The sequence below is a fragment of the Amblyomma mixtum genome, chromosome 9, assembly GCF_055824585.1.
Source record: "Amblyomma mixtum isolate Tamu chromosome 9, ASM5582458v1, whole genome shotgun sequence".
Classification (NCBI taxonomy): Eukaryota; Metazoa; Arthropoda; class Arachnida; order Ixodida; family Ixodidae; genus Amblyomma; species Amblyomma mixtum.
The window spans coordinates 40,167,282-40,311,460 of record NC_143020.1 but is presented as its reverse complement, the minus strand read 5'-3'; the positions used below and the strand labels follow the sequence as shown (position 1 = coordinate 40,311,460).

Sequence of the window (144,179 nt, the reverse complement as noted above, 5' to 3'; positions counted from 1 at the left end):
GGCCGGCGGGCTCCGGCTAAACTGCTTGAAAACAGAGATGTTGGGCAAAAAAAAAAAACATTCCTCACCTTGCCATGGTCAGAAAAAGGGCACATGTTCTTATATATTTCGAGTTAACCCGGTCCCGTGCCAGGTGCGACCCCAGGTGCGGACGCCGTCCCGTGCTACGCCTGGCTTATTTTGGGATCTAATCCGCTATCTTCAAGGACCTTCGGTTATCTTGCCTACCGCACTACATGCCCTGAACAAGGCCATTTCTCCTCAGCTTGGATGTCATTAGCTCCCGTTTGTTCCCTGACACAATCTGCGCTCTTTGTGTCTCTTAACGTTAAAGCTATCATTTGTTTTTGCACAGCTCGCTGCTTTCTTCTTATTTTCAACTGAACCCTCTTCGTAAAGTTCCAGGTTTGTGCCCAATAGGAGTTTTATATATACTTCTCTGTTATATCCTTTTCTATTAAGGAGTATTGTTAAACAGCGATTCTTTATCTGAGAGAACCTGAGAGAGAGGTTTTCTCATACCACAAAAGAAAAAAAATTAGAAACAATAATTTTTTATTTTATTTAAACAAAAAATTTCTGTGCTTTGTTGTTGAAAAATAAGTGGCGAACGGTACAGATGTTATACCATTACTCAGTCTTTGAATGTTAGCGTTTATGCGAGCAATATTCATTTCGATACCAGGGGAAACAAGCCGACGGCTGAGATATCCCACCATGGCATGACCGCGAAGGTCAAAGCATCTGCCCAGACATTTCACCCGTGATTTTAGCGGCATTCGTTACTCCGTTGTGGGAAGTGGCTTTGTTTCGCCCTCAGTACCGTCCTTCAAGGCGGCTGGCCAGCGCTCCTTGTCAGGCCAAAAAGGGATGGATGATCCCCTCGCTGGCAGCGCTGTTTCCCATGGTGGGATAGACATGAATGGGTGGCATTTTGCCACCCCGACGAGGTTGCTGGTCACCGGAACCGCAGGTGAATGGCATCACCGTCGTCGCCGCGACAACAAAAAAAAACGGTGGGGGCACGGCACGACCACGATTCTGCGACAATCACTATGAATTGTGCTCATATAAGTACCGTAGTGTAGAACGTGGAATTGTGTGAAATAAGACAGCCACTAGCACGGTGAACGTACAAAGTAGGGGACTACTTGAGGCATCAAGGAGGAAAAAGCTTTAGAGTTCTAGGTCAAAATACATCTCGCCCTATGAGTGCCCGAGAACGGACGTTCGGGAAAATGTGCAAAGGCTTTTGGGGAGGGAGGGGGGGGGGGCGAATGCCCTCTCCACCCCCCACCCCCACCCCCCTTAGGACCGCCACTGATTCCATATCTTCGTAGAAGCTTTCGACGATGTGATCGTTATGGCTGGATATAGGTGCGTGCGCCAGTGCCACCTTCAGTTTGCACCTGTTATTAAGCGTAATTACGATAACTGGCACCCCGTCGTTAATATTGTAAAATTCCTGTATGTTGCCAACTATAATCCTGACTGATGAGTTATCCCTGACCTAGTTTTCGTCTGTGAGGCCCAGGACTCATATCAGGTCATAACGCAATACCACAGAGGTCTACGAGCGCGCCTGCCTCCTCCGCACGATTCTCACAGCAGAGGACAGACTACCACGTGGCGATGGCTGCAGACGCAGTCGATGCCGAACCCGTGGCGTGGACATGCTCTAGCGTGTTCCCCGATATGGTAAACCCGCTATATTAATTATGCTGTGAGCCTGTCACTTTGGACCACATAATCTGGGACTGCTCAGGGGATCTGCCTCCGGTAGGTCTAGTTACATCTCCCTCTCGTGAACAATGGGAGGCTGTTCTGGCCAGCTCGGGAGGGCTGAATTGACCTAGTAGACCCGTAAGTTGATTTGGTGGCAAGTAAACTTGTTTCTGTTTTCTCATCTGTACGCTAATACACGACAGCGTAGTGCGTGCCCGCCCTTTAGTACTGCATATGCCTCATCTGTCCTTCTAGCCTCACTCAGACCTTTTTTTTCTAGATGCTTTTTGGGGAGACTATCTGTCTGCTTGTATTCATATATCCTGATTCTACGGTCTCGAAACGTTTGATTTTTACTGGGTCTGAGACATTCCATTCTTTTTGCGGGGATATGGGAAGGTGCAGCGCCCGTCAAAAGTATACAGCCCAAGGTGCTTGCTTCTAAGCTGTTTACCGTGGCTCCCAAGCACATCAAGCGGTCAAAACCTTGGGAGGATTGAGGAAACAAATTCGTTCCTCCTTCAAAAGATTACAGTCGCCGTGGATGTATAACGAGGCATGCTGCAGGCCTCGCAAGAAAACCCCTTGGGTTGTGTACTTTTGACGGGGGGTGTACGTAGCTAGCAGGGTATAGCCGCATCAACGCGCTTTTGTAAAAAATGAAACTGAGTTCATGACGAATTCGGCAAGTTCTGGCAGTAGCCATCAAAGTCTGACAGCATTGTCAGCAAGCTGGAAAATTCCAGTATTGATATTGACGATCCTTGAGCGACGATGATGATGTGTGATGATCGTGAAAAGATTTAACAACTGGTTTAAATCAGTATATAATTGTGCACGTGTATGAATCTTCCCGATGACAGAGTGTGCAGTGGCAATGCAAAAGATTGCGATAACAGAGCCTGGTATTTTGATTTTTCTTCTGCGTATAGGCATTAAAAACTGCGTGGCCCATGTAACATTTCAGACATGTTTCACAAAAGCTATGCGTATCAGTTGTGCCCGCTATGCACAGAATATTCACTATGCAACTTGTAACTATGTAACTGTGAAACTCCGTGCGCTTCCTACAGATTGGTCGCATGCAAGGATCCCCGATTAAGAGAGGTGGAAACAAGTAGCTGGTTGAGACCTAAAGCCCAATTTTCATAAAAGCGCGCTGTAAAATTATAGTACATGGAATAAAAAAATCAGTTACGTGTTACCTAGAAGAGGATAACTTCATGTAACAAGACATTAATTCCCGACCAGGGCCGTGAAGTTTCAACAAATTAGTAGAAATTACGCATCAACTCCCACAATAATGGTGGACTTCAAGGTTGTATATTATTTACATATTTCGCAGAGACTTTTCTCTAGGTATTGCATCCTCGATTTATTGAAAAGCCTAAGCTATATGATAATAATTTCGAAATTGTTTCCTTCATTTAAGCTTACCTCTCTCATCGCACTCAGTTTTGTTAGTAAACATACTGCAGAATCAGATCATCTGGACTTCGTCTCAGGAATACCACAATAGTCTGTTGGCCCTGCGCTGGTCTTCAAGCGTGTAAACCTTATTGATCAGTGAACGGAGCCAGGAAACGCTACCATGATTTTTAGCAGCAGAATGTGCACTTTATACCAGTTAAACTGACGGCCAGATAACCCTAAGAAGATCACTTGAGAACTTTGTGACTTGGTGGCATGCAGTTACTTTGGCGGAATACATCACGTACTATAACCGACAATCTTTCCCACCATAACTGATAGAAACTGCGATGTTATTTGAAATATAAGGTATGCGGCACCGACATAAGATGGTCCGACAGTGTTAAGTATCTAGGTATTACAATAATGCTGTCACTGGGATTGTACACTCATAATAATACCATTGCCAACAAAGCTTTCGAAGAGGTCGTCTTCCTTACAATAAAGCTTGGCAGGAAGGTCTACAGATGTCAAATTACTCCGCAGTGAAAACTAATGAGGACAATTCTGAGAATGCAAAACATACTTTGGAATCCGAACCAAGAATATCTGTGTGAAGCTTTAGAGAAAGTACAGAATATGACACTCAGGTTTGGCGAATATAAATATTCCAGTTATCACAGCGTAACGACTCTCCGCGTTCAAGCACGTTTGTCTACCTCGGCAATTCGGCGGTAGGTGGCATGTTTCAGTTTAATTTTGCAGCTTATTCATTACCTTATATATAATGCCATTTTAAGGGCCCCATTGTGATGCAATTTTCCCGAGGCGAAAAATTTCAATTTAAAATTCACGTTGCTTTCTAAAATGACAACAAAAATTAGCCTGATTTGCCGCGACTAAGCAAACCAGGGAAGGAGACAGAGGGACTGGTTAAAACATACACAGCGGAAGCCAACAGTCAACTAAAACAAACAGTATGGGGGATGTTTTTTGTGGTGTTCATCAATGAGAAAATAATAGGCTAAATATTTTAAAGATAACTGATTAGAAAGCAGAAAAAAAAACAAGCCGCCGGTGGCGTACGAACCCACAACTCCCAACGGCGGCATGTGGTTGTTGTTAATTTGCTTTTTAACAAGTTATCTTTAAAGTAACTAAAATAATTCAAAAGCCTGTTGAACAAAGCAATTCTAACAGTGTAATTACGGACTAACAGTGTAGCCACGGCGAAGAATTACACATCCAGCTACCATTTTTAAACACTTGCATTCTTTCGCTGTGGCTGACGTAATACGAGTGCTAAAAATTCCACCTGACAGCTGGAACAGGGGTTGCTGCTCGTAATTTTTTGTATTCACAAGATTCCTTCCCTTAACTACGGTAGCTGCTTGCTTTCTGCCCATTTATTTTTTTTTGCCTCTTCAAGTCGGTAAAGAGCCGTTTCAGTCCTCCAGTTAAATAATGTTTTAACTGTCGTTTCACGACCTACAAGACGACTGAGTATGTTGTACAAGGCACTACGAGAGCTTGAAAAACTTCATTACTCTCGGCATTTTTTTTTTTTCGTCACACTTGATGGCCTGTTTTAACGTATCAGAGAAAAAGGGCGTTTTTTTTTCTTTTTGTAATCGCTTGAAAACCATAAGAGGGAATAAAGCCCTTTAACCGGCTGCTTTATGGCACTGATGTCGCATGCTGACAGCGAAGAAGTTACGGCGCAAGAGGAGCGGTGTGTAATAAATGGCACCGTACTTGAGTACAAGATACCTGACAAGTTGGAATTATTGTCGCCTTCCACACATACTTCCAAAAAGGCGAAAACTTTTGATTGGCTGCAGGTGCAGAGAGAAGGTAGTGGAAGCGCCAAAAGATGACGCCGTTTCGGAGAATACCTGAGCTCTGAGACCTGTGCGCATGCTCCTGCCAACAGCCGCGGCTGGCACTGTTCAGTACTTCTCACTGAGCAGAACAGGCAAAGACGCGCAAAAAAAATTCGCTGTGGCTTAGCTTGGTTAAGCCCGGTAATTGCGAAAGCAATATCCGTACATACGCCATCGTTCAGCTGGTAGTGTAGCTGGTGGCGGTGCTTGTGGTTAGACTTTTGGCGATGCATCTGTTATAAAATCCAATCCAATTCAATCCATTTCAATTCAATCCAATCCAATCCAATCAAATCCAATATAATCTAATCTATTCTAATACAATCCAATCCAATCCAGTCCAGTCAGGCCGCCATTCATGTGCACCGCCGTCGCACACGGACGGCGCGAGATCGCGAAGCAATGTTAAGCCGCTGGTGATTGGCACAGCTACTGCTTTCTAGCGACGTGGGTCGAGCCTAATCTCTTCGGCGTAATGCCACAATCGCGCTCCTAGCGGAGAGCGCAGGAGTTAGGTGCCGGTGGTGGAACCGCCACGGCTTGCGACGGCGTGAGTCGGTCGCCCTTCTGTTCGGCGTGACGTCACAAAGCACCTGTTGCGCTCCTAGCGTAGAGCGCAGGGTTTAGGCGCCGGTGGTGACACCGCCGCGGCTTGCGACGGTGCGAGTCGGTCGCCCTTCTCTTCGGCGTGACGGCACAAAGCACTTGTTGCGCTCCTAGCGGACAACGCAGCAGTTAGGCGCCGGTGGTGGCACCGCCGCGGCTTGCGACGGCGCGAGTCGGTCGCCCTTCTCTTCGGCGTGATGTCACACATGGCGTCACACAGAGGTCAACTAAAGGTCAATGATGGCTCCGCCGCGCCACGGCAAAGGCTGGAAGTGCAAGTAGTAAAGCTTTCGCTTTAAAAAGGAAGCGGACATTATGCTTGCTGCGTAACGGCCGTATGACGGCCACTGGAATTGGAGCAATGATTTAATGCATGCCTATTTTTCCGACTGTATCGTCGATTTTCCGTCACTATAGTTGTGTGATATAACCGATGAAAGGTGCGAAACTGCATGGCCACAACACCATTAAAATCACGTACCCCACCTGCTAGGTCACGTGGCAAAAAGGAAACGTGGCAAAAGGAAGGTCGGCCCCAAGTGCACTTTCCGAGTGAATGCAAAATCACCCGCGTAACGTACGCGGCGGTCGTTGATGCATTCAAGTACAAAGTGACAAATGCTTGTTCAGGTCAGGATGAGAGAGAAAGAAAAACTTTATTATAAGGAATTCGGGGCACATTCCTGGGTCCCTGCCGGACTCCACGGAACTTAAGGTTTTACGTTCCCGAAGTCTATTGCACTGACAGCCCGGCAAGATGGCGGTGTTCTGCACGGCCGGATCCTCCGAACGCAGCAGGGCCTTCCAGTCCTCCCAAGTCTCGAGGAGGTAAGGATGCGTTGTCGCAACCGAATGGAAAGTGACGTCAAGGCGTGTCCGAGACATGACTGGCCGTTGCCTTTGGAAAAATTGTTAAGAAATGCAGGTAGACTCTTGCTTCGTGTCTGTAATTTTCATTATTTTGAAACATAGTGGAGAAGAGGAAGTGAAGTCAGCAGCTAAAATGATAGGAGGTCAGAAAAGTTGATTTGAGTTCCCTTTACGACGTCGTAATGCTCACCGACAAACCTTTGAACGCAGAATGGTGGCCTGTAGCCAGCCTCTAGAACCAGCGTATCATGTGTCAGATAACACTGTTGTCAATGACTGAACGCTCGACTCAATTAGTTTTTCTGACACCTATCACAGTGCCACCAGCCCCCCCTTTTTCCCTTTCGTCTTTACGGGGTAACAAAAAACAGAGCTGAAGCGTTCAGCTCATTACTGTCTACGTCAGGAGGAAGCCAGGAGTACACGAACAGAACAAGTATGGACGAAGTCCTTAATGAAGTTTTGCTTGTTTATTATGCTTCTGAACTGGCCAGTAATTATCGAAAATTTTCATTGTGCTTCCGTCAGGCCTAACTATTTGCGACAGTCGCCTGCAATTAATAACACACGCCATGTTATCACCGAAGCTTCTCTCACCCGATATAATTGTGTCAAAGCTGAGTAACCGGCCTTGCCCACAGTCGCCTATTCCGCGCCCCTTTTCCTTGGGGCTACTTGAGAACTCAGTTCTTGAAAAGGGACGCAATTGTAGCTCTGAAAATCCTCTGAAACTCCTAAAAATTTTCCTTTTACCAGAGCTTACACCTGATATTCTGTCAAAAATTTCGCGAATGTCACATTACAGAAATTTTATCGAACCACGATTTCGAGCTTATTTAAGTAATGAGCGAACTGAAGATGACGAAGATGCAGCTCATATTCTTGAAAAATTACACGGCTGGAAGAAGATTGTTAATGAATCGTGATATCGGGGTTATTTATTTAAGAAATGAGGAAACCGAAGATGTCGAAGTATAGCTGTTTGGTTTCCGCCCTCGAGTGAGTTCAATATAGAGAGCAGGTCTGGGTAGTTTTAAGACAGTCGCATAGAGCCGGAAGACAGGTGAAAAAAATAGTACCTTTTTGAATGCTTTGAACCATCTGTAAAGTGTTACAGTCGAACTTTGATATATCGAACTTCGATAAAATCGTGAAACACTTCGGTATATTCCCAATTTGACACACAAAATGGGCCAGTAGACAGGCTTACCTGAAACCTAGAAGGGAGAATAGATTGCCACCGATTTACTGACACGTCTCTCGCATCGAAGCACTGCTTACCAGTGTGTCGGCTTCGCAGCGCTCGTTAAGCTTCGATAGGCGAAACCAGTTTATCACTGAACCTGCTGCGGAAAATGCTTTCGAACTATCCTCAGCGTAAAAAATCTAATAATTTTACCAGTGCACTATGGCTAGAATAATCACGCATTAAATTTAATAAGGCGTAGTTGCTTTCTACCAAGCTTGGGCAGCGAAGCATGCAACGCAACTGCTGCTGTAAAGCTGCAGTTATGCTAGCTACATCCGATATCCGCGATGTGGCGTAGATAATGAATCCAAGAGACCGCTTGTTACCCTGAAGCACACTCCACCTTCACTTCTTCACGCGGTGTCAGGTACTAACGCTACCAGCAGGTGCCGCCCCAAGCATCGCAACTCACCCGTCCTCGCACGTGGGAAGTGAACGAAAGAGCGCTGTTTGAAGAAAGGCCACTCGCAGGGGCGCAGAGTGCAGTTCGGTATATCGAACGACCAGTGAAATCCCAGTTAGATATATACAGGGGTCTTTCCGTCTCGCGCACAACGAGGAAAAGTTGGCTGAGGTTGGAAAAGAGGCAAATACAGGAAAATGTTCGGAGAAAAGTCGAGTGTTAAGAATGAAAGAAATCCCCGGAACAGCATGATGGCAGAAGTTTAATGGATGACCAGCGCTCTTGATAATCGAAACTTCGCACTCATAAACAGAAGCATTGTCTCCTGTAGGCTCGACATTTACACTGCGGGAACGCTGTTGAATTACTTCATTAAATTTCCTCCCAAGTCGCTGCGGTACAGCCACGCCTGCCAATCACTGTCGAAGCGGCGGATCAACAACAACATACGCAACCTCTCTCTATGTGTGGTTTTATTTCGAAAGCAATACTACGCTCCTGAACGGCCCTTCGCGTAGCGGCGGCCGGTAGCCACGTGTGGCATTTAGAAGGACCTTTGACGTCATGGCATGCCTAGTGACGTCATAGCGTAAATTCATACCAGGGTGAGAGATGCGCTACCAAATCGAGTCGTCGCGCAGGGGCGGCCGGTAGCCACGCGTGATCTGTAGACGCGGCGCACAGCGTTCTTTCTTTAGACGCGACGCCGCGTGTTCCTTTCGTCAGAGGTACTGCGCCCGCTTTGGCAACCTACCAGGCTTGTCCAAAGCTAAGTCCCCGCGAATTTTTTGCATCCCTTGATATTCGTACCCATGAGTAGAGCATTACTGAAGTCAAGCGCGACAACAATACATGCTTTGCACGGGACACGCCTGGATTGAGAAGTTTGGTTTGGTTTGGTTTATTAGGGTCTAACGTCCCAAAGCGACTCAGGCTATGAGGGACGCCGTAGTGAGTGTCTCCGGAAATTTCCACCTGGGGTTCATTAAAGTGCAGTAATATCGCACAATACACGGGCCTCTAGAATTTCGCCTCCATCGGAATTCAGCTGCCGCGGCCGGGATCGAACCCGCGTGTTTCAGGCCAGGAGCCGAGCGCCTCGCCACCGCGGCGGATTAGAGAAGTAATAAAGCACACGTAGAGTATACTGCATGTTTTTCATCGTAACGCCAGAGAAATTCAGGGAAGTAAATAACCTGGTCATTCGACGCCTCTCCGGAGATTACAAAAAAATAGCAAGTCCGCAACCGCAGTGTGTAAAGCGAGAGTCAGGTGGAAGCCGAAAACGTCAGCTGGTTCTCGCTCTTATCGTTTCCAAACAGTTTCGAGAGCATAACTAGGCCAACAGTCGATACTTTTAAGCCGATAACGAAGGGATCGTGATAATCGCGGGGATGTGAAAAATAAAGCGATAACAAATCAAGTGGCGCACACTGTCAGCCCCAGAGGGGATTTCGTAAAGCGCCGAGTGCCGGCGAGCGTAGGGCGGTGATCTATGGCTGTCTCTGGTACGCGGTACACACTCGTCGGTTTTTCAGAGGCCCTAGACTGGAGGCCACTACTTTTCGTGGAGCAAGCTCCATCTAATATAGTATGCGGGGCCTGCGGACTCGTACAGCCTGTCACGGCCCGACTTCCCTGCCAGCACGTCTTGTGCGGGTTCTGTTACGAGTTGTCCGCCCAGGACGAAAATGCACGCATCTGTCCACTGGACCGCCTACAGTGTCAAGACGAGGAAGTCGTCATTGAATGGATTGCTGCCGACGAGCTGCTGAAAAGTGAGGTAAGCGCGGGTGAATCTTTTAAACTTTAGCTCAGGCTTGGCTTTGAAAGCATAGTGAAACATGGTAGACAGGTCTCAAGGGTATTTGCAGCAATTAATTTTTGAGAAATAGCTACTTCCATTTCAACGTGCGTTAAGGAATACGGCCAGCATGACGAGTCAGTTGCCTCACATTTGTTGTTGCTAAAAATTCATAAATACGTCGTGTTCGCCGTTCAAACCGAGCGGAACTTTTATTTTTGTCTTTGTTGACTGCAGAAATCGGCCTCCGTTTGACACTTTTAGTTGCACGTGCGGAGCAAGCTTGCGTGCGCAGCATCCGTGGAATTGTGAATTTTGAAATGTGAACCGTGCAACAGGGTCTCTAAGTTTACCAGGGTGCATCATCAAATCAAGTGACATGCACGCTTTCGCCCATGTAGTGACGATATGGCAATGTGCCGTGTGTCCCTGCTGATTGGAACAAAGATTTCAAAACAGACAGAAGGCTAGACGAGTGAAAGAAATTTAGTGGTGTTAATTGTCCGTCGATCTATCAGCCAGTGCTTGTTCTTTCCGGAAGAAAAGTTCGTTAGTAAGGACTAATCAGCTAACTTTTAATTTGGTGCTCGGAGTTAAAAACCAGTGCAGAAGTTGCAAATAACCGTGAAAAACTGAAAACTCCCTGGTGAAATGTTTGCATTTAGCTACCATTTGCGCAATCGTGATCCAAAAGCAGAAAGACAAAAGCCCAAATTTCTACTCTTAGTTTTTTTAGTTCTTTTTTTACTCTTTATTGTGCCTCAATTAAACCAAACCCTCCGAAATACAGAAAGCTACCATGTCACAGGAGGAGGAGGAGGAGGAGGGTATAGAAGAGGAAAGGCAGGGAGGTTAACCGAAATAATAATCGGTTTGCTACCCTACACGGGGGGAAGGGGGTGAGGGGATAAAAAAAAGAAAGAGAAAGGAGAGTAACAGAAAATTGAAGTCACTATAAAACGTCACTGTTCGTTAAAGTCACAGCCTATCGTGCAGGCCAGAAGTTCTCAAGAAGCGGAGCAGTGCCTTGCAGGCCTTCTCCGCCGACGACCGCCGCGGCCAGGGGCCGAGAATCTTCATTTCCGTGAAAGGGCGTGTATCTAGGCGCTCCAGCGCACGGCTGAGAGACTGCCTTTCGGTGGTGTAGGCAGATCAGTCACAAAGAATGTGGGTTATGGTCTCGTCTTGCCCGCAGATGGAACATGCAGGACTATCAGCCATACCAATTAAGAATGAGTAGTGATTGGTGAACGCTACACCAAGCCAGAGGCGACACAGCAAAGTTTCTTCTCGTCGTGGTAGGCCTGATGGTAGCCGGAGCTTCAGGTCTGGGTCCAAGGATTGTAAACGGGAATTGCAAAATTGGCCAGAATTCCACGCGGCAAGCGTGATGTCCCGCGCAAGTGCGCGAAGCCTGCTCGCTGCATCCGATCTCGAAATGGGGATCGATACAAAATCGCCGTCGTCGTGCGCAGTTCGCGCGACCTCATCCGCGCGGTGATTACCTGCTATGCCGCTGTGCCCCGGTAGCCATTGGTAGATAATGTCATGCCCTTTGTTGATGGCAGAATGATGTAGCTGTCGAATTTCTGCGACCAGTTGTTCATGGGCTCCACGGCGAAGAGCAGCTTGTAAGGCTTGGAGGGCAGCTTTCGAATCGGTGAAAATAGACCACCGCTGAGGCCGCTGCTGACTGATGCAATGTCACAGCAGTGCTGCTTGAGAGTTCCGAGACACGTCTCAGCGGACGAAATAGGCTATTCTCCGAAACACTTTGCCCGAAGGTGCTTTCCGTATTCACTGCGCGATTGACGTGCGCCAGCCGCTTCAACTAACTGGGTTTACAACTTTTTAATTTGCAAAGCTTTCGTTTAAAGCCGGTACATACACCTGCAGAAATGATGCGTTGGTGCTGATAGTTTAGCCAGGGCCTATCAATGTCATCTGCAACTTGTGAGTTGACACTATATTCCTGAGCTGAATAATTCAAAAATATGATGCTCATTGATTGCCTCTCATGAACGAAGCAAATGCGGCAGAATATGCCTCAAGGCTGTCAACAGCACTAAATTGGTTTCAATTGGCTGGAACAATCATGATGAAAATTTCTGCGCGCGAACAAACAAAGGACAGCGAAGAAACCACAGGACACGCGCCTTTTGTCCTGTGGCGCTTGTCCTGTGGTTTCTTCGCTGTCCTTTGTTTGTTCGCGCTCAGAAATTTTCATCATGAACAACCTACAACTAGCCCAGCTTTCCATTCTGGAACAATCAGTATTTTTTAAAGGCTTGGTTTCTTCTATTGGCTGGGACGCCAGGCATATCAGAGCTGGGCCGACGCTTTTATCCAGGAAATATTGATGACTGACGAGTTCATTGCTAGCGTAAGCTTTCTCAAGGAGAAAAACTAAGAAAATAGAAGATGTCTAAGTTGACAAAGCTGCAGAAATGATTCGGTTGACACCGTTTGCGACAATCTACCGTCACCCGCAGCTTTAAAGCCAACGCTTGAGTGCGTAGCTTGGGCTGATATTAACCCCGCTGAGCGTTGGCCGCTATGTCCAGGATCATGGCGTACGGTGTGTTTGCCGCAGCTGTTGATAGCTAATAGATTGCAGCCGCCCTAAAAAGGCCTTGGTCCAACAGAAAAACACTCAGCGGTGATAATGTCAGTCTATGACCCACGTCCAAGCGTTCGTGTGTGGTCGGCGGGCGGAAGTACAGCCTTCCATGGTTTTGACGGTACCACGCGAGCATAAACGGTTTGCTCGATGAATGCTTTAAGAGAGCGAACCGGCAAACTCGGTGAGAGCTGCCGCATGCGGACAAGACACACGACAGAGCGGCCATCGTCCACTAGCTGTTTCCAAAGCAAAGCGAAGGCTCTCGGATTCTTCGTTGCTATAGCGGTGCTTATCATGCCCGTCGGCTACGATCGAAGAGGGCAAGTGATACAAGCAGATGTCAGCGGGCTCAGTATTCCACAATCGAGTCTGGGCAATGTGTTTTTGTTTTTGCTTTTCCAAAGTTGACAGGCACTATCATGCATGCGTTGGAAAAACTAAGCGGAGCAAAAGAATCGTACCTTTTCAGATGGGTGATCGCAAGCTGATTTTCTACGAGCTTTTTTTTTTGCTCTTTATTTTCAACAAGGCTCAGCATCATCAGCCTGACCACGATCACTGCAGGGCGAAGGCCTCTCCCATATTCCTCTAATTAAAATTTTTAAGGAAAAATACAGACAAAAGACGGAACACGGTGAAGAGACGAGGCACACACACGACTGGACTAACCACTGTGCTTTTTTGAAGGACACAGTCGCACAGGAAAAAGTGGCATAGCATGCGCAGCTTAGTCATAAAAAATCTGCATTCTAAAGATATGCCTTGCTCTAGCGCTGTTGAGAAGGGAAGCTTAGTTCCTTCTGCATAAGGGAGATAGGATTGGTGATGCAATCATCTCCTTGCATGCTAATGAGAACGCCTCGAGGATTTCGCGCTCGATTTTTCCCTCGCCTCTGCCAGCAATGCTGAGATCAGAAAGCAGCGGGTAGCAGGCGCATTCCCGGCAGTGTCGAGGCAAGTTAGCACCGTCCGTACGAAACAGAATTGTGGTGCTCTTTCAGTGCTTCATTAATACATCACCTTTTTTTGGCCAAGGTACATTTTTTCGCAGGTCGACCCGCTGGGCTAGCACAGTGGTTACGACACTAGGCTGCTGGCCCGAAAAACGCGGGTTCGATCCGGAGTAAAATGGTGGTTTGAGCTTGTTGGTACATCTTTAAAAATTCACCAGCGCTGCGACTAGGAACAAGAACAGACAAGGAAGCGCTTGTCCTTGTCTTCCTTCTCTGTTCTTGTTCCTAGTCGGTGCGCTGGTGAAATTTTAAAGGGTTCGATCCCGGCCGCGGCGGCTGAATTTCGGTGGAGGCGAAATTCTAGAGGTATGTGTACTTTTCGACGGCAGTGCTCGTTAGAGAACCCCAGGTAGTCGAAATTTCCGGAGCCGTTCACTACGGCGTCCTCATAGCCTGAGTTGCTTTTGGACGTTAAACCCCAATAAACCTAAAGCTTAACTTTTTCGCAGGTTAGCGGAATCCTTTCCATATGCCACACCTGTGGCACAAGTAACGTAGGGGTTTTCATACTGCGTCGAACAGACCGGATGATAAGTCCTGCCACGTGCAACACGTGAGCACAGGCGTTAAAGCTTGCCGGAAGCGGAAACCGCAACATTTTCTCTGTGCCATCCAGCGACCTTTTTGATGGTGCACGGTATTTTATGCGCATAAGGCATCACTTCAGTTTTTCTTTTTTCATCTGTCTTTGGGTCAACCCTTTGAACGCCTCGAACCTTAATCTTTTGCTACACCGTTGCGGCCACTGCTATCGAAAGCTGATTCGGAAATCGGAGGCCACCATACGTTCAAACTGGTTATCGAAGCTGGCCCTCACGCTATAGTGGCAACTATTCTGCAGTGCATCAAGGAAGCAGTTCTTAGCTATCCCTGTCTGCATAATCTTGGAGTAAGCCGTTGAATAGGGTAATAAGGACCTCTCAGTTCTAGACGGGAAGCACCAGGCAATGTGATCATCGTCATGAAATGTTATTTGAAGTTCTAAATATTTAATCGAGTGGTTAGTGGGCAGTTCATACGTAAAACAAAAAGCACTCGAGAATGCTTTATAAGCTGTCAAAATTTGGTTTACAACCACTTGCACTGAGTTACTGGATGAAAGTTTCAAAAGGATTGTAGTTGATGTAGTCGACACAACAAACGTCCAGATAAAACAAATAAATGGGCAGGTTTATTAGCCTGCGAATGTTACATAAGAACACAGAAAAGACGGAGCACAGCACGCATGTCCTTTTCCGCAAGCGAGTTCGTACGGCACTGCCCGTGTCCCTCTCTCCGACCGGATGTCGAGGGGGCCGCGGTAACCGGCGAGCGGTGTCCAGATGTGGCTCCGCGCCTCTTGGGCCTCCCGCTGCTCTTCCAAGAAGGGGAGCGTGGTCGCCGGTGCTCGGAGAATGGCGGCCGCTGCAGGACTCGAACGGCCGGCGTCGCCTGTGCACTTGTCTCAAGAAACCGGAGCGCCTCCGTCGACAACAGTCGGCCATCCTTTTCCTTTCCAGCCGCCCTCGGTTGGTGTGCATCTTCGCTTCATCTGCTTTCTTTTTTCAAGCCTCAGTTTCCTCACCCTCGTCGTTGTCCGACGAATGATCCTCGCTTGCCACCGTTCCCAGCTCAAAGCGCTTCATCCTGTCCGCCGCCACGACGCCTTCGTAGAACCGCTGCGTACGCTGGACCTCTGGGACGTCTTGCACCCTGTATCTGTCGTTGGGAAGTGTTTCCACGACGATATATGGGCCTCTGTACTTTTGGCACAATTTACGGGACTCCCCCGTTGCAGCTGGTTCCCTCTCCAGCAACACCATGTCGCCCGGTTGGTAGCTCGGCGCGGTCTTTCTTCGTTTGTTGTAGCTACTTCTCTGCTTTTCTTGGTCCCGGCGTATGTTGTCGATGGCCTTCTCTCTTAGTTTCAGCATACTGGCGTCCAGCTCCAGTGCGATTTCGTCGTCAACTGAGTCCCCTGTCACGTTCCGGGGGCGAAAGTTGAAAAGCAGAGTGAATGGAGTCGTCTTCGTAGCTCGGTTTACCGTGTTGTTGATTCCCCATTGCACCTGCGTGAGCGTTTCGTCCCAGTCCTTCCCGTCGCTTCGTTCGGATAAGCTGGCAATCGCAGGGGTTATCATTCTGTTGTACCTCTCGACTTGTCCGTTGGCACGAGGCGTGCAAGTTGCGTTTTTCACGTGGATTATGCTGAGAGTCTTACAGTAGTGCTCGAATTGTCGGCTGGTGTAGGCAGTTCCCTGATCGGTAACCAACCTTCGTGGGGCCCCGAATATGGAGACGATGTCCCTGAGAAAGCTTTTGGCGTAGCCCGACGCGGTGCTTCGCACGGCCCGAATGAGCACAAACTTAGTGAAGCCGTCCACTGCCACAATCACGTGTGTATTGCCACTCTTGCTGCGGATAAATGGGCCCAAGTGATCCATATGAATGGTGTCGAATGGCACGGCCACTTTTTCGATGCTGTGCAGCTTTCCAGGTTTTTTTTCGGACGGAACCTTTCGATACAAACACTCTAAGCAGCACGAGATATGTCGCTTCACGTACCGGCGCATTCTTGGAAACCAGTATTTGCTTTCGAGCAAGGCCATGGTTTTGTCAACTGCAAAGTGACCCACATCGTCGTGGCATCGTCTCACGACCTGCCAACGTGCCGCTCGTGGCACTACCCATAGCAGACGCTCGTCGCCGTTGTTGCCACACGTTCTCCTGAAAAGCCTGCCTTCAACCAGGACATATTCTTTTCTGATGCGCTCAGCTTCTTTCGTCTCTGATGATCCCTTTAGGGAATCCACGATCGACTGTAATGTTACGTCCGTCTTCTGTGCTAGCGTTAGCCAGTCTTCGTTGGAGAGCTCTGTTACAAAGACATTAATGCCACTTGCAACGTCAACTTCTTCAGCTTCCGATGCAGGAGCCCTGCTGAGGGCGTCGACGTGGCTCATTCTAGCTCCTGGTCGATGCTCTACATCAAACGTATACTCTTGCAACTTTAGATACCACCTGCCGACACGTGGCACCAGGTCTCGCTTTGACAAAGCAGTTCTCAATGAGTTGCAGTCCGTAACAACAAGAAACTCGGTTCCGTACAGGTATGGTCTAAGCTTCTCAATTGTCCACACAACGGCTAAAGCTTCCAGTTCGTATGAATGGTAGCGTTCCTCGTCTCGCGTGGTGCTACGGCTAACATACATAACGGGGTGCATGAGGCCGTCTGGTTGCTCTTGCAACAACACTCCTCCGAGGCCGACCTTGCAAGCGTCGGTGTGCACTTCCGTTCTCGCTCCGTGTGCGTAAAGTGCCAGCGTTGGCTTGCTCATCAGCTGTCTTTGTAGCTGCCTGAATGCAGTCTCTTGAACGTCGTCCCAGCGCCATTCTTCTCCCTTGCAAAGCAGGATCGTAAGTGGCTTGGCTATCATGGCAAATCCAGCCACAAAACGTCGGAAATAGCTGCAGAGGCCCAGGAAGCGTCGGAGGTCGTGGACGTTTGCTGGTGTAGGAAAATTTGCAATTCCTATCAACTTGAGGCTGTCGGGGTTGATGGTCGATGCGGCAATTTCATAACCCAAGTAGCTAATTTTCTCTTGGAAGAAGGAGCACTTTCTCAAGCGCAGCGTGAGACCAGCCGAACGAAGGAGCTCAAGTACCTCGCCTAAGCTGTCTAATCCTTCCTCAAACGAAGCCGATGGAATCAGCAGATCATCCATGTAGGCCATGACCTTCGTGTGCCTAAGGGAGCCGAGGACGGTGTTTATCATACGCTGGAACACACTCGGTGCGTTGACAAGTCCGATTGGCATGCGGGTGAATTCGTAGTGTCCATCCGGAGTGACGAACGCTGTCTTCTCTCGGCTCTCTTTATCAATTTGCACCTGATAATAGCCGCACGCAAGGTCTAGGCTAGTGAACAGTCGTTTATCATGTAGCCTGTCAAGTTGGTCATCAATCAACGGAAGCGGATACCTGTCCTTTTTCGTTATTTTGTTGAGGGCTCGAAAGTCTATGCAAAGCCGCTTCTCGCCATTCTTCTTTGAAACAAGTAGGATAGGACTCGCGTAAGCAGAGTTAGAGTCCGTTACTACTCCAGCCTCCTTGAGTTCGTCAATCATTGTTCTCACAGCCTGCCTTTCGGAGTAGGCTAGGCGGTATGGGCGGTACGTTACAGGAGCGTCGGTGGTCACCTCAATCCGCATTTGCGCAGCGGCCGTGCACCCGATTTCCGAAAGGCACGTCGCAAAGCAGTCGCGGTACTGGTTAATCACTGCGACGAGTGCCTCTTTCTGCGTGGCAGAAATCGTTGTGCCAACCGTCAAATCTTCACCCGAGATCGCCTTTGCCGGTTTTCTTTCGTTGCTGTTTGCGATCAGGGAGGGTTCGGTATTTTCTTCTTCCATGCACAACGTTCCTCTCGCGATCTTCTGGTTTTGAGCAAAAATCAGAGGAGATTCGGATACGTTTGCCACGGGCAGGCATATCTCGCCCTGTTCATCTTCTCTTAATACGCAGCTTGGCACATACTCGCCGCTCATCTCGTGCAGCCTGCCGCGAACGAAGATGTCGCTGTGCGTAACGTTGTCACTCCCAAGCGCAATGAACCCGACGTAATTAGGAGGTATGACAACGGCCTCCTTCGCCCACAAGTTCACACGTCGCGGAGGTAGGGCCGGTATAGCAAGATTGGTAAGAGTTCCGTCTTCGTCCTCCGACCCGTTACGCTCCTCGAAAATGCGCACGGTGTTCTTACGGCGCACCACCGTAATGTGAGGCTGCTCAGTAAAGGGTTGACCGACAAGCAATGGGACAGCCTGCACTTCGTCGCGGACAACGTGTACCTTGACGTCGGCCGTAGCCTGGTCCACCATCAGCCTCGCTTCGAAGCTTCCCAGGGGTGTTGTTTTTCCCATTCCAAACCCTCTGATAGTGAATGGACGGCTGAGTGCTTCATAAGAGAGGTGTAACTTTTCCGCTTCGCTTTCTCGTATCGTTAAGCATTGGCTGCCCATGTCGATGTACGCTTTGATCGCCTTCCCATTCACGTTGGCATCCATGAAGTACTTCTGATTTAGCACCATGCTGCCACTTGTACTGCTGCTTTCTTGGGCTAGGACGGCTGTTTTAGCTGTGTCGCTGGCTGTCGAGCCTTTCCTCGAATAGCAGTCTTTGCTCTCATGGCCTGCTTTTCCACAATTCGTGCAGCGCGGTCTACGCTGAGGTTTTGGACATGCTGCCGAGAAATGTCCATATGAAGAACAATTAAAACAAAGTGGCTCGCCTTTGTCGTTGAATTTGCGTCCGGGAGCCCTCATCGATCCGTTGTCTCCAGCGCAGTGTTGAAGCTGAGGCGCCGCTTGTGACGAATTGTGTCCTCCTAAGACGCGTTGAGGGTGCCGAATAGCTGCTGGTTGATACAGCGTCTTGGCTCTAGTTTCCTTTACGACTTCTGTACGCTCGTAGAGCCGCTTCATGCACCTGAGCAACTCGTCGGGGCTGGCGTAGTCTCTGACGCTGAGGGACCGCACAAGATCTTCATTGTCGAGTCCAGTGATAAGGTATTCAATACAGGCCGGTTCGCCTACATTGCAGCGCCTTGCTTTCGCCAGCTTGTCGTAGAAGTACGCCTCTATACTTTCGTGGCGCTGTTTCTTGCGTGCTTCCATGTCCCGGAAGGTGTGCTGGAAACTGGATGCTGACGGAAATGCCTTCTTCAACTCGCGTTTCCACTCTGCCCAAGTGCGCTGGACATTCGTCAGGCCGTCGTACCACGTCTTGGCAACACCTTGCAGCTTTGTGAGTGCGAAGCACGTCGTTTGCTGGTCGCTCCAACCGTACGCTGCAGCCAGGTTGTCTACCTTGTTCAGCCACATTTCGACTGTTGGCTGGTCGTTAGATGACGGGTCATAACTTGGCACCAGTTGTGCACTTGCCGTGGCCAGTCGTCCATCCACGACGCTTGATGTTCCCGTCGGTGGGTGATGTGGGGTTCGGGCCGCCTGCAGAAGCTGGGCTGCTCCCTGCAAGGCCTCACGTACCGCCGTCTGCACCGCAGCCTGCATCAGCGCCTGGAAGTCGAAGGCCCCGGGGGCTCTTCCGTTGGGGTTGTCCAGTCCGTGGCCGTCTACCGTGTCGGCGTTCATGGATCCCCGCCCTGAATTAGACTGCCCCTCGTCGTTTCGTAGAGTATCGCTTTCGCTGAGTGCCGCCTCCCTTGCCCCCACATCGTTGGGCGCGTCGCTGTCCGTTGAAAGGCCCGGTCGTGGTGCTACCTTGCTCGCAGGACCTTCCGTCGTTGGCTTCGATCGGAGCATCATCGTGGCTTACGTGGTCGAAGCTCTCGGTGAAGGCGCCAGTTTTGCAAGGCAGTCTCAATCCCGCTTCTGAAGATGTAGTTGATGTAGTCGACACAACAAACGTCCAGATAAAACAAATAAATGGGCAGGTTTATTAGCCTGCGAATGTTACATAAGAACACAGAAAAGACGGAGCACAGCACGCATGTCCTTTTCCGCAAGCGAGTTCGTACGGCACTGCCCGTGTCCCTCTCTCCGACCGGATGTCGAGGGGGCCGCGGTAACCGGCGAGCGGTGTCCAGATGTGGCTCCGCGCCTCTTGGGCCTCCCGCTGCTCTTCCAAGAAGGGGAGCGTGGTCGCCGGTGCTCGGAGAATGGCGGCCGCTGCAGGACTCGAACGGCCGGCGTCGCCTGTGCACTTGTCTCAAGAAACCGGAGCGCCTCCGTCGACAACAGGATCAAGAAGCTACACATGCAAGAATTCTTCCAACACGTTTGTCAAAAAGAACACCTTGCAATGTGTTGTCCAACTCTGCTAAAAATCTTTGGCACAATACTGGTGCTACGCTTTCCCGGGTACAGATTCCTTTTTTCTGAATGTACACCGAATCCTTAAAATAAAAAACGGTGGGAGAAAGACAAATTGTTAACAGCTCAAGCACCTGTATTCCGTCTTTTGACTGTTTTTTTTTATGAAAACGTACCGACTGGCGAAGATTTCAACTATACTGCAATTAAACCTGTTTTCCCAGCTGCGGCCACTGCATCCCCGCAAATTTCTCAATCTCATCCGTCCACCTCACTTTTCGTCGCCTCCTGTTGCGCTTGACTTCTCTTGGAATCTACTCCGTTACCCTTAAGAACCAGCGGTTATCTTCCCTTCGCCTTACACGCCCTGCTCGTGCCCATTTGTTCTTGAGTTCGACTAGGATGTCATTAACGCGCGCATAATGAGCCTCGTAACTGTTCACTAAAACAAGAAGTGATGCGGTGACTGCGAGAGAATTTAGGGGAACTCTGAGCATGCGGCTGGCAGTTGGTGCCACGAGGCTTGTCCTTAAAGTTGCTGACGCTCATGCCAAATAATTAGATAAGAGAAAAAGCGAAAATTCGCCTAAGAATAACTTTAGGAGCAGTCAGGCTGATGATGGTCGAAGTGGCCTGTAGGTTTGTGCGTGTCCGATCAATCTCCCCGAGAGTGCCATTGGGCTCCGCCACCGGCCGCTGATGGAGCCAAAGGAGGACACTCGCGTGACATTGTTATAAAATTGAAAGGGTAAACACCGTGTGCAGTCAGGCTTGACCGTTTGGAAATTGGCAGTAGTTTTCTGAAAACAGGGCTAGTTGTTGGTTAGTCAACTATGCATGTTTGGGACTGAGAAGTAAAAGCGGATGTAGCCATTTAAAGCGAGCTATCATCTTGAAGAACGCAGAATCAAAGTAGCGTTTGGTCTGAAGTCGTCGAGAATCCCGTCGCCATGTTGCCAACGCTGTCATTAACGTTCATCTTAACATACGCACATGATGGTATCTCGCGTTCCAACGCCGGCAAAAAAAAAATCAAGAGGGCACTTTGTTCACCAAATGTGCGCTGAGGCGAAAGCCTTTTGTGTGATGTTGCTACTTGCGTCACTGATGTGTGGTTAAGATGTTAATTAAGCACTCAATTGTTTGCGAATCTTAAATGCTGGAGAGACTGGAGGGCGTTTGGGAGGCATCCGTCTGATTAGACGCTTCTCTCCAAAGGTGGTGGTGAAAACTATCTGAAAGAGGGGAGTTTGGGACACACAGGTGATTGGGTCCCCGCGAGGTCCCACTGCACTCAAGCGTTTATGTCCCGGAGGCTCATGACGCTGGCAGCCCGGCGATGGCTTGCTTGGCCGGGTCCGGAGAACGCAGTAGGGTCTCCCAAGCCTCCCATGTGATAAGGTGCTCCATGCCTCGCGGGGGATGATCCGCCCGGCAGAGGAAAAAGATATGGTCGACAGTGGCTTTGGGCTGGTGCAGAGGGTAGAGAAGGGGTTTGTGTGGACTATGTGATAGGGCGAGTGTATATAAGGGCAGGGTAAAGTGCGTGTTTGGAGCCACCTCCAAAGTGTCTCATGATAATTGTCGAGGGAGGGATGGGGTGGAGGGTACAGCCTAAGCTTGGTTTTGCAGGCCTGCGTCTTTTTCTGAGTGAGTGCATGCGCTCCCGCGAGAACCATAAGTCGGAGGCCACCGGTGCTCGGTTGTGTGAACCTCGGGCTAAACCGTTGGCGGCTTTCGAGATTCCCAGGTTCTGCAAGCACTCTCCAGCGTCCTAGACAAGGACTACATATGCGTTGGCAGGAAGTTGCGTAACCATTAGTACGCTCGGTTGCGGAACGGAAGAATGGTGGTTCGAATCAAATCGCGCAGAAAGATTTTTTCTGGTCTGACTAGAAAAAGCATGACACCTCTGCTGATAACCTTCTGCTGACAACCTTCTGTCGACAACGACGAGGCATTAAAGGCTTTCGCCTTAAAACCGGTACCTAGCGTTCAGCGCATGCGCATTCGGTATCTCTGTGGCACTGCGTATGCCTGACTAAATGCGTAGCTTTCAAGCAGACCGTGTTCCTCGAGTGATTAGTTTGCGAGGGTACCAACCGCACATGCGAAATGGTAGGTGTGCTCTTGCGGTTGGTCTCTCACAGTGGCCTGTGGATGCGCATATGGCGAACCAAAAGTCCCTTGTAATTCATAGCACGTTCGCTGACGATTCTACCTTCGAAAACAAAAAAAAAAAGAGTTCGTTTCACCGGATTAAATTGCAGGCGCTACATATCTTTACTGGAATAGAGAACGCCGGCGCGGTATCTCAGTGACGCGGGTTCGATCCCGGCCGCGGCGGCTGAATTTCTTTGGAGAAGAAATTCTAGAGGCCCGTGTACTGTGCGATGTCAGTGCACGTTAAAGAACCCCAGGTGGTCGAAATTTCCGGAGCCCTCCACTACGGCGTCCCTCATAGCCTAAGTTGCTTCGGGACGTTAAACCCCAATAAACCAATAAACCAGAATAGAGAACGAGATGCACCTGCTGAATCAGGGCAGTCAGAGCAGAAGATAGGTTTGATTGCTCGGCAGCTTGCTTTACAAGTTACTTTCCATGTGCCCCATCCTGAACTGCGCCCGCAATATTTTGGCTCTTTTAATGTATTTATCACGACTATTCATTCCAAAAGCCGCCGCGGTGGCTCAGTGGTTATGGTGCTCGGCTGCTGACCCAAAAGACGCGGGTTCGATCCCGGCCGCGGCGGCTGGAATTTCTTTGGAGGAGAAATTCTAGAGGCCCATGTACTGTGCGATGTCAGTGCACGTTAAAGAACCCCAGGTGGTCGAAATTTCCGGAGCCCTTCACTACGGCGTCTCTCATATCCTTATTCGCTTTGGGACGTTAAACCCCATAAACCAAACCAAACCATATTCATTCCAAAAAAAGTGCTGAGTGGTACTTGACAACCTCAAGGTAGACGAGACAAAGCATTTCTGAAAACAACATGCATTACTTTACTTACCTCTTGTAATCAAGTGGTTATGCTGTCGTTATCCTTTGCGTTTTCATTTTCTTCTTACTCATGCCTAGAATGAACCTTAAGTTGGTAATGTGCGCCTAACTAGGTCTATTGTCTTCCCTGACTTCTCTTGTTTTCCTGTTTAATTATGCAGGAACTACTTTTTACTCTAGTGTTACGCAAACCGAACACAATTACGCTTAATTCGATTGGTCGTGTGCCTTTGTATTTAGCGGCAGTGGTGGCCATGGAACTGCCTCAAAAAGCACTCTTGTCTCGAGGCCCCCAGTAGGCTATGTTGCCTTCGTGAGCAGCCGTCCTGGCCGCCCGTCGTTTTCACCTCTATCCCGTTATGCTTCACTTCCACGCGGTGACCAAAGATTCAGTTTCGGTGTAGAAGTCAGAAATTTTGATATAGTGACGTGACATTTTTTTACTCGTTTTTTATCGGACATGAACCTCGCCTTCTGGCAATTTTCACAGTCTAAACTGAGCCCTGAAAACTATAAACTGGTGGCACGCTATAGTTAGGAAATCAGACTACGAATGTGCTGCATGTCATCGTACGTAATTTTTACAATGAAACCTGCACATCTCGCCATCTGTTGTAAACACCGCTAACGTAGCCATTCTAGTTTGTCGTAGCCGAAAGTTCCATGTGGGTTTGTAGGCTGGTAGGAATCGACAGAGAAAAAAGCCCTTCAGGTGGCATCCTTGACAATGTAACACAAGATGAACACAGAGGAGACAGGGAGCTTCAGTCTAGGCAATTAGTGTGAGGCAGCCGCTCGACCTTTGTTCCTTTTTTTTTAAGAATGCTATTAGGTGACCTTCTGCCAAAAAGGCCATATCAGAGGGAATAAACTCTCCGCCGGTTATCTCTGGGGACGTGTCGGGTAGCTTGGAAATAGGGCTCTCATTATGTTGGCATGTGGTAAAGGCAATATTGGCCCTTCTTCCCGCGAGGTGTAACTGAGTGTGGAATTTTTTTGGGCAAAGGATCGCTTTAGCGTAGCAATTGCCCTGCAGAAACCTTTGGCCTCTGTATGGGGCTGTGGTGTGTTGTCATGATTGCCCACATATATAGTTAATTGTGAGAATAGGTTGGTGCCTCGTCGAACTGCGAGGTACATATTGTAACTAGCGAAGCCTTGTTAATGTTCATTTGGATGAGAGAACGTGGCCCACAAGACACCGATGCTCATATTATATCAGATGTGTTATGCTCACATCGCTTTATGCAATGTACTGTTTTCTTTCCTGCGCAGGTGAGATGCTGGAACGATCAAGCTGGCTGCGAAGCCGTGATGGCTGCTTCAGAGCTGAGCAAGCATTTCCACAGTGAATGTCGCTATCACTCGACCACATGTTTAAAGTGCTCGGCGTCTGTTCTCTGCGAAGACATCTGGACACACCTAATGAGCGATTGCAGCGCCTCAGTCCTGTCCGCATCATCTTCGGATCAGCATGAGTCGTACAACAGGAGTGAGCCGGTGGAGTTAGAAAATTTCAGAAAACTGCTCGACCAACGCATGGCTGACATGAAAGCTGGTGTGGAGCAAATACTTAACGACCACATGGTCCAGAACCAGACACTTGGTGAAGTTCGAAGCTGCCTAGAAGCAGTCAAGGAAGGAACAAGGACAGCGTTTGCTGAAGCGGCATCACACAGGCGCGAAAGTTTCGTAAGAAGTGTAGCTGACCCCGCCGCTGCTGATCAAATGAACGTGCGCGAGTCTTCAAAACCACCCAGTGGAGAGCTCAAGGAAGTCTCTGGGAGAATGCGCAAAGTACAGGAAACACTCACACATGAAATGAAAACAGCCGTAGGTCGAATTCGTAGCGACGTATCGCAAAACACTGCGAAAATTATGATGATGCACTCCGAATTGATTGAAGCCAGTCGAGAAGTACTGAACCGCCTCGAGGCCGTGATAGCACAAACATCGCTTGAAAGGGCTCTTTACCGATTCCCTGTGGTAATAATCGGAGGTCTGCGGGACATGGCAACCAGATACGGGTCGTCCCATTTTGTCGCCCCCCGTGTTTACCTGCGAGGCTACTCTATGTCACCTGGTGTTCGCCTCCTGGAACGCGGAGAAACTGTGTCGCTGCATCCTTGGATTGTTGTGCACAGGGGCGAACACGACGAATCTCTCGAATGGCCCTTGAGGATGGCTATCAAGTTCAGTGCCATACACCCGGACACGGGAATGGAGCGGGCGGATGGCCTGATACACCCTGCCAGCGAAATTGTTTGGCGTCCGGAGATATCACAGAAGGAACCCCAATTCCGCGGGTTACCGCCATCGTTTCTCCTCAACGAGCTTGAGCGGGACGGGTTCGTGAAAGACGGCCGCCTTCTTCTGAAGTACGATCTGATTTCGCGAAGACGAGTGAGCTAAACGCTCATTTCCTTCCTCTATTTTTTAGTCATGCTGAATCCTGCCCAGGTTTAAAAGAAATTGGTCTTGACATGCACGGAACATACTGTGTGCAAAAAATAGTACAACTTTAATTGCCGGACTGAAATTTTTACTTATGTTTTATTGCTTTGTATAGATGTTCCAGGAAAGATGTTTTAGTAAATAAAAAGTTAACGATGCTTGCATTGTGCTGCGTCGACTTTACTGTGCGCTAATGCTGCTTGCTGCACCATCCGCCTTTAAGATGTTGTTTCTTGGTCACTGCACGTTCTATCTTACGCTGCTCGGAGCTCTTTGCCTAAGGAGGCTCATTCATTTCACTTATTTAAGTTTTATTCATTTCAAGCATCGTTTGGAGTGGTGGCCATGGAAAAAGCCTTTCAACAAAGGTCTGAAGCTTCCTACGAGCAAAACCAGTGCCATTGCAGCGAGCAGTGGAAAAAAATACAGAGCCCGACAGAGCACTTGTCCAACAGCTCCTCAGCTTTTTCAACGCCAGCCACACGCACTCGTCCGACTTATCGGGGCCCTCTGTAATCTTGCTTTTTTATTTAAGCTCGTTGCTGGCTTTCGCGCCGGCTTCATGGCTTCGAGGGACATAATTGTATTGGTGTCACTCTACTACGAAATGCGGCTCAACAGAAGATGCCGGCTCAGGTTAGTTCATGCAGCCATTCCTCAAGATTAGCGCTGTGTCGCGGCAGCTAACTCAATTCAACTGCCCAAAGCCTCCCAACGGGAAGCCAGATCTCCAGCTGGCATTAAAAAGAAATACACACACGCGCACATTTGATCTATTTGCACCCCGTTCTGTGCGAATAAAAGCATCTTCTTTTGTACACGCGCCTGCCAATTATATTGCTGCCCTCAAGACAAAAAAATATCTGAATGAATCGCTCATTCTTGGGCGATGGAAACATAGCTCTTTCGCACAGAAATATAAATTCATCGGGTACGAATATCTGCACATTCGTCCTGTTGAGGTACACCTTGAACTCGTGTTAATCTCTTCACCTTTTCTGGCTTATAATACTGGTACGGTTAATTCAAGGCGCTTGCTGCGCGAAGCCGATTTTAAGGAAGTGTCATGTTCGTTCACGTGGTAAAGGCTCTTGTTTTCGCCCATTATACCAATATGCATCTTGCCATTGACGATCGCGGTTAGGGCGCGTGATATTGATGGCACGGTGTCAGGGGTCGAAGACGATGAGACCGCTATGACGTATCGTTAGACAAACCACAAAATTAGTTAATGTATTAAAGTATTCACAGTTCACTCTCGTATTACGCAATGCCTTAAAGGGTCGCTAGGTTCGTTTGAGTATCACCTGGCGCACCCTTTTGCAGCCACCGACACGCCTGTTGCCATCACATACTGCTTTATTACACAGCGTAGTCCATATTATTTCATGACGGTAATTATTTATCCCAATTAACGAATTATTTTTTGAATTTATTTAGCCTACTGTGTGGTGCAAGGTGCTCGTGCAAGGCCTGAATTGATCGAACTGAACGAGCTCCCTCAGTGGCGCAGAGGTGTCGTGCCCGGCTCCTGACCCAAGGGACAGCGGTTCGATTTAGCTTTTCCACCTCTTCTTTTCAGCGAAACGTGTTTTCTACGTCACTAACCTTACGACGAATCATGATTTTCGAGCTTTGCAACGAGGATGCCGGGTTTTTTGCCGAAAGGAACAGTTGCTACTTTCACCTGAAAATGAAAAGAGCGACTCCAAATGTTCTAGATGCATCTCGAAAGGCCGCAGGTTGTCACAGTGCACACCTTTTCCCTTGTTAAAATAGTGCCACAGAAAGGGTTCTCTCGACGCAGGTGGTATAGGATGGCCAAGGCCTGAAATCCATCCTGGTGAGGACGTGCGCGAAATGGCTCCCAACCAGGCAGACGCTCTGGCAGACTTCAGGAAGCTATTTTCCCTAAAGCCACATTCATGAGAACTTTTGCGTGTAGGAAAGAGGTGGTCGCGCCGAATAAAGAAAAGGGGCAGAAACTAGCCCCTGCTACCGGCTATGAGGAAGACCTTCGTCAGCGTGGTCTTCGTAGGTCGAATCTTAATGCCTGCTAGTCTCTAGAAGGGACTTGCGACTGAGTCAACTCCCTGCTTAATAGATTCCAGCAAAAGAGAGGAAAGGAATTTCCTGAGCGGATGCGGCGATTTTTTCCGTACAACGTTTTGCTATGGTCTGCGACTTCTCAGTTTTCGAACAGGCTTCCAGCAGTCGTTCTCCGTGTTTATAAAAATCGGCGGTCAGGACGGCCCTCACACCGCGAAGACTCTACGAAGTGGTAGCAGGTGATCGCTGTACGAGGAGTGGTCGTCACTGTCCCATTCAGTATTATTAACTAGTGACGTACGGCGCCCTGCATAGCGTGCAATGTTCCTCGAAACTGAGCGTTACCCGTAGCGAAAGGAATTGGCAAAGAGGAGACACTCCCATAAGGCACAGTGGCCTATTTCACTAGCGCACCAAGCGGCTGAGGGAGAAACTTCTCATTTTTCTTTATAAGCGCGCGTAATTTGGAATGCTAACATGAGCTGCGGTGTTCCGCCCCCTCATGAAGCAATATTCCGGGTCTGTATGGTCTTCCATGGTGGTCTATTTATTTCGGTGGAAAAAAATTACACTGCGGGCGCTCTTGAAGGGCCATCAGCGCTGCTACGCCACGGCTTTTCTCAAACAGTGCCAATCCAGAAAAAGACACCAGGTACTTTGAGGTATGAACGTTTATTTTGTTCCATATAAACAGAAAAAGAAACGACACAGTTTCCATCGCCATTTCGAACGAGCACTAAGCTCGTTCCCCACTTCTTGTGCATCTGGTGTTACGGCAACACTGCTCAAAGCAGCGGTTGTCGCTCCCCCCGAGCACTATCTGCTGACAAATGTAAACTACGAGCAGGCGTCACTGTGATAAACCTTACACAAATGCTGTGCGATCATGCGAAACGCGCGAGAGCGGCGAAATTACGAACAAGGGCAACATGCTTTTGCGAACCTCGCATGCGGAACATTGATGCACTGAATATAATATGATATCTCCCATTAATTTAAAAGCATTGCTCCATTCCCCGGTGTTATTTTCTGCCCTCCGAAGGCTGTAAGTTCCACTCAAGGGTTAACTCTGCGTTTTGTTCGTCAAGTGTTTCGCACAGTGAGGGTTACAACCCGGGCTTGCAACCAATCGCTTACAGTGTGTTCGGAGCACTATGAACAAATTCGAGGGTGCAATTCATGTCTTCAGAAGCGTAGAAGGAAGTTTTGCGGTGCACCAGATAATGGTTTTGAAGCTTTGAGAAAGTCCTAGGAGTTTTTGTTTCCTTGTCGTTTTGAAAAGCGCAGTCTCGTGTTTTCACTACAGAGGTGCAATGCGTTTTTTTCTCTAGAGAGTGAGACTAAGTCTCGAAGCAGAAGTTTCTAGTTTTTGATATTTGCATGCATTACTTTTTTTGCGACCATCTTGAAAATTTGGCTCGCGTTCTAAATACACGGGAACGGTCATTTTCGATGCGTTTGCCCATTTTTTTTTTCAAGTTGAGCATATATAATCCGACCATCACCAAATATCACTAAAAAGAAGTTGTATACTTTTCGGGCCATAAAAAACCACGTCACCGTAAAGCTCAACGCGCAAGCATGAGAAACTAACCGCTAGACGAAGCGTATAAGTCGTGGCCATGCCCCTCGCTAACTGCGCTATTCAAGGCATCGGCCGGCGTGGACAGCCTGGACTGGTTGAAAAGCAGAGTAGTTATGCAAAAACGCATTTGTCACCTTGCCGTCGTCAGAAATCTCCCGAGTTCCGCGTCAAAGACTAAGAGAGACGCAAACACACGGAGTCTGCGTGTTAACAAAGACGCCATGCAGTCAAATGGGCCGCCGCGCAGACGACTGTATCCTCGGTTGGTTCTGCCTCGTCTGCCCGTCTTCCCCGTCGCCGATCGTCCTCGCTGCCCGCGTCAACGCTGGTGTCGCCACTTGATGGATGGGCGAAAAACTAAGCCATTACGCAGTTCATGGGCCCAGATTTAGTCGAGTGCCCGTTCTTGATCAAATTTGTTTCTGCATGCATTGGCGTTTAAACCTGCGCCAAGCCCATACCTCTAGCAGGGTAGTGCACAGCAAACCTCGGAGAAATGGCTGCCGTTAGGACAAGGAGCGCAAGGCGCACAACTGAGGCACTGCGCAGCCCTTACTTCAACTGCTTCGGTGCATATCCGGCTTGGTGCACCCAGTTCAGATCTTGTTTCTCTTTTGAAACCGAAGCCACTCGCTTCTGAATTTTGGTGAAAGGAAACCGCTCAATTTTTGCAGTAAAGAGTTATTAGACTGTTGAACGCAAATAAGATTCAAAAGTGAAAAAAAAAAATAAACACGTCACCGGTGCGCTACCAACGAACGACCTTCAGCCTAGACAAGGTCAAAATGCGTTTTGCAACAAGCAAGATGTTAATTACCCACTAGGGCTCTACTAAGCCGGGCTAACAGTACGCTTAAGAAAGACGAGCATTAGGAACATGGTGGTGCTAACCAAAAGATAGCCCGGTCACCCTCAATCCTGGGCGGAACCCTTCCCAAAATTTTATCTCCTTATAACGGGATGAAACTGAATACCTTAGGTCGAGTACAACGGAAGTGTACTAATTGCGCATTGCAATTTATTTATTGTTTCTAGAAAATGAACTTTTCTCTACAATGTACAGTCATATCTCGTTGGATAGCGTATGTCGAGCACCATTGCTTTTTACAAACTATAAATCTTAATTACTGCTCATTAGTTAATTATGACTAAAACTGAACTTTGCGCTACAATATCGGCTCCTATATCGCTGCATAGGTTGCATGAAATATAATTACACTTCACTAATTACAAGTCTTAATTGATTGCTGTCGATTACTTACCGTCAGTTATTTAACTGTGACTGAAAATTAGTATTTACGGTACACTGTCATAATATGACGTTGGATAGCTTGTGTCGAGTACAGGTGTACTGTACTAATTGCGCATGTTAATAATTGCCGTTAATTACCTAATCATGAGAAAATATTCTACTGTAATCTGTAGTTTCGAATCATAATCGGTGTATTATATCCAACATATTTATATTTTACTAGTTACGATTCTTAATTACAGTTTTTTATTTATTTGTAAGCAAAAATAGGACACTACGATATACCGTCCAGAAGAACTCAACGAGTAGAATCTGAAAATATATATAATCTTTCAGCTATTGCCCAAAGTTCGGTGTAACGAGAGTAGACCCGTATGATTTTTTTTTTTTCAGTACTGTTCACATAGCGCTACCGAGAGAAATTCCTGCTGACGTTTTCTGCATTTCCGTTTTCTCGCCCCTTTCAGTAGCAGATCGCAAGGTTGTATCACTGGAGTACTAGGCTGCGGTGTAGAAGCTCCCATTTTTCAGCGACATGTATCGAGGTTACCTCAAAAGCAGTGGTAGGTCTCTACAAAAAACTGGCACCCCGCTAAGTAGCAACGCAGCCTTTGAGTAACCAAGGCTACACAGGCACATTCATCCACCGGTAGACTACATGCCTTCCCTGTGGTTGTCAGTTTACGGCTCACAAGCAATACCGGGTTCCCTTCTTTGAGCATTTCGCACTGACTGAGCACTGCTCGCAAGCCTCTTTCACACCGACCGCACTGCAAAATGAGCGGCCAGAGTCCCGAGCTCTCAAGATCGGTTTACGGATTAACGCCCTCTTTAAAGAAGAGCTACTTCATAAACTATCGGAATTGGCTCTGTTTTCTCCAAGCATTTCATAATGTAGCTATTGTAATAGCCAGTTAGGCCCTGTAACGCCCGTATGTTTGTCTTCGTAACCTTCCAGGGGCACTCATGAACCACATGGAACTTCGTCACCAGTGGCCTTCGGGGAGCACCCGCCAATAGCGTGTCTTAGGCATTCCAGCTGGTTTTTTTTCTGCACTACCAGTTACGCCTTCCTGCTGCAAGCGGGTGACCACTTCTCGACAGCAATGTAAAGGCTCCTCCTGGCTGCTAAAAAAAAAGAGATGCCATCAAGGTAAGCAAGCGCGTAATCTTCTCGAATCCTTTAAGGTCGCTATCAATAAGCCGTGAGAAACTAAACGGGGAGCCTTCTGGACCTCTCCTAATTTCCTCACTATACATCTTCACACCGACTGAGAATATTTGTTAGAGGACCAGAAATCGTAGAGAAAGAGCGCGCGAAAGGTGCCAGTGGGCGAGATGAATGCCGCGTGACAGCTTTCAGTTTTCGTGATTGGAACCTCATCGTGTCAGAAGCGCTGCTTTGGTTCTCGTTATTTTCTAGGTTGCAGTGCTTGAGCTCATTTCCTCTCATTAATCACATTTTGTCAAATTTGTTCTAACTTAACGTAAGTTGTTCATTCCATTACTTTTCATTGTTTTCAGAACGCTAAGTTTTATGACTCAAGCATACCTGGATGTTTTGTTCCAGCAAGTCCGAAGAGTCAATTATGTTTCATTGCGTTGCATACCTTTATTACCTAAAATGAATTGGTTTTGTTTTTTTATATATCACAAGGTTGGTGCTTCTAGCAACGAAAAACGCAGAACAATCGTGCGTAACAATTTGGGGTTAAGCATATTGTCACGAAAAGCGAAACAGTGTATTATGTGTGGGCGTGCACACGAACGAATTCTGCTGTAGTGTTGTATTCGTCCTCAGGGGCTACTCACCGGCATCCGGTCCATCATATCGGCGAATTGATGTATCCCGCGTCCTTGGATGCGTTTTATTTGTAGGTGTAAGAGATGGAGGTCGCAGAACGGTAGTGAGGCACTTTCTTCTTATACTTCCTTTCACACGGCGAAAGCAAATTCAACGTTCATAAACTTCAGGTGTTTTTAGGTTAAGATTAGCAGCTGAGTGGGAAACGTTTGTCGGTGCAGAGCCTGTGCCCTTGTGTGGAAACAAGAGCTTCTAGTTCCAGGCAAGTCCCCAGTGGCAGGGGAACAAGTGAACAAGGCGGCATTCAGACCAGTCCCTCAAGCAAAAAGTATAAATCTGGTGTATCTTACCCGCACTCACAAAGATGCCTTTACCCTGCAGTCGCTGTATTCAGGCTGATGATGCTGATGATGAAAAAGGAAAAGTGCTTCCTGTCGCGTTCGTCCGTTTGCCTTAGTTTGCGTCTCACGCATTTTTCTTAAGTATTGTTCAAAGGCTAGTTAACCGAATTATGAATTCATACTGCTGCATTACATTCCCCGTAGGAGTCCATTTAGAATGTGCTTATTCCTTACAAATTAACCTGAGATTATATATCAGTATAAAACAAATTACAGCTATCGTTCACAGTGATTATCCGTTCCGGACGGGCACGAGATTCCTGTTCATTTTACAGAATATTTAAGAACATGCTATCATTATAAATGAATTTTGCCGCTTCTTATATCGTTCGAAGTATGCTGGTTTGGTTTAATTCCTTCGTAGGCTGGTCCTTCTTATATTGTCGTCATGGGTGCTTATCCTAAGTTTCTCTTTCTTGTCGTCATTGCTATCTTTTTGTTACAGTCTGCGTATCAGTGACTGGACAATGACGAAACCGATCATCTTTAATTTTTATTGGCGCTGCCTATACGCAAGGACCTGGGGTAAGATGTAGAGGCGGCAAAATGCAACTACTCACATGTCAGTGTAGAAACGGGGATGTTTAATGGTAACTCGCCAATCTGTGCATACTGATTCAAGCTATTGGGTTCTTTGTGAGAAAGAGCATCTTTACTGGGAAATACTTCACGCGGGCGCTGCAATATTTTGCGCGAGGCAGTATGTGTCTCGAAATCCACCTACTAGCAGGGTCTTGGAATTTCATTGCTCATCTGAAGAGCAATCTCTTGCATCACGCATTAAAAAAGTGCACTGACTATAAGTCGTTGTAGTAGTTATTGAGCCGTTCTCTAATGGTATTGTTACCCCTTTGCTCTCGAAATATCGATGTACAAGAAAGCAGCGTACCAATCTAAGATGCGATTAACCACTTAAACTTCAATCAACTCTCTCCCTTAATCGTTGCCTGTGGAGAATAATGTATCCAGGTGCCGGAGATCGCGAGTGTTGTAGAAGAAAAAGACCTTGTGCCATGGCGCTCTTTGGCCACAGATGCCCTCGGACCATAAAAATAAATAATCGTCGTTTGTTGGAATTTGAGGTCGAATAAAGTACGCAAAATCAAACCTTGATATAATTTATTAACAATATTGTAGGAATTCTTTCAAGTTTTTTCGGCAGAAAATCGAATACATTGACTCTGGTAAAACATTATCTCCTAGCATAAATGTGAATATTTGCGATGAAAGACGTTATTCGGGCGTTCCAGCTGGCGGACACAAGTTTGAACTTCAGTCGCATTTGTTGCTAAAAATAATTGAACATGCCATAGAAAATGGGTTTTATTTTGTATCAGGCACTAAGTACTTTGAATGGCCTAAAACGACCCCAGATGGACAACGTAAGGCAATCGCAATGAACACGACTTCCTTCTTGCACCTACAGCTAGCCTTCTGTAGTATCGTCAAGCTTTGATCTATATAAATTGGTCCAAACTATCCCTGCTGTCTTTAACCTAAAAGGTATTGTTGAGTAAATCTTGGTCGGAATGGTTATCTGAAGACAGTGTTAAGAGCATCATAAACATCGTTTCGGACCTCTGTAATAAAGAGCAATCAAGAACTGCTTCTGATATAAGTGTTAAATTTCGAAGACCACACTTGAATTCATGCCGACGCTAATTAAGATACCTGTTAGCATCAAGTGAATTGAGAGTGTGCCTACTTGTGATGAGCTGCAAGAGTTTACGAGAATAATTTCTAAGAGCAACGGGGCTATGATTATTAGTAAGCAATAGGTTTCAGGCCTTAAAAATGCATTACGATTGCACGATTCAAAAGTGGACGCTGGAATTGGGTCAGCAAGAATATCATAGATTTTATTTCATTTCTCTCTTTCTTTATTCATTGAAGTCTCATATTTTCAAGAAAGTAACTTGTTAGGCTGTGAATGCAAATGTATTGACAGGCAACGAAAAAAAAAAGCGCGAGATACATTGTAACTGTGCATTTGTAGATGGTGCGAGGGGTTGTTAGCGAGAAATATTTTAGTTAGGAAATGCGACAGATAAATTTTGCAAGAATAGAAGCGCACACACACAAACAAGGACCTAAATAAGCGACATGATGTAATTGCCCTTATCATTCGTCACAAGTCACATCCCCACCTGTGAACATCGGATATATTGTCGATCAAGAAGATGGGGCAGTCAAACATGCGAGTCTTACGTTTTTGCATTTTACTATAAATCAGTGTTCAGAAAGGCAATGTCCTGAACAAGAGTAAATAAAAGTCAGCGCTGATATTTGTTTGTTTGTTTCATGCAACCCTGTACTTCTGCCGCGTTTTTTTCAGCAATGGAAAACTTCATCACTTATTGTGAATTCGTTGTTATTCAAGGAATAAAACCTGCATACGCTGTAGGATTACAAGACGAGATTTCTGCGTAATCAATGAAAATGATAACTGTACTGACGATTAAATTTCAGGCTTCTTATAGCACTGGAGGAGGACGAAAAAGTTGTTCGATGGGACGTCAGCAACGATAAGATTTCAGATTTCCAGTACTGTCCACCACACCCTGCCGTCCATCGTTAAATGATGGGAAAGAAGGCTCGGCGAGCTTTATCTTCCGTTACATTGATTGCCTTCCTTCTAGGTAATCTTTTCTTGCCTTCCATGAAGGAAAGCTTCGTTGAAAACATGCCGTTACCTCATATGACGCCATCTACGGGCCCAACTTTGCGCTGTGTGCTAAGGGAGAGCTGAAATACCTTCGCGGTTTTAGTTCGTGATTACGTCACCATTTCAAATGATTGCCCCAAAACGCTTTGGAAGCTTTACCTGCAAGTTTCTTACAACTGTCCGCTTCACGTTAGTCAAATTCTAGAACTTCTGCAGTTGCCATTTAAAGTGAAACGGCCAATGAACCAGCTCAAAGTGCAGCACTACACTTCTAGTTTTGGCTCATTTTTATCCCCCACGCACTGTAATTCTAGCTTGTCCGGCACCTGAACGCCACAAAACACGTCTTGCTTTTTATCCGTGCTTCTGCATGACAGCATTTCAGCAAAAGAGCATTCATCTCTGTCTTCTGTGGGAACCTGACACGACGTTTCACCTCTGGGGAATAAAGATTTTTAAATGCAGAAGCTTCTAGGTTTTTGCGGAACTCTCACTCCTATGTTCGTTCTTACTTGCGACATCGGCTACGGATGAAAACACGACTTACTTGGGCTCATGGCCAAAGCTGATGTACACGAAAGCGCAGTGTATTCTGATTGCTGGTGCACTTAGCGTGTGATGTATAAGCCTGACGTCATGACGGTATCAGAGAAGTTGGCATCTGCTCGTAATACGGTATCCCTACGTTCATATTTTACGTCTCACGCCTGGCACAAAATATCACACTAACGATGGGTAGCTCAGGCGAAAGAAGTTAGGTTTAGAGGAGCATAACGTTAGCGGGTCGTTCCGACCTTTGTCGTCCGTTAGCAAGAGTGATAATAGGTGAAGGTTGCAAATGTTCCGCACCACAGTGCGAACTTCCTAAAGTGTGCTAATGGTCACCGATCTCTTAACTGTGCGTCGCTATGATGGCTACACGTGTTAATATTTACACCAGATTTCTGCTTTTAGTATTTGAAAAGACATCGTAATGAATTCATGGTGAATTTTATGCTCCACAGAAAAACAACGCAAATTCCAAAGGAGTTCGATGTCACCAACACGGTGAAAATAAAACCGACACTTCAGCAGTTAAAACCTTATTCAATGAGTTAATCAATCAGTCAAATAAGTGATTACCTACTCATAATTCATTGACTGACCGACCAAACAACGAGTATTTCTATTTAGTGCACCCTTATCAATTCGTCTTTTCTAACCTGGCATCTCTTCTGAGCTATAGCCAGTTTTTTGGGGCTATAACCCCAAACATTACTTTTGTCGCCCTCATAGAACGTCTTCGTTTTTTAACATGCGTAAAGTATTTGAAAATTTAATCTCCGTTCTTAATTTACCCAGTAAAGCCAGGCACGAAGGCTTTCTTCTTAGAGCTCAATCCATTATAACGGTTTGTTATTGTGACAACGATGGTGAAACGACTGCTCAAAGGGACACGTGGCAGGTCAATAAGAAAGGGTTTCTGAATCTCCGGGCCGCAAGGAGTTATTCGCTTGTACCGGAAAATTTGCAGTTCCACTTCGCAGTTTCCTACCATGCATGGCTTGATGTTAGAGATGGTGACTTGTGCCCGGAAGGGGTGCACCCGTCTTGCGCGGACGCTGAAGCCATGGGGAGCTACGGTTGGGGAGAGAAAACAGAATTAACATAAAATCATGTTGCTTGCGCCGGCAGGAACAAGCCAGCGCAACTTCGAAAAAGTTTCAAGATACACAAATTCTCCTAAAGATTACACAGCAGAGGTGAATAAGAGGTGAGTATATTCATCTTACAGCAAATATCGATGACCCGTCCTAGACCACAGAAACTGCGGGCTTCAAGACAAAAACAAATATTAATGCACCTACCTACAGAAATGTGATATGTTATTATTCACTTCGAATAAATCATGAGGTGCGGAAAGTTTACTGAGGAAATGCGTCGATAAATCGGTTACATTTGTTCAGAAGTGTGCTGTGAAGGACCACTTTATTTCTTTAATTTTCATTTACATACCTTGAGGGGCCGGAGGGCATTGCTTAAGGAAGTGGACTAAATTGACTAAATGCCATAATATGACACAGGAACGTGGCAATACAACAGGAGGAAAAAATAATTTAGGGAACAAAAAAAAAAGAAAATACAGGTTCGTTGGTTAAACACGTTTTTGACGACAAACTTGAACTACAGCGTAAAGGTACTCGTGTCATTTGTGGTGTGCAGGTGGTTGCGTTGGTTCGTTATCATAGTAATAAATGTGGAAAAAAATGCATTACACAATCAAAGATGCACGGCTACTTTATCTAGATTATAACTGCGGTGAAAAAAAATATCTGCCTCTCCCGTAACCGAGAATAGAGTAAACATGAAATGTTTACAGGCATAACACATTGCTTGTAGATGGTACTAGTCAAAATCTTGAAATGGGTCTAGTGTTCGTTGTCGGCAGGGCAGGGGCGAGCAGTCTTCTTCTGTGGCGTATCACTCGAAAAGCGATCGCTTTCCGCAAGACGCTTACTACCTCTCGTTTTATCAGGCTCCATTGCTCGGCTTAAGCAGCTGTGACGGTGGCGGCATTGAAATGCAGGACGATGCAGAAGCGTACGGGACACGACGAGACGCAGGCCTGACAAGAATGTATAGGCAGCGCGTTCGAATACTCCGCGAGCGTGTATTCATCTGCCTGCCAGAGGGGTAAACGGCATGACCTGAGGGCCCAGCGGCCGGTCTTTTACATGCGCGAGTATGCACAGATCACGTACGACAACAAAGTGTATCGTGGCATGTATGTGCTTTTTGCACACGTTATTAGAAATCGGAAATTATTATTCCGTGCATTATCAAATGCGCAGCTCGAGTGATACGTGATGAAAATTGAGAACACACTGGCAGCAGTTATTTTTTGTGACTCGTTTGGAGAGCAACCGGCGCTTGTATGCCGGTCCCGTAGGAGGGCTTAGAGAGTCTTGTTGAATCTCGTTAAATCTCGCGCGATGCCCGGATGTTCTTGTTTAAGTACCCGGATGAGTGGAATTCAGTGCCCGGATGAGTGGGATACAGTGCCCGGATGTTGGCTCTCGGTCTCGGCGTGACGTCACCACACTGCCGACAACGGGAGCTAAAAGCATTTAATGCTTAAGGCCGCCGCGGTGGCTCAGTGGCTATGGTGCTCGGCTGCTGTCCCAAAAGACGCGGGTTCGATCCCGACCGCGGCGGCTGGAATTTCTTTGGAGGAGAAATTGTAGAGACCCGTGTACTGTGCGATGTCAGTGCACGTTAAAGAACCCCAGGTGGTCGAAATTTCCGGAGCCCTTCACTACGGCGTCTCTCATAGCCTCAGTCGCTTTGGGACGTTAAACCCCATAAACCAAACCAAACCAAACCATTTAATGCTTAAAATGTGCGATGTTTCATATAGAAGTTCTTGTTCGAAGATGTTGAGTGTGATGATAGATGTGCGAAATAGTGATATTCGAGACACTTTCCTTCATAACCAAAAAAGCAAAGGTGAAACTTTGATTTCATTAAACACACACTGGATAAACGAGAGAAGTTACTAAGTATAAATATCGCGCTGCGATTTGTGCGTACTAGAAAGTTCAAATAAAATGAAGGACTATTTTATTCCTAAAGAAGGGAGAGGCAGCTGAAGGAAAAGGAGAGTCACGCATGACAAAAAATCAGCTCGTTTGTACAGTTTGGAGTAGAGTGCACTTGAAAAGGGTAGCGTGTTACAGTGAACGAAAAGTACGCAGACTGCTTGAAACATTGGAGAGGAACTCAAGCTCCGCCTTTTAAGGTATGCACGATAGCTTTGGTCGCCACACCGTTCTCGACAAACCCGATGCCACGAACGCCAGCATAGCTTCAGCGCCGAACCAACTGGCAGCAATACGCAAGCTTCGTGGTGAACGCGCCTTACGTGTGCTCTACGTTGCTCTCCGCTCACCGCGTGATTCCTCGGTCCCCGCACGGCCCCACTGCCCTCCAATGAGACGAGCTGGAGGCGCTACCGTCGCGCGCTATCTGTTGGGGCAGTGGTGTACATAGCGAGGAGGAGGAGTGAGTGGTTTTAGTGGGCTTCGCCTGATGGCGCTACGTGCGCCCCAAACGAAGAGGAAAAGAAGCGGAAACGTACAGGTGCGGACAGAAGTAAACGGAGCGCGCCGCACAGGAAAGGACTTAGAACTGCGTGTCAGCGCCGCCTAGCGAACCAGACGAAAGTTCAAAATCGCCGCGCGCATGTCCAGGCTCCCTACCGGCGCGAACCCCTCATTGCTCCGCTTGCCTAGCATTCGACCCGCGCCTATGTCATGCTGATGATGATCGCGATTGGATGGCCGCTCCCTGTGTAGCGAGCGGGCTTTCGGAATGCACAGACCACTGACTTGATAAGGTACCGGTGCTGAGAGCCGGCTGGGAGGCACCCCCTCCTAATTGCTGGGCCCCGGCCGTGAGCCTCCTGATGATGGAAATAAAGTTCGTTCATTCATCATTCATAAGGTAGATTCCGCGGGGACGACACTACCATTAAGCCGCATGATCTGAGACAGCTGTAGGCGTGTCTCCATCAAAAATAGCCCGCGTCCTTCGAACTTTTGTTGCCTGTTGGATTTATTTGTACCTCGCTATTAACCGAAAGTGCTCAAAACGCTCGATCTACCAGCTCAGTTTCGGGTTCGTTTATTATAGTTGGTTTGGGTTTTGGGTTCGTTTATTAGAGTTTAATTTAGAGGGATGTGCGGCGTATTCCAAGGATAAAAACGTGAACACAGATATCACGCAAAATGCAAGAACATCTCGGAGAAATCATTAGTTTGGTCATAGTTCAACACTAAACCAGTAGGCAAATTTTCTTCTCCGGCAGCATTCTGCCATCAATTCAACGTAGGAAGCATGTCACGGGATAAAATAAATAAATGAAAACGTCCCGATAATCATGACAACGTGATAGGTACAGCGCCTTTGCAATGTGCCGAAACGGGGCTTCTTGGAATGTATAAGGAAGCGAGGATAATAGATAGAGTGATTTTGACGGCCATATGTGGCGGTTTTTCATTTCATTTATTTCATTTATTTGATTATACATTTGAAGTCAAAATATTATGTCAACTTTCTATGTGCTAACAGTTTGGAAAACGAAGTTAGAGAATTGATGAAGGCGGTCAGCTTTACTCAGACCATGATAACTTCTAAGCTCGCAGCCTGATTAGTGCCGTTTTATGGCCGTGACACTGCGAAGGGTGAGTTTCGAGGCCACACACTGTCAAATATGCTACTCGCTTAGGCTTTCACTGGCAAATCAGATTTGCCGTATGGTATCGCTGCTGAATGGGCCAGCGTGGCTAACATGAGAATTAAAATATTCTTACACAACTTTTAGGTGTTCGCACCATCTAAGATCGCTTTATGCACGTCTCCTATCAAACATCGCGTCTTATATCGCAGTATATCTTCCCTCTTCCTAGATCTCCCTTCGCAAATGGCACGCAATAGAAACTTACTTTCACATTCAGAGTGTGGAGGTTTTCAAATATAGGCTTGTAAGAAGGTGATTCTGACTTACGGATGATACTGTCTGTCTAGGAATGTGTATTTTTACGGTGGTGAAATCTGTTTCCATGCCCATATGCCAATTTTAGTAAAGTGTTCATTGCTTGGAAATAAAGAAAATGCCACCTACCTCCTGCGGCGATGAATATACCCTTCTGCATGACACCTGCAGAGGTGCGTGTAGTAGGTCCATCCCGGCGCGTACGAACTCTCACGCTCACATTAGTGCACGCCTCGAGTTGTGTGCAAGTGATACTGGTCTGCTCCGGACCAATGATGGTGTTGTTATGACACGTGCCGAAACGCTGTTGTCCAGGGCTGCGCCTACTGTGGTTCTCGTCGATGAAGTCAACCAAGTAAGAGTCGAAGCAACCTTTCGGTCGACTCCAATTCAGGCTGAAGGAGTTCGTATCGATGGCTGCCAGCGTGAGGTTGACCACGTCAGGAGGCTCAGCTGCATTTTGACCATCACGTAAACAATGGGCTTTTATGCAAAGGTACAACGTTATGCATTAAATAACCGATTCTTCCCCGAGAGTGCATGCAATAATTACAGGATTTCGTTTAGATAATCCCCAATGTAAAACTCGATTTAGTGCGCCTGCTCATACCGGGGAAAATATTGAACGGAACTAGCTTAAAGAAACGGCTTTTCTGTAATAAGTAATAAATATAAAAGTAATAATATAAAATAATAAATATACTATAAAGTAATAAATATAAAATTATGGTGTTAATGTGCCACGCGTCGCAAGAATTATTTACTTTTATTTGGCTTTGCAGCTAATATCGAATGGTATTCCGGTATTCGCATAAGCGACATGGAGGGCACAAACGCTGGGAGCACGAACAGGCAGCCGAAGAAAAACAAATGTCATACATTTCCAAGCATCCTGAGGGGCCTTTCAGGCTCGCCAGGCAGCATAAGGAGTTGACGAATTCCGTCCGCGGATGGACGAAATAAAGTAATAAGCATTCTTCAGAGCACAAACAAACATCTCAAGGACGACACAAGGTATGCATTGATTTTCCACTTCGACCAAATAAAGTAATCATCTATTATTCTTTACAATGTGAAGCTAAAGTTATTTTGCTCATACTATTCAGTCAAGAAGCCCTCCGACGGCGCCACTTGCGCCGAAAAAGTATAACGTAATTAGAGCAATTATTTTCGCTTTTAGTCTCTTTGAACTCTCTGTCAAAGCAAGCATGCTACTGAAAGAAGAACTCTTCTCGGATGCCAGTAATTACAAACTAAGAGCTGAAACTTGGGCAGGTCGGTATCGGTGATCCTTGGAATGAGGGTTATCGAAAACTGATACGTTTAACAGAGAACAGATACACACCACAAATGCTAACTTTATGCTGAAAGATTCTCAGACAACCAAGGCGAAGCTGACATGAGAGAACTCACGGTTTTTTTTTTTTTCTGGCGCATGCGCCTGTTTGTCCTTTCATGTCACATCAGCCTTTGTCGTCTGGGAAGCTTTTAGTCGGAAGAAAGCGCTTGCGGTGTGTGCATCGGTTCTTTGTCCGCCATCTTGTCTTGCTCTACCACTCATGGTTTGGTTTGGTTTATGGGGTTTAACGTCCCAAAGCGACTAAGGCTATGAGAGACGCAGTAGTGGAGGGCTGCGGAAATTTCGACCACCTGGGGTTCTTTAACGTGCACTGACAACGCACAGTACACGGGCCTCCAGAATTTCTCCTCCAAAGAAATTCTAGCCGCCGCGGCCGGGATCGAACCCGCGTATTTTGGGTCAGCAGCCGAGCACCATAACCCCTGAGCCACCGCGGCGGCGCTCTACCACTAATGCCAGAGACTAAAAACATATACGCACTTAATAGCTTAACTGAGGTGAAAAGGTGTGTGGAAATATTACATGCATACCTCTAAATTCCATATTTTGTTTAAGACTTGAAGCCACATAGAAGTTAAACATTCTGTTCTTCCAGACACGTTATTTTGTGGGAAAAGATTTCGAATAAGGCAGAGACAGTTTTTATGCTGGAGCCTCTAGAAGGGGATTCCTTTTTAGTTTTACAAATGGATGTTGAAACACTGTGTAAAATACTTCGGCGCGGTTTCTGCATGTAAATTGTAAAGTGAGGCGTCTACTATAAATGTGATAAGGTTGTACAACGAAAAGAATAATCAGTACATTTACCTTAGCAACTTTTTCATTTTGATTTTAGAGACCAAACTATTCTGCGAAATTTATGGCCGACATTAATGAAGGGAGCCCAACTTTTAAACTTTCTTTATCGCGGTGCGGAGCGAAATGCCGAAATAAAAAATTGCGCATTTCAAATAACTTTGTGTCAGCGTTTTTGCGCTACATGTTTACAAAGCTTTCTCGCTGCCCATGGTATCTTCGCTAAAATGACGTTAACCGCTTCTACGTCATCAAATATGCAAACTGGGTCTATATTAATTGCATTAAAAATTCAAGCAACCCCACTTTTTATAGTGCATCCGAAAAAAGGAAATCAACGATATTTGAAATTCGTATTTTTGACGTTCTATATTTCAAGCAACAACGCACATAAGAAAGTTTTGAAACTGGGCTCACCGTCAACATTGAAGGCGTTCGATGCGCAGATCGCACCCTGGTCTCTCTGACACGTTAATAAATAAATGTATCTGATCGTGAGAAACATCATCTAGTATAGACGAATATGGGTAGAACAGACATCTCACTGATCCAAATCTTCTGCTGAGAAAAATGTGTTCTTGGAGTTTAATTATAATTTGCCTTTCTATTCACGTACTGAAGGGCAGCTTTTAATGTAAAAAAAAAGGCCACCGATGTGGCCTGTATTCCTTGCGAATCTGTTTAAACCCTTAGTAAAACACGTTGCAGGGCTAGTTGGTTATGCATTTTTCAGCGCCCGTCCTGTCATGTCCCCTGTGTATTCGTCCTAAAAGTTAGCGCTGCTAAAATTTGTTTAAACCCTTTGCCGCCAAATGGACGCAATTCGGCACATGCGTGGCCAAGCTGTGTATAAGAACGCTACTATACAAAACCTTTATAAAAATTTTGTTTTAAATACGATCTCAGCTAACGCCTTCAGGACTATCCTTTTGGTGCTACTGTGAGCAAGCTGTTAGAAGTAAACATGGTGGGAATGTACAGCTTTCAGCCACCTTTCACCTTAGCCTCGATTTTTTTTCTGCCAGAGTTTAGCAGGAAACAAGAGAGCTGTGGGATAAAAAGTAATTACACTCTTTGGACCTTCCTGGTCGTTAAAAGCTCTCTCAAAACAAAACGGGCTGGGTGTACAATACGGCCGAGACGCAAATTTTCGCTAATTGGCATCAGGTTGATTTCGCAAAATTTACGCGGCGCAAGCGAAGTTGAGCTTGTTTGTTTTAAATATTCGTAGACTAGGGGAAATAATGTGGGGCTTCTAGAACGTTCACGCAACGCTTTTTTGATTTCAGCACAGAAATCCTTAAAGTGTACCAGAACGTATTTAATGTTTCCAACACTCACCCCCCTCCCCCCATATTAAGCAAGAAGGATCGCCCTGCTCCTACTTAATTCTATACTGAATTATTTACACGATCCGCCGCGGTGGTTCAGTGGTTATGGTGCTCGGCTGCTTACCCGAAAGACGTGGATTCGATCCTGGCCGCGGCGGTTGAATTTCTTTGGAGGAGAAATTCCAGAGGCCCGTGTACTGTGCGATGTCAGTGCACGTTAAAGAACCCCAGGTGTTCGAAATTTCCGGAGCCCTCCACTACGTCGTCTCTCATAGCCTTAACCGCTTTGGGACGTTAAATCTCATGAACCAAACCAAACCGAATTATTTACACCACTTTCTTCCGAATTTCAATTTCACATTTCTTTGTTTTCAAGCGATGATTCTTTCGGTCCGAATTCTTTCTCTCCACTTAACCGTAATTTGTCTTTAGTTTCGGTAACGTTTAGTTTCGCTAAGCAACAGCGCTATCCCATCCAATGCGCGCTTAGCACCTCCTCGATGGCCACCTGTTGCGTGGTCTGGACACGGGGTAGCGCTGCTTTTCGAAGCTGTAGGGGCGGCATGAGGAGTCTTCTGCCTTGTGCTGCGTGCATCTGCTTTCGCTGTTAAACTTCATACCTGGCCAGCCGCGGTAGCTCAGTGGTTACCGCGTTCGGATGCTGACCTAAAAGAGGTAGGTTCGATCACGGTCGCGCCCGGTGGAATTTCGATCAAGGCAAAATGCTAGAGGGCCGTTTACTCTACGACGCCAGTGCACGTTACAGAACCCCAAGTGGTTGAACTTTCCGGAGCCCTTCATTACTTTGTCCCTCATCGCCTGAGTCGTTTTGGGATGTTAGACCCCCAAAACAATAAACTATTAACATCATACCTTTTCTGGTTAAGGAGATACCCCGTAGTGTGGTTCCAGGAGAGGTGCGTTCGTTGGGCACGTTTCTGTGGGTGTGCACCGTCACGCTGATGTTTCCGCACGTCTCGAACTGCCCACACGTCACTCGCGTCTGGTCAGGATGGATGATGGTACCGTTTCCGCACGACCCCAGGCGATGATAACTGCCACTGATGCTTCCATTGCTGGTCTCATATTCGCTAACCTTGACAATGTAGTAGTCAAAGCGGCTCTTTGGACGCTTCCATGTCACGGTGAAAGAGTCGTTGGTGACCTCTACCAAATGGAGGCTGGTCACATCAGTAAGCACTGCAAAGAGAAATTGAAAGCGCTTGAAGCTGAGTGTCACTGTTGCATATAACGAGAGTTTATGTGCTCCTTAATCCTCTGAATTAAGCCTTGTCTGACAAAATTAGAAGCCGACGATTTTTTTAAGGCTCAAAAACTTTATAAGCTGTATACTACTTTTTAAATCTGGAGCATTTTGTTTCGGTACAGACGTTTATGAGCATGAAATGTTTTTACACCACGCACTATTGAGTCTAAAACCTCCAGGATCCCGAAACTGCAAACATGTCAAATATGTAGACGTGGAAACTAACGATTGATGTGCCTCGGAAAGCAGCGGTTTCCAGAGACATTTATTTAGATTTAAAGGTATCCTTTTAAAATTTAAAACACTTCCAAGGATCACAGCAACTTTTCAAAGGACACTGGTGCAAATTCAGCAGCGACCTGTCACTTTACATCTGTAATAGGAGGTAAGCGTTTCAAATATTGAATGAATTTGCAATCTTTAGTGGCAGCATTTGCTCAGTTTTGACTCCCTTCATGATTTCAAATTTGTCCCTTGTATTCGATTTGCAAAGCCTGTTCTAGGACTTTGACAGGTAAATAAGAAAGAAGGGAATAAAAATTAATCTGCAGAAAACAAAGAAACGTTCAATGGTCTCAGGAAAGAACAGCACTTTATGATAGGTAGTAAAGCGTTGGAACTGGTAAGGTAGTACATACTTTGAGCAGGTTGCTATCGCATATCACCGCCGTGAGAGTAGAATAAAGACTCGAACAAGAGTGGAGCGCATCTGACAGGCACTCTGGTATTTCAGTATCTATCAAGAGAAATCTATGTAGGGTGTCCTATCCAATTTTAGACAGGGCTTAAAGATGAACTCAGGCACCTTAAATGACACGACCAAATCCATACTGTTGCCTGTTTTTAAACCAAGTCGCAATAATTTTTCAAATCTGCTTAATTCATAATTATTGGATATTTAGAGATATTAACATGTTGAGCCGGTTTTGCTGCGGTTAAAAGGTGTGACGGCAGTGACGCAGGTCTGGGCTGTCAGATATAGGGCGGCGGTATGATTCCCGCGCGGCTTTTCTTTGTGCTGAGAAGCAGACGCTTATCAATTTTGCTGGCTTAAATCCCTCAGCCAAAGCATGCGTCATTGCCTCCTAACCTCTAGGGCGACAACATACCCGGCACAATGATTTGTTCGTTTGTATGCAAAACGTTCCAGAGCACTGAAATCGTGGCGTGCAATGGGGCACGTGCCGTAGTTCTTTTTAGTTCTCCGCAGCCATCTCCAGTGAGCTGACAAAACTATTAATAGATGGAAAGTTACAAAATTGTTGAATGGGATTATTTGCGGGGCCATTCTGCAACCTTCTAATTGGGAATTTCTGCAGAACTTCTTTGCTTGCGAGCTTGATTATTAATCTAGGTTAATTATGCGCTTAATTAGAATACAAAAATTAGTGCACTTGATCCAAGATACAGCCAGCAAAAAGCGTTTCGTCGCTTCATCTTAACGGGCAATGGAGTATGTTTAAAACCTGGATAAAGTTAGCTGGGACACCCTGTACGCAAGTTCCTTAGGTAACATTTATCGATGAGCTGCTGATACAGGTGTTACCTAGCTTTTTAATATGGCAAGCATCCGAAATGAGCCTCGGGGTCTCATCTTTATAACGGGCGATGACAGTGGTGCAATTCATATGCACTTCGCAACCGCTACACTATGCACAATGCGAAGCAAGATGGTTTCTGCGAGACTCAATTGTTCTCTATTTCGTTTGCGCGTTCACATAGTCTATCATTGATGCAGCGTCCCGTCTCACCGCTGTAGAACCTGCCACAACAGGTCGGGATCTTGAAACGACACCAACGCGACAGTGGACAAACTTTCGCTTATGCTTCTTTTGGTAGCCTTTGTTGCTTCCATCCTCCTTTACACGTTTGCAGAATCTGATAAGTTTATTCCTGGCTGAAAAAAACCAGCCTAATGCCTCCTTTACTAACTATTTTCTTTAGATTGTCCGAAACATTGTGCACCTACGGGATGTACGCTGTTTTCTTTCTGTCTGCCTGGCCCGCATCGGTGCGCTTGATCTTTCGCAAAGTACATTCAGCATGTAGGGACTCAGCAACATTTGTCACCATCTTCTTGGGGTATCCCGCTGCAGATAGCCTCTTCACCTGTACGCTGAAACTGTGTTTTGTCTGATGCATACATGATCTTTGCAGTACGCCTTTTAGGCATGCCTTGACTATAAGGCGCTTAAAAACCTTGGAGTGATCTGACTGGAAAGGCAGAAAGCTATTCCTGTACCGCGGCGAGTATGCCCAACAGATATTGTTGTTAGAAATTGTCAGTTCCATGTCTATATCAGAGGGGAGCTCTGAAGTCAATTGGAGGTCGTTAATTTCATGACAGAAGACGTCAAAAATCATGGCAGCTGTTTGTTGTGCGTCATTAGTGCGATACAATATTAAAAAGTCATAAACATATCGCATTATCTTAACAACGGTCGCGTCATTTACCTTATTTCGAAGACGCCTGTTATAACTTGCTAGTAGTAGATCATTAGAACAGGAGCGATGCTCGAGACAATGCAGGCTCCTCGTTTTTGGATAAAAAAAATGTTGTCTAGAGTGACAAAGGTTGATTTCTAGTAAAATCTTAGCAATTCTAAAAACCTGCTAACGTCCATTCCGCATGCGTTTTGGAGCTTGGTTACGCCAACGCAGTCGATGCAAAGGCTGAGCATCGCTCCTGTACTAAGTGATCTACTACTAGCAAGTTATGACAGACGTCTTCGAACAAAGCTCGATAACGCGATTGTTGTTAAAATAATTTGATATGTTGATGACTTTTTAATTTTGTATCGCACTAATGACGCACAGCAAACAGCTGCAAAGACTTTTGACATGTTCCGCCATGAACTTACTGACCTCCAATTGACTTCAGAGCTCTCTCTAATAATAGGCTCAGATTTTTAGACATGGAACTGACAATTTCTAACAACCATATTTGTTGGGCATACTCGCCGCGGTCCAGGACGAGCCTTCTCCCTTTCCGGTCGGCTCACTCTAAGGCTGTTAAGCGCGGTATCGCCAAGACACGCTTAAGAGCCGCACTGCAAATATCGTCTGTGTATCAGACAAAAGACTGTTTCTACACACAGGTGAACAGGCTATCTGCAGCGGGATACCCCAAGAAGATGGTAAAAAATGTTGCTGAGTCTCTGCTTGCTGAATGAATTTTGCGAAAGATCAAGCGGACCGATGCGAGTCAGGCAGAAAGAAAGAAAACAGCGTGTATCCCGTAGGTGCACAAATCTTCGCACAATCAAAGAAAATAGTGAGCAAAAGAGGCATTAGGCTGGTTTTCTCAGCCAGGAATAAACCTAGCGCAATGTGCAAACGTGTAAACGAGGATGGAAGCAAAAAAGGCTGCCAAAAGAAGCATAAGCGAAAGTTTGTCCACGGTCGTGTTGGTGTCGTTTACAAGATCCCGACCTCTTGTGGTATATTCCACATCGGTGATACGGGACGCTACATCAATGATACGTGAACACCAAAAGATACAGAGAACAAGTCTCGCAGAACCCATCTTGCTTCGCATAGTGCGGAGTGTAAAGATTTCGCAGCGGATCTGAATCAGACCACTATCATCGTTCGTTAAAAAGATGAGACCACGAGGCTCATTTCGGAGATCGCCACATTAAAAAGGTCGGGAACACCTGTGTCAGCAGCCGATTGATAAATCTACTACCTAAGGAACTTGCGTACCTTAATCAGTGACGTGTCTTTTTTGAGTCAGGTTGTGTGGTTTTGCGGTATCTTTGTCTCGTTGTTTTTCTTGTGTTTTTACTCGTGCCATTTCAGTTACATACCTGTAGCAATATGCATTTGGTTGTTAGTCAGCGCTGGTGTTTGTCCTTCTTTTGTCTCTGCTTCCGTTGCGCTGTTTTTTCTAATTCTTCGAGCGGATGAGATAGGAAGAGTGGGGTGGTAAGAAAGGGCGTAGCTGGCACTTGAGAGGGATCGGAAATTGGGAGAGGCTTTTGGCTGGAAAAGGGCCTTGTTAGGTAGACTATGATGTGATTACTCCCTGCACGTATCTTGCAGTACTGCATCAGAGTTTGAAAGCGCGATGGGTTGTCTATCTCAGGGCACTATAGGTGCACATTTGTCCTCTGCAATGACCTCCCCCTTCCACCCTCCCCCAAGCCTTGCAAAAGCATGCTGTTTATACGCACCGGAAACATATTTTAGCTCACACTCATTCAGTGTCTTTCTCATGCATTTGTCAAGAACATCGTCTGCCTATTTAAATGAAGTGCCCTTTCCTTGACTACAAACTCCTGACTTTGCAATCGATCATCAGAAACAATTTATGTCTGGTGAGACACTTTTCAGTCACTCTTTGAGTTATTGAAACCTTGTACGTTAGATTTCACTATTTTTTCGGCTGCCGCCATTTAATAAACCGATGCATAATCCCTGGCTACACACAGATATGTGGGATATGGCGTGACTTGCATTTTGAAAATGAATTGCTGAGTTTTCTAGAAAAAATTGTTACACGGAAGGCAGGGGACAGCAATATATTTTTGAAGCTCTCATATTCTTACAACGTTGATAAAACATCGGCGTTGGCCTGAAGGAGACACCATTGGCCTTTAAGATCACTTCTTTGATCACATTAACTTGCGTCCCGCTTTTTGTGTTGAGGAGAAAGCCTTAGCGAACTCTGTCAATTGATATTAAGTGGACGAATGTCCTTCAACTGTAAAACTATGATCTCCAAAAATAGTTTTTGCTTCCACCATAAACAATTCAGATAATAATCTTTATTTCAGTAAGAACTTTAAGTTAGCTTAAAAGCACCCGTTTTCAATTTTGTGAGGTGAGCCACGACAAATTATTGTTGAGAGTTCAGCGCACAGTGAACGTGACGTGCATCCAAACGTTGCAGTGATGTGCACAGTGACGTTAACAGTGAAGTCCGCCTACAGTCTCGCAGTATCGACATTTTCTTGCATGCTTTCGACTGTAACTTGTCGTAACGTGTGTTTTGCATTGCCACTGTTGACACAACGACTCAACCACCGTTGCCTCGCAAAGAAAAATACGCAGTCTACGATACGAGGGGATGCTAGGTATCTGCTTTAGCAGTAAACCTTATACATTTTATATTTTTAAAGGTACAATGATCGCCTTCCAGTAGCACCTATGATTGTATTTCGCCGCCAGCTAAAAATTTCAGTGAGACGTAGGCTTTGCCTGTGTGCAGACATCTGGGTGGTGAAAGCGAATGGATGATTGGAGGTAGTTTCGTTTCGAAGGGCGGAATTGGGCGATTGGTGAAGCTTCGATTGATGGGAGGTGGGTTTGAGGTGGCAGTTTCTGACGGTCATGGTGGGCGGAGAGCAAAGGTGAGTGGAGAGATGGCGGAGGCTTTATGGAGGGTGCACAACTGGTGGGTGGTGGTATGAGCAGCTTTTGTCGGGTATAGCTGGGTTGTCTCGTGACGAGTGAGTCATTGTTGAGTTTAAAATGAGGGGAGTACAAAGGCGGGTGGTGGTTGACGGCATCGCACAGTATCATGCAGAAAGATTTCGAGTAACTAAGGAGAGTAGCGCTAACGCATAAAAGAAAAGACTAAATCTTACCGGGAACGAATTCTTGAGTGGTTGCTTGGCTCCATATGATTTCGCTACCGCACTGTGTGCCGGCAGTGACCTGCACGGAATAATCCTCGTCGCCAGTACGGCTGAAGTCTACAAACGGGCTCGTTGTGTTCTTGGTCCAGCAGCAATTTGAGTCTCCCCAGGCGCACCACTCGCAGACTTTAACCAAGTAAAGGGGAACGGGTGCCGAGGACTCATGCCACTGCACCCGTACTGAAGTCCCTGTACGGGCCGATGTAATGTTCCTCGGTGGTTCTGGGACTAGTGGAAAAGAAGAAAAACGGTTGATGTACCATGTGGCGCACGAGTAATTAAATTGATCCTATAAACGCATCGTGCAAACAAGTGTATAGGCGAGAAGAACAAATGCGTATTATTGAAAGGGTTTGACAATACACTGCGAACACTTTGGAGCCGAGAACAGCAGAAAAACCAAGCACAAAGCTTCATGTGCACTCTTTAATCTATCCTTTGTTCTTGCACGGAATATTCCCGCAACTTATCAGATACCTGCATACATATCGCCCAGAGGAGGCTCTGATTTAGATTGTTGTTTTCACAGCCGATGGAATCAGGTTTGCATCTAATTTCTGTGGTACAATTTCCTGAACACGCAAATGGATATGCTCATTTTTTACCTTTATAAACTTCACAGCAATGCACTGTGTACAGAGGATCTCCAAGATGAACTTTTTGGCGGTTATGAAGAAATTGGTCGTGACCATTCACCTGACCGAAGACACACGCTATAAAGGAATTATCCAGCCTTCCCAGGAGCACCGCTGTTAAAAAAACATTTGTTCTAGGACCAGGGAATTAAAGTGCGATGCGATAAAGAATCGTATTTGGAGTTGTGGTTATTTTTCAGCAGTACGGCAGCATTCACATGATACTAAAGAGGGAATTATTCCTTAATTACTAATAGGAGAAGGGCCTGGCTCAGTTTACATCTTACCAGGTCAAGTTTTCGAATATCAAATACGCCTTGTTGTCCGTTCATCATTTCGCTGCGTTATTTCGATGCGCAGTGAGCTTTCACTCACTGGTGCGAAGCCTACCTATGGGTCAGTTTCGAGAACAGACCCATCTACAAATAAGCTCGTGAGGGTTCCCTGTCGCGATTTTTTTGCCGATGACAAAAAGGCACATTACCTTTCCTTGGAATAGAGAATCTTGCGATGGTCGCACCCTTCGATCTGCGCCTCGGGGGCCCGTTTACTTGTGTGCGCAAGTTGAATGTGAGGTTTGTGCAGGGCTTAATCTTGTCGCAGGTAAGCCGTGTCTGGTTGTTTGAGAGCTGAGCCCCAAAGGCGCAGGAGCCCACGTGGTTGTATTGAAAGGCACCGCTGCCGTTGCTGTCCATCATGGTTTCTACCCAATAGGAGTCGAACCTGCCCTCCGGCTGCGTCCAGGTCACGGTAAAGGAATTCGGAGTAACAGTTTCCAGGCGCAGGTTGAGTGGGTCTGGAGGATCTGCGGAGGAATTTATTTGTTCATTAGTAAAAACAAACAATTTGTCGGCGCTACTGAAACCAATAAACTGTTGTTACAGGAACAATGACAACACTCTGTGGTATGTGTGAAGTGAGTGCATGTTCCTCGTAAAATTGTTTTTCATTTCGTTTTACACAGCGTGGATACTGGCTTCTCTTTCTGCATTCAAACGATCAAGAAAAATAGCACAGAACGCAGGAGATCTACAGTACAAACGCACGTTAGGATCTCTCAGGAGCACGCATTTTGCTATAACATTGACACATTCTAAGTGTACAGCCATGAGAAAAGTCGTGTACACTCGGCGAGGCGCTTCTGCCTCTCAACAAAGCATGATTATTGCGAAGAAACAAAGCTGCCATGAGTGAAATTAAAAACATATCAGCGCATGCGTCGACCGCCGGCATGGTTTGACTATGGTGTGCATGTGAAAGACAATTGAAGCTAATGTACAATACAGCTTTTTCACCTTAATGTGCATGTTTATTATAGTCCGAAAAATGGCTGCTTTCATGTGAGATTCGGAAAAGTGGTGAGGGAAAATGGCCTCAGCACTTACAAGAAAAAACACCCTTATAGGTCAACATTCAATAATATATACATTGTAGTAAATTTCCGACTGCGCTCTACGTCGCAATGGGTGGCCAGCGGAGTCTTCAAGACCAAACACAAGCAGCAGATCATTCAGGGGCTGACGCCGTCTTTCGCCTTGAGCGCGAGCCGCTGAAGATTGCGAAGCGCAACGTGTGTTTTACAATTCCCTAAAACTTCTTAATCTCATCCGCCCACCTGATTTTCTGCCGCCCCCAGCTACGCTTGCCTTCTCTTGGAATACAATCCGTTACACTTAAGGACAACGTTACACATATCATTATTATTTCCATAGCTCGCTGCGTTGTCCTTAACTTCAGCTGTACCCTCTTTGTTAGCCTCCACGTTTCTGCCCCATAGGTGAGCACCGGTAAGATAGAGCTGTTGTAGACTCTTCTGACAAACTGCCATTCATGATCTGAGACAACCTGCCATATGCGCTCCACCCCATTCTTATTGCTTTTAATTCTTGTTTTGTATAGGACCGCAGGCTGTAGTCAGGATTCCTGTTACGCCTTTTTGCCTGCTCTTTCCTTGTTGGAAAATGAACTGTAAGCCGTAATCGAAGGAATGAAAGGATATTATTTGTGTAATATTGCAAGAAATGCGTGAACGTTCTGAGGAATTTTAGATTCTCTTATGGTACAGAGTGTCCTCTTTGTGCTTGGTTGTTTCTTCTTCGGAGCGGAACTGGCGCTTAATATTAGCGTAAATGGAACCCCGAAAATAAATCAGGCGATAAAAAATTCTGCTGTAATGAAAAAAATAGCCATGTGTAGTACATCCTAAATCCACTGCAAACAGCCGAGAACTTTTTGGAATGTATATGGTTGCGCATTGTGCTACAAGCGCTCAAATCCGCGCAACTCACCATCAAAGCCGAGAAATGCCATTTTGGCTTTGAGGAACTTCGCTTTCTTGGTCACGTTGTCAGCGCACAAGGTGTTCGCCCGGACCCTGACAAGACTGCTGCCGTCTCAGGTTTTCCACGCCCAACTGACAAGAAGGCCGTTCGCCGGTTTTTAGGCCTGTGCTCCTATTATAGACGCTTTATTCAAGATTTCTCGAAAATCGCGGAGCCGCTGAACGCACTGACCCGTGACGACACGCCCTTCCTGTGGGGGACCGACGAAGAGGCTGCATTTGTCGAGCTTCGCAGCCGTCTGCAAAGCACTCCGATACTCGGCCATTTCGACGAGCATGCTGCCACGGACATCCACACTGACGCCAGCAATGTTGGCCTTGGTGCAGTACTGATCCAGTGGCAAGACGGTGCAGAACGGGTCATCAGTTATGCTAGTCGGACACTTACGCGCTCCGAGACCAATTATTCTACGACGGAGAAAGAATGTCTTGCAGTGATATGGGCCATCTGCAAGTTCCGACCGTACCTCTACGGACGACCCTTCCGTGTGGTAAGCGACCACCACTCCTTATGCTGGCTGGCGAGCCTCAAATACCCCTCAGGACGCTTGGCTAGATGGAGCTTACGCTTGCAAGAATACGACTTAACAGTAGTTTACAAGTCTGGCCGCAAGCATCAGGATGCGGTTGTCTGTCGCGCGCGCCTATCCCAATCAATACCGAATAAACCACCGATGATTTTCCTTTCCTGGGCTCTGTTAGTACCACCCAAATGGCGCAGCTTCAGAGGGCGGACACGGAGTTGGCGCCGCTCATCGATTACCTCGAAGGCAGTGACGCTCCCATTCCGCGTGTTTTTCTTCGAGGGCTTCACACCTTCACTTTACGGTCTGGTGTTCTCTACAAGCGCAACTTTGCCAACAGCGAAGAAGTGTTCCTACTCGTCGTACCATCACAGCTGCGGTCTGAGATATTGAGTGCCTGTCATGATGCACCATCCGCCGGCCACCTTGGAGTCAGCCGTACACTCGCGCGGATTAGACAAAAGTATTATTGGCCCAGGTTACTCCCATCGGTGCGGGCCTACGCCAAAACATGCCGTGAATGCCAACGTCGGAAGACTCTCCCATTGAAACCGGCCGGATTTCTTCTCCCCGTCGATCCACCGAAGACCCCTTTCCATCAAGTGGGCATGGACCTCCTTGGCCCATTTCCGAAGTCTTCGTCTGGAAAGCGTTGGATAGTCGTTGCGACTGACTACCTCACACGGTACGCTGAGACCACGTCTCTTGCCAAAGGCACTGCTGCTGAAGTGGCGCAGTTCTTCGTCCACAACATTGTCTTGCGTCATGGAGCACCCGCCGTTGTTGTTACTGACCGGGGAACTGCTTTCACGGCCCGCTTAACCCAGTCCGTGATGACTCTGACGCACACGAGCCACCGACGTGCTACGGCGTATCACCCGCAGACAAACGGGTTGGTAGAGCGACTCAGCCGCACACTAGCCGACATGCTATCAATGTACGTTGACGTCGAGCATCGAACTTGGGACGCCATTCTGCCGTACGTAACGTTTGCGTACAACACCGCCCTGCAGGAAACAACCCGACTGACCCCCTTTCAGCTTGTCTTCGGTCGCCAGGTGACCACTCCGTTGGATGCTATGTTGCCCGTCGACCCTTACTGCGACTCTGACGCTGACATCGACGTAGATACCTTCGTTCAGCGTGCTGAGGAAGCGCGTCAACTGGCCCGCCTGCGCATCCACCGTCAACAGGAGGCTGACGCCACTAAGTACAACTGTGGACGCCGTTTCGTCAGTTATGCTCCCGGCGACCTTGTGTGGATTTGGATACCTGTTCGTCGCCGCGGGCTCTCTGAAAAGCTGCTGCGCCGATACTTCGGCCCTTACGAAGTAGTGCGCCGCATCAGTGATGTGACTTATGCAGTTGCTCCCGCCCCGACAGCTTGTTCATCGCGCCGGTCGCACCGAACTGAAGTCGTACACGTCGTTCGCATGAAGCCTTACCACGACCGGCTACCTGACTGAACTGCGGTCCACTGCAGCTGTGTTCTACCCTTTCGCTGACTTTTCACTCCCAGCCGCATCGTGTCGATGCTGCAGAAGAGGGGGGCAGTGATACAGGCATTCGAAGAAGAGACAGAAGTAGCGCATGCGCTAGAAGAGGAAGAAGTTAGTTGGCTCTCTCGCGCGCGCTCGAACCACTAGGGGACCGCCGCAGGTTTTTCGTCTCTGCGCGGGTGTTCTTTTTGGCGTTGCACGCTACAATATAATGTGCGAGGTAGATCTGTAGGTATATTTTATATGCTGAAATCAATCCGCCAGAACAAACTAAGTTCGAAAGATATCATTCTCTCAGTGCAGGGAAACACGAAGAATTTGTTATAGAAATGCATTTGATCAGCACTGGCATCTGAAAGAATTTGAGGAAGTAGTTTAAAAAAAAAATGTTTGCCTTGCAGTTTGTAAAAGTAAGAGTAAACGAAGTACCTCTAATCATCCACTATGTAGCCTAGTAGAAGTGAATATTTCTTATTGGTCCTGTCTTTACCAAAACACTATTTTTATATCTGAAAAAAAACTAGTCTTTTGGAGTTTGGGAATTTGTGAAACTTCTTGCCTGATGATTTGTTATTTTTAGCCAACATTCTTATTTACTTTGGATGTGTTTTGTTTTTAAGGGAAAGAGCATACTCAAAAAGGCCCTCGGCGATATTGAATTTTACCGAGATTTTATGCCTTCATCTTTCTTTTCAAATTCTAGTAAGCTTAAGTCTTTGCTCTAATAAAGAATGAAATGTTTTCAAAAATGCCCTCCGTTGACGACATTCCGGCCGCAGCAATTAGGCTTAGGGGCGATTACAAACGCCTCTCTGGTAGAGTACTTACCTTTCGACAAGAGGTACATTGAGGTTAACGTCGTAGTAGATCACAAGAAGCTATTCGCATCAATGCCTTATCCCATCACCGTGAACAGGGGGGGGGGGGGGGGGGGGGGGGGGCAAATACTCTATGATTAAATTGCCGCCTGCTTCTTTGAGGCGCTCATTGGCGGCATTGTTATTAGTGTAATGCACACTAGAAATAAATGATCCTTGATGAACAGTAAGAAGCTTTTAAAATACATTGTATACATTGTACTATTTTTTCGCATATGGCCAGAATCGCTGCAATGGAAATAAGGAAACTTAGTTAAAAATTGCCAATATTTACCATGAATTACTGTTTTTATAGCAGAGAGCGCTGTACGGCCGGGCAAATATTTAGCCGGCATGCGTGACGGCCGCCTTTTCCGTGCTCTTGGAGATCATGACGGCGCAAACTTGCCAAGATATCAAATCTAAGCACACGCTCAATAAGCTGCTGCTTAAAATGGAGCTTTCCCCAAGCTTGCTTCGTCGCAGCGCGCAGGAGCGCACAAAAAGCGGCCATCGCGCACGCCAGCTAAAGACTTGGCCGGCTGTACGTATTCTTTACAATTATACTGAAAGTCTCTAGATCGTGAAATGTTTATAAGGACCAATAATGCACAAATGGGTTTATTCGTGGAAGAAATCCGCGTTTTCTAAAATTGCCTGTGAAACAGGTCGAATGGTCTAAAAATAGGCAAGTTCAAGTGGATGAAGCACGAAGCATAAAAACTAAAGGTGGAAACCTAAAAAATAGCAGATAAATTTTTACTGTTTCCCAGCCATCCGACACCTACCCCGCCCCCCTTTTCCTCAAAAAACGAAAAGTAAAGCGGCACAAGGAACAGACAATACGGGGGTAAAAACGAGTCTCACCGAAGGATGGAGTTTTGATCTCTAAAATTGCAGGCCGACTTCTGAGCACGCCGCTGCCGCATCGCGCAGTGGCAGTGATGAGAATGCAGTAAGCTTTGCTGACTGTACTAGCGAACTCCAATGATGCCTGCGACGTCTCGAATAGTTTGCAGGCATGGGCGGTCTTCTCAGAGCATGTGGTAAAGGAGTCGCATACTTTCACCCAGTAGGCATCGATGTTACCCGGCGCAATCCTCGGCGGATCCCAGTGAAGAAGTGTCAATAATGGGGACTTCCCGACCATGGAAATATTTGACGGTGGATCCGGATCTGGGAAAAGAAAACGAAAATTATGGGCGGTGACACATGCCCTCTTTCAACTGTAAAGTTTTCAATACGAGAAGATTCTCCCCCCAGCGGAAGGAGCCAAAAGGGACGTACACGTCCGCGAATAGTGGATGAGATGTAAATTTGGTGGCGTCCATTTAACTCATCTTGTAGGTGCATTCTTTTCTCCAGGCAACAGATGATGCCAGATATCAGCCCTAAGAACACATTTAAATGTGTTTTAAGACTACTACGCTCAGCACGAAAAAATGCACTTTTTTTCCTTAGAGTCGTGCTTCACGTCGTCAGCAGAGTTCAGATCTTTCAGGCAAAAGAACAAAGAACAAAACTTGTTGCTCGCTACAGCTGCTTCTGCAGAGATTTGATCTTCTGGTGTGCCTCAGATAACGGAACAATTTAGGGTTATTCCACTTGAGACCGCCCATATTTCACACTGAGTAATTGTACATTATTTTGTACATTATCCTCATTGCGCTATCAAATGCGCAATGAGGATACCGACCACGACAGAAAAAGTTTTCGGTACAAATTGTAATACACCACGAATTATTAAAGAAGTATCTAATGGCCCAAAGTGAAGTGCTGAACATTTGGCGTGCAATGACTGCTTTCTGCTAAGGGTGCCTAATTGTAGCAATTTACAACGTAAGCTACTTGAAATTAATCTGATGAAACGATAAATGCTTCATTCAGTCGCCAGAAGAACTCAAGCGTTTCGATAGATGCATTTTACTTTTGTTTCGAATGTTTGTAGATTGGAACTAGTAAACGAGGAAACTTTGATCGAAGTAGGGGTAGCTCAATTAATCTCATTCCTCAGCCGGTGTTTATGTATTCCGGTTCGAAGCGCCAAGCAGGGAGAAAAATATGTTAGCAAAATAAGCATGATGAGCACCGCCCCTGTAATACGCCCTGTTTTAGAAAGCACCCAATGGAGGTGTCTTCTCTCGAAATTGGACCCTAATAATTAGTTCCGCTAGAGACCATGCGAATACAAAAATATGAACAATTGTCGCGGCAGACCCTATAGGATAAGAAGCGATCACAAGCTATTAAGAGATATCTTCGATGAAAGAAGAACACTATTCAAAATCAAACAGTGATTCCAGTTCGCAAGGAGACGTCCAGTTTCATATTGAGTAATGACCAAACTGCCTTCATTTTCTCGTCGTATATCTCGGGGCAGAAGACTTGCTGTCCACTCAGCCAGAATCCGTTTGTTTAGGGTGAAAGATTAAATTTGTGTAACAATTCTTGCGAAACCAATCGATTCTTATGACCGTGAGGCGGATTATAAATATACACTTGTCTCCTGGCGACTATGTACTGAAGATGGCAAAGCAACGTACCTGGACCAGGTATAAATATGCCCTCCATGCTAACTCCCAAAGATGTGCGTTCAGGCGGACCGTGGATGTGAGTGCGTAGTGTGAAGGTAGCGTTGCTGCACGCTTGTAGGTGGCTGCAGGTGACTCGCGTCCGGTCGGGGCGCAGTATGCTTCCGCTGGCGCACGAGCCCGCAAGGTGTTGTCCTGCTTTGCCTCTCTGGTCATGCAGCCCGGTCACCTCGAGCAAGTAATGGTCAAGGCGGCCTTGAGGTCGCTCCCAGCTCACAGTGAAAGAGCTGTGCGTCACTTCTACCAGGCTGAGGTTAGACACTTCAGGTAGCACTGCAACGAGACGCATTTTGTCCATCATTGTATGTGCTGCCACCGCTTTGCTATTTTCTAAACAACCATTAAGACAGCTTCATTGAAAATCCATGCGGTGTCAGTAGAAGTAAAATCAAAATTGATTCGCGTGGTTTTCACCTCGAAAGTTAGTGTAACCACGAAAAAAGCGGGACATAGGAGTCGCTAAAGATGGATTTGCACTATTCTCATTCTCCGCACTATCGGCACGGATTTCACTATCACATAAGTCGTCCAGGAGTCTGAACACCAGCTCATCTACTTCCTGCATGAACAGAGACTTCCTTGCATGGAGCAGAATGAAACTCCCAGCCACAGATGACCGACACACAACGTTAGACTGTTATGCTTCTCTAAATAGAAATGATGCTGAGAAATTGTGAGTTTGACTCTGCAATTTTTTTTTTGCAAACAGTGCACACAGGACAAAAGGAAATGATTTATAAAGCGCATTTGAGAATTAGTCAGTAAAATGAAAACTTATCGTTCATAATGAACAGGCTGGACAGAGCGCCAAAATCTGCTGAAAACAGCACGCAGCGCGCGCAAGTGCAACGGTTCGTTTGAGACGCATGTATGTAGCTATTAAAACACATGTAGCTATGTAGCTATTAAACACATGTAGCTATTAAAACAGCTTCTTTGGACATCCACGGGGTAGAATTGGAAATTTAAGTTAAATTAATTGAGTTGTTTTTAGCTGAAAAAGCAAAACAGAGACCATGAAAAAGGTGGGACTTGTGAGTCCCGCTGTCCCATAAAGGGTTTAAATGCATTCTTGTAAGTGACCTGCGACTTGTTGCGCAAACATTGCTTAAAGAAAGAAGTTATGACTCAAGCAGAGTATTTCAGGAAAATGCGTTAGCTTTCAGAAATAAAATGGCACAAGAACCTAGGACATGAGAAAAACAGGCGCTTACTTGGAGCAGCCAAACTAGCTTATGTACTCCTGCAGGTATAGAAGGAGAGAGGCAGACGCAAAAATAATGTACCATCATCATCTTCATCAGATAGACCACACCCACTGCTGGACAATGATCTCTCCTATATCTCTTCAATTAAAGTTCAGCAACACAGCTAAGCGGCTGAGTTGGTTGTACAGTCAGGCCGGAATGAAACGCGAACACGCATATGTCATACATTTCAGCTTTGCAGCGAGATATTTCTTTCCAACCTATTTTCGATTATGCATTTCAGTAGGCCCTTTACCCAGACACATGAATCAGGCTAGTTGTACACTTCAGCTGAAAGTAGGCAGGCAAAATATTTTGTTTTCTTGACATGCTCTGTTCGTGTTTCATTCCGGCCTGACTGTACATATTGAAATATTGAAATGCACGTGCAGTGTTTAGTCAACAGCGCTGGTCCTGTGTTTCTTCGACAGCGCTAGTCCTGTGTTTCTACTGCTGCGGTCTTCGTCTTTGCGTTCTTTGCCTTTCAACATCTCCAATCAACCCTGTTCTGTGCCAAGTGCAGCTACACTATCCCCGCGATGTTCTTATTCTGATCCGCCCAACTAACTTTTCGCCATCCTCAGCAACGCTTACCTTTTCTTGGTATCTAGTCCCTTCCCCTAGGGACCATCTGTTAACTTGCCTTCTGAATAGATGCCGTGCCAACCTCATTTCTTTTTTATTTCGACTAGGATGTCTTTAACTCGCGTTTGTTCCCTTATCCACTCTGCACGCTTCTCTCCTTCCCGTACCACTTTCTTCATTTTGTCGTTTCTCCTGTTTGCCCGAAAACTATAGGTGTACGGTTAACTTGTGAAGTGCACCCCGTGACTTCCGGAGTGGGCTAATATTTCTCACACAAGTTTGTGCTCATGCCTTCCGTAATTCAGGCACGGGTACGGTTTTACAATATACGTCTATTTGCATCTCAGGGAAATTCTATGGGGTACAAAAATTGGGGTGGAGCGGGGAGGCACAGAAGAATGCGGAAGTATGAGACGATTCGAAAATTTCATAGGATGTTCCCTCGAGCATTAGAGAGATAATTGGGAGAGGCCCTAGTCCAGCATGGGATGAAATCTGTTTGATGATAATGACTTTTCCTGAATGGGTGGCTGTACATGAAAGACAAGAAAAGTTAGCAGTAGAAGCGGTAAAGCTTTGATACAAGTTTTCTGTAGGTAAAAGCGAAAAAGGTGCCTTCCCTTTGCTGTCATTAGCAGCAAGAGTTCACATGAGACAGTTCAGAGATATAAACAAGCGCTCTCTTGAATTCTCACTATCCTCTGCAATTTTGATCTTGTACTGTTTCTTCAGTGCTTTATCTGATCGCTATAGCACAGAAGCTTACTTGCACAAATGAGCGATGTTTTCAAAATGCTCCTTCAGTTGCCAATGCAGAAGTAAACTGAAGGCAGCTCGCCGACATGTGGCTACGAGAATGAGCCGCAACTGTGGCTGTCATTCTTGACCGCTCCTTGCTTCGATCGGCTTGCAACTTAGTTTAAAGGATTTCGCATGTTTTGAATGCCTCCTGTATTCAAGGTTGTCTGCGGTCCTAATGGCGCTGCGGCTGAAAAATGCTTCCACAGAGAAATGAACAGGTTAGGTGTTATGTATTTTTGCGGCACACATCAATCTTGAATATTCCTCAAATACCCATAGTGGCACCCGTATAGCCTCCACTGAGGTTTCATGGATGCTTTTGTAGTCAGCATATGCTAGTGAACGCAGCTTTCGTATTCATACTTCCTGCAAAGCAATATTGCCGTGTACGCAACACATACTGTAGGTTCCATAAAACTGGCACTAATCGTGGCTTTGTATATGCGCGCATAATCTGCCTATGAGATTACTTAGCTACCTTAGTGGTTAGTTTGTTCAAAACTTCTGATGGCCGAGAAGTCCCGTACTGCGTAGGACATTAAAGTCAGCGTTGTTCTAAATTAAGTATGTTTGCATCCGTGAATGGGCATATTTTGTGTGAACTAGTAAAATTTCCATTGACATGCTGTGTTTGACTTGGAGAGGCTTTTTTTTACTCAGCTTTCATTAATAAATTGGCATTTGCTGTTGCTTTGAAAACGCTGCATACTATTTTCAAAACATGGACAGTGAAACGGTATTGAAGGATGCTTGACTGCAGTGCAGTGGCAGTTTTTGGAGCCAGCTTCTAAGGTGCGTACTTCAGCAGTACCGGTGATATCATGACGAGGGGCAGGCCGTCAGTCACTGCCATTCGCTGCAGTCACGAAACCTAGGCTGTGTCGGGCATATTTTATCTGGTAAAGCCAAGTGCTTGAGCAGAAGCGCTGACCTCTCTGATGTGCAAGATGCTGCATCTGCAGGCTAGTCGATTCATTTTTCTAAAAGAAATCGTGCGATCGAATGTTTACTTTGTGCCATGCTAGCCTGCCATTACATTGCCTACTGCATCCTGCGTTCTGGTTTTCACAGCCACGTTACAGTATTGAGGCATACTGCTTAATAATGTTTTGTAAAAGCTTGTGTCGCCAGCGCTTGAGGAATGGTAGGAATGGCGAGATTCGTGATCATAACTTCAGAGTATCTTTCATACAATGTTAACCTCGTTTGTAATTTGTTGCCTGAGATAGATGAAAGAGTCCTTATGCCGTCATTGAAAAAAAGCTTTGATTTTGAACCGCAAAAAAATAGCTGGCAACATAGCGTGGAGGCTCACCTAGCAAAGGTGTTCTTATTTCTGTCACGGTCGCACGGCTAGTGATGACGTCAGCACCACACCGGGCGTGTGCCGTGACTTGTACGCAGTATGGTTTGTCCACGGTGGTGTGAAACTCCAGCCAAGTCACTGCCGTACGGTGACTGACACATCCGGTCAGGCTCTTCTTTACATCGCATGACTTGAAGGTGTCGCACACCTCAACCGAATATTCTGCTAGGGTTCCAGATACGTTTGCAGGAGCCTCCCACTGAAGTCGGATCAGCGAAGATGAAATAACGGCCATGGTAGTGCTCTTTGGTGGAGGAAGGTCTGCAATATTGAGGAGAGAATAAACTATTTTCCAGTTGTAATCATGCCAGAAAAGATACAAGTGATAAAAAAATTCAGAGGCGACACTTAAGTTCCGCTTGAAGGGTATGATGCGATAACGTTTTGGATTAATGCCCATATGTGCAGAATCGGCCATCCTCTACTTAACGTTCATAGATCCCTGGGAGTCGTCATATCACTTCTGGCGCAGTGGTGCAGCGGTTAAACGATGCACCACTGCCCTGCCATGGCACATTGTGCTGTCTGTTGAGGCAGTGGCGTACATTGCGAAGGGGAGGAGGAGGGAGTGTGTTTTATTGGGGCGCCACCTGATGGCGCTACTTGCGTCCCAAGCGAAGAGGAAAAGTAGCCGAAACTTACTTTGCTACTCGCTTAACTGCGCCATTCTATTATTTATATGCTCATAATTACTAATATACACCACAGTACATGTATCAAAGGCACCCTCCTACGACAACACCGTATTCATTAAACGCGCCTTTGTTCGTTCGAAACCATCTAGCTAGTGTGGCGTGGCCGGCGACCCATTTGCTTGTGCCTGTCCTGATACAACCAATAATAAGAGCTGTGAACTTTTCTCACTTTTACTGAAGATGCAAGGCTCATTGATACCGGAGCTTCATGTCCTGGTTCCCGCTTACTCGAGCGCATTCACGCCATTCTCGCGCTCGCGTAGATCAAATTTATGCATCTGTCGCACTTGCCTCGCGAGGACTGGTCTGTGACACTGTACCAGTTTCATTCTCTGATCAATGTATGGTGGTTTGTCACCCCGGAGGCAGTGATTGTTTAAAATTTAGGCCGACATGGATGCTTTAGAAGCTGAAATCATCAGTAATTAATGATGTCGAATTTCTTATTCCTTTCCGCTCGCAACTGGAATCCTATTTTTCGAGCAAGATGCCGTTTTTCTCCGCTTGGGAAATGTTTAAGCAGGACGTGCGTGCTACAGCTATAGAAATTGGTTCCGTGAGATCGCTTTACTGGAAATATCAGGAGCAGACACTCAGGAAAAACTTGTGCAATCTGTATAAATTGCAATGGGAAGCATCTGGCTTATATACGGATGAAATTGCTACTCTCAAATATGTGTTACAAAGATTTGATGCACAACGCTACAGGGGTGCCCGTATTCGATGTCGTACCAAGCGTGATTTGAACCCGACACGACAGGCTTTGCTTTATGAGCGCCGTCATGCGACTGCAAAGTTTATTTCGGCGATGACGTCCAATGGCAAACTAGTTGCCAGTACAAAGGAAGTGAAGTCCGTATTTCTGGATTTTTACACAGATTTCTTCAGTGCTTCTCCTGATGCACATAATTTGGAAATTTTGGTTCATTTCAGCACCTTAGCGAGCATTTTATCAAAGACGATTGTTCTGTTATTAGCGGCTCATTCACGCAGGAAGAGGTAGAATATGCAAGTGCCCAGTTGCCTATCTCAAAAACGCCTGGTCCTGATAGAATTTCGGGCGAATTTTACAAGGCTTTTAAATATATTCTCCTGTTCTGCTCGGGTCTTTACGGTGGGGTTCGATAAAAGAGCCTTTCCTGAGTCTTTTGCAAAAAGCCACCCAGTGCTAATCCTAAAAACTACTGATGAAAGAAAACTGCGTTCCATAGAAGTTTAGAGGCTAATTACATTGGCAAATGTTGATTGCGTAATTTTTGCTCAAGTCTGATCAAATCGCCTGCAATTCGCAATTTCGGTACTCATTGGATCTGCTCAGACGTCCGGTTTGAGAGGCAGCTCCATTCAACGTAATCTTCACACTGCGCGTATATTTCTTGAGTGTTCTTTCAGCTCTGCTGCCGATCGGCTTTGCGAAATCATTTGACCGTGTTCGCCATTCATTTCTCTTTTCACTTCTAGAGCGAACAAACATGGGGTCTATTTACTAAGGGGGCGCAACTTTGCTACAGCAACAGTTCAACACGATTAATTATTAATGGCCAGCTCTTGAACCCCGTGCCAATCCGCTCTTCTGTGAAGCAAGGATGTCTGGTGTCTCCTCTGCTTTTTGCTCTTTTCTTGCGACCGCTTTGTTTGAGTGTTTTGCACAACAATATCATCCATGGGTTCCCTGTTTTGGGTAATGAAGTCAGTTTGCTCGCAATGATGACAATTTTGCATTTTTCTGCATTGACGAGCCCAGCATTGATGATATGTTGTCTACGATAGATCAGTTTGGGATCATTTCTGTTCCTCAAATGAATCCCTGCAGAAGTTCTGACCTATGGTTTAGTTCATGGCGCCCACCTCCGCCCCTGCACGCTGGAATAGAATGATCTTGTGTGCATCCTAAATATCTTGGTGTTCCATTTTATGCCTTCAAATTAAGTGCACATTACTGTAGAGAGCGGCTTCCGGCCGTTGAGCTTTATGTTCTGACTTTAGTCCGGCATCGGCTTTCAATTTTTGTTCGAGCCCAAGCTTGTAGCACCTGTCTGGCTACCATTTATTATGTACTCCAGGTACTTCACAATGCCAGACATTACATACAGCGTTTTCATCGTATATTTGTGACGTTTATTTGGTCTTCTAAATTTGAGCCCATGAGGCGTGATAACCTTTTCTGATCTGTTTGTGCAGGGGGACTGGGCCTAGCGCACCTGTATGTGAGCCAATTGGTTACCTGTTTCTTCTTTTTTTGTAATTGTTCCCACCCGATTATTAGAGCATTCTTGCAGGTTAACTTCATGACTCTGCTTCCGAACTTACTAGTTTCTTCCAATTATACAGAAGGCCCCTGTTTACTAGACATTATGCCGGGCGCTTATGCCTCCATGCGGTTTCTGGAGGTGAAACTCCAATAAACCAATAACGTGCTCGTCTCTCACTCCAGAGGCCATGGTTCGATTCCCCAACTCGACCAATTTCCTACTCGGTTTTATTTATTACTTCCTTTGGGTTGTTGTGCTCGCGGCCAACGCCACCGACGCTGGCGACGACATCGGCTTTTCTGCGACACGGGGTCCTTAACGCTATCGAGCTAAAAATGCTTCTTTTGCAGTGGTATGACCCAATATAGGAATTATATTCTGCAATTTTTCCATGTTCTCCCGACGTCAAGAAGACGCGGGTTGTATTTTGGCTCCTTTTGAAAATGAATATAGCTTAGAACCTACGAACCCGGATCATATATGAGCATTGGCACGTAGTGAATTCAGGACACCTATGCACAAGTGCCGCATCAGGAACGTTTTAGGCTCTGACTACGCCGACTAGGAACTCTGGAAAATGATTCCCTCCAAAGAGGCGCCGCTGTCAACTGGAAAAATGAATTCGAATTTCATTTAGGTCTGCATAGGAAGCCTACCATAATATATTAAGGGCGATGGGTACCAGAGGCTGTAAATAACGAGCAGTTCATGAAGTAATTTTGTAGAGGCAAAAAAAAATTTACCCCTAATGCTGTCTTCAAATTCATACTCCCCTAAGGAGGCATAGCTTAGCACTGTGTCGATTCAAAGGGTACGGGCTTAAAACGGCAAATGTAGAGAATATCAGGCAAATGAAACTCGGAGTGGCTGAGAAATTTAAGGCGAATTTTTGAAAGCCTTGATGAGGAAAAAAGCTGCGTTGCGGAGGAGAAAATACACGGTAAGATTTCCATTCTATTAAAAATCTGTATTATGCGGTGCCGAATGCAATGCACTGTGCAGTGCCGAGGCGTACATTGATGAGTTCGGGCGTGCTGCTTTGCAGATCTGGGCGGGCGCATCAGTGAGAGGTTTTTAAAGCCTCGGACCATTCATTTCCTTGTAGGAAGAAGGCAGGAAGCTGGTATTTTTGACAACAAAAACATTTTTACGAAAGTTGGAGGGGAAGCTTTCTTTCATTAATTGGAATGGGAAACATTACCTATCAAAAGAAGGGTTAATGCATTGGGTCATGAATAGTTCGGGTTTGAAGCATCCTTTTTAAGTTAAACTTTACAAGGCTATTCTTGGCGTACATGGGCATGGGTGTATTAAAGGTAGTTAGATTTTCTGATGATTTTAAATCAACTGCAACTCTAGTTCATAGTCGCAGGTTGTGGACACCTTTACCGTTATGAAAGTGTATTGTACTCCGCGTTTTTTAACAAATGAGTTGCCAATAATGAATTGGTAATAATTTTATATCACAGCATCAGCTTTCACGCTAACAGCACCTGCTGGGTCTAACGTCCACGAAGTAGCATATCTGTGCTGCTATATCATTACACACACTAGAAATACTCAATAGAGCTATCATGAGCATGTGTTTTTCAATTTCTCTATGGAAGTTGTGTATGCATATAACAAGCGGAAGACTTCAACAGCAGTCGAAGGGGCTGACTAATACTGGTTTACCTGCTCATAATTAGGTGCCCGTTGCATGAAAGCTTCTTAAGCAATTCGAGTCAGAAAATCAATCTAATCCGCATGCGTTGCCTTCCGTCTCGTTAGTCCTTAGAAAGAAACAATGCAATCAGCAAGAAATTGAAGAAATTCACTTTTACTAATTTGGCACTAAGTGTCCAGGCGTACAATGCATTGCAAAGCTTGATAAAGAAATAGCATGCGCCGCGAAAATATGGAGAGCAAATTTTTTTTATTTTCTTAAACGTTGTGGCTGGCAGAGAGCTTACAAGAAATGTAAACCAGTTAGGAACGTGCTTATTTTTTGCCCTTATATCTAATCAACTTTTTTTCGCACTGAGCAAGTATAGAAACATTTCCGACCAACCCAAGCGTTTGGCAAGCCCAGACACTTCGGATATTTTGCTGTAAAATAAACGTACGCTTCAGAATTTCAAGGCACTATTCAAACGCTAACTTTCCTTGGAGTGCCTTTGCCGTGCCGTATCCACATCCACAGTTTTCTAACGAGGTAAACGTGCTCAGATTGGATTCAGTGGAAGGGTGCGTAGACAGAAGCACTCGGGAGACAGGGGCAGTATTGTGTAACGAAGTATTTCAGTTCCACTCCATTTGATTCCTTGTTATTGGCCGTTGCTTCCATTCGCTTTGGCCGTTAGAGCAGGCGTTACCATAGTAGAGGTAAGATGATGCCCATAGTACCAACTTTTCGACCTAAGGCGTCTAAAGCCCATGTCATACTGACCGACTAGAGCCGATGCCTACGAGTTACCCAGCCCGATGACACCTTTGACGAGCTTTAATCGCCGCAAGTTCAGTCTATGAAAATGAACTGGGCGTCTCTTATGTTACGATTTGGCGCACTGCGCTCCTTTTTACTAAAGAGGATTAGATCCGCCGCCATGACCAGTCCGGCTGCGTCTGTGAAATTGCAGCTTTCTTTCTTATCTGCTGTTGCTTTCGACACGTTCACGTCACTCACGTCCAAATGAAATGGACATAGAAGCAGATTGCTATAGAACATTGCTTCCTTCATATTTCCACATGCCGCAATGCTTGCTTAAAGATTGAAACGAAATATCAGCTCCTTCCTATAACAAAACACTATCACTAGAATCAAATATAGCCTATGTTTAGGGCTTGCATATAAAGTATTGACTCTTGTGTCAGTATCAGTGTTTTTTTTAATTTATTGCCGGTCTTAATGCCGTCGTGAAATTTCCGCACTCGGTGGAGTAAGATATTATTCTTATTTGCTCTGCCTACAAGCATCAGTAACGTTTACAAATACCAACTGTGTGCGGAGGCCCTACATTTCAGCTGTTGGTACAAACAGTGCTTTTCACAGTACCATGTACTTATCATTACTTACTAAGTAAAAATGTGAGCGCCCTATCGGTGCCTGAGAAGTTGAATTTCATGTCAGATTCACCGTTAATATCTACTTTGCTGAAGGTGTAGCTGAATACTTACTACTATTCAGTCCGCCTTCGTAGTTACTGTGTAGGAAAGACACACTGTGTGCAGCTTACTAGAATACAAATTTACCACACTAATTTATGGTGCGCATAGAAATAAGAAAGATGAATCATATATGATATTACTTGGTTAGAGAAATGAAAGTATTGTTACCTTGACTTGGGATAAATATGTCGCTGAGGGTAACTCCAGTCGATGTAAGCTCAGGTGGTCCTTGCCTGTAAGTGCGCACTGTGAAGCTTGCTCTGGTGCATGCGTTGAATTGGCCGCATGTAACTGCAGTCCGGTCAGCTTGAAGGAAGGTGCCTTTACTGCAGGAACCAACGCCATGTCCTACAACACCTCGGTCGGTGTGGCCATGTTCACCTGTCGCCTCGATTTTATAGTAGTCGAAGCGGCTTTCAGGCCGCTTCCAGGATACGGTGAAGGATCGGTCGCCTGCTGACACCAGTCTCAGGTTTGCCACGTCAGGAAGAGCTGCGGTTAAATTTGGTTTCACTTTTACGCCATGAACGAAAACTCAGCAAAATGCACACATTCATGACTAATGAGTTTAAAGAAATGCTCGCGTTGCGACTTGCACCCGTAACAAAGTTAATAAAAGTGATAAAAACGATGCAATATTCTAAACCTTAATTAATTACGCAAATAGTTTGCTCTCAATATCAAAACTGCAACTCTGTTGTTCTAAAGAGCGGAGAGATGCACGAAGAGACAAAGGCTAAATGTTGCATGTATGGCTGGTTGCGCTAATCCTGCGATGAAAGGCTGCTACCAGCTTGGGCAAATCGCGGCCTGAATTATTGAAACTTGAAGGCTAAAAAAAAGTCAGCTTAAAGAGTTAAGAACAGAGTCACCACGTGGAAAGCAAAATACTAGCGACAGTGTAGTAGTGCTGAAAAAAAATAGCCTGGAGAAGAATAAGCGCCAGTTAATGCTATTCTAAAGAGCAAATATCAGGAGTATTTCAACACCAGAAGGGTAAACATTACCAACAACCTAAAGCCGCTGTTAGGATAAAGGGTAAATATAATGGGGAGGGACACGTAGGGAGTGGCCAGAGCGAGGCACGCCGGAAAATTTCTTAAAAACAGACCTTGCTAGTCTACGGCTAAGTTAAATCATTCAGAAAGAGTCGTAAATCGTTGGTGCGGACAATTTGAAAATTCTGTAACTCAACTTAACCGCCAAGATTTTTCTGACCAGATCACCCTCATTCACAGGTTCATTTGTACTCCGTGACATTTGCAAAAAAAAAAAAAGGAGTTCGAGCAAAGAGAACGACAGGAGTCGCCTCCATTGTCTTTGTTTATGAAACAAACAAAAAATTCCGCCAACAAAGCTTTTCTAAATTTACAGATGTTTTGCGGGGAATTTAAATTTAACACCCCTATTACATTTCATCTCCCGCGCTACCTCTGCTGGCGCGGCGGAGTACTATCCGCCAGTCTGCCTTCTAGCATTTTCTCATTTGCTGCCTTTGCACCGTTTACTAACACATAAAACAAAGGTGCGACTCAGCGCTTCTTTTATATCCGGCCGCAATCTACCCTCTCTGTCTTTTGTACTGCGTTATCAGTACTGATAATAATCCTTCTTCGAAAAAGTCAACCCCTGTGTGCACACTTTTGTGCTGATGAAACCTCTGCGCAAACCCCAAACCACGCGGTGTAGTTGACGGATTGAGTCCGGAAATGGCGCTTTCGCAGGGTGAACGCCGGTGGGTGCGGATTGAAGGTGGCCGTGGGTAGGTTGAGCTCCCTAGCTAAGGGGACGAGGTGGGGATGTAGCGGGTCAGAGCCGCGGCTAGAGAGTGGTGGCGTCACTCATGAAAGCTTCACGCTGACAACGCCGGAATTTGCGCGAAGTGCCATTGTTACATGTTTCACAGTAAAATGAGATATAGCAGGGAAACGGCAGTGCAGGACGGTTTAAATGGAAAACGTTAGGAGGGCCTTTCACTTTACAAGGCGCGTAGGTGTTGGCCTTTCTGGTTAAAAAAAAAGTGAATAAAATGCGCTGAATTCCAATTAAGGACATTGCTATTAGAGGAAAATCTCGGTATCCTTGGCATTCAATCCGCAGCTGCGGGCTACTGAGTAGCCCCATATGAATTTTGGCTGCCTAATTGGTGCGCGCAGTCAAGTGACGAAAGCAGCACAAAAGGCAGTGCCGTGGCACGACTCCAGAAGCCCTGAACCGGGGCCTGAAGAGGGCAGGTTAGGTCCGAACAGCAAGACGACGTCCGTTGGAAGATGTGAATGTTTCACTGAAAAGGTATAGAACCAACAAAAAAAATCCAAAAGAAAAGCTGAATTTTCACCGCACAGGGTGACCATACTGTAGAACCGAAACGAAAATAAATGGTACTTCACTCATATGCGACGATCTCGAGTGTGGCCGGACAAAAACTAAGAAGCATTCGCTGAGCTTCAGCAGTTTCGTACTGCTTTTAAGTTTTTGCTCCAATTTTACGAAATACCGCAGCGAACTGTAACCTCGCTTGGAAAAAAAAAGTAGTGTTTTAGCTGGGTGAAACGAACCGAGTAGTAATTATTAGTAAGCACCAGGATAGCTAAATTTTAAACATTGCCTTCGGGGATAAAGTGTCCGTGCAAACTTCCATCATCTTAATAAACAGATGTCTAGAGAATTTGCACCAAGACATCATTTACGCATTTCTTTTTTACCGGCCTTAAGGAAAGCTACCGTGTGACAATTTCTCGGGAATCCATCTCTCCCATTGCGAAGCGAATCCCCACGGAGCACAGCGCTCCTGATGAAGACGAATTTTTTGCTCTGAGCGCGTCTGGCTGAAACAGCACCGCAGTCACGTAGAAGTTTTTTTTTTGTTTTGAAAGCTTTCTTTTAAGCCCGGTAAAAAAAATAGTTTTGTGCAAAATTTCGCTGAATAAAATATATTGTGCAATTGCATTTCAAAGCGACGTAGAACTTCCGCATTCATACTTTAATCCTCACAATAATGCTTTAAAAATTATTTAATTGCTTCTCACTACTTCACGAATTCACATTCTAGGATTAAGAAATACTGCTGACATGTCCATGTGGCCTTTAACAGCAATCAGTTGGCTTCACCCTGCTAGTAAAGTTTACATTTTTAAATACCTTCCTTACAATTAGGTGGTGCACGTGGTTTAAAAGCTGTAATGTCCAAGCTTCTAGCCAGGAAAAAAATGATGCACTTTAGCCTTGGAGATCGAGGCTTACCAAACAAAGGGGTCCTGATCTCCGCTGCCATCGGCCTGCTCCGAAGGACGTCCCTGCCGCATTGGGCACTGGCCGTGGCCAAGACACAGTACGTGGTGTCGACGACGCTTTTGAATTCCAGCCACGTCTCTGACGACTCGTGTTCGGTGCAGCCGCTGACAATTCCATCTGGGATGCATGCAGTGAACTTGTCGCATACCTTCAAGGTATAAGATATGTTGCTTCCAGACACTTTTCCAGGTGTCTTCCACTCGAGACGGGTCAGCGAAGGCGATGTCCCGGCGATGTGGATGCTCTCTGGAGGATCCGGGCCTAGAGCGTCAGAGCAGAAGGAATAGTTGAGGCGTTCACAAAATACATTTTGAAATGAGAATTTACTCCGAAAGTGGTTTTTGTTGTATGTGGCGAGAATATTTGCCTCAATGTTAAGTTTTACAATTAGTTGGAAGTGGAGATAAAAAAAACACGAAATCTGAGAGCGATGAGAGGTGGGAAAAGATCTAATCTGTATTTCTTACTGGCTTGCCACTTGCTTGGCTCTGAGATCAGGAAACATCTGCGAGCCGCTAAAACCCCTATGTTCCTTTCAAAATGAATCTGCTGCATACGTAAGAAATAAGACTGCATCATAGGCAGGTGACTAGCGTAACACGTTCTGGTACTTTTTCTGTTATAATTATTTGATTGCGATAGGAATACTTGTTTTTAACGGGTCGTATAGAAAATAATGTTTTGGTTGCACTTTATAGCTTTTCTTCTTGACGCGTAGAATTGAGCTGACTACTTTGAGCACGTATATCTCAAGATTTACTCGGTAGATTTTTATGATATCATCATGATTATATTGATTGTGAGATAATGGTCAATAGGAGGAGGTTCCGAAATGTGCATTGCCCGGGGAACCTCCTAGGAACAAAGAATAAATTTAGTGGGTAACTTAGAAGAGAGTTAAATAAAAAAGGAGCATACAGAAGCGCAAATCCGGAAACTTACATTGATGTGATATGACTTTCTGCCCCCATTTAAACGTTGTTGCCAGTCACTCAACGGAACGGAGGCATACAACAATGGCGGAAAAGTATCCAGCATCGACAAATCGTTAAAGCAAAAGTAGTTTCGGGAACGCTACGGATCCTTCTCGCATAAAGGAATGGAAACGCAGTGACTATGGGATATGATTCAATATAGTAGGAAGCACACGCACACCGGGATGTGCCTCAACTTTAGTTGCGTGCGTCCAGAATGTCATTTGTACGCCATGCTGAAGACCATGGCTGAACCCCGGATGACAGAGGTGCGAATTCGACTTACAAATGCTTCGCCTGTTTTCTTCGGGCAAGCCTAGTTCGTTTTTTCTTGGTGTCGAATATTGTCTGGCTCATCTAGCGCCAGACTCACTGTTTACTATCGCCATGACGTTAAAAGATCGCGATGGACTTGACAGCCTTTCCCATAGTCATAAACTGGCTCGCTTAACTGTTTTCCACAAAAATTACCATCATCCGTTGATTCAGGATGATTTATTTCGCTTGACCTCAGTAGTATTTTGACGCCGTGACCTTCCCTACAAGATCAAACGCAACACATGTCACATTTCGAGTTTTGCAAAATCATTCATGCTGTGATGTGCACACCACACTGGTGAGTGATTTTTGGAACGCGGCGTGTCGGCAGTGGTGCGTCGGACAGCGGAGCGCCGTGCGTGCCAGCCCCGCGTTGCGCGTGTGCGCGTGCGAGTGGTGTGTGCGAGGCAGGCACGAGGAGCGTAGAGCTATACGCGTCAGCAAACCGAGGTGTTGAGGAAGACACCTGAGCACAAGTCTGGTCGGTCAAGCGTGGAAGTGGCAGCTGTCGGACGTTGGATCCGAGCTGCCAATGACTTCCCTTGGATCATCGACGCAAGATCATTAAGCCTCGTTCAAGTGTGGAGGTGGCAGCCGTCAGACTTCGGGTCTGTGCTGCCGTGGACCTCCCTTGACTCAACGACGCAGGCCTAATGCGATCGCCACTTTGCTGCCATGGTTTCCTGGGATAGACTGCACAAGCCTACGGTGTTTGCGGAACGCCGTCGAGAGGACCTGGCTACAGTTTTCCTGCTGCAGCTGCTCATTTGTTGGAGGCGGCTGACAGGAGTTCGTCAGCGTCTCCCGTATCCAGCTCCGTTCCTCATCTCCTGGCTCTCTACCACCGCTTCCCTGAACGCAACGCCAGCGACGCATCGCAACTCGCCAACCCGCGTCTGTGCTACATGCAAGGCATTCCCGTACCACCTGGGACGCTGTGTAGGCGGTGAACTCTCTCCTTTTTTTCTGTTGTGTTTTACGCGTACCTAGTGTATGTTTTCCTTAGTGTTTTCGTTCCTTTCATTCGCTCCTTTCTTTTAAAATATTAACACGGCTTCGTTTTGTTTTGTTTGATTCGATTCCTTTGTTCTTCGAACCTGCACGCGAAAGCGTTCCCCTCCAGCAGTCGGGGACGCGTCACTCCGATTCGCGACACATGCCCAAAACCATTATTGATTGCAACCAGCTTCCTTTTACAAGCGCAACTGAGACAAATGCCTCTTCATTTCATTAACTTTATCGTACCGCATATCATACCGAACCATATATTATCATACCGAAGCAGCCGAATGCATATCATACCGAACCAGCCATCCACTTCAAGTTGCGCGCCCGCGTGCCCGGACCACCACATTGCCTCATTTTATGCCAAGCATATTACTAGAGGTACACTACAGCCCTTCGCCGTGGTTACGCGCCGTGCAGACCACGTGGTACAGTGACGTCACACCACGTGACATACCACGTGACACATGACGTCACGACAGAGGAAGACGGGGGTCCACCTCGCGCCATCGCTGTGGTTGCACGCCGTGCACACCACGTGGTACAGTAACGTCACACCACGTGACATACCACGTGACACATGACGTCACGACAGAGGAAGACGGGGGGTCCATCTCGCGCCGTCGCTGTGGTTGCACGCCGTGCGGACCACGTGGTATGGTGACGTCACACCACGTGACACAATGACGTCACGACAGATCGCCGTCACGCGCTGGGAGAGGGAGAACGATGCCATCGCACAGACGCCGGAATGTCCTCGAGCGGCATTCCCGCGCATTTCGAACGCGCGTTCACACTCGGCGCTGGTGAAACGCTCGCTCCACCGGGCAGGCGGACGCGGCTTCCGTGGCAATCCAGGCGCTCACCCAAAGCGCGTCTCGGGGTTAGTCGGCGTTCCGCTGTAGCCATGCCCTTGTCTTCCCCCACGATGAAGGCTTCTAGTGGTTGTATTAAAATGACCAAGTATTCAACCAAGGAAAGCCATGTATTACCAAGCCTTGCCATCAATATGCTTCGCATCTGACTAGGCTTAACCTTAGCTAAGCCTCAGCCATTTTTTTCTTTCCAACCGCCACAGACTGGAACGGCCTTCCGCACGAAATCGCTGCTACTACCCGCCCATCTTCGTTTCCGCAACTTGCAACTGACCATTTTTTAAATAATTGTTTACCATGATACTTACTGTCTCTATAGAAAGCCAGCCCCTATGTAAACCCCCCCGCCGGACTTTTAAGGTAATAAACTGAACTGATTCTAATTATATTCCGCTTAGGATTCATTTCTAATTATGAGCCCATTGTATAAGACCGCCGCTGTTTGGTGCCCGTTTCTGCGCTTCGCGTCGTCTCCGTCGCCGTTGTCTCTCGTAACCAGCTGTGGACACCTTAGTCGTGCTTTAAGCAGCGAATACAATGGAGCGGGATCTTGGAAAGCAAAGGAAAACTGCATAACTGCCCTCTTGGAACAGTGGACAAATCAATCGTGCTTTAAGCTACATGGCGGTAGTGACAGATTTGCGCTGCATGCGTTGGCGTCGAGAACGTTGTGCCAGAAATGCGGCGCTGGAGCCATAGGCCATCGGCGTTCATTGTTTTCATTGGCTTTGGCGTTGACAACGTTCTATACTCTGATTATTTCAAAGAAAGGAAGCGCGCATAACTGGCTCCGTGGGTCAGAGGACGCTTGAATCGCGTTTATAGGTATGTGGGGTAATGAGAGAGAGATATGGGCGCCACGCGTTATATGTATGTGGTTGAAGTTTTGCGAAGGGGTCGGTGGCAGATTGTGGGTCGACGGTAATGATTAATTGGTTGTATCTTCTTAGGTAGGGAAGTGGGATGGGGAGGTGGCTGGTGTTTGGTGCTCCACGTAGGCAGCTAGTTTTCCAACTGCGTGCTTAATATTGATTTCGCCGTCTGTCCGCTGCTTTTTGGGTCTCTACTGAGCGGATTCCTCGTGGAGAGAGCAGACAAGCGGCGCTTCTAGGCGGCCTAGTCATGTGGGTGGGCGCTGGTTGATTGGAGCTTGTGGCGGGTGAGATGGGCAGGAGGGGGTATTTGATGATGATAAATTTTTATGGCGCAGTGGCATATGCAGCCAGAGAGCGCCATAACACAAGGTGTTTTCTTCTACTCGAGATGGGGTGAGGGACCAATTTCCTAAGTATTTCGCGCTAAAGAATCCGATCACCAGGCAGGGGAAGCTTTTGCCCAATGTATCGCCGGTGGGTACCCGGCGGCACCGGGGATCGAACTCCGCGCCTCTTGGATTCAAGGCGATATCTTGGACTGTATTTAAGGTGCTGGTGGGCGAGGGCAGCCTCCTGGCTAGGAGGGAGGGGTGCTGTGGGCTGGCGTTTTTATAGGATGGAGGTTTCATTTTTCGAGACAACACACAGACTGAAGGAAACACAGGCATACAAACAGGCACCGGCGTTTTGGCATTGTGACACCGACAGTAATTAAGCACTATAATCACCTTGACCAGGGATGAAGATATTGTTGATAGTAGCTCCCAGCGATAGAAGCTCAGGTGGTCCCGCCTTGAAGGTGCGCACTGTAAAAGTTGCTGTGGAGCAAGAGTCGAGGTAGCTGCAGGTGACCTCCGTCTGCTCGGGATGAATTATGGTTCCGCTGGCGCAAGAGACCATCCGTTGTGACTCGGTACGGCCGCTACTGTTGCTGGTCTCGTCGTTGACTTCTACCCTGTAGTAGTCGAAGCGTCCCTCCGGTCGCTTCCAACGTGCGGTGAAGGAGTTGTCCGCAGCGCACACCAGTGTCAGGTTAACGACATCGGGAAGCTCTGGACAGAGATTTCCTTTTCTTTGTGGGAAAGGCAGGCGTAAAATTGAAAGTGGCATGGCTCTACGCGATAAAAATATTGTTCTCAATCTCATTGCTGTACCAGCGTCAAGCTCTTACTGGTATGAAAAATGTTTTTGTTATCTTGACTAACTATTCTTCAAGATTAGTTTTTTTGTAAACACATACTTTTCTGATATGCGTAGCGGGAAGCCAAAACTGCTGCTTCGCTAACTCATCCTCCTATTCACACGAAAAAGAACAAACCACTCCTCGCATAAGGAGGCGGTGTCAGTTTTCAGAAGTGTTAATAATAAAATAGGCTTTATAAATTGCGCATTCAGTTTTACGCTAATATATGTTTGCAAACAATATTGTCTAGAAAAGGTAAAGACAAAAAAGCGCAAACGTTTGAAGGAAAGCTGTTCTTGCATAATTGATTCATATACAGCGCCTCTATATGCTAAAATTAAGTAATTATGAGCTCCACAAAATCTATGTAGGAGTCTATAAAAGGAAAGAAAATTTACTTTACGCTGGTCCTTCATTACTAGAACAAGTTTTTAAATTGCTTTTATTGTGTATGCTTTAATTTTGTTGAACTTCACTCGCCCTTCTCGGCTTTACGCACTACACATTTTCTCATTCCCTTTGTAGCGAGCTTGTGGATCACATCTTTGTTTGTCAGCGCAACACTTCTGTCGCTTTGTTTTAAAGCGAAAGCCTTACTACTTGCCCTTTCAAGCCTTTGCCGTGCGACGGCGGTGCACATGAAATGACCTTTCGCATGACCTCTGTGTGATGTCACGCCGAAGAGCTGGGCGACCATCTCGCGCCGTCTGTGAGTAGTGGCGGTGCCACCACCGGCGGCCTTAGATTAGATAGGATTAGAATTGATTATATTATATTATATTACATTAGATTAGATTAGACTAAATTGGATTAGATTAGATTCGAGTTGATCGGATTGGATAGAATTAGATTAGATTAGATTGGATTAGATTAGATTTAATTAGACTGGATTGGATTGCATTCGATTGGATTAGATTGAATTGGAGTAGATTACATTGGATTAGATTGGATTGGATCACATTACATTGGATTGGATTGGGTTGGATTGCATTAGATTGGATTGCATTGCATAACCGATGCATCACCACAAGTCTAACCACAAGCACCACCACCAGCTACACTACCAGCTGAACCATGATGTAAGTACGGATATTGCTTTCGCAATTACCGGGCTTAACCAAGCTAAGCCGCAGCGAATTTTTTCATTTGATAACATATAAGCGCGGTACCCAGTGACCGCACTAAATAACCTGATTGCTGAACTGGCTTTGCAAAGTCGATAAAAAATGTATATTTTCCCTTTAACTGCCTTGCAAATGAGCCACGCAATGGACGGTTGACATGAATGAACTCGTTTTTTACAAACTCCAACTCACCAATGGTTAAATATCTCTAAAGAATATGCTAACATTGTGAGAATTCAAAAGGTTGCATGGTTGCCTCTGAGTGACTCTGATTCTCTAAGGCTCACAAGTGTTCGCGGTGCTTCTTGGGAGATTTAGAAGTTTTGACTTCCAGAAACTAAACTCAGTGGCACGCAAATATCATGTAAAAGCTTTATATTTAAGGAATGCGTTTTTCAGTCTGCGAAATGTGCTAAAATCAGGAATCCCTGTACACTAGCTATGATGCGATTATGAGGATGCTTATCAGAATTCACTTCCTGAAACACAATATCGCATAACATTATATCAGTTTGTTTCACTGAGGGGAAAGAAATGGCTACAGAATATTTTGTAAGCACCTGAATATTAGACAAATCCGAAAAGCGAGGAGATGTGGCTCACCAAACAAAGGAGTTTGGAATAACGCTGCCTTTGGGCGGCTTCTAAGGACCACCCCACCGCATACTGCGGTGGCAGTCACTATGACGCAGTACCCTTTGTCCGCTGTGGTTTCGAATTCCAGGGATGTTGCTGGTGTCTCATGCTCGATGCATCCGCTTAGAGTTTCCTGGGCGTCGCACGATGTGAACATGTCACACACTTTCACTGTGTATTCTCCAATGTTGTCAGATATCTTCTGCGGTGATTCCCACTGAAGACGTGTTAGCGAGGGCGCTAATCCAAAGAAGGCGACATTTCTTGGCGGGTCAGGATCTGTAGAATAAATGGTTATTTGCTGAGAGAATGACCAATACCATTGGTAGCGGGGGGGGGGGGGGGGGGCAGAATTTTGGGTGGCCGGATGAGATTAAGAAGTTTTCGGGGATATGGTGGCCGCAACTGGTAAAGAACAGGGTTGATTGGAGACACTTGGGACAGGTCTTTGGCCTGCAGTGGGAGTAGTCAGGCTAATGATGATGTTGCTGGTGTTGGTCTAATGGGGTCCCCCTTGCGGTGCTGTTCTCATTTGGCCAGTGAGACCAGAACTGGCCAAACGTCGGCATTGCACCTAGCTCCCAGGCGACCGTATGTACAATAAATGGTTATTTGCTGAAGGAATGACCAATACCGTACATGCTAACTGGGGGCAGCAGAAAGTGAGGTGGGCGGATGAGATTAAGAAGTTTGCGGGGATACGGTGGCCACAACTGGTAAAGAACAGGGTTAATTGGAGAGACATGGCAGAGGCCTTTGGCCTACAGCTGATGACGATAATGATGCTGGTGTGGGTCCGATATAAGTCCCCCGTGCAGAGCTGTTCTTATTTTGCCACTGAGACCAGGATTGGCCAAACGTCGGCAGCGCACTTAGCTGCCAGTTGACCATTATTCTATCCAATGTATACACAGCCCATGTTATGCAAAAGTCATTAGCCTTTTTTGGAACCCATAGTACACATAAGTTAGTTTGAGACGAAAAATCAAATTTTGTTTGAGGAGGCTTTTTGTACAAATGGCGCACGGGCGAATTCAAAAGCACAGGCTACGCAAATATTTGTCACGTGAAAATTCTCTATCTCAAAGATGTCAAAATCACAGGTTATGCAGATATTTGGGACGTTAAAATTCTGTAGCGCAGCGATGTTAAAAATGTTTGATCCAGTACACACTGCTCCGTTCACAAGAGAGGAATATTACGTGCCGTTGAGACCTGACGCACCTTTCTTCTATTCTGCTCTGTACATCAGCTCCGTTCATGTCAAAAGCTAAATACCCACAACATATATATAAAAGTACCTTTGCCAGGAATGAATATGTTGTGCAGAGTAGCACCCATAGATAGAAGTTCTGGTGGTCCCCGGGTGTAGGTGCGCACGGTCAAGGTTGCCTCGCTGCAAGCTTCCAGCTGGTTGCAGGTCACTTTAGTCTGATTAGGGTGTATAATGGTGCCACTTCCGCACGATCCTACTCGATTTGGTTCTCGGAGGTTTCTTCCACCCTCTGTCTCTCCGGCCACTTCAATCATGTAGTAGTCGAAGATGGCCTTGGGCCGCAGCCAGGTCGCAGTAAAGGAGTGGTCCCCAGCGCTTTCAAGAGTCAGGTTGGTGACGTCGGGGAGCGCTGCGACAACATAAGCCCGATTACTATAGGCAGTCCCGCAGTGCCCCTTTCCCAGTTGATTTCACGTTTTTTTTTTGAATGAGAGCGGCTGCCTGAATGTGGGAAGGCGCAGATCGTCATCGGACTTCCATCGGGATATACGCAGTAACCGTAACTGTCCAGCTCTTTATAGCGGGAAGAAACCAAAAATAGCAAATATCTGGTTCCCAATGATAGCAACTAATTGTTTGCATATTTCGTAGATTAGAAGTACTAGACTGTTTCATCCCGGTGGTACACCTCGCTTAAGTGTTTGTTTTGGCAAGATAATAGCTTTCCACATTACTTAATCGCATGAACCACAAAATGGTATTGAACGCTGCTCATTCCTCAAAGAACTAGCTGCTGCACGAAGAGAAAGAATCACCAAACACAACCTAAAATGGCATGGACCTTCTTTATTATTTTTCTTTCTGTTGTCTACTTTTCTGTCCGCGCTGCAGCTAGTGATATCAAGAATAGAACAAGTTAACCTAAAAATTCCTCTGCTTAAGCGGATGCTCATTCTGCGTCTCGTATAAGCGCCAACGGCGCTGATACCCTAAACGGCGCTTATACATTAACCCTAAAGTTAGTTGGTGCTATTTGGAAAGTATGATTACCGCAAAGGGACCAATAATATTCTCTGCCGGTAACGTGGACAGCCTTCTCACCGAACATGGGTGTCTTGAATTCGATTGCCTGTGGGCGGCTTCTTAGGACGTCTCGACCACACCTTGTGACCACCCTCAGCAAAACGCAGTAACTGGTGTCCACGGTGCTTTCGATTTCCAGCCAAGTTGTAAACGTCTCGTGCTCGATGCATCCAGTCAGGTTTTCTTGTACGGTACAAGATGCGAATGTGTCGCATACTTTCACCGTGTAGGAAGCCACGCTGGTAGAAAGTTTCTGCGGTGACTCCCACTGCAGACGTGTTAATGAGGGTGCTAGGGCAACCATGGTGATGCCCTTCGGTGGTTCAGGTTCTGCAATAATCACAAGATCTTAACCCAAATCTTTTTTTTTCATCAGGAATCTAACCAAACACGCGTCCTTTAGGCAGGTGCCGAAGGCTGGGTACCCTATCGTAATGTGAGTTGAGCTATCGTCTCAAGCATTAGCAATACAGACGACCTACAAAAAAACTCTGTAATTTTCCTCGTACTTTTGGCGAGAACTAGTGGCTGGCCTTTTTTCGTCAAGACATACTTCTCGAAGAGACCAGAACACCTCAGAACACCTTCCAATTTACTTGGACAAATGTGCTGAAATAATTTCTCTTATATATGCTTCTACTGCTATATGTGCCAACAAGGTTGAATTTGGGAACAGTCCACATTTGCTATTTTTTGAAACGATATAACTCATTATCACAAATGCAGTTCAGTTTTACATGGCATAACGAGATGAACGAAGTTGGCAGCAGAACTGCATGCCTAGCATGTGACACGTGTCCTTCATGACAGCCGGCATTGCAAGTCACCAACCAAATTGAGTTTTTTCTCCCATCCCACTGAACACATAAAACCGCAGAATGCCTCTTGCTGAGAAGACCGCTTAACTGCTTCCTGCCATTGAACGAAGTTGGTTGGGATACCACAAACCTTGACCAGCTATGAAGATGTCGCCGAGTGTTGCTCCATGCGAGACAATTTCGGGTGGTCCCTTCTTGTAGGCGTGCACTGTGAAGCTAACCACCGAGCAGGAATCGAAGTAGCCGCATGTAATTCTATTCTGGTCGGGATGAAGGATGGTGCCGTTAGCGCACGAGACCACATCTGGCGTTCCGATGCCACTTCTGACTTCTCTGCTGCCACCCTTTGCCTCTATCCTGTAGTAGTCGAAGCGGCCAGCGGGACGCACCCAGGCCACCGTGAAGGAGTTGTCCGCCGCAGATATGAGGGTTAAGTTGGACACATCCGGAATGTCTGCGAAAGAAATTTGATGTTACACTACTTTCCAGCACATCGGCATTGCACGTGTTAGTCTGGCTAAAATGCTCTGGTATTTTCACTCGCTTAAATGCCGAACTGAAAGAAAGAAATTTTGTTAGCAAGGAGGTCATATCATTCTGCGGATAGACTATGTTTCTTCACTTCTTTTTCAACCAGGTGTGGCAAAGCAGCCCGAGAAAGGCTATACATTTCAATCGCAGGTAAATGAGAGATGTTAGATGTCCCAAAGCAACTCAGGCTATGAGGGACGCCGTAGTGAAGGGCTCCGGAAATTTCGACCACCTGGGGTTCTTTAAAGTGCACTGACATCGCACAGCACACCGGCCTCTAGAATTTCGCCTTCATTGAAATTCAGCCGCAGCGGCCGGGATCGAACCCGCGTCTTTCGGGTCAGCAGCCGAGCGCCGTAACCACTGAGCCACCGCGGCGGGGCGCCATTGTACTGAATGTGCGCTAAGCCCAACATGCTGACTCAGAAGTTCTAAAGCGTTTTGGACCTCACGAACGATAAGGTTCACAGCTGCAGTTTTTGAGCGCCCGATATCCTAGCCTTGATATACTTCGTCCTCTAAGGAACCATAGAGAAGTGCTAGAGATTAAAATTGTTGTTGTGATGGGCGAGATAATGCAGCGAACCTGACAGCTGTCAGAGAGTTATGGGCGGTAATTTATGTCTATCTCTCCAGGCAGGGAATATATAGAGAACAAAGTGATCCAAAACAAAGGAGGGTTACGTCGTGTAATTTGGAACCTTTCGGAATTACCATGACGGATAAAATACTACACCATAAAAGATTTTAAGAAAAAAATATTCAATTAGAAAAGAAAGATCTCACCGAAAACTGGCGTCCTGAATTCCCCTATCACTGGGCGGCTCCGCAGGACATCCTGATGACATCGAGCACCAGTAGTGAGCAAGGAACAGTATGAAGTGTCAGGTATGCTCTTTATCTCCAGCCATGTATCCGTGGTTTCTCGTTCGGTACATCCGGTCATTGGTTCTACTCCGTGACATGCGTTGAATGTGTCACAAACCTTCACCGTGTATGGCCCAAAATTTCTGGGCATCTTAGCAGGCGGTTCCCACTGAAGATGAGTCAGAGAGGATGATATGCCGACTATGCTGATGTTCCTTGGTGGATCAGGGTCTGCAACATTAAGACTTTATGTATAATTTGATCTTGGTAATTTTTGCAGCATTGTGTACAAATGCATTCCGCGTTAACGTAGACTAACGTAGACTAAATGAAACGTTGTCTTTTTGGGGCTTCCACCGCTTTTAGTTCAGGCTTTTCATTTAATTTACAAAATCATGTAGTAAAGACAAGTGTTAGTGACCAACTATCATTTCGGTCTTTGTTACTTTCAAGCTCTTATCTGCCCTTGAACAGTTGCGTGCATAAAATGGAATAAGCACGGCAGTTTCATCAGGAGCCACCAGAATGTACTTTTTCTGCTTTTGTGAATAAAACCTAGAAATATGTATTTTAAATAGGGAAACAAAACCATTTCGTTGCAACTATGCGTCCTAAAATGCATTATGTGCTGAATAGACTAATACCGCCTTTACAAAGTTTGTAATACGTACAAATGAAACAGTGCACATCCGAGAATTTGTTTTTTTTTCTTTTTAATAACAAAAGGCACGCGTCAGGGACATACTTTTGGCACACGCTGATAGAAGACAGCGTCACTGTGCCATATGGGCCAGTCGTATACCGCCGGACATGCTGTTCATTTGAAGGCTCTAGCGACAGGGAAAAGCCGCTGAACTCAAGGCGCATTTTCTTGGATGTCTCCGATTTAGTACAGGGTTCGCTCGAACAACAATCGTGAGGCGTGCTGACTGAAAATATGGTCTACGCTTTAATTTATTCACTAGCTAACTGCATGACGGTGCCAGCGAACAGTTTTGAATGACAATTTACGTGAACACGAAGTATTCGTGGCAGCTTATTTTCTTGTGCGCGTTTGCAGAACAGAACGCAAACTCTGTAAGTGTGGCAGACGAATATTTGGTATTGAAACACGGCGGGTGCCCCGCAATGCACTATATACAGGGTGTTTCATCTAAGTTTATACATGGGTTTTAAAAAATACGCTTTTTGAGTTGGAAGACCTTTTTTGTTCTGCGTAGCATTGTCGGTGGTGCAGTATATCACAATACAGGGAAGACGCGCTAAATAGAAGGCTGTTTAAATAACTTTGAATCGTTAACTTTTTAACATTATTCTTAGGGACCCTAATTATTTAGAGGCTTGTAGCCCACAGTTTTTAGGTACTCGAGTACGCTGCTACCCTCCTCGCTTTGGCCCAACAAGTTATGTTTATTTCGTCGAATTAAGCGCACTGCAAAGGTTGCTTTGCTTGAAAGTTCCTTAAGAGCGCATGTATATGGCCGTGATGTAGCGAAAATTTGTTGGACCACAGCGCCAGGGTAAAGCGTTTTCGAAGCTCTGAAAACTGACAAGGATATTACTTACGGTGGGCTACACGCCTGTCTATGATTAAGGAGCCTAAAAGTAATAGTTAAAAAGTTAAGTATTGAATATTTTTAAACCAGCCTGCTGTTTAGCACATCTTAATTGTATTCTAATGTATTACACAGCTAACAATGCTGTGCCGAAAAGAGCGGTCTTCTAACTGAAAAAGCCTATTTTTAAATATTACGCACAGTCTTAGGTGAAACGCCCTGTGTACGTATTTTCGGCTATCTGCATCGCTCTTGTTTTTCAACAGAAACAAGAATATGTCATAATCTCCACATTTACCGATGGTGACTAAAGTTGCAATGACTTCTTCTCCATTTAAGAGGCGGTGACTTATCCAGATTTAGTATTATGCGATGTTTTAAACATAATAGTTATATATTTTATTTTAATAACAGATATTAATCATATTTCATATGGATAATATCTACATGTTTTCTCTAGAACGCACGAGTAATTCATGTCACTCCCACCTTCTGGATGTGGCGCATCTTGCGCTACAGGCTTCAGTGCTCTTCAAGTTGTATGCCAAACTAACTGAAAATTAAAACTGAGACCTCTTTCATCGCGTGGCGCTCACAAGGGACGTTGCGAACCCTGGAAAACTATCTTGAAAATTGCACCGTTTTCTGCCATAATTAATTGAAAATTAATTTCGGGTAACTGTGCTGCTAAAAAAATCCATATGCACAGTATGGGCAATTTTCATGGTTGGATAACTCGAAGCCGTTATCAAAATATACTTGCTGGCGTCAGTATGTTACTGCGGATATACCCGCCGGCCAAATCTTTAGCTGGCGTGCGTAATGGCAGCATTTTTCGTGCTCCTGTAGCTTATGACGGAGAAAACTTGCGAAAATATCAAATTTAAGCACAGGCTCACTAAGCCAGTGCATAATATTGAGCTTTCCGCAAGTTTACTTCATCCCAAAGCACAGGACCACAGAAAAAGCGGCCATCGCGCACACCAGCTAAAGATTTGGCCGGCTGTACGTGGTATTTTCGCATAAGCTTTCGTGTGTGACATTTTATTCCCACATAAGCTGATATCACTGGCACACTGAACAACAGTGTTCACGGCGGAGAGGGGGAGTGAAAATGGAGTTTACAAACACACAAAACAAAATGAAGTAGGTTTCAAGGGAAGACGCTGTCCTCTATGCAGCGTTTCGTCAACGGGACATGTCCTTTCGTTGGTACGTTTCATAACAAGCTGAGGCCTTTCCTTAACCTTTGCTGACTCTGTTTAATGTTGAGAAGGTGTCTGTTTTCAGTATGCATGTTTTTATATCGTGTATTCAATCCCTGTGCGGTCTGTAACAGTTTCCGACTTTAAATATTGTGACCTTGGTAGATTGGAAATCACCAATACTAATTTGAAGCCCCAGCTTGGTTGAGTGCATAATAGATAAAAAACAAACGGGCAACGGGTTTCGTGAAGACTACTCAGGACGCAGCAGTCGTTAATAATTTACCTTGGCCAGGTATGAAGATGTCGTGAAGCGTAACGCCCAAAGATGTAAGCTCAGGTGGTCCCTTTGCGTAGGTGCGTATTGTGAAGCTTGCCTTGGTGCACGGCTCGAGGAGACTGCACATCATTCGCGTGTGGTCGGGGTGAATAATGGTTCCGGTGGCGCAGGAGCCGATTCGATGTGGCTCAGTTGGACCGCTTCTATCACCACTGTCATCGTTGATTTCAATCTTGTAGTAATCGAAGCTGACTTCGGGCTTCTCCCAGGTGGTAGTAAAGGAATTTTCGGCAGTGGAAACCAGGCGCAGATCTGCGACGTCGGGTAGAACTAAGAGGAAATTTAGGGATTAGTTCGCGTGCCCAGTTATTTTCATTTCGGTTGAAGCGTTAATTTTATGTGAGCCCCTTTCGATGCCAAATATAGAGGAGCTGAAGAGAGAAAGCACTATTTTTCAAGGACGTAAAGAGCTAGTGCCACCACACATGTTCTAACCAAAACAATGAACTGCCAACTACTTTGATGAAACTAGCTAGATATCCTTTAAAGCAGGAAGATTCGTGAAGACTTCAGACTACAGTATAATAAAATGTGTAAACTTAAAGGAATAGAAAGATTGACTTAGAAGCCCTGTGGTAATTTTTAAATTTGTGCTCAACAAACTACGAAATTCAAAATTTCCCCGCAAAACTCATTCAACTTTGATGGAGCACCAAATATCCTGATGCAATTTCACGCCAACACTGCACTCAGGGGCCCATCTTAATGTAAGGACTAGCCCTTCTCTAGCTTTTCAATCAGCATCGCTCACAATTAATGGCACCAAATAGTCACAGAGATTATACCTATTACAGAAACGGTGATTGTCTTTGATAGTATGACTTTCTATTATAAAACGGGAAGGTTGTTCTCTTCCCTAACAACGCACAGTCTACTCACCAAACAAAGGCGTCCTAAATTCCGTCGTGGCGGGGAGGCTCCTGAGGACGTCTGCACCACACCTAGTGGTGGCTATTACCAGAACGCAGTATGGTGTGTCCACTGTGCTCTCGAAATCCAGCCATGTCGCAGATGTTTCCCGTTCAGTGCAGCCGCTCAGACTTTCCCGTGAGTCGCATGATGTGAAGGTGTCACATATTTTCACTTCGTATTCTCCGATCCCACTGGAGATTTCTTCCGGCGATTCCCACTGCAGGCGTGTCAGCGAAGGTGCCAAGCCCAAATAGGTGATGTTGTGCGGTGGATCCGCAGCTAGAAAGAAAGAGCTAATAAATCTACGAAGCGTCAGTTGAAGATCCTGAGAGCGAAGACTTCCTCTTCGAAGAAGCTTAAATGCGTGGACATGTTTATCCTATGCGCCTAGTTGTTGAGAGACTGCTTTTCAGTCCTTTAAGCTCACTGTCCCCCCTTTTTCGCGTTTGTTTTCAAGAATTGTATTGTGCTAAGAAAACTGGTCCTTAAACTACCTGTTCTCATGCATGCGCCTCTGCCTTAGCTACTCTCTGAGGCAGGGGCACAGGGCATTGCAAGAAATGTGAGGAATGGCTTCTGAATAACCGACTGGCGCTCAATGAAATAAAAAAAGACGTCAATTGGTAAAGTTTTTCATGCACTGGAGGCAGCAAGCCAAGATCAATGTTATAAAATAGGCAGTTGTTTCTCAGCTTTATAGTTATTATGTTTAAAGCAATCTCTTAAAAAGTTGTGCAAACAGAGCACTAGAACAATATATGAATCATTTTAATTGAAAGGAACTCGTTGGTTTTTGGGTTAATGAATTCTAATTATTGGTACCATCAAGAAGGAGCTTTCACCGTTATGAGCGAGCAAAATCGAATGCACAAGGCTTACTTTCCAGCAGGAAAGCCGACACCAAGTGCGATCTCTTTCAGACCGATTTCTTCAGGCGTATAAATGTGGCCGCTCTCTTATAGCAAACAAGAACGTAAGGAGGATGTTGTGTTCTCCCGTCAACATATGACTGAAGCCAAAAATCTGGTGGCCGCTTTGTTAGTGCTGAATATTCCTGGCGCGAACTTCCAAAACGTGCAAAATATTACCTCGAAGGTATAGCTAGCAAGCACTAGCTGCTTTGAGACACGACGATGTCTCTTCTCCTAGACTATTCGTACGCCGCAAGCTTGGCACAAACGTTCAGTTTGCCACTCCGTGGTACAGAGCAATTTATCGTGGACCGCGGAACGAGGCCGTTGTAAATCCACAGAAATATTCCAAGACTGCGTCTCGCTTCTCAAGTTCTCAGGAAGTTTGCACAAGGGACGTGCGTTCAACCCTACTTTCGCAACAGACTGTCCTGGCCTGGAGGTTTCACAGCGGCAGCAAAATATTTCCGACTAGTCGATGCCGTTCGACATCTCCGCCAGCCAGGCCTCAGCCACCAATCATACCTGGCGTTCTTTTGTCATCGCTGTGCAACACGTTCACTATCAAGATTCAGGCGTCCAAGATGAAGACTTTTCCTGGTCCTTATCATGAGGAGTGCAGTGAACAGTTGTTCGAATCGGCAGCGCAAGCGCCTTATTACAGTGGAAGCAGTGTGACACAGCGTATCCTCCTTTTTCGGGGAGATTAAAGAAACCTCTCGTTCGTCTTGGTGGCACGAGTATGAAGTCTGCAGCATGCGATTTCACCTACTCATAACGTTGAACACCAGATTGTTCATATTTCTTGGATGCACCATGTTACGAAGAGATAGCATTATATCATTTATAGCGAAATCCTTGCGCAATAATATCTTTACACGAGATTGGTCTTTCGTGGGATTAAAACGTTATCAAACTGCTGGATAAATATAAACATTTACCTAGACCAGCAATGACAATGCCGCGCAGGGAAGATCCCCGAGACGTACGTTCTGGTGGCCCTTTGCTATAAGTACGCAGTGTAAAGGTTGCACTCCTGCAAGCTTGTTGGCGACTGCAAGTGATGCGAGTCTGATCACGGTCAATGGTGGTTCCTTTGCCGCATGAGCCCTCGAGGGTCGTTGGAGTTTTACTACTGCTCTCAGCGCTTTCTTCGGTCACTTCAACCACGTAGAAGTCGAATGGGCCTTCCGCAGGCTCCCAGGTCACGGTGAAAGAGCTGTCTTCTCTTGATTCCAGGGTCAGGTTTCTCACATCGCTAAGCACTGCAGATATATTAATGTGAAAGCATTACCAATCCCATTGCCAGAAGAGCCGTCGGCATGTGTGTGTCTGTGTACTCGCAGACACTATATCCCGGAAATGGCAAGAAAAATAGTGTGACGTAATCAAGCGGCCAAATGACGCGCACAGAAATTCGAGCAGTATGACTCCAGACATACTTATGGATGTTCTTCTATATATACTCGCCACTAGCCGACATGCACGCGGCTCCAGATTTGCCTACATTCGTCAAATACAAATACAACAAATAGAGACTTCCAAATACAAACAAACAGGGACTTCCGAGTTACGTTGAGTGCACGTACAACCGTTTGTGTCCAACCCAATTTCTCCTTGGTGGGTTACTTATCGACGAAAAAAATTTGTTAAACACCTCACATAAAAAGTCGCTGAGCTCATCAGTGGGAGTTAAATGGCGTAAAAAATGGTGAGTGCAGAAGTTACTTCTTCAACTATCGCCTATTTTACCTTGATTCTGGTAATATGCTTTTTTAATTCACTCACATTGTCGCAACCCAAACTGTTCTATGAAGACATAATGAACAGCTTACTCACTGGAATGTGAAGCATGCTCGCCAGGGAATGACACCTAAAAAAGCGAAAGCAATTTCAAGTATCAACTCGATATCAAAATTTAGAGTTGAGTGCTCTCTTGCAACTTGCGTTTACTCAGGACTGGCCGAAATCTCTGTTCTTCTAGGTCAGTAAATAAAATGTGCCTGCAGTAGCAAAAACGACCCGAACAGTGGCTATATGAATAAAAAAAAAGAGAATTTGAAATGCCCTAAGACCGCGACATGAAGAGAAGGAAGAAGGTAACAGAGTGCCGGGGCGTCAGTGGTAACGAGTTACGTGCAAGAAAGGACAAAAGCGTGCGGGGGACGTTTTTACAGAGGAAAAAGTTATTTCACAGTGGTGAGGAAAACCTGATCAATTGAAGCGTAGAATTTTGAGGACTAGCGGGCTCGGTCCGCTGAAGTAAGCAGCAACTAGCGAGGCAATGGAATATTAATATTTTTTGCCACGACCCGCGCGCAGCAAAATTTTGTCAATGTATGCCTGTATTCACATCATTTTCATGCTCTCTTCTAGTTAAAGGTTGCAATTGCCAGACTATTGAATATCGCTCAACTTTCGAGGCTTAATAAACAGATTCACAACAGCGCTACGGAACGAGGACAGAAGGAACACGAAAAACACAGGACGGGCGCTGACTACCAACTCTTTATTGCGTGAAAAAACTAGAACAGATTTATACTATTTCCTGGACCACGTGATACACTGTCAGCCACAGGACACAGTGAAGGAACGCCTCACACGTTTGGCGAGTCATGACACACCTCGAAAGAACTCATGAAAAGTGCATGCACTATCAAACTATAGCATTACCAAACTAATGACAAAAGGATTAACAGATACAAAGATGTGCATGACCCAGCTATAGCATTTGACAACTACAGCTCAGATAGGCAAAAAATGAGCACATCAAAGCAAATCTTTCATCTACGTAAAAACATTTAAGAGAGCGAGAAGGCGTAAAAGCATGAAAAAATACATGAGAAAATGGCGATGAAAAAAGGGGGCATGAAAAATAAAAGTTGCTAGACAATAGGCACAGTCAGCAGGCTAAAAGCGATAACAAAAAACCGGCACCAACAAATAACACGGTGAAAGTACTAATCGTTAAAGAGATAAACTAAAAGAAAAAAGTAAAAAAACATGAACCACCACCGGCCAAGCAATGAAGACGGTAAAACCATTAAAAGTCTTTAAATGACAGAGGAGAAAAGTTCCGCATAAGGCCATCAAACAAAACAACTCAAAATATAACACAATACGGTGAGGTGCGGGGAAAACCGTTTGTCAGGATGTCAGGCTGCGTTGTTTTGTTTGTTGGCCTTATGCGGAACTTTTCTCCTCTGTCTTTTAAAGAATTTTTATGGTTTTACCGTCTTAATCGCCTGGCCGGTGGTGGTTCGTGTTTTTTTCTTTTTTTTGTTTTAGTTTGTCTTTTTACGATTGTTACTTTTACCGTGTTATTTGTTGGTGCCGGTTTTTTGTTTTCGCTTTTAGCCTGCTGACTGTGTGCCTATTGTCTAGCAACTTTTATTTTTCATGCCCCCTTTTTTCATCGCCATTTTCTCATGCATTTTCTCATGCTTTTACGCCTTATCGCTCTCTAAAATGTTTTTATGTAGATCAAAGATTTGCTTTGATGTGCTCATTTTCTTGCCTATCTGAGCTGTAGTTGTCAAATGCTATAGCTGGGTCATGCACATCTTTGTATCTGTTAATCCTTTTGTCATTAGTTTGGTAATGCTATAGTTTGATAATGCATGCACTTTTCATGAGTTCTGTCGAGTTGTGTTATGACTCGCCAAACGTGCGACGCGTTCCTTCGCTGTGTCCCATGGCTGACAGTGTATCACGTGGTCCAGGAAATAGTATAAATCTGTGCTTTTTTTTTCACGCAATAAAGAGTTGGTAGTCAGCGCCCGTCCTGTGTTTTTCGTGTTCCTTCTGTCCTCGTTCCGTAGCGCTGTTGTGAATCTGTTTAATAAACATGAACCAACTAGCCCACACCAGAATCCTCTTTGAACGTATTTCGAGGTTATAGACATTTTCGAGAAAAAGCGAAGATGGAAATCATTTTAGTGGTATTATTTGCTTGAAGCGAACATAGCAACCTTCAGGATGTTGCTGGCTTTTCCACTGAGGCAAGAACAGCTGATTCCCATATTGAAATAAAAACAACTAGCTTACCTTCTCCACATGACGAAGCCAGTAGAACGTCACTGCAGGACCTGCTATAATCAGGCATACAGGCAACAGAATCTTGACAACCAGCAACGCTCTCTTTCGGCAGCTCTGCTTTTTCTGGTGTCTTCGTGGCTCAGACACACCTGCTTCGCTGGTAAAGCGCTCCAGAAGCTTCACAGAGCAATCTTCGGGCACGTACTGAACACTGAGCTCCTTCCTATCTTCGCCCATTTGCGTCTGTGGAGAATATAAAATCGTTACGTCTTCGCCACAAAGTTTCTTGCATTATTACACAACAAATAACAACAGCTTTTCAACAAGGCTGTTGATATCACATTTTTTCTTCCTGGTCTGGCCATGCATGCGTCCCCTCCCCCCCCCCCCCCCAGAAGAAAAATAAAACATAACAATATTTCTTCGTTAAGCGAGAGGAGGAATGGAGCACTCACGCAGAAACAACTCCGCATAAAATTATGCAACAGAACTCTTAAGAGCAAAAAACTCACCTTCAGCAGTAAAAGCTTCACGGCAGTAAGCGTTGTCTGAAGGCGTTCCCAGAGAATATTTCGTTGCGGTACTACATTTGATTTAGAATTCTAATCTATAGGGCCAGAAAAGTCTGACATCTTGGTTCTATAGCAAGACTTCCCCGTAAAAACTGGTCAATTAGAGCAAATAATCTGCATAAACCTCCGCGATGTTCTTATCATTAGATGAAACACTTTTGTTTAAAAGTTGGTCGGATGTAACATGGAAGGTTTTACCTCACCCGGCACAGAGCACACCTCTAGACCTGATCTATATGAGCGACCTTTCAATGGTTAAGACAGCCGTCTTCTGCAAGAACAGCCGCGTAGTGCAAAGACCAAATGCTGCGAAAAGGGGCACGAGGAAGTTTTATGACGAATTATCGGAAGCTGCTGATTATATAAGGCCGTGGAAACGCAACTTCCCTTTCGGTGAAGCGCGCATGGTCCAAAAGCAGTTCTTGCGTCAGTATGTACCATTTGCCTGCAACTAAACCCCTCCACTCAAAAAGGAACTACTTCAATGGGCTGAGAGGCGGAGGGATATGCGAACGTGCCGCCTATAGTAACTGAGGAACACTGTTTGTAGCCAATAGTGGCCGTGAAGCTGTAGTTATCTGTACAGTGTACACAAAATTTAAAAACTGTAAGTCTATAAAGCATGCAGTCTAAGTAATGTGCTTGCTGTGCACGCGATTTTTCTAACTTTTCTAATGAAACTGTCATTTCTGCCCCAGAAAAAAGTATCCCTTTTCAAAAACGAGAAAAATAACAGACATGGTGATGATTTACGGTGCCCCTAGAAAGCGCTGCTCAATGCTGCAATTTTTTCTTCGCTCACAAAATGTAAAGTGATGTAAAGTTTTACTATAAAAAAATTGTAGCTGATCTTTGTTTTGAAAACCGTTCCGGATGACATAGAAAATAAAGAATTTTACATGAAGGCTCTTTTTGAAAAATACGGCTCAAACTTTTGTATGTTAACGTGCGCGGTGTACTCGAGTTTTTACCCTTTTCTTGACACTTTTGTTATTCATGTGAAATAGGGGGCTCAAAATGTACTCCCACAGTTGTTTAGAATTTTCCCGATACTAGAACACAATGTATGCTTTAAAAAGATTAAACAATAGGGAAGGTGAATGACTCCCTTAAGCGGTTTTTCATCACACTCCGTGTTCATTGTTCAGGTTCAGACATTTATCACAGTTAACGGTGCACAGTTTCCGCATTCTTATCCTTGAACGCTTCAGCACTAAATTTTACTCGCATAATGTTACTCGCCCCACTAATTATCCTATTACCAAGCCTGAAATTAAGTCACCATCACACATACATCACCTCTCTCCTCCGTTGCTCAGCAGCCAACTGAACGTTCCTACGTCGCCTAGTAAAGCAATGAGGACTTTTCTTTATGCAGAATAGGTTTGGTTTATTGGTTTATTTGGATTTAACGTCCCGAAGCAACTCAGGCTATGAGGGACGCCGTAGTGAAGGGCTCCGGAAATTTTGACCACCGGGGGTTTTTTAACGTGCACTGACATCGCACAGCACACGGGCCTATAGAATTTCGCCTTCATCGAAATTCAGCCGCCGCGGCCGGGATCGAACCCGCGTCTTTCGGGTCAGCAGCCGAGCGCCGAAACCACTGAGCCACCGCGGCGGGGCTCTTTATGCAGAATATAAATCTTAGTGCAATAGGGCATCTGAGGCGTGTGGTGAAGTTTATTGGGCATTACAAGAGTGGATGGCTGGAATTTTCATTACAGTTATACAGTAGTAACTGCAAGCCTGCTGGATTTCTCGACACAACGCTTCCGCCATTGGTCAAAGCTGAGTTTGCCACTGAATGGGAGCCTTAACGCTGTCACGTTAAAACAACGCTTTCTCAAGACAGGCATTATCATTTTACATCCTTGATAACAAGGTAGGTGCACTGCAGAGTTTACAACGGACCAAAGCGGAAGTTGTCTAGGTTTTCTCAACTGAATATTCGCTCTGTAGAGCGTTCAAAAGGATAACCGCTATTTAGGAGCGAACTCGGCTCCACGGTTATTAAGTAATAGAGCTGTGCGGCAAACACTGGCACAGCTTAAACCAGAGATCAATCAGGCTTAACAACTGGACCAGAAAGCAGGCCGAGGTAGGGATTACACGGGTGTGACAAAATATGGCCAATTATTTGCCTAAGTCGTCGGAGCTGTGTTACCAGGGTTACGATAAACTGGATCCGATTTCCACGCTCAGCATTGTTTTTATTATGAAATTCCTCCGAAATTAGTGCCACCTGAGAATACTATCATGTTAAACTAAAAAAAACAATTTATTTTATTGTCAAATTGTTTCGTGCCTACTTTGCAAAAATTCAGGGGGCACTTTGACTGTCTAAAGTGCGTAGAGGCAAAAGCGTTTTCCGCACCACTTTCAGTGCTTCTGTGGCACTGGTGGCGTCACATGTAATTGAGTAGTAATTACTGAGTGATGACAAATCACTAATTAATGGTTAATTACTGATTAATGTCTGAATACTAATTAACTGCTAATTAAGCTTAAGCTTAAGCTTCGCCTTTAGGAGTGGAACGCGACAGCGTGTTGTAGCGCTGCCAGGGAGTCCACGGAACGCCACCACCCGTTCGGCGCGATGCCTTGCCGTTTCAACGCAACGGTTTTTGAGGAAAGGAAATGGCGCAGTAAATCTCTGTCATCTCGCCATCTAGCATCCGCGCCTCCAGAACGAAAACCGCAGGACCCGGGCCCCCCCGTGAGTGCTACAGAGACTGCTGTGCTTGCTGCACAGGAACACCTCGTCGCCACAGGTCAACGTCCGGATATGCCTCCTGTGGAGTCAGTCGAGGCGATACAGCCAGTGAATGCTCGCCGATCCTCCTCTGTTGCTGATTCTGCTTCGTCGTTGGAGGGTAACGGTGAGCCGTGTGTGGCGTCGATCTCTGGCGTGTCCGGTTCTCTGTCGGCTGTCAGTGTGGCAGCGAGTGATGTGCTCCCCTCGGGTTCGTGGGCCGAGGCCTTGGCTGTCTCAGAGGAAGACATGGACAGCACCGCACCTTTGAAACGTCCAGCAGCTGACGAGGTGTGTATCGATGGCGCTGACCACAAGGCACAATGTGTAGAGGCCGCGAGAAGGGTGGCGTTAAAGAGGAGGGCGATGTCTGCCCGAGAGGCCGCCAATTTGGAGGCGGGCCACCCCATTCCAGGGGATGGCGTTTGTTAAGACTGGCACCAAAAATGGCGAGCGTCGCAGCATATCAAGTCGCTACCCTTAACGTTAGGGGTATGCGTAATCGTAGGAGGCAACAGCAGGTACGGCATCTCTTAAAGAAATGGAGTGTGTGTGTGGCCGCTATCCAGGAAACAAAGTTGTCCTCTGATGAAGAGACAGCAGCTGCTCTCGAGCCTTTTTTGTCGAAATACAACATTATTGTTAGCCACGCGAGAGGCTTATCAGGAGGTTGTATGCTATTCCTGGCGAACACGCTAGAGATGACAGCCTTGTCTTATTGCATAGATGACGAGGGGCGACTTATATGCTGTGATCTCACAATTTCAGGTGTACAGTGGCGGATTATATGTGTTTACGCCCCCACAAAGCAGCGCGAGAGAAGGCTCTTCTTTCTGTCATTGGTTGAACATTTGTGCACGGACCGCAAAATTATATTGTTGGGAGATTTTAATTGCGTTTGTAGGGATGAGGACCGATCAGTGGTATGTAAGAGATACGACCCTAGTGCTGCATTACTTACCGACTTAGTTTCTGAATATAGTCTTGTGGATGTGGGACAGGAAAAAGGCGACTGTATACATTTCACTCATTTTCAGTTTTCCTCTAATGCTCGCCTTGACAGAATTTACGTTTCTGTAGACGCGTTAGCAAGTGTGTTTGGCTACTGGGTGCGCCCCATCTTCTTCAGTGACCACTGTATGGTGTCTCTTCAGATAGGGAGGTATACTCGGCATGTACTTCACCCTCGATGGGAGTTGTGGAAGATGAATAACTGTCTGCTCTCAGACGAAATCTTTCAGCGTGCTGTACCTACTTGTTTGAAGGACGTATGGTCACGCCGTGATCTGTCCGTTTTTCAAAAGTGGGATTTGTTTAAACAGGAGATCAAAAACTTGGCAATTGAGGCCTCAGCAAGAATCGCTTTCCTGAAGAGACACCACCTTCGTGAGCTTGGGCGCACCCTAACGGAGCTACATGAGCTAGAGAGGGTAAACCCGGGTGCCTATCTCGAAGAGATTAATAACGTAAAAGCAGAGCTTCAACAATTTGCGACAGAAAGATATAAGGGGGCCTTGATACGATCTCGGTCCCGAAGGTTTCTTGATGAGCAGCCTTCTCGTCGGGCCCTGAATGATGAAAGAGAGAATGCTCTTGCGAAGGAAATATTGGAAATTCAGTATGGTGATTGCACATACAGCGATGCGCCTGGTATTCTTGCTGCTTTCTTCGACTATTATCGAAAGCTGTTTGGTAGTTGCGATGATCCAAATCAGGGTTTCGATTACAGTTCCTTACTCGGAAACTTCCCTCGACTAGACGATGAGAAGTGTGCTATAGTGAAGGGATCTATCACTTTGGATGAAATTCAATCAGCCATTTCTGCCCTGCACAGCCAGAAATCTCCTGGGCCAGATGGTATTACTAGCGAATTCTATAAAACTTTTTCGCCTTGCCTAGTGCCTGTTTTGATGGAAGTTTTCCAAGCATCTTATGATGTGGGTGTCCTGCCTCCCACTTTCTATTCTGGGCACACAATATTAATTCCCAAAAGCAAAGATACTAATCGGTTGAAAACTGTTGAGGGATATCGTCCAATTTCCCTCTGCAATGTTGATTACAAAATTTTTGCCAAGGTTCTTAGCAGTCGTCTGCAGCTCGTCATTATGGACTTGATAGGTTCGCATCAGGTCTGTGGTATTAGAGGCCGTAGTATTCAAACACATATCCATATTGAACGTTCAGTATTAGAGACAATATCAGATGAGACAGGCCAAGTTGCTCTGATTCAAATTGACTTGGCGAAGGCTTTTGATAAAGTTCGGCACGATTTCTTGTTCGCGGTCTTGGAGTATGCAAATATTGGTGACGTCTTGCTCAAAGGCATAAGGCTGTGCTATAAGAACTCCTATACAAGGGTTATTGTTAATCAGGAGCTAACGAAACCAATACCACTAGAAGCATCTGTTCGTCAAGCATGTCCACTGTCTCCATTGTTGTTTGCCCTATATCTGGAACCCCTCTGTCTCAGTATAATTAACAGCGTAGCTATCCGCGGTTTCTCTCTGGCTCGATGTGAAGTTAAAGTTTTAGCCTATGCTGACGATGTCGCCCTCTTTTGTTCTGACAAAAAGAGTGTACTTGAGGCTCTAAACTTGACTAAACAGTTCTGTGATGTATCAGGCGCGGCTCTTAATTTAGAGAAATCCAAAGGCTTTTGGTTGGGTTATTGGGGAACTAGGCCAAGCCAGTTCGGTGGCATATGCTGGGACAGTAGCCCTCTTGAGTACCTAGGCGTTCCGCTGCACCAAGTTCGCAACAGTACAGCCTACTGGGATTCAGAAATTGTAACTCAACGGCGGCAAACACAGGCTTGGATGGGTAGGGAACTCTCAGTGTTTGCGAGGGCACAGGTCTGTAACATATTTTTGTTTGCAAAGCTCGCGTATGTCCTTCAAGTCCTGCATTGTGCGAGGAGGAAGGTGCAAGCAATACACAGAATATTTGCAACATTCGTTTGGCGCTCTCAATGGGAGCCCATGAGGCGTGACAACTTGTTCCTTCCCTTAGAGGGTGGTGGAGTGGGTCTTGTTCACCTGTTCGTGCATCAACTTGTTTCCCGTTTTTTCTTTTTAAAATCGGCAAACCACCCGTTTCTGGTAGCTGTGCTCATTAGGCGGCTTAGTTTTCATTTGCCTTACTTATTCGCACCGACTGTGCAGGCTCGTGAGGGGACTTTGTGGGGATTCCTCAAGGAGGTTGCTGACACTTTCAATTTCCTCACTGTGAGCTTCTCTTTAGATTACCTGTATAGCCTCTCGAGAAAACAGATGACCCAGGCTCTCACTGAGTCTTTGTTCCCTACACCATTGTATCGGCAGCCTTATCTGGGGTCTTTGGACATCAGTTTTCTAAAGCGTGTTAGGCGGATGTGCATTCAGGCAGCCGCTAAAACGTTCTTTTTCAAACTACACACAGCGACGCTGCCTGTCAAGACATTTCTTAATGACAAGGGGATGTTTGTACCTTGGAATGTGAATTGCCGTCTGTGTAACGTGCCTGAGACAATTGATCATTGTTTTATCCTGTGCCGTGATGCCATGTTTTTTTGGGACATACTACAACGAACTCTCAAGAAGGACATTGAAATTACACCGTACACTATTAGATTTCTGCCTGTTAACAAAAACTCTGTTGTGCCTTATGATCTGTTTATACTGATGGGACTATTCAGTCTTTGGAAAAGCCGTATGATGGACAGACATGCCGAGCCACCAAGATCATCCAAATCTGTGTTTCGAGAACAGTGTGCTTTGGTGAGGAGTGTATATGCTGCACGCGAAGAACCTCCAAGCTGGCTGCCGTGACTAGATGCATGTGTGTGCCTCCCTGGATTTTGATGGGGCTGCAGTGTTGAGTTAGGGCACTGGCGGGCTCCTATTAATCAGCCCGGCAACTTGAGACGCGATCCAGTCTGATTGAAGTTTTCCTCCTTTCTACGGATGTTCTTCCATGCAATAAAGAACAAAGAGCTGGCATGGCAGAGTGGATAGCATGCTCGTGTCGCACTCCGAAGACCGGGGTTCGATTCCCGAGCTCGACCAATTTCTTACTAGGTTTTATTTATTTTTATGGCCTGACTAGAGAAGTTAATTAGGCTAATTGAGTAATTAAGCAATTAACTAAGCTCAGTCCCACTTACTTGGAGCATCACTATATGGTCCCTTCAATTGGTTGCATGGTTACTAGCCAAAGTACAATTGGCCCCGTTTGAAATTGGCGCACTGTGACGTCACGACCGTTTCGACCAACTGAAAAGCGTGACATTCTCTGTCGACAACTGCTTCTTACAACGATGAGACATTAAAGGCTTTCGCCTTAATAACTTCCCCGTCTCGAAAAACCAAGAGCGGTGATTTTAAAAACATAACCTGCATGGCTTCATTGCACCATTTGTAGCATTTTAAGTGAACATGATTTCTTATTTAGGATGCTGTTTGGAGCACGTTTTAATATTGCCTACTGTTTTTCTCTACGTTAATTTTCCAGCTAAAAATATGGTCGTATGTTTAAACTTCAGATGTCATACCAAATATGGTGAAGGAGAGTATAGAAGATACCGGTGCCTCAATTTTTTGTTATTCAAAGCGCCGACCCATAACTTGGTCATAAATTCAAATGTTCAAAGTAGTCTTAACGAATTCCCAACTGTTTTACTCGGTGAGAGCTCCCTAGGAGCTCTTTATTCCCTTAGGAATAAAATGAAAAGGCCTTCCTTGACGCCTACGAAGCAAACCATAATCAGTGATGAGGGAGCTGATAAGTGTCAATCCTGTTAGGCACACTTTATAACGGTCATCAATACCTTAACGTTTAAAAATGAACTGTGGCTTTGTGATGAACCATATAAATAGACACTTCCGCTTCCTGAAGCAGCGATAAAATTTGTTTTGCGCTGGATGTCAGAGTGCGACGCAGGGAAAGAAAACAAAGCTGCTATCTTGCTCACGCATAACGTTCATAAACTGATGGTTTTCCATTCGCTTGGAAACTACAGCAGGCTGAGTCCCCAACTAAAGTACGGTTAAAGTAGTACATATAACCTATTCGTGTTTCATCAAAAAATCTCCTAGAGTCGTGGTAGCAAAATATTTTAAACGAAACTATTTCCTCAAATCCGTTTCTTCATGGTCACACTCTTTTTGTATTTCTCGCCCTTTAAGTCAAGGAAACATCTCCTTATGGTGTATGAAATCGCCGTAGAAATCGACTCTAATGCAGCAAGAGTAACCTACGTAAGTGAAGTAGGCATCTTGGGAAACGGCACTCTCTTTCAGATATAATTTTTCAGAGCTTTTTTTCGCATGGCAGACCTATTCAATAAAATTAACGCTCTCATAATTTCGGGCCTTCATTTTTAGTCACTGACCCAGGTATAAGTAAAGAGCGCTGCGTTGGATTCTACACGCTTCATTGCATGATGTGAACATTGCCTGCTATCTCTGCATCGGCTTCCGTGTTGCAGTACATTGGGCAGTTTGGATTTTTCTTGTAGTCTTTGTTCCGTGCGCGCAGCTGCTTTATAGCGAGAAGCGTTAACAGGGGAAGAGAGAGGATATGAAGAATTACGATGGAACAGAATTGCTGGAATTCGGAACGGGTAAGTGGATCTTTTAACTCTCTTTGATGCGGCTTGAGGCGTGTACCTGCAGACTGGTAGTGAGTGCGTTTTTTGCGACCGCACCATGTCCGCTAGTATCTGCACTCCGTTGCTTTCGAAGAAGAACCGCATAAGAAACAGATCAACGCTAACTTATAAACCAAAAACAAAAGAGTTTATAGGTACGTCAGTGATACGCTTTGACTTTTTAAGGCACGGACGCACTAATATGAGCACAGATGACCTCTCGGCTGTAAGTAAGTAACTATTTGCACAAAACTAATTATTTCATATAGTAAGAGTTTGATACTTGGAGTGATGAAAGCAAACGAAAAACAAGCAGACTTGCATGCCTACTTTGATACGACTGAGAGAATTCACGCAGGCCACTTATCCGACACCATTGCCTTCGTTTTGGCCAAGCGATCAATGCTGGGCGTCGGGCTGATGTGGGAAGGAGAGCGTCTTGAAGGCGAATAATAAGTGACAAGCTTTAAGTTTGGTGCGCAAGCTTAAATGGAATATCCAAAACGAATTTTACAATAAAATTTTTCACCGATCAGTGAGCAATAGCAATATCCTCCTGTTTCATTGATTTCTTGAGATGGTTCATAGCGAACAATTCTGGACAGAAGCGTGTTTTAACGGGAAAAAGTTTATCAGGGCAATTTCTTCATATATTGCAAGATTTGCATATTACAATCGAAATACCCTTAGGTTTCTCGTCAGTGGGCTTGCAATTATTGCCATTAACTTTTTTGCTATTGTCAAATCCTGTTCCCCGTTGGCATTATAAGGAAATCTCAAATGCGGGATGCTAGTGATCAAACCGCTATGAAAGAAATATTTTGCTAAATATCGTAAGGATACACCATTACCTTGAGTTTTTCGGCGCCAGTACCTTGCATTTTTCGAATATTCAAATTATTTATTATCACTCCTTAAACGACAGAAAAAGTAAGTAAAACCAGCCCAAGAACTACCAAGGTAATAGTTGTTAAGAGAGAAGATGTTAACGAATGCTTTGGGGAAGAGAGTGAAGCACCATTGTTCTCAATCATTTCTGGCAAGCGATGACAATTTAACGTCATTAAGCCTCGTTCCTTCTCAACAAAACGTCATGAACAGAATTTCGCCGCTCACCTGACATTGCATAATAGTGTGGTGCACTACGCTACAGTGTGTAGCTGTATAACCTTGAGGAGGGCATGCAACTGTTGCTTTGTGTAATTTATTTTCCTTGCGTGCAAGCTGTATTAAAGTGCGAGCCCGAAACATTAGGATATGCCAAATTCAATACCGGACTCAAAGCATCAGCGCCGGTTATCATTAGCACATCATGCTTCTTAGCATTTCGTGTTCAATGAATCGTTTCTTCGGCAGCAGCGTTTTCCTTGCATGCTTTGCATGCGAAACACCGCTTAACGAACACATTTTGCTCAGATTGCTGACGAGCTCTTTGGGCACTCTTGTAGTGAAATTTTCAAGACAGCCCCTAGTTAATAAACACGTTTTCATACTGAGCTAAGGGCCATCACGAATGCTTGAGAGCTTCACGATTCTGCTGCCTTTGGCTGCAACAGATCGTTTCCACCATCAGGACTTGGCTCCCATGCGCTATTCTAGACTAGGATTCGGTGACTCAAAGTCTTCCCTTTTCGTTTCGCAAAGCTATCGCTTCATCCTTCCTGCCTCCGCTTGTTTGCGGGCCCGATACCATTTTCAGCCGGAAACGGGGGGCTTGCTGGTGTTTGTCTAGCGCAATGCTGGCAGCAAGGAAGTCTCCGGTCAAGGAAGTCTTGATACTTGGAGAGTTTGTGCCGGGGTGCTCGGCTGTGAGCCTGTCTCTTGTGAATATCGATAGCCAGCGTAACTGGTCTCCTCGACGGAAGGCAATCTGCTGAGAGAAGTAAAAGCGTCAGAAAAGCTTAACGAGAGCTGCAGGCACGACTACCCTAGCTTAGTTCTGGCAGTTTTCATGGTAGTGTTGAAGTGACCTTTGTGACCCACCCAGCTATGCGAGGAATTAAAGCAGCAGAACTGCAGGAGTTTTGTAAGACCTGCACAGCGAAGAATCACAGTGGACAAAATAATGGCTGACACAGATATAGCGATGTTCTTTTAAACGTTATTCTTTTTTTTTGTAAGACCCCAATATCAAGTGCTCACTAAGTGAAATGTGCCTTCACTGTCGGGTGTCACGCAGAGGTCTGCTCTTGTAAGGTGGAAAGTTCAGCGAGTTGAATTTTATTTTTAATGTAGTTAGCGCCAGAAACGAGGACCAAAGTTGGAGAAAGACGCAACACGAGACCTTTGCGGCAACTCTGGCTTTTTGGCTCTCTGATTTTAGTACTGTGTGTTAATGACTGTTTCCCATACAACGATCCGAGTTCGACTGAAAGCTGATAGACCCCGCCGCGGTGGCTCTGTGGTTAGGGCGCACGGCTGCTGACACGAAACACGCGGGTTCGATCCCGGCCGCGGCGGCTGAATTTAGATGAAGGCGAAATTCTAGAGGCCCGTGTGCTCTGCGATGTCAGTGCACGTTAAAGAACCCCAGGTGGTTGAAATTTCCGGCGCCATCCACTACGGCATCCGTCATAGCCTGAGTCGCTTCGGGACATTAAACCCCAATAAACCAAACCAAACCTCAACGCTGTTAGCCGTTAAATTTTCCGTCAAACGGCTCGTGTAGAGAACTGCCAAAAATTACTGATTATCACACGTTTTTCTGCGATGCCATGCGTCGAAGACGGCTGTTAACCTGTCCAAATGTAATCTCTTTCAAATTTAGATCAACCAAAATCCTAAGCCTACAAATTTCAGTATATTTACTTATTTTTAGACACTTGTTTTCTGTTCTATCGTTCCTTGCGATGCTTTCGTATATTACCTGAATGCGGAGGCAAGTCGTGTGCTAAAATCCCTGGGATAATATTTTAGGCATCCACCACTTGAAAAAGGAAAAAAAAAGCAGATACGTAATTTGCGCATGCGGCACGGGAGTACGCTTGCAATAGCTGAGGCCCTTCAACGGTGTACAACATCGCATACACTTATGAGCTGCAGGCTTCGTGGCAGCCAGTTATGAGGTATTGGAAATCCCCGACGAAAATTTTTAAAACATTGGAGCTTCCTGCACAAAACAAGGACAATATTCCTACCCTGACTGCTTTTAACGCTCCAATTGATAGAACAGAACGCTGTAAAGAAAAATATAAAACCCAACTTTTTCCATCCATTTTCTCAAACGACCTACCACATGCGTGTCACCTCATTCTAATTCTTCTGGTTATTCGCCTCTCATGATCCGAATCATTGGTCACTGCCTGCTCTGGGTAGGCATATTTACTAACCACTTCCAGCACCTCGCTACTAACTCTGATCCGCTGTTCCCTTGCGAGCCTTGCCAAGTTGTATGAAAGCGTCCTATCAACGCACGTCGCAAATTGGCCACGAAAAACCGTCAAGAATGAAAACAAAGACAAGAAGAACAGATGTTAACAATAATTCAGCGAAACAGCAACAATAAAAAAATCGAAAGCTAAGAAAGTAACACAAATAATCTAAGCCTTCACGACGAGGGGACTGAGAGAAAAATATGACAGCTGCCCGTCCGTCAAAGTCACCAGAAAAGAGTACGCCTATCGGGTATCAAAACAGTCATGACTGTGTGTGACAATGCTTTTCACCTTTTTTTTTAATACCTATCCCGTCTGAATAGTAAAACATTTGAATGTTTAGCACCAGTTCTCTTCATCGTCTCCCTGTCCTGTCCCAAGTCATTTCGTCAAAGTCGGGGCTACCGAATGCAAAAAAATTTATTAGCCTCGCCTAAACCGTACTAAATCTGGGCGGAGTTTCCGCAGGACTTGGCAGCAGTGGCAGCGCTCACAACGGACGGCTAATTTTTGCTCTTCAATTTGTGCAGGTTACTTCTCGTACCGAAATTTTCATATTGTCATTTCTACTATGCGTGGATGTTGCGGCTGCCCAAACATGTTTTTTTTTACTATGAAATTTCCTGGTTGTGTTCTCGTTTTGTATATACAGTACTATGACAAAGGGTGCAAAAAGCAATGATACAGACAATCGCACCTAAAGCCGCGGTCATCGCCCTGAAATGGCCGAAAGGAAAGAAAGCTGAACTTTCATCTGCGACGAATTTGAAACGTTCAAGAAGCAGCTCAGTGCTATTTTGCACAAAATCAGCAAATAAAGGAAGAAAATGAGTGTCTTCGCAATACATACACTGAAAATGAAAAGCGAATAACTACCCTTCAAAATAGTCTGGTTCAGTGCGAGCACTATTCACGACGATGTAACTTAGAGATTAAAGGAATTACTGAAGCGATCAAGAAGACCTTGAGTCGATTGTCGGTAAAATAGGTAATGCTGTGGGAGTGACTATATCTCCGGCAGATATCGAGTCTTGTCATCGCGGACCAAGACGCAACGCAGAAGTGAAGAACCTAATCGTCCAGTTTAGAATCCGTAGGCTACGGGACCATGGTCTTGAAAAGGCTGAAAAACAACGTCTTAAAACTGCTTCGCTGGACTTGCCCCCTCCCACGGCCCAGGCCATAGCCAATACTAACGACAGTGCTAACGACAGTCCTGCCGGTGTCATCAATGCTGCTCCAGTATACGTAAATGAGCCCCTATGCCCCGTTAGAAAAAAAAGAACTTATATCCTTGGCCTTTGCTAGAAAGCGGAAATTTCACTGTAAATTTGTTTGGACAAGCAATGAACGTATCTTCGCACGTCAGGTCGAGGGTAGTGCGGTAGATGAAGTCAACTCTGCTAAAAGCCTTAATATGATTCCATATAACAAGTCTATTAACGACAAGGGATCTTTCATTTTTCATGACTCTGCACGAAGATTATCAGGAATTTGTTTCTCCCGAATCGCTGCAACTTTGTTCTGATGACCAAAACGTTGAAACAGTTGTTTATGTAAACGCTTGGTCCCTCCTTAACAAAGCTGATCAATCCGCGCTGTTTCTTGAACAATTTGCTTTCAGGTTTACTATTACAGTGTAACCGAAATACGGTATTCTTCAGGATAGTGCCTGTGATCAGAGTGGCTATAGGGTTTTTTACTGCGCACCGAAATGAAAAACGTGGTGGTGGTCTAGCGATTTATGTTTCGGACACTTGGGATGAATTGCCGAAGTTTAATGTCGTAAACCCAAATTATGACGCCCTATGCTTGAAAAACAGCTACACTCTTTACTGTGTTATATATCGCCCTCCTTATGCTAATACTAGCGTTTTTTTTTTTGGACTTTGTTGACCCTGTTCTTAAATTTGCCGCTACTAATGTCTTGAGGTTGGTTTTAGGGGGTGGTTTGAACATTAATTTTTCTACTAAAAGCGTTGCGACCAAAGAACTCATGAGCAGACTAACATCATCAGGTTTTCGGAATCTAATCGTTACCCCTACTCGTGTATTTCCAACGACTGCTAGCATTTTGGATCTGTTCATAACTAATGTTAGTTCTCTCGTGGTGGCGGCTGGCACTTTTAAGCTCTGATATTGGTGATGATTGTTCCATATAGTTAGCTTATTCGCGGTCCAGTCCTCGAGTAAAGCCAGGACTGCCCATACTTAAGCATCAAAGCATTGCTCATCCTAGTTTGGACTTATTTCATGTCAAGATCCAGAACAACGACTGGTCTGCGGTTCTGAAGAAAAACACGACCGACGGTGCGTACAGTACCTTTATATCTATGTCTTTGAAAACCTACAGCTCTTGTTTTGCTCTAAAAAATCTTAGGCTTCATAAGCATGCGCGAAAACCTTGGATCCATCCCAAACACATGCAGTTAATTCGTCAAAAGAACAAACTATACGGTGCATTTTTGAAAAGCAAGGATCCGTTAACATTGGCAGCATTGAAAAATCTTCGCAAAAAGATTACGGCCAAAATGAGAAAAGCAAAAGTGAACTATAACCACCAATTGTTCAATGACAAGTCTATGGCTCGACCAGGCCGAACATAGCGAAATATCAATGACGTGCTTGGAAAGTGCCCTAACCACCCTGATATGCTCGAGATTGTCGTTGATGGTGAACCAGTTTCTGTATGTGCATTATTTGACCGCTTTAGCGCCCACTTTGCTGCCAGACCAAAAAAGACTCGTCACCAGGTAGGGTCTCATGCTGTCCACAGAAAGACTTTCCTGAGACCATTTTTTTTAAACCAACAGATGAATCTGAAGTTTATGACACGTTTCTAAGCCTGAAGGAAAACAAAACTCTTGACATTGACAGCATTTAGATTAAATATATAAAACAAAGTTCTCCTGTGTCCGTACTTAGAGCATATATTCAATCTTTCACTAGCATGTGGCACTTTTCCTAAGGACATGAAACCTGTAAAGGTTTCTGTGCAAAGGGGGTGCGCCCCTCTGTCAAGCCAGTCATAGTCTTTTTGGGTGTACCCCTAACATCCCTGATGATGAAATAAAGGTATTTGTACTTGGATTTGTATTTGTATATGGGAGGAAACAGGAACGACGTAAGCTACTACAGGCCAATAGCTATACTTGCAATCTTCTCAAAGGGCCTTGAGGAGATTTGCTTACCCAACTAGATGGCTTTTTTACTAAACACAATATTTTATCAGAAAGTAAGCATGGTTTTCGTAATGGTAGGTCAACGGAATCTGCCCTTTTGTTACAAAGGAAATCATCATAAAATCATTGAAGCTAATAAATACACACTGGAAATATGTAGAGACTTCAATAAAGCCTTTGATTCAATATGTCATACAATCCTCCTTAAATATGCTCATTATGGTGTCCGTGGGTTGACAAATACTTTTTTGCCGTCGACATAACCGGCCGATTCCAGTGTGTTCACATTAATGGTTACTGTTCCAATTTCCAGCAGATTTCATCCGGTATTCCACAGGGTAGTATTCTTCGGCTGTTTTATTTAATGTCTACGTAAATGACCTTACGTCTAATGATGATAATGCCGTATTTCTATTGTATGCGGATAATTCAAGCTTGTTCTTTAGCTCAACTAATGAAGTTGACTTGTTTAAAACGGCAAAAATGCAGTGTGAAAACTACTGAAAGGGTCCGAAACAAACATCTTAAAAACAAATGGGAAAAACAAAAGCAATTTCATGTGCGCCGAAAATTAAACGCTTGGCCTCTAGTTATGAGCTAAAATAGGACGTAATGAAATTCAAATTCAAATTCAAATTTATTTAGCATCAACAATGATGTTACAGAACTCGTGATGCAACGGGGTGCTAGCAAAAAGCCTGTAACGGCTTGACAAAGGCTAGCACCCCGTTCACAAAGCAATACAGCAGTGGACAAAAAGTAATAGCGATATAAAGAAAAGCAATATATATATATGGCGACGGCTTTACATAATCATAAAAACATGTTAAGTGATAGGGCTAACATTGCGGGTTCATAATTGTAAGTGTTAATGTCTTGGAGGTGACTTGGAGGTGTTATCAGAAGAGTTAAGAGCATGTGGTAGTGTGTACATCAGCATTTGGCGGCCATAGTTAGTACGGGTGTGAGGAATCTTCCATGTCTGACTGCTTCGTGTGCTATATGCTTTGCAAACGGAGACAGGGTCGCAAGGTTTTCAAGGAAAGGGTCATTATTTAGATGAAAGACATGATGACGTTTTAACAGAAGTGCATTGAACAGGTTTGGTAATGGTTTTAATCTAAGGTCATCAAAAAGAGGTTTTGTGTGGGCGTCATTGGGTTCATTTTAAATAATTCTTACAGCTTTTTTCTGCAGTCGATAGATTTTGGACAAGTTTGTGTACGTTGTTGTGTCCCATATCAAGTAGTAATACGATAATGTGCATGTGAAAAGGGAGTTATACAAAAGTAATTTAATGTTATACAAATGTAATTTAAATAGATATCGTGAATTGTCATAAAATACTGGGTGTCGTATTCTGCAGTCAGATGACATGGGACAGTCATGTCGAGCAAACATTCTCATCTGCTGTAGGTGCCTTTTTCGAACGCGTGATCTCTTTCCGGTATTCATTAGACTATATGTTTACCACGCCCTCTTCCGTTCACAGCTTAACTATTGTACATTAGTATGGGGACGACTACAAAAAAAAACGTCGGTATACTTCGGCTTCTAGAATAAAAGCAATGAATTGCATAAACAATGCACCATATTTACATCATTCAGCCAAGCTATTTCGTCAGCATGATGTCACGAATAACGAGTCTCTTTACAGTTGCCGCCTCCTATACAACTTTTATTTTGCTAGTGAAATGTATAAAGAATTTCGAATAACACTCTCAGTTGCAACGTTACGCTGCAATATTTCTTAAACACGTGTCCATGAAAAATGGGTGGTGGGGAACCACCAATCTAATTACCTTCTGCAGTCATTAAGCTATACAGTGCCCGTGTTAGTAAATAAGATCGGTCTATCTAGTTTGAATAACAATCGAATAACACGTAAAACTTTGCGTTCAAAGTTTCTGGAGTCACTCGTGTTTGCTGTTTCTGGCGTAAAATGGTAACGCGTACAATAAAAATATACATATGGTAGTTTAACCGCTCATATGTGCAATTATCGGTTTTTTGGCAGTATCATGTGCATGTTAACCCTAGTCTTTGTATAACATCTCGATATCTTTTTTATTCATTTACTTCACCTTTTATTTATGTATTTTAAGATAAAATTTGATTGTTGCTTTAAGTATAGCAGTTGATGTCTTCTATAGAATTTTTTTTGCACTGCTGTCGCTGTTGCCTGCCGCCGGCTTCCAGGCCTCGTCAAGCTGTTGCTACAACTTTTTGTCTGGGAGACCGTCAACATTGTGAAATGTTGAAAATAAAGGTGAATTGAATTTAAAAAATTGAAAATTGACACCAAAGAACTAGGGCTTTCAATATGGATCCCGAAGAAGCAATGCACTAGTTAGCGTACTTGTATAATTGGTTGCTTTAAACAAAAATAGTATAAAGAACTGCCTCACAGAAACACGCACTTATGCATCACTTAAATTCTTTGGAGACATTTGAGTTTCAGCTTTAGGGAAATCAACAAGAATAAAAGACACCTAATTTGTTTATTCACAAAAATTGAGTAATTAATGATTCGGAACCATCCAAGCGCTGCCATCGGCTGCACTGGAGAGGGTTTTCGCAGAAGCCCCGGTGACGTAAATTGAATCTATGGGGTTTGGGTATCGAACCCGGTACTTGCGCCTATCCTAGGCAGTTGTTGGAAATTAGGCTACTACACTGAACTTATGGTCACTCTGTTGGGATCATTAGGATATTGGGCTATTAAGCAATCGCCAGCATTTCCTTATGAAGGGTGCAAAATTCGACAAATTTCTGTTTTAATTATTGGCATGAATATCATTTTTATTCAGTAACGTGAAAGTCGGGACACCATGACGATCAGTATCTGTCGGCAGCAAAAACCACGAGAGCCGAACTTGCGTCAGCAGCAAAGCATACTCTCGATACTGCGATTCACAAGTCGTGGTTGAAGGGACGAAAAACGCCGACAAATATGGTTTGAAAACCAAGCAAGAAGTTTTCTTCAGACACTGCTAACTTGGGATTTATATGCAGGGTGTTTCAAAGAAGACTTTCAGTAATTTTAAAAATTGGCTCTGTAGTGTAAAAATATGGTTTTGTGACACAGCATCACTAATGTTGGCAGACATTGGAAGGTTGGTTAGTTGTATGAAGCAGCAAGCTGGTTAGCTAATTTCTGACAATTAACTTTTTAACTACTACTGCTAAGCAACTGGCTGCAATTAAAAATTTGTAGCCGGTTATTGGCTATTTTCGAAAATGCGGTTATCCTCGGTGCTGCGGCTCGATAATGTCGGGATAAATAGTGAAAATACACTTCCATCGAAAAGCATGCAGACAAAGCAACCTCTACTCAAAAATCCAAATCTTGTCCAGCCATGGTGGCAAGGGTAATAGTATTTTAGAAAAGCTGGAAACTCATGTTGCTATTACTAACAACCGGCTACAAATTTGCAATTGAGACTAGACTCCTAACTTGGCTCGTTAAAAAGTTGAGTAGTAAAAATTAGTTAACCGGCTTGCAACTTAAGACGATTCACCCGTTTCTAATGTGTGCCAATGTTTGCAATATTATGTTGCAAAAGCCACATTTTTGCCTCAAAAAAAATATTTTTGAGAATCACTTACTGTTTCCTCAAGCATCCTGTATTATGCCTTTACCCGTCAAGTGGAATATTCTCTCTGCGAACCCACAAGACCAGCGACCGGCACCTTTTTAAGGTTAAGGCCACGAGCGCGACGGTGCATGCCGTACTCAGGGTGCCACTACAGTGCCTCGGTCGGGCTGCCGCTTACCCCTTGCATCGCCCGTATCTTCGAAGCAGCTTCGCTTTTGCTTAGGCAAACGTCTAAGCAAGAAAGAAAAAGAAAGAAAGGAAGGAAGAAAGGAAGAAGGAAAGCAAGAGAGAAAGAAAGGGAGAAAGAAAGAGGGAAAAAGAGAAAGTAAGAAAGAAAGAAAGAAAGAAAGAAGGAAATAAATAAATAAATAAATAAATAAAGGAAGAAAGAAAGAGAGAAAGAAAGAAAGGAAGAAAGAAAGAAAGAAAGGAAGAAGGAAAGAAAGGAAGAAAGGCAGGGAGAAAGGAAGAAAGAAAGGAAGAAAAAAGAAAGAAAGAAGGAAAGAAAGGAAGAAAGAAAGCAAGAAAGAAAGCAAGAAAGAAAGCAAGAAAGAAAGATAGGAAGAAAGATAGGAAGAAAGAAAGAAAGGAAAGAAAGGAAGAAAGAAAGAAAGAAGGAAAGAAACAAAGAAGGAAAGAAAGGAAGAAAGAGAGAAAAAAAGAAAGGAAGAAAGAAAGAAAGAAAGAAAGAAAGAAAGAAAGAAAGAAAGAAAGAAAGAAAGAAAGAAAGAAAGAAAGAAAGAAAGAAAGAAAGAAAGAAAGAAAGAAAGTGTCGTGTCCGGTCGCTGTGTTGAATGCAGCGAAAGACGCACACGGTACTTTTAGACTTCGTTTATTTAAAGCCGATGAGGGTGCGACCAGCGTCGACCGAGGCAGGAGCCGAACTGGCCGCCCGAAGAAGGGAGGGAGCGGAGAAGCGTCCACGGGAGGGAGTGGCTTCCCAGAACAGGAGGAGGGTGCGGGGGCGCACCATGGGGGGGCATCTGGCGACAGCGTGCGACGAAAGGCAAGTGGTCGTTAGGAGGAGGATGCGAGTGGTCGTTAGGAGGAGGACGCGGGGGCGCACACACACAAAAGCAATAAGGGGACACAACACTTCCTTCCCCCTTAGAAAGTTGCCTGGTATCGTGCAGGGGGTCGGCGCTCACGCGTGGAGGCGCGCTGGCTTTGTGCGCTCGGGGGAGAAACACTTGTAGGCTGGCTGTTGTTCGCTGTGTTCTCTGTCCTGGGCGAAGTCTCTTCTTCCGGGAAGAGGTGCCAGGCTATGTGGGAAGATGGTGCACGTGCTCTCTCCGCTGGCGGACAGCTCTCAGACGGCGTCGTAAATCTACGCAGCTGGTTGAGATGTCGGCGTGCTACTGTGCCATGTATGTTGACGAGCCAAGAGCGCAGGCCTATGCGTCTGACAATTGTAGCTTCCTCCCAGCGTGGCTTTTTCAGAAACTGTCGGGCGAGGACGCGCTGCCCCTCATTAAGCGTGCCGCAGCGCGGAATTGCTTTTTCTTCCCGGAACGTCTCTGCCTTTGGCTCGGGGAGGATGGCTGTGAGCTGGGTTCGCATTTCACGCTCGAACATCATTTTCGAGGGGGTCTCGCCTGTTGTGCTCTGAACCGTCGTGTGCTGCTTGAAGAGAAAGCGCGCAAGGCGGCGCTGCAGCGAGCCTGTCTGATCTCTTTCAAGGGCGCGTTTTAGCTCGGCTACGTAGCGCTCGGCTTGTCCGTTTGTCGCTGGGTGGTAGGGGGCCGATGTAACTGATGAGATCCCGTTGTCGCGATAAAACTTGAGGATCTCCGCAGACACAAACGGTGTTCCGTTGTCCGACACTACCTTGCGCGGCAGGCCGAACGTTGCAAATAGTGATCGGAGGTTGTCAATGACTGCTGCCGAAGTCGTCTGTCCCATTTGCCTTATCTCAAGCCACTTTGTGTAGGCATCTACGACCACAAGGAAAGTGCAGCCCTCAATTGGTCCTGCAAAATCAATGTGCAGTGTGTGCCATGGTGTGTCTGGCTTTTCCCATTCTGGGACAGGAGCTTTCGGCGGGGCGCTCCGGCTGCTCTGGCAAGGCTTGCATTCTCGCACCACTGTTTCGATGTCGTTGTCAATGCCAGGCCACCACATGTAGCTTCTGGCACACTTTTTCATTGCAACGATGCCCCGATGTCCGGCGTGGATGAGAGACATAGCTTGTGCGCGTAGTTCTCTCGGCATCACAACTCGGGACCCAAATATGATGCAGCCGCGATGGGTGCTCAACTCTGTAGCTCGCCTGCGGTAAGCGTCGAAGTTGTCCCCTTTGAGTTTATGCACGTTGCCTTGTTGAACAGCTGTGTAAACTAGCCGGAGAGCTGCGCACTTCTGCGTAGATGCTGCAACTGTGCCTGCTGTAAGCGGAGGTTCTGGCAGTGCTTCGAACATCAGAACGTCTCCTGGTGGAAATGGTTCGTCAACAGTTGCGTCTAGTGGCAGACGGCTTAGCGCATCGGCGTTTTGATGTTTACTCCCATTGCGGTAGACCAGAGCGTAGTCGTACGCTGAAAGTTTGATGCAATGCTGCGTCGGCTCGATGACACCTTGCTGCTCCAGTTTGTCCAACTCTTTTTCAACTGAATCTCGGAGAGCAAACGGCACCGGCCTGGCCTTCAGAAATTTGGGTTGCGCGTTGTCCAACAACTCCAGTGTGACCGGGGGCCCTTCGTTTCCTGGAATCTCTTCCGAGAATACTCTTTCGTATTTCTCTTGCAGTTGCTCAACCATGTTCTGGCTCGGCGTCTGGTGTATGCCGCATATCATCACGCCTAGTGGAGAAAACCAGTTTCTCCCTAGAAGGCTTGATCCTGTGCCCTTCACAACAAGCAGAGGTAGCGTATGGGTCTGGCCGTTGTAGTTAACCTGCACGTTGGCAGAGCCCAATAGTGGCAGATTCTGTCCTGACCACGTTCGCAGGTGCGTGTCGTCTTGTTGCAGGGCGGGTGCGTCAGATGGCCATGAAGTTCGGAACGTGTCCTCACTGATCAGAGTACAGGCTGCGCCGGAGTCCACCTCGAACTTAATCAGCTGGTGATGTACGCTTACTTCTGTAAAAATCTTCGGTCGCGTGCCGAGATTCATGGTGTTCAGGTCGTACAACACAGATGGTGTTGCTGATGTTGTTCCATGGAGATCAGATAGCGGCGTATTCTCTGAGGCGTTGACGCTGTGATTAGGCTGGGAAGGTGACTTTATCTTGGCAAGTCTCCGTTTCGTAATGCATGCTCTTTCGATATGCCCTCGCTTGTGGCAAAAATTACACGTGGCTGACTGGAATCGACATCCCTGGGGGTTGTGTTGGTCGTCACACCGCCAGCAGCGTTGTGCCTTTTTGACCGATTTTACAACAACAGAAGGCTTGCGCACCTGGTTGCTTGTCTGGTGTACCGGCTCGGTGTTCCGGCGAATCCCTCTCTGCTGGTGACCGGCGCTCTCCGCTCGAACGGCGATGTCGTAAGCTTTGCTGAATGTGAGGTCCTTCTCAGCGAACAGGCGCTGCTGCAGTGACTCGTCACTCAGTCCGCACACAAATCTGTCGCGTAACATCACGTCCAAGGGAAGCATGGTGGTGTTAGCAGAAGAAGCTGCGTCTCCCTCCTGCCCGGTAGCTGTTGTCGACAGCGTTCCAAAATTGCAGTCGGCAGCGAGCTTCTTGAGCGCGGCTACGTAGGCGCTCACAGTTTCTCCTCCCAGTTGATCTCGTCGTTGGAAGCGAGCCCGGCTGTAGACCTCGGATGGCCTTGGGTCGTAGTGCTTTTGCAGCGCTTTTACGATGTCGTCGTAAGACACTGCCGCTGGTGTGCTTGGCTGAATAAGGGCGCAGACAGTATCGTAGGTCTGCTCCCCGCACAGCGTCAGCAGGTTGGCCCTCTTCAAGGCTGGGTCTGTGATGTTGTTAGCTTCAAAGTAGAACTGAAGGCGTCCAACCCACGATGACCACGATGAGCCGTTGAACTCTGGTATCTGATTGGGAAACCCTCGCGTAGCCATGGCTTGTCAATAGCGTTGCGTAGCGCGGGTCGAATCCACTTTCTCGTCGCCACTGTCGTGTCCGGTCGCTGTGTTGAATGCAGCGAAAGACGCACACGGTACTTTTAGACTTCGTTTATTTAAAGCCGATGAGGGTGCGACCAGCGTCGACCGAGGCAGGAGCCGAACTGGCCGCCCGAAGAAGGGAGGGAGCGGAGAAGCGTCCACGGGAGGGAGTGGCTTCCCAGAACAGGAGGAGGGTGCGGGGGCGCACCATGGGGGGGGGGCATCTGGCGACAGCGTGCGACGAAAGGCAAGTGGTCGTTAGGAGGAGGATGCGAGTGGTCGTTAGGAGGAGGACGCGGGGGCGCACACACACAAAAGCAATAAGGGGACACAACAGAAAGAAAGAAAGAAAGAAAGAAAGAGAGAAAGAAAGAAAGAAAGAAAGAAAGAAAGAAAGAAAGAAAGGAAGAAAGAAAGAAATATGGCTCCGCCAGCTTGGGCTCACCATCCCCAGCTGACTGAATCATTTTCGGAGAAATAACCTATGTTAACCTACACCAACTTTACCACAATCGCGAAGTGGTGCAATTATTGGTTTATGTAACTAAATATTAATAAGTCCAAAATCATACGTGTGCCTACATAGCTACCATTTCGCCACCGTACTAAATCGATAACATTCTTTTAGAAATCGTGGGGTCATAAAAATAGCTCGGCGTTTACATGACTGCAGTCCTGAGCTGGCCTCTTTCATAACGAGCGCAAAATTGACAAAGCTAATTGGAAGGGAGGGTACCAACGGCGAAGTTTTCTTAATATTCCTTCTTCTTGTAAACTACGACTATATAAAACAATAATTTACGCAAAATAGGAGTATGTAAGATCGCGCCTCGTACACGACCTCGCTGGCTCTCCCCTTTGTACTTCCCGCGTGGCTCGCGCAGTGCAGCAACAAATGCGGAAGCAATTACCGGCATGGGGAGGACGCCACTTTGGAACGCAGCCGTGACGCCTCGGGCAGAGGGCGCGCATGCGGCGTGGCGTTGCCGTCCCGAAAGGGGTGGTCTCCCTCCCACCGCGACTGATCAAAGGACTGATCTGCTGACTGATAGCGTTGTAGCCATGCGGAGAGGTAAACAAAGGTCTTCCGGTTGGACGCAGCACGAGAGGGCGGCCGCCTTGAGGCAGTTACGCACGTGCATGCACTTAAGATGAAAAGTGCGTTCTTGGGGGAAGGCGAGGGTGTTGCGTGGAGAGCGTTTTACGAATGTTTTCTTGATTTGTTTATTTATTTATTCGAGCAATGGTTTCGAGGCTATGCCCAACCCACAGGGCCGTGGCTACTGCGAAATTAAGTAGCGATTGGTTGATCAAAGACTGGGGCGGGTCAAGAGAAATGACCGCCCCAGCGCCTTTGTTTATGTACGTAATAAAAACGGAAGGAAAAGCCAGGTATGGCAGTCCTAAACAGGCTCCGTGCTTCGCACGTACGGAAAACTTCTAGGCTCTAACCGAGACCGCCGGTCGATGAGTAAGATTTTCCGAATTCGCATCTCTGTGCGAGATAAGTCCCAACCAGGCTCCGTGCTTAGCACGTAAGGAAAACTTCTATGCTCTAACCGAGACCGCCGGTCGATGAGTAAGATTTTCCCGAAGTTGTATCTCTGTGTGAGATAGTATCTCTGTGTGAGATAAGTGCCTTCTAAGTTACAGTACTTGAACGTCTGTGTGACTTCACGCTTCTGCAACTGAGTTTGCCTTGTATATACTCTGTAAATATAATTTCCCTTTCGTACCTTCTGCTTCTGGACTCCTGTGCTTCAAAACACCACCGAACTACTCACGTTTGGAGGAGGCTGAACTCCCCCGAAGAAAAGAAAACGAACCTGAAGAAGGAAGAGAATTTACTGGCGCAGTCACGACAGAATTCGGCAATCGTCGACCGTGAGCCGACACCACCATCAAGCCAGCAGCGTCAGGCAACGAGCGTCCGGGAACCCGGGAAGGAGCCGATCTTCAGGTCCAGCCAAGGGAACAAGGTAGTCCAGAGCGCCGACCCTGAGGCGTCCTTCATCCTGCATCTCGGGACGAGGCAGTGGCAACAGAGAGGCAACGGATCCCACTAGCGACACCAGCACGGGTGAGCGGGATTCCTTGCGTACCTCTGAGGTGGTTATGGTGGCGTATGGTGTTGACAAGGAGCATGATGGCGAGCTCAGATCGCAGACAGGAAAATGCGAGTGCATTAAAGGGGATGGCTACAGAGGGCTATGATCAGCCAGGCGAAACGTCAGAGGGCGATGATCAGTTACGCGAAACGTCGCAGCAGGACGCAGCGACATCAGAGCCGATAGCAGAAGCGCTACAAAGGGTAGCTGCAACGGCGGGTTCCGATGCTATGGCAATCCGCCGCATGGAACTGGATTTCGAGCTTGCGAAGCATAAGCTCGAAGTCGAATCTCGAGAGCGCATCGAATTGCAGAAACTTGGGATAGCGATGACAGGTGGCCGGCAGACCCCTTGATATCGGAATCAGGGGAACAACGGCGAACGGGCCTCGACCCAATCTCCCAATGCGCCAAAGTCCTAAAGGGACTCAAGTTGCCGGGCGACGCGGACGTACCGCTTTGGTTTGACGAGGTGGAAAGAGTTTTCACGACGTACGATGTGCCGGAAAACAGCCGCGTACACTTGATCATGCCGACGCTGAGCGAGCGTGTGCGGTATTTGCTTCGCGGTCTTAAGGACGACGAGTGCAGCGACTACGAGTCAGTGAAGGCGGCCGTATTAAGCGAGCTAAAGCTGACCCCCGTCGAGTACTTGGATCGGTTCGAACGCGCCGCAAAGCGGAAGGAGGAAACTTGGGCCCAATTTGCCTCTCGCGTGAAGACATACTTTCACTATTACCTTCGTTCGAGGGAGGCAGACACTAAGGAAGATGTGGTGGCTCTCGTCGTAGCCGATCGCATGAAAGCTAGCCTAAGCACCGAGGGTCTGGAGTATGTGCGCCTCCGCGAGGGGGAAAAGTGGGCGAAACCGGATGAGTTATCGCAGATGCTTCAGACTTTCGAGCAAGCGAAAGGAAAGGGGCGCGCGGTGCGACCAACGACCGTACACGCGGAGAAAGAAAGGTCCCCATGCCCACCTTCAAGCAGTGACATCAAACGGCAGGCACAGTGTTATGTGTGCCGCGCAGGGGGTCACCGCGCTAAAGACTGCCCCCGCGCTGCGCAGAACGCGCAGAGAAATGATAAGCGCGCCCGGGCTCAGAAGGTAGCCGTCGCCAGCGCGGACGCTCCCGAAACCGCTAGGTCGGCCTACTCCCACAGGACTCTGGTTGCAGAAGTTAAATCCCCGAGATCGCCAGAAGAAGTGCGCAAATCGAAGCTGCAGCAGGTAGAGATCGAATGCGGCGGAGTACCGACAACGGCGATTATAGACACCGGTAGTGAAATAACGGTAGTCCGAGAAAGCCTTGTGCCAGACGCGTCTCATGAGCCTTCCGGGAAGATAAAGCTTGTCTCAGCTTTCGGGGAAACAGTAGAAGCGAAGCTAGTTACGCTCGCGATCAGTATGAGGCGGCGCCCCACGCTTGTAGCTCGTCCAGAGGCAGTACGTGTCGTGTGCGCAATTACGGGCAAGCTCGCGGAGGGAGTGGACTGCTTGCTCTCGCGAGAAGACTGGGAGCTGCTAGCACAGTGCGAACACAGCAACGAAGCGGTCGCCCGGAGCGAGGCACACATTAAAGCTGGCCCTACTACGGCATCTTTCACCGTTGGCGGAGAAACTTTGGAGCCGGCCTCAACGACAGGCGCGGTTCACGCGAACGATTCGCAGGCAGGCGAGCCGGAGAACAAAGAGTTGCCCGTGACATCAGGCGAGCAACATGAAGAAGGTAGTGACGGGTGCCCCGCCGAAGTCCGGCGCTCAACGCGTGACGATGAAGACGAGGCCCCAGAGCAGCGCGAGAGCTTCTGTTCGGCCCTGCTGTCAGATGAAAGCTTTAAGAAAGCTCGGGCTAATGCTAAAATAGTAGAAAGTGAGCATGCTCATCCCGTGGTGTGCGTTGGCAAAAAGGACTGCTCAGTGCGTATGTGTATCGACTACCGTGCGCTGAACGCGGCTACACGTACTGACGCCTTCCCGATGACACCCCCGCAGGAGTTAATTATGAGGGTCGGCAGCGCGAAGTTCATTGCTCTCGTAGATTTGAGACGCGGTTATTGGCAGGTACCAGTGGCCCTCGAGAGTCAGCATCTGACTGCCTTCGTAACCCACGAAGGGCAGTACGCTTGGCGCGTCATGCCATTTGGGTTAAAAAATGCCGCTGCAACATTCCAGCGAATGATGAATACGCTGCTGTCGAGACACCAGAGCTACGCGGCGGCATATCTCGATGATATCGCCATTTTCTCCGCTTCGTGGCAGCAGCACCTGAAGCATTTAAGCATCGTGCTCGGCTTACTACGCGAAGCTAAACTGAAGGTAAGCCCCGAGAAGTGCCAGATTGCACAAGCTCAGATCAAGTACTTGGGTCACGTCGTGGGTGGCGGTACACACGGACCGGACCCCGATAAGATAGCCGCTGTTCGCGACCTTGCGCCGCCTACTACGAAAAAGCAGCTGCGAAGCCTGCTTGGGCTATGCGGGTACTACCGCGAATACGTAGAGAACTACGCTGAGGTCGCTGCACCGCTCACATCCTTGACGAAGCGAGGCGTGCCAAACGCGATTCCTTGGACTCGGGAAGCGCAGGAAGCTTTTACTCAGCTTAAAACGTCGCTTTGCGAAGCTGCAGCGCTAAATACCCCTAATATGCTCAAGCCATACTGGCTGTTCACGGATGCGTCCGCGATCGCGGCCGGAGCTTGCCTGGCCCAGATGGGAGACTCGGGGAGAGAGGAGCCGGTCGCCTTCGCCAGCCACCGGTTCACTACAACCCAAACCCGCTGGTCAACAATCGAGCGCGAGGCATTTGCCATCATTTGGGCGCTCAAGAAATTCGACCATTGGTTGTTCGGAGCACAGGTTAACGTGGTCTCCGACCACAATCCCTTATCCTATCTAACGACGAGCACGCCTCATGGGGCAAAACTGGCAAGGTGGGCGCTGGCCTTGCAGCGCTACAATGTCGTTGTGATACACAGGAAAGACACCTGTAACGGCAACGCCGACGCGTTGTCTCGCGTCCCTAGCACGAGCTGGGGTAAGGAGCAATGAGCCATGGCCCCTCGGGCTACGTGAATGTTCCCGTTCACCCGCTGCAATTTGTGATGTGATCGGTGATCTGTGGCCAGAACTCTGTGCAAGGATGCTTGCATGCCCCTGACTCTCGTACTGTGACGGATATCGTGTATGCTCTGTGTATAGTCCATGAGTGTTTTTGTGCGGTATCGGCGAGTTGTATCTTTGTGACCCGAGAGCCGTTTTTCAGCATGTCAATTTCTTTCTATGCATATTGTGTTTGTAGACAGCCGCGATCTTTTGTTGATCTTGTCTAAACGAGCGGACTCCCAAGCTCGTTTATCCTCTCAGGGGGGACGTGTAAGATCGCGCCTCGTACACGACCTCGCTGGCTCTCCCCTTTGTACTTCCCGCGTGGCTCGCGCAGTGCAGCAACAAATGCGGAAGCAATTACCGGCATGGGGAGGACGCCACTTTGGAACGCAGCCGTGACGCCTCGGGCAGAGGGCGCGCATGCGGCGTGGCGTTGCCGTCCCGAAAGGGGTGGTCTCCCTCCCACCGCGACTGATCAAAGGACTGATCCGCTGACTGATAGCGTTGTAGCCATGCGGGGAGGTAAACAAAGGTCTTCCGGTTGGACGCAGCACGAGAGGGTGGCCGCCTTGAGGCAGTTACGCACGTGCATGCACTTAAAGGCCCCCTGCCCACCCGCGGCCAGCAGACACTCTCTACCTCACTTTGAGCGAGCCTCCTCTCCTTCCATTCCCTCCTCGAAATTTTTCTCTCCCGCTCCTCGTCGAGTAGGCTCGGCAAGGCAAAATCACCCCTTCCTTCTCCGGTGTAAGCCGGAGGCGTGGTGTCTGTGGAGTGCGTCACAGGGCGACGTCATGGCCCCGCCTTCAATAGAATTCTTTTCTTGGTTTTTGCATTTTCTCCGCACACTGAACGATCGAGAGGCGCGATCGGCTCGACCACCTAGACTTGTTAGTGAGCGCATCCTTTCATACATCTGTTTTTCATTCCCAGTTAACGAGCCACCTTTTCATTTTCTTTTAGGCCTCCCCACCGTTTCACGAGCGGAGGGGCGGAAGTCGGTTGTGTTCGAAACACACGGCGAAGCGCGGACCCGGCAACCGCCCGTTTGCTTTTCTCCATGCGTGTTTGTGTTCTATGTGTTTGTGTCTTTTCTCCGCTCCAAAGCATATGTCATTCATTGGAGTCAAGGCGTACGCAAGATGCACGAAAGATAAGCGGTATGTGTGCGGAGCGGTAAAGTGGGCGAGCGAGGGAAAGGCTCGGCTGCACTACTAATTAAAACCTTGTTTTGGGGGGCTCGCGTAGAAGAAAAGAAACTGAGAAGGGAGCGCGCACGCAGAGCGTCTCGTGACGGGATCACGGCGGGGGGGGGGGGGGGGGGGGGGGGCGAGCCAACTCCCTCAGTTTTACTGTTTTTTTACTTTTTATGGCTAGGGTTCAAGGCTGTCGCCGCACGCTCCCTCCGCAGTTTTTTTTTTTTTTGTTCCTTCATGCGGGTTTGTAGGCATGAGCCAGAACAGAAGGCGCTGCGGAAAGCGTTGTGCAGACGACGCGACGCCAAGGCTACGCCCAACCTTCTCCCGTCAGTCAGAACGATGCACCAATGGAGTGCCTTTAGCGAAAGTAGCCCCCACTTACGTCAGCGGGGTGCAGAGTAGTGGGCCGGGCCCGTTTTTGAAGGAAGGAAAGAACGAACGGGCTTTGATTTGAATTTTCGCAGCTTTTCGGGGCGCGCATGGCTCTAGTATTTTGCAGAGGTTATCTTCGATGCCTCATCTATGCAGTGGGCTTGTTTTTCAAAAATGTCCGGACCCTGGTCAGTGGCCCTTTAAGATGAAAAGTGCGTTCTTGGGGGAAGGCGAGGGTGTTGCGTGGAGAGCGTTTTACGAATGTTTTCTTGATTTGTTTATTTATTTATTCGAGCCCTGGTTTCGAGGCTATGCCCAACCCACAGGGCCGTGGCTACTGCGAAATTAAGTAGCGATTGGTTGATCAAAGACTGGGGCGGGTCAAGAGAAATGACCGCCCCAGCGCCTTTGTTTATGTACGTAATAAAAACGGAAGGAAAAGCCAGGTATGGCAGTTCTAAACAGGCTCCGTGCTTCGCACGTACGGAAAACTTCTAGGCTCTAACCGAGACCGCCGGTCGATGAGTAAGATTTTCCGAAGTCGCATCTCTGTGTGAGATAAGTCCCAACCAGGCTCCGTGCTTAGCACGTAAGGAAAACTTCTAGGCTCTAACCGAGACCGCCGGTCGATGAGTAAGATTTTCCCGAAGTTGTATCTCCGTGTGAGATAGTATCTCTGTGTGAGATAAGTGCCTTCTAAGTTACAGTACTTGAACGTCTGTGTGACTTCACGCTTCTGCAACTGAGTTTGCCTTGTATATACTCTGTAAATATAATTTCCCTTTCGTACCTTCTGCTTCTGGACTCCTGTGCTTCAAAACACCACCGAACTACTCACTTTTGAAGGAGGCTGAACTCCCCCGAAGAAAAGCAAACGAACCTGAAGAAGGAAGAGAATTTACTGAGTATATGCTAGACCGGTATGATATTGTACTTATGATAACTTTGGCTCCAAAGGTGCCGGAAAACAACTAAGTGCTTTAAATTTTGCAAAAATAGCTGTAGAGCAAGCATAATTACTATAAAATAAATGCTTTCTCTCAGTCACTGTCACTGCATAAAAAATATCTCGCCAGGCATTTTTTTCGTGTTATAATGTCATTTTGCGCTACTCTATCACCTCATTTCTCTGTAATATTCGTCTCGTAGCACTGACCATTGTAATAAAGCCGACATTAATTTATCGAACACTTCACATTTCTGCAGATAACTTTTACCGCGCATCTTGCTTGTGTAGAGTTACTATTCCGCCGCTAATGACGGAAATAGTGGTAACTAGCAGCTCTGTTCTGCAGTGCCGAACGTTGTGCAATCAGATGCTATTTATTTATATATGCAGCTACTCCATTCTTTTCGCGTCTTTTCCAGTTTTTCCGCTATGATGGTTGTCTTCCTGATGGGTATAGTAAAAGAAAAATTAAAAAAATGCTCTGAGTGACCTTGGCTGAGCGTCACACTTACCTCTCCCTCTATGATTGCTTGCTGCACCACACTAATCCAGCCCTCTCAACAAAAGACATTCACTGGACATTGCCGGCGGTGCTGAGGCGAGTGCAGCTGTAGAAACCCAAGTTTGCACTCAGTCTTTCACCCTCTTCTGTGTGTTTTTGTTCGTGCGATTTTTCATTTCATTTCATTTCATTTATTGTTCCCTTAAAGGCCCGAAGGCATTACATAAGGGGGGGGGGGGATATTGGTTTACAACGGCAATGATGGGAACATGCATAACAATAAAAAGAACAAACATACAAACAAACATAAAAGGGGTTGTATTCACATCAGGGTTCCCCAGCAGGTGATACATCATTCATTAAAGATATATCAAGCAATACTCGCTAGAAAGAGCACAGAAGTGATCAAGATCTATGTGAGGTGAATTTTTATTTTCTCGCGGAATGTTTTGTGATCAGTGCATGCAGCGATGTCGTTAGGCGGTGAATTCCAGAGTGCTATTGCGTTGGGAAAAAATTAGTTGTTGTAAGCAGACGTGTGGCCACTGATGCGTGCTATCGGGTTACCGTGACTAAGCCGGGAGGACGTTCGTAGTGGGGCGGTTAATAGAGCGTGCCGTGATCTTGTGTTATGATAAAATGTATGAAGTAAGCATAGGCGGGAAACGACGCGGCGTGATTCTAGTGTTGAGAGACGGAGGGACTGCTTGAGGATGGTGACACTGGCTTCTCTTGAGTAGCATGAAATGATGAACCGAGCTGCACGATTTTGGATCGATTCCAATTCGGTGGTGAGATACGATTGCCATGGGTGCCAGATGGATGATGCATACTCTAATTTTGGCCGCACAAATGTTTCATACACGAGTTGTTTTATGTTAGGGGATGCAGATTTCAGATTTCTTCTCAGGTAGCCAAGTGTGCGTGAAGTGTCGGAGCAAATGGTTCTAATGTGGGTGACCCAAGAAAGTGTTGATGTGAGATGTACACCTAGATATTTATAAGATTTTGCAACGGTTATAGAGACTGATGAAATGCTGTGGGATTCGTCAAGGTGTGTTTGTGAGTGAAGGACTACGATTGGCACTTAGTAAGATTTAAAGGCATCTGCCATTTTTCACACCATGATGCAATAACGTCAAGGTCCTGTTGCAAAGTGAGGTTATCGGTTGGGCTACTTATTTCATTATAGATGACACAATCATCCGCAAAGAGTCGCAATTTGCATTGAATATTAGAGGGCAGGTCGTTGATGTATATTAAGAAGAGTAATGGTGATAACCCGGCCCCTTGAGGGACATCTGTTAAGGGTGATTGGATGTTATTGGCGGATGCGAACTGCGAGCGTCTTTTTAAAAAATGTTCGAGCCAGCATATCAGATTGGCAGGAATTCCCAGGAATGAAAGTTTTGCATTTGATCGCGTACCTCACAATCATCTGCTTGCAAAACTTTCATTCCTGGGAATTCCTGCCAATCTGATATGCTGGCTCGAACATTTTTTTAAAAGGACGCTCGCAGTTCACATCCGCCAATAACATCCAGTCACCCTTAACAGATGTCCCTCAAGGGGCCGGGTTATCACCATTACTCTACTTAATATACAGGAATGAAAGTTTTGCAAGCAGATGATTCTGAGGTACGCGATCAAATGCCTTCGAGAGGTCTAAGAAGATTGCATCGATTTGGAGGTTATCGTCTATGGCCTTAAGGATGTCTTGGGTGAACTCTGCCAGCTGGGTTTCGCATGAAAATGATTTCCTGAAGCCATGTTGATGAGGATAAAAGAAATTAATTGAATCAAGGTGGGAAATTAAGCATGATGATATAATGTGCTCTAGAAGTTTAGAAGATATGCTAGTAAGGGATATTAAACGATAGTTAGCTGGGCATGCGCGATCACCTGTTTTGAAAATGGGAACAATATGGGCTATCTTCCAATCGTCAGGAATGATTCCGGTGCCTAAATATTGGGTAAATATAAGGTGTAGTATCTGGCTTGATAACGATAGAGTGTTTTTAAGTAGTTTACTGTTTATTTGGTCCCATCCTGCTGATGATGAGAGCTTGAGTGAACTGATTAAATTGGAGATTCCTTCGGGGCTAATTTGAATTTCCGGCATTTCTTTTTGACTATGGGTTTGCAAAACGATGGGTGTAGAATTGCTGACAGGTGAAAACACAGATGAGAAGTAGTCATTTAAAAGTTTTGCGCATTGATTAGTATCAGCTGGCTCGCCATCAGGTCCTACAAGATCGAACCGATTAGATTTATGTTTAGGTGAGAGGATACACCAGAATTTGGTGGGATTTGTTCTGAGAATGGATAGCAAGTCAACAGAGAAAAATTATCTTTCGCAGCACTCAATTCATTTAAATATTTACACGCGCAGGCGTGGTATCTTTCCCATGCTTCTTGTTTTTGGCTTAGTTTAGCGGAACGATAAAGCCGTTTTTTCCTACTAAGAAGGTGCTTCAAGTTTTTGTTAAACCAAATATTGTTGGAATCCGATTTGACGACAATGGTTGGGATGTACTTATTTTTTAGTCGCAGCATTGTTGACTTGTAACTTTCCCAGTTTTCGTGAACTATGTTGGTTAGATAAGAACCTAGGAATTCGGTGAAAAAGAATGAAAGTTCCTTATTTATGGAATCGATGTTACCTCGCTTATAGTCGGTGATTAATTTTTTCGTAGGTGATCGCCTATTTGAATGTAATGACGTGCAAATGTGCAGAAACATGTGATCGCTGAGGCCCGAAAGCAGAGTTACAGTGTGAATGTTGTCTGGGCAAGATGTCAGTAACAGGTCAAGAGTGTGAGCACCTCTTGTGGGGCGTGTGATGGCTTGATGCAGATTGAAGTCCAGTGTTAAGTCAGGAAATTGTTTCGATTCTTTGGGAGGTGAATAGCTAGATACAGAGAGGGAAGCCCAGTTTTTATGTGGATAGTTAAAATCACCGAACAGAAAGATGTTCAAATTCAAATATGTGTTTTTAATCGCCGTTAATGCGTCATGAAGGGTGTCACAGAAGAATGAATCGCTCTCTGGTGGCCTGTACCAAATGCCCAATATTTCTTTCAATCCGAAGTTGTGCACGCATACCCCGGTTAGTTCTAGTTTGGTGTCGTGACAGATGAGTGATGATGATAGGGTGTTTCGGATGGCGATAAGCACTCCTCTGCTCCTCCGTCTACGCCGATCACGACAATAAAGAACGTAGTTCCCGTTTGAAGGGAGGATTTCAGTATCTTTCACACCTTCGTGTAGCCACGTTTCTGTTAGTAGGACAATGTCAGCACCAGTGTCGTCGATAAGGCTGTGCAGTTTATCTCGTTTTGGTAAAATGCTCCGTATATTAGTGAAGACGATATTGAGATGCTTGCAACGGGAAGGGTCGGGCGATTTAGTGGCGCAGCATGTTTTGCGGGGTGTCAATCGGTGCTTTGTGACGGTTTGTCGGAGAGCTGCTCGGCTTGAGCACGACCAGCTGGCTGTTTTGCAGACTCAATTACGCTATCAGACACAGGGTCATACACATAGCATTTATGCCCTACATGACGCTTGTCTACGTTAAGCTTGAATGCGCATTTTTTAGGCCTAATAAATTGTATCAATTTAGAGCGAGCGCGACGTGTGGCAAAAGCAAAATCTTCTCTGGTGGCGTAAATTGTATCTTTCAGTTTGGGACCGCAGGCTAGGATGGTGTCCTTGGTTTTAAAGTGTGCTAATTTAACAATGATAGGACGTTTTTTTTTTTCAGAATTAAATTTTCCTAAAGGGTGGGCACGCTCGATGCTGGTTGGGTCTATCTCGATGTCAAGTTCATTCGAACAGAATGACAAGACTTTTGTTTCAGATTCTGCCCAGGATTCATTTTCAGTGTCTTCAAGGCCTAGGAAGAGCAAATTGTTTCGTCGCATTCGATTACTGGTATCAATACTTGCGGCCTTTAAGACTGTTATTTCATGTTTAAGTTCGCCTGTTTCGTTCAGGTTGGTGTGTGTGCTAAGTTCTGTTGGGACTTGAGCACACACAGTTGGAATTTTTGTCCACTATATACAATTCTAGGTCGCAAGCACTACAGTTGGAATTAGCATTTTGTGTGGTCCTAGATGTCTCCGATATTGCGCTTCCAGAAAAGCAAAGTTTTGCGAATATTTTTTGTCAACGTAAATCATCTGCGTGTCTTCCAGCAAAGACATCGTAGCTACACGTTTCACTTACGAATTTTTCCCACTTACGTGTTCGCGAGCACAGACGCTGGACAAAGCTGCTACTACGTGCACTAAATGACTAAAACATGTCAGGGTGTCAGCAGTGAGCTGTTTGTGTTTCGAGAAGTCTGCGTGTAATTCACCCAGCAAGGTAGTCTCGCGACATCGTGGACTTAACCAGCAGAGGGACACTTGTCGGCAAGTCGTGTGGAGGCACCCAGACGCACATATGTATGACCCGGTTGCAACTTGAACTGCACAGATTGGTCCGTTGTCTACAAAGCTGTTTGCATTGGAGACGTGTATGAGTGAGCCGTTCACAGTATTTGAGGAGTACTGGTCTCCGTCTTCGCATATTCGGACGGGTGCTGTGCCTTTCAGTAGAAACGGTGGCCGGCCGATTCACGAAGGCCAGGCGGTGACATTTCTGCCTTCGAAAGGCTTAGTTCAGTGGTAGTGTAAGTTGAGTTGTCGTGAAGTAGATTGTACTTTTGAGCCTCTATAGACCAGAAGTAGTGGGTCGGGACGCAGAGCGAATGAGGTCGGTGCGCTGTTTGCAACCTTGCGCTGGCCGATGACAAAGAAAAAGAGTCCGTGGTGAAAGGCAGGGAGCTCCGTGCAACGGATGTTCACGTGATTAGGACCATGATCGTACACGGTCAGGGTCACCAATGCCAACTGGGCTACACCCAGTGATAGACCATGACACACAATACGCCGTGAAAAACCCACTTTAGGACTACAATGTGGCTTTTAATGTTGATTATTATCTTTAGTGAGGCTTGAAAGCAGCTACTACTGCCTGTGAACACTACTACTGCCTATGTTACAATGAAAATAAAGGAGGTTTTCTTATATATAGCACAAAATATAAATCCTGTCTAGTCCTTTTGTGGCTCAGTAGTTATGGCGCTCTGCTGCTGGCCCGAAAGACGCGAGTTCATACCAGCTACGGCGGTCAAATTTCGATGGAGGTGAAAATCTAGAGGCCCGTGTATTGTGCAATGTCATTGCGCGTTAAAGGTCTCCAGGTGGTCGATATTGCCGGATCCCTTCACTACGGCGTCCCTTATAGCCTGAGTCATTTTGGAACGTTAAACCCCCATAAACAAAATTTATTGCCTGTCAAGGTGAATGTATATATATTTATACCATTTTCAATTTGTAAATGATGAGCCCGGGAGGGAGTACGAAGGGCTGCGAAGCAATGATCGGTGAGGCCGTGTTTAGTACTCTCCGACGCTGTTCATACTAAGCGATAGGATACGCCTCCAACAAGCATTAAAAACTCTTTACATGTGCTTCTGACGCTTCTTGACAGCTACTTGGCAACCTTATTATTGACTGCTCTACAAAGCCATCAGTATACTCACTGAGGAAAGAGTATTTTTCAACTCACGTTACCTGCTATAGGTGCGAACAGTTCAGTTAACACTTGCGTCAATTTGAGGCGTCATGCGAATGCGCACTGACCTGCATTCATTTTGCAATTGATGTAGTGATTTTTCCGCAAGCTTCACGGATGAAAGGTGCTCAAATTACGAAGCGGAAATAGTAAACCTTTTGTTCCTATTAAATATAGGTATCCAGTTGCGCACTGTGTCATCCCTTCGCTTCTACATAGTCATCCAAGATCTTTGGGTCTATATTTTCAGATGCGCCTTTTAACTCGCAACCTACCCCATATTAAGGATGAATGAAAAACCATAATATCGTATTATAATTTCTAATGCATCTGATTTGAAAACTGTCTTCAAAACGTCACTTTTCTGAAATTTGTGAGAGCCGTATTAATCGAACTCATGGTTCTTAAGAGGGTCTTGTATTTCAACTACTACAGGAAGTGTCTTGGTGGATGAAGTAATTTGGGCGTATTCAGATACGTTGATTTGATGGCTGACAGACTGAAAATTTTCTACAGAGCTGCATTTAGCTTATGAAAAAACGTTTACACCCTTTGGCCGAGATATATAGATGCAGAGCTCGCGTTAGCCTTGTGTGCAGCCCTCGCGCGACCCAGGTTTCTGCATAGCAACCGACATCTTAATGCAGCATCTAGTAATTAGAGGGCACGCTCCAGCGGAACTACAGGGACATAGACCTGGAAGAAAAGTGGATGCAAGCACCAAATGCTCCTTGCTAATTTGTGCATTTTTTTTGCATGGTGACACTGCACGAGAGCTCTACACAAAGCTGACATAGCCTATACAGGTGCGGACAAAAGTAGAAGCGGCAAGCAACTGCAGCTGAAACCGACGATCTGCATGCATATACTAGTAGTGGATGGTGGTGCGCTGTTCCATAAGCTCATGATGATTCTTCATTCTCATTGCGGAAGGCGTGATTACATTTAAAACGAAACAGCCTACTCCATGCACTTACGCCCTCACATGTACAGCGTTTTTGAATATTACAATGGACTTTAACAGCGAGTAATCTTGTTCACTAGAGAGATACCCATTCAATGCGCAACCAGGTAGTGATATTAAGACGCACAGTTCCTGCTCTCCTTAAGCAGAACATTCTACTCGTTAGCAGTCTGGTTTTGTTTAAAAATACAGGCTCTACAATAGCACCTTATTCGAATATTGAACGGTTAAAATGCTTAAAATTTTGCTTCAATACCGAATTAGGTCGTAATCAATAAAAGCAAGATGAATTAGCTCCCGATGGGCCGTTTATGAGCAAAAGCTCTAATACACAATTTTTGGACGAAACAACACATATATACACCGACATATTAAAGATTGAATTATATTATTTATATTATCGAAGGATAAGCTGGAAAAGATATATAGTAATTTTTGAGAGAAGAGCAAGTTCTAAGTTTCAGAATCGCAAGAAAGCCCACGATGTGCAGAAATTTATTTTTATAAAGTTAAATGATCGGATTTGCAACATTCAGAATTGCCGCCGCAATGACTCAGTGGTTATGCCGCTCGGCTGTTGACTGGAAAGACGCGGGTTCAAACCCGGCCGCGGTGGTCGAATTTTGATGGAGGCAAAATTCCCTAGGTCCGTGTGCTGTGCGATGTCAGTGCACGTTAGAGCACCCCACGTGGTCGAAATTTCAGGAACTGTCCACTGGGGCGTCCCTCTAGCCTAAGTAACTTTGAGACTAAAACCTCATAAACCAAACCAAGATTCAGAAATCGAAGTTTTATCAAACGTTCCTTAAAATATCGCATTCTGTGCTGTAAAAATATTCTGCGGGATAAAATACCCATGCAACAACTTCATGCCAACAGAAGAGCCCATAGAGCCGCTAAGTTATGTTTCCGCAGACTGCTTTTCTCTCCTGTGTTAGATATATAAAATATGCCGGTATTGTGTGAGACCCTGCACAGCAATTATTAATTGAAAATTTTGATAGAATTCACAAGCGAGCAACAACGTTCTTCTTGGGCAGGTACGGGTGAAGAGATAGTTGTTCAGCAATGAAAAATGATTTTCATTGCGAAATTCTTGCTTCTCGCAGCAGAAAGTCAAGGCTAGAGATCTTCAACCTAATATTTCCCCGAAAAAACCGGGATTAATTGCGAGAACTTTTCAAATAGTTCTTTTACATTTCTGAAGGATATGTCCAATATTGTAAAATTTGTGATTACCTTGCAAGGACGAATGTATTTGCGAATTCATTTATGCTAAAACTCTGCAACAATAAAATCGGCTTTCGGAAATACCAGTGTGCTCTCTAAAAAAATGTGTTTTTTGCCAATATGTGACACCCTACTGTACGCCTTTCCGTAATACGGGGTAATTCTTCATTAAATAATAAAGAATAAAGTTTCTGTGCCTCTATGAAGAAATTGGCGAAGCTTTAGGCGGCAAATGGAGAAAAAATTACGTTTCTTTAACATGCGAAGATCACAAGGCTACCAAATATTTCCTTTTTTTGTTCACATTCACGATCCAATACAGGAAGATTTTACAAACTAAGAGAGATCATTTGAAAAAAAAATATTCATTTTTCTGAAAACTTAGAATATTTCCAGTCCCTACACAAGTGCTAAGAACATTCGCTTCAAAACGTGTAGTTAAGGCAATAGATGTCCCTCTAGCTTAGCGTCCAATTATCTTTTGTCGTCCTGTATCAGCATGAAATTCTACCTAAAGTCTGCGTATAATTAACTGACATGCTGCGCCGGCACTAACAGCGAAAAGAATGCCCGACAGGACTATTATTTCGGTGCAATTACAAATCTCAGTCGCATGACACTGACTTGCATAGGATAGAACTCTTGACAAAAACTATTCATCTGGATCCTTACTCTGGAATGTTGGAGCAGTTGTCAGTCCATTCAGATAAATCAGCAATATTAAGCGATCTGAGCACTTCATAGGCCATGAATGCAGTTTAAAAGAAATCGTGCTTCAAAGGTGAAATTAATTTCCTTCGCACCTATTTCTCAACCCACTGCATTTCTCCACATGACATTTTAATTCTCGGACGAGAGATGAATAACGCAGTGACTCTACTACGTTCTTATCTTTTATTCCCTTTCGTACGTGCTTTTATTAAGGTTTTTACCCCATCGCTTTGCATATAAAAGCTGGGATTCATGAAGCAGGATTTGAAGGAAGCCCTTCGTCGCATATCACTCGCCGTCTCCTAAGCGCTGCAGAGAGGTACGAGTCGCTGTGCTGCACATAATTTGTTTGTTTTTATGCCATACAGTCCACATTTTTTTAAAAAGTAGGATTCGCACTAATTGGTAGAAAATGGTTGACATTTCTGTCTAGCCTAGGTGCTAATCACCGTATTAAAATAGTGGTTATATATTTGCTTATAATTATCGGTGTAACTATTATTTTTGGCGAAAGCAGCCCCGACCTCCGTGCGGTAAGAACGCCGCGTTTTGTTGAAAATAATTTAAAATACGTTATCGGCTGTGTAGAACCAGAAGTAAATCTGTTGAAGAATCAGAGCCTGATTTAAACGCCAATACTTTGGCGCTTCACCTTGGAGGGCTTAGAAAATTTTTCGTTCGCGTAAACAACAATTCAGACTGGCGAAAATAAGTATATGGCGTTAATTGCGGTAACCAGTCACTGCACGTCAAATGAACCACACTGCTCTCGGCTATCTTCGGTTTCTTTAGAAACGGCCATTGTGCATAATGCTTCACTGGTAACCAATTTTCACGCCTATTTTCTGCAAAAAAGCAGTTTTCATGCCTAGGCCACCATGCTAATTTCGTAAATAAAAGCAAAACAGTGTTACACGAAAGCTGTAAAAATCTGTATTGGACGTAGGCAAGAAATGATCAGGCAGGCTTTCGTAAAGGATACTCGACAATAGACGATATTCACGCTATCAATCAGGTGATAGAGAAATGCGCACAATAAAACCAGCCCCTATATATAGCATTCATTGATTACGAGAAAGCATTCCACTCAGTAGAGGCCTCAGCAGTCATGCAGGCATTGCGGAATCAGGGTGTAGAAGAGTTTTATGGGAAAATATTGGAAGATATTTATATCGATTGTGCAGCTAGTACTTCAAAAAGTCTGCATTAAAATTTCAATAAGGAAAGGTGCCTGTTTACACGAGGTATTCCGGGGCCTTAAATGGGAACAGTTGGGGATAAGAGTTAATGGAGAATACTTAAGTAATCTGCGATTCGCTGATGAGATTGCCTTGATAAGTCACTCAGGACATGAGCTGCAGAGCATGATCAATGAATTAGACAGGCAGAGAAGCACGGTGGGGCTAAAAATTAACATGCAGAAAAACAACAGCTGTATCTCACCGGTACTCACCTATGGGGCAGAAGCGTAGAGGCTAACAAAGAGGGTTCAGCTTAAGTTAAGTACAACGCAGCGAGCTATGCAAAGAAAAATGATAGGTGTAACGTTAAGAGATCGGAAGCGGGCGAAGTGGGTGCGAGAACAAACTCGGGTTAATGACATCCTAGTTGAAATCAAGAGGAAGAAGTGGGCTTAATTGGGTCAAGGGTTAATTGGAGAGACCTGGGAGAGGCCTCTGCCCTGCCGTGGGCATAGTCAGGCTGATGATGATGTGTAAATGATCCTCTTCATGTGAACTAGACAGTGCTCTCTATACATTTAATATCGCATAAGTGTGATTTCCTTTCATTTCCGTGAAACTTGAAACACCGAAAAAGCACAACATCATGATTTCAACGTTTTCTAATTAGGTTCAGAATATCACTGTTGTGGTTCCAACTTTTTTTCTAGACGTGAAGAAAGCAAAAAGACCGAGAAAAACATTTTCAGGAATGGAAAGAATCAATATAATATCGGAAAAATGTTTCAGTTTGAGTAGGCTTTGCTTTCTCTGGCGTTTCTGCCGTAAAATTTACAATGGGGGAGTTCCTTGTTGAATTACGAACGGTAGCGCATTGCAGAGTATTAGTTTATAATATTTTTGAGACATTTACCTTGAACACATTTGGTTTTAAACCAGAAAAGCTTTTCAATTTGAGGAGCTGCACGCGTCTCTGGCCAAACACCGTGCTGCTCTTCGCTACATTGCACGCAGCCACCCATGTTAAAGAGGCCGGGAACCAGCGCTTATTGTCTGATTTCGGTGGTGCGCTGGGTTCGGAGGAAAGGCTCGAGGTAACGGCTGTGAAAAACAAAACTGAAGCTAATATATAACAGAAGCATCAGTAAACCTGACATGGCACACATCGCTGTGCGACCTGAAATGCCGTTAAGTTAACGGGAAACTTTCAGCCCTAGCCGAGTCCCCCTGGCCCCTGTTCCTGCACGGACACAGTTTAGAGCTAACGTTCTTGGAGAAAATTCACATTGCGGTCAGCCAGCAAGCAGTTTTAAAGACCTTCCTTCGTATCACACTGTGTTCCGTGGGCTCAAAGATATTTGTTGTTGCCGTGGTAGTGATCGAAGAGAAACCCGTCAAGGTGTACCTTATCATTATTCTTCGTCTTTAAGTACAATTATCAATTACTGGTCCTCCACCTTTATACACTCACTTACTTAGAAGAACGGAGGAATCGATCAAAGCTATCGTAACCACCATGTAGCTGCCAATAGGCAGTCAAGAAAGAGAAATCGACTTCATTGCGCTCTTTGTAGCAGCGGAATCTTAGAAAGGAGCACAAGCGTTTATTACTCTTTAGTCGTCATCAATCTGCGAGCTGAATTTACGTCGTACTTGACAACAGATGGATTTGTAGGGGTTAAATATGAACGACCGGGGCCAGCGGCGTCTCAGTCGGCAAGCATCTGGAGCATCCACCTGTTCAAGCGGGTAGGCGCATCTGTGCAGGCTTAGCTCCTGCGACTGCCTATATGACAGTGATATGCACGCACGGAATATCGCTGGAGCAAAGTGCACGTCATCAACATCTAAAAATATCTTGGCGCTGAACGCGAAAGTCGAAAATTGTTTTCTTTAAAGTTGTCAAATAAATATCGTCAATTTTTACTCTTCACCGTAGTCTTATTCTTCAAGTTCGACCACCTCATTAGGCAACTTAGAGCTGCATAATGCCTTGTAGTCTTATATCCTCAGGCTGTCTGCACTGCTGTGATATGTGGTCACGGAATATCGCTTCATTATACAATTACGGTTGCATATGAGGCAAAATGCAAATTTCTCGACGAGTTTTCCCTCATATAGTGTACACTGCATATGTCCCAAAACAATTTTCTTGTCCTCGGTTTGCACAAGTTAAAAAAAAAAAAGATGCGCACTCTAGTGTGAGGACGCAATAGTTATCTAATAAAGTCAAATTGCCGTAGGTTTGCATTTCCGGAGGGTTTCATATTTGGAAAAGAATTGAAAACTTTTCCCATCTAAATTTATATGCAAGCACAGTGACCTGAACTGACGTAAAAGCTTTTCAGGCATGCGCAAAAATAATAATTGTTTTTAAACTAGTTTGCTATGTTTTCTTCTGATGGAAGCGGAGGTTTACTAGGTTCTTATTCGTCAAAACGAAGCCGCAAGACAATTTGCCAAGAGAGCACCATAAGCCATAACTATTGAAAAAAAATAACAATTAAGCCTAGAATGAGTGATCTAGCGTGCAATAAACTTAACTATTATAAAAAAATGCAAACATATTTGTAATAATACCAGTGGACAATTCGTGCATCTGGAAACGTAATCAAGAAACCTAACTAGGTGGAAATTTTACAGAGAATAAACGTTACCTTTAGTTATACGGCATCGGTGAGTTATTCAAACTTTTCCTCACAAAGAAGGAAGAGAGCATAAACTAGTAACGCAAAAAGGATTTCTTTTCCAAATACTGCCGCATAAGCGGCATTGCAATGAGTTTCAGTAAAGGCAGTCGTCATGGCTGCGTCTGATGGAACCGGAGAGGAGGAAGCCTGTGCCGTAAAGCCAGTAAGTAGATATAGGCAATCTGTGCAGAAATTTTCATGCAGAAAGGACAGAATACCAGTAACACGAGTTTGAGCGTACCTGTCTATTACAAACCTTTTTGCGCGAATAATGAGAAGCGAATGAACATAACCACTGAGAAACCGCGGCGGCTCGACCATGGCCTTTTTGCAATGGAGATGATTCCAAGGCGGAAAAATGTAGATTTTTAGAGAACAGATTGAGGAGGGTGATTAAGTGGGGAACGGCATTCGTGTTAAGGATGTGCCGCGAGCAACGATACACGGAGTGAAGTTAAGTACGGTTTCAAAAAGGGGACTGCCTAGACAGGAATGGCATCCAGAATCGGATCGCGAGCTTCTGGCCGCTCCCCTGTCAGCGTGTCCTCTTCGTCCGTAGCGCCACAATGGACACTGTTGACAGGTGTTATCTCTAAAGCGCAGCTAAATACTGATTTTATATTTAAGTATTTAAATGCTGATGTTTCCATTTTTTTCCACAATTATAGCAAAGTGAGCTGTAGCGTATACATAGCGACCGTGAAAAGGCGTAAACAAAGGGAAACACGTCAAGAGAGCGTAAAACCGCCCCGCCCTCCATGGCGGAAGCGTAAGTGAAGCGTTTTTTAGAAATACCTTAACTGTATAAAAATTTTCTTCCTGCATTCCAGGTCGTAGAAATCATGGGAAGCTTTTCAGGATTCGTCGCTTTCGCAGCGCTGATGACAGGTATATTTTTGGGACGAATCAAACGTTGAATGTCTGAAGAAGCTGCTGCCAAGAGCAAGCGAACAATCATAATTGCCAAATTAAGGGTAGTATTTATTTAGTGCACTTGTGGAAAACGACACCGTTGGGCACTCTAGAGATGTTTCACGAAATTAAAATTATACATTGCTTAATTTGGATTTCTCAATATTGTCACAAATAGGATCAGAACCAAAAGGGCTAGGCACAGACCGCAAGCAGAGAACAGTGTCCTAGCTGCGAGAACCCTCGAGTCCCTCACTTCTCCGTCCTCTAGGCGCCGCCCGGGGACACGTGGCGGCAGTATTCCCCCTCCCCCCAAAAAGAAAGCAAAAATGTCGGCGCACTTTGAATGAACGGGAGGAAGTAAAACAAGCGAACAAACGGTCATGTGCCGCTCAACTGCTGCAGGAAAAAATAAAAATAAAACGCGGAAAAGGCGCCCGTTACTGCCTAAAATAAGGCTTCATACGTAACACGTGCATGACCTCAACCTGAGGTCGACGGCGCGAACTCGGCAGAGTGCCATCGAGGAGGACTTCATACGTCACGTCCGTGATACGGCGCAGCACTGTGTACGGTACAAAGTAGCGGCTCAGGAGCTTCTCCGACAGGCTTGGGCGACGTACTGAGGTCCATACGCACACTTTGTCGTCGGGGTGGTACTCGACGGGTCGATGTCGTTGGTTGTAGCGTTGTGCATCCGTGGCCTGCTGCCGTCGGATGTGCATACGGGCCAGTAGGCGGGCTTCCTCTGCGTGCCGGGTAAACTCCTCGGCGCCTGACGTGATCTCCTGGTCGTCAGGGGTGCACCGAAGCATGGCATCTAGCATTGCTTGTACGTCACGCCCGTAGACGAGGCGAAACGGCGCAAAGCTAGTCGTTTCCTGAATCGCCGTGTTATAGTCAAACGTTACGTATGGGGGATCTCGTCCCGAGTCTTGTGCTGCACGTCGACGTACATTGCGAGCATGTCCGCTAAGATTTTGTTGAGGCGCTCTGTGAGCCTGTTTGACTGCGGGTGGTATGCCGTAGTCTTTCGCTGGGTCGTGCGGCTCAGCTCGAACAGCTCGTGCATGAGCTGTGCTGTGAACGCAGTGCCCCTATCGGTGAATACGGAGGACGGGGTGTCGTGTCGTAAGACAATGAGGTGTATGAAGAAATGGGCGATTTCAGAGGATGTACTGTGCGGCACCGCATAGTTTCCGCATAGCGCGTCAAATAATCAGTCGCAACTATAATCAACTTATTGCCTGAAAATGATACAGGGAATGGGCCCAGAAGATCAATGCCGACTTTGTCAAAAGGTGTGAGAGATGCTCTGATTGGTTGGAGCAAACCTGCAGGATTTAGCGGTGGCGAATTACGACGCTGGCACTCGCGCCAACCTCTGACGTAGCGGTGGATTGTCGCTGCAAGTTTAGGCCAGTAATAGGCCTGACGCACTCGAGCTAGAGTGCCTGCAAAGCCAAGTGGCCAGAGGTGGGCTCATCATGACACGCTGAAAGCATATCGTCGAGGAGGTCTGATATTACGATTAGGAGGTAGGTCCGGTCACTAATGCTTTAGTTTTTCTTGTACAGTACACCACTGCAAATGCCAAAAGAGGACAGTGGCGGGAAAAAGGTCGAGGTACGTTGGAAGCATGGCCCTCTAGGTGATTCATGACAGACGGCATGTCAGCGTCAGCACTTGCCACATAGCGCTAAAAAGACGGCACGTTGCCTGCGTCAGCACGTTGCCTTGGGGTTCTCTTGCTACGAGGTCTGAACTGCTTATCACGCCTAGGAAGCTATTGTCATCATCAGCTTGCTTGACGGGTGGGCATGAGAGCGTGTCGGCATCTTCGTGTTTACGTCCGGACTTAGACAATTGTATAATCAAATTCCTGAAGGCGACGGCTCCAACGTGCTAGGCGGCCTGATGGGTCCCGGAGATTGGTCAGCCAGCACAAAGAATGGTGGTCTGTGACAGCTTTGAAATGGAGACCGTAGATATAAGGCCGAAATTGCATCGTGGCCCAAATGACAGCGAGGCACTCCTTTTTTGAGGTGGAGTAGTTGATTTCGGTGCGCGAGAGTGTGCGACTCGCATACGCAATCACACGTTCCACGCCGTCTTGATGCTGAACGAGGACGGCACCAAGCCCAATATTGCTAGCGTCGGTGTGTATCTCGGTAGCAGCCTCCTCATCAAAGTGAGCAAGCACAAGGGTAGTGTGCAGCCGTCGTCGCAGCTCTGTGAAAGCAGCCTCTTGCTCGGCAGTCCAGACGAACGGTGTATCTTCACGCGTTAAGCGGGTCAAGGGTTCAGCGATGTTGGAGAAGTCTGCGATAAAACGGCGGTATTAGGCGCACAAACCCAAGAAGCGCTTGAGCGCTTGCTTTGTAGTAGGACGCAGAAACTCGGTTACGGCGGCAGTTTTCTCGGGATCGGGTCTTACACCTTCGGCGCTCGTAACATGGCCGAGAAACTTGAGCTCTTTGTAGCGAAAGTGGCCTTTCCCGGGTTTAAGTGTCAAGTCGGCCAACCGTAGGGCATCCAAGAGGGTCCGCAGGCGTTCAAGGTGTTGGTCGAAGGTTTCTGAAAACACCACCGCGTCATCTAAGTAAACTAAACTGGTTTGCCATTTTAGGCCAGCCAGCACAGTGTCCATTATGCGCTGAAACGTCGCCGGCGCTTAGCAAAGGCCGAAGGGCAACACCTTAAATTCATATAGGCCGTCGGGTGTGATGAAGCAGTTTTTTCTTGGTCGCGCTCATTAACCTCAATCTGCCAATATCCGCTCTTTAGGTTGATCGACGAAAAATACTTGGCGCGGCTAAGTCTGTCGAGTGAGTAGTCGATGCGAGCCAGCGGGTAGATGTCCTTTTTCGTTATGACGTTCAGCTTATGGTAATCAACTCAAAAGCGCAACGTCCCATCTTCTTAACAAAACGAAAGGCGACGACCAGGGGCTCTTAGACGGCTGAAGAATGCCGTCTATAAGCATCTCCTTCACCTGCGTTTGGATGGCGTCGCGTTCCGTCGGGGAAATGCGGTACGGCTGCTGTCGTATGGGGTGAGCTTGATTGGATGTGATGATCTGATGCTTCGTGATCGCCGTTTGCCACACGTTCGAGGAGTATGCGAAGCAGGTTTTGTATTGGAGCAGTAGGGCGCGCAGGTCGCGCTTCGTAGTTGTCGAGAGCCCGAAGCTAAGATCGATGCAATCCAGGGGCGTGTCCAGATGTCCCATGGCCTCTGTCGTAAAGCACTGAGTAGGACTGGTTAATTGGTCGGCCCACGCGATGGCAGTAGCTCGGAATAGATGACGAGGTTCGTTCGTAAAATTAGTAGTCGGGAGCTCAGACGGTCCGTTATGGAGGTGGACAAGGCTTCGGGCCGAGCAAATGCCGTGTGTAAGAAGCAAGGAAAGGTTGCTCTCGGCGACTGCAAGTTCATCAGGTAGCCCATCATCGCATGTGACGCTTGCAAAACACTGGCGCGAACACTCAGCGGAAATACTAAGGGTGGAGCTGCGTGGACGAACGTCGGAGGTGTCGTCGGCTTTCGCTGTAGAAAACGTAACGGTTAAGTTCCGCAGGTCGATAATGGCACCATTCTCCCGAAGAAAATCTACGCCCAAAATTAGGTCACGAGAACAGGCGCGGAGCACCAAGTAGCTAACTATGGACGTCGAGTCGCTGATGTGGACCCTAGCCGTGCACTGTCCAAGCGGAGTAACGATATGACCCCCCACTGCCCGGATCTGCACGCCAGAGCAGGGAGTTGTAACTTTATTTTGAAGCGCTGCCAATTTGCCACTGATAATAGAAAACTCCGCTCATGTGTCCACCAACGCGCTAATGCTGTGACTGTCGAGAAACACAGGTATGTCGAGAGAGAAACGGTCCTTTAGTTCAGCTGCAGTCGTCAACATCGTCAAAGCTCTCTCATCGTATGTCGGTCTCGTCAGGGGGTTTTTACACCGTCGATATCCTGCGACCACGCGCCCGGAGGTCGCTGTCTTCAGTTTTTCCGGCGAGGGCTGGGCGAACGCTACGCCGTCGCTCGCGTGAAGTTCTGCGCATTCGGTGAAAATGATCGTCGGCGAGGTGACGGTGATCGGGACTGACGGGGCGCCATGGACCATAGAGCTTGCTGGTCACGTACGCTTGAATCTCATGGAACCATTGGTAAAATCGGGGTCTTGGCGCATCGGACGAAAACTGTGCAGGCCAAGCATTCGCTATGGGTACCGGCGGAACAGGGGACCGGGCTCCCCACAATGGAAGCGCAAACGCCGTCAGTCAGGGCCACGCCAGACGTCCCCTCTGCGCAGGGATCGTCGGTCACTCGGGATGTGTTGCAGCGGCTGCACGGAGGGTAGCAGGACGTCGTGATGGGTTTGAAGAAATGCCGCTGGATTTGGGGCAGGGCGTCTTAGAGCGTCAGCGTATGTCGGGCGGCAGTAGTCTCTCTCGATGGGCTGCGGAAATGCTGCTGGATTTGTGGGAGGGCGTCGCAGAGCTGCATCGTATGTCGGGCGGTAGTAGTCTGTCTGCATTGGCTGTGGTTCGCCGCGTAGTAACGGAGCCCTGATAGCTTGCTGCACCTCTTCGCGGATAACGCTCATAAGAGAGCTGGCCGTTGGCTGCGACGTACCAAAGATCTTCTCTAGCTCGTCACGGACGACAGGCCGGATCATGTCACGGAGGACGTCTGTGTTGCTGTTGAGAGCCGGGAACAACTCCGTAACAGAAGAAGCAAGGACTCGCTGGTCGTACGCGGTGGAACGTTGCCGGAGGACATGCTCCATCGTGGCAACCTACGCCAGAAACTCGACAGCAAGGCTTGGGGGGCTGCGCATGAGGCCGGCGAAAAGCTGTTCTTTAACACCGCGCATTAGGTGGCGCAGCTTTCTGGCTTCCGATATGGCTGGGTCAGCCCGTCGGAAGAGACGCGTCATGTAATCGACGTACATTGTGGCCGTTAAGTTGGACATTTGCATGCGGGACTGCAAAGTGAGTTCAGCCAGGGCTGGGCAAGATACTTCAAAATAGTATCTTCGATACGATACTCGATACCTTTGAAAGTTGTATCTCCGATACAGATACAAGATACAGTACCGAAATCAATTTTCGATACAGATACTCGATACTGTATCTTCGATATTTCGATACATCACTAAAATATCAACTATAATACAGGTTATATTGCGACTAACGAAGTTTACATAACTGAAATCACTGTCTAATAAGTCGGGTAATATAATTGGAGAACTTTGGAAATGTACGCGTGGTTTTTGTAACCTTTAGTGTATTTCTATGGAGCACTTTTCCTGAAAGGACTTATAAATGAATCCGACCGCATGGATCTGTTGAAGCTCCGCTGTCTGCGCAGTTGGCCTTGTTAGAACTTTAATTTGCACTAAAGCCATATACCAGGTGTCCCAGCTAAATGTAACCAAGCTTTTCAAAAACACGGGGTGTCCTAGCCGTCTGAAACCAAATGAGGATTGTTTAGAGTCGCGTGACCTAGTCCGCAGTATTTTTTTCATTCTTCAAGGTTGACTATTTAGTTAAGCTTAATTAACTAACTTTTTATTTATTGACTTCAGGAACAAAGTGTCAATGGAAAAGTT

At 46.0% G+C, this 144,179-nt stretch overlaps 1 protein-coding gene and 1 pseudogene across 3 annotated transcripts; both read right to left on the bottom strand.

The window, feature by feature from the left end:
* Positions 1 to 34,176: 34,176 nt before the first annotated feature.
* Positions 34,177 to 76,040, bottom strand: LOC149328816 (tenascin-X-like). 2 transcript variants are annotated; one of them, XM_089559778.1, is made up of 11 exons: positions 75,965 to 76,040; positions 73,320 to 73,631; positions 70,245 to 70,568; positions 63,932 to 64,243; positions 59,936 to 60,256; positions 58,260 to 58,568; positions 52,656 to 52,976; positions 51,486 to 51,764; positions 45,501 to 45,827; positions 41,271 to 41,594; positions 34,177 to 37,225 (listed from the first exon to the last, which is right to left on the bottom strand). In XM_089559778.1, exons 1-11 carry the CDS (start codon positions 76,014 to 76,016, stop codon positions 36,942 to 36,944), a joined length of 3,165 nt encoding a protein of 1,054 aa, XP_089415904.1. In that variant the 5' UTR covers positions 76,017 to 76,040; the 3' UTR covers positions 34,177 to 36,941. The 2 variants fall into 2 exon arrangements, with proteins under 2 accessions (XP_089415904.1, XP_089415905.1); XM_089559779.1 differs by lacking the exon at positions 63,932 to 64,243.
* Positions 76,041 to 81,608: 5,568 nt separating this feature from the next.
* Positions 81,609 to 94,074, bottom strand: LOC149328815 (tenascin-R-like; annotated as a pseudogene). Its single transcript, XR_016285779.1, has 9 exons — positions 93,847 to 94,074; positions 91,639 to 91,672; positions 90,741 to 91,064; positions 88,856 to 89,167; positions 87,923 to 88,246; positions 84,795 to 85,106; positions 83,608 to 83,931; positions 82,678 to 82,989; positions 81,609 to 81,985 (listed from the first exon to the last, which is right to left on the bottom strand). The product of XR_016285779.1 is annotated as a tenascin-R-like (transcript).
* Between the last annotated feature and the right edge of the window lie 50,105 nt (positions 94,075 to 144,179).

Bases quoted from the DNA above. Each gene is read 5' to 3' on its own strand.
- LOC149328816 (XM_089559778.1), bottom strand. From the start codon at position 76,016: ATGTGGTGGTCCGGGCACGCGGGCGCGCAACTTGAAGTGGATGGCTGG. The intron at 58,569-59,935 runs GTACGTTGCTTT...TTCTTTTCCCAG, and splicing joins CATATTTATACCTGGTCCAG to ATCCGGATCCACCGTCAAAT. The intron at 51,765-52,655 runs GTAATGTGCCTT...CTTTTCCACTAG, and splicing joins ATTCTCTATTCCAAGGAAAG to TCCCAGAACCACCGAGGAAC.